Here is a 141,664-nt window from a genome sequence, read left to right on the forward strand (position 1 = left end):
TCTGTCTCTGTGTTTCTTCTCCTCTTATGAGGACCGGACACTAGTCATATTGGATCAGAAGCCCACCCTACTCCAGTAAGATCTCATCTCAACTGATTACATTTGCAGTGATCCTATTTCCAAATAAGGTCAGTCAAATGAGGTTCCAGGAAGAACGTGGATATGGGGGGTAACACCATGTGACCCAGTGTACCAGGCAATGCCAAGGGCGTGTCAGGCTGTAGCTGACACTCCATTTCCATGAGCCCCTCCTGTGTGCCTCTGCTTCTAACAATACACACCTGCAACTTCTTCACAGGCCTCCCCTTGAGCTACCAGAGCTGCTTTGCTTGCACACACACACACACACACACACACACATGTGCGCACAGCCAGAGGTGTGGGTGCGTTGATGCCCTGTCAGGCAACCTTAGCATGGTAATGTCTGACAGGTGCACGTGGAGGAGCATGGAAGTCCAGCTCACTTGCCTCCAGCTGGAAAGAAGCTCTGAGGAGTAACTGACATTCCAGGCCCCCTACAGGCCAAGCTCAAGCTGACTTCTTCGTTTTCGGGGTCCAGCACCCCCCACTCTGTTCTTGGCTTGTCCCGTGAGCACGTCCTTAAGCAATTCACTTTCAAATGAACCCTCTTCTCAGAATTGGCTCTGGGCAGACGGTGCTGAGATAGGAGCCCACACCTAGAGCCTGCTGTGGCCATGGAGGGACTCGCCTCACAGGGTCCCAAGATTCAGAAATTCATGGGTGGGAGGGCTTCGTACATGCAGAGGCTCTCTGTGCACACTGAGGTCTCCCACACATCCCGCCCGATTGTCTCTTCCTCAGGCAGGCCTCCTCCAACCACGCCATCTAAGATCTGATCTTGTCCTTTCAGGCTGCCGAGCAACCATCCCAGGAGCTGGTGCCAACATGTAACGCTTCTTCCTCCATATGAAGGGATGATGACATCTATTGCTCATAGTCCCATGTGCCGACCTGTGAACCAGACCTGAGCCCTTCCCTCCTATGGCAGTTGACTGCAGGGAACTGTGACCAGGAGGTCACAGGTGTGTGTGAAGGGGTAGGTGTAGATGTGACAGAAGTAGGTGACATGGGGGTCTGGTGCACCTCTTCGTGGAGCCTACCTGGATCTTCTGGATCTGCTTAGTGCCAGTTCCAAACAGCCTATCACTTCCATTCTATAATGGATTGCTGCTCCGCCTTCCTGAGACTGTGACTTGGTGGATCTGATGATATGCAGCTCATGATGGAAGCTTGGGCCATACAGTTGCTTGGTCTCACACTTGGTCTCTACTAGGATCCAGTAGCATGCCAGCATTTGTTTTTCAAAAGGAGAGTTGTTCTCTGCTTCAGAAAATCCTAGGAATCTTCACTGGCCCTTGGGTTTACCACACCCAATATCCTTATCTAGTACTGTGGAATCTTCCTGGTCATGTGGCTTAAATAGCTGGGCAGCTTGCACTGCAGCTTGGACCTCCACAGAACTATCTCTGTCTTTCTCTCAAAACTGATAGCTTTCTATAACAAATGTTGGTCAGGGTGTGAAGAAATTGGAACCCTTGTGCACTGCTGATGGGAATGTAAAATGGTGCAGCCACTTGAAAAACAGTATGGTGGCTCCTCAAAAAATTAAAAATAGAATTAGCATATGATCTAGCAATCCCATTTCTGGGTATGTACCTAAAAGAACGGAAAGCAGGGTTTTGAAGATATATCTGTAAACCTCTTTATAGCAGCCTTATACACAATAGCTAAAACATGGAAACAACCCATGTCTATCAACAGATAAATGGATAAGCAAAATGTGGTATACCCATACAATGGAATAATATTCAGCCTTAAAAAGAGAAGGAAATCCTGTTGTATGCGATAACATGGATGAACCTTGAGGGCATTATGCTAAGTGAAATCAGCCAGTCACAAAAAGACCAACGCTATGAGTCCACTTACATGAGGTACTTGGAATAGTCAACCTCATAGAGACAAAAAGCAGAGTGGTGGTTGCCAGGGGCTTATGGGTTATTGTTTAATGGATATAGAGTTTCAGTTTAGAAGATGAATGGTGATGGTTATACAAAAATGTGAATGTACTTAATACCAGTGATCTGTACACTTAAAATGGTCAAGACGGTAAATTTATAGTATGTGTATTTTAACATAATAAAAAAAAGAGCTATTAGCTTTCTCATGGAAGAGGGTTTATCTTCTACCTTCTGCACACATACTCCTGCCACTTCCTGTTCCCAAGGTGCACAGTAGCGTGGTGGGGGGCACTGGCCAGCAAAGGGGGTGTGAGTAACTTCCCAGCAGTAAGCATTAGAATGTCCCTGATAATCTTGACATTTCACAAACATCATCCCTGTCCATCACACTGACATCATGTGAGTGCTGGCTGCCAAGAGCTCAGATCCGCTCCCTTCATTGGAAAATTGCTCTCTACCCATTAGTAGGGATCTTACCGGGAATGTGTCACCTCTCTGGCTGACTGACACAGAGAAGTACAAGAGACTGTCTCCTTGAAGGGCAACTCAGTGGTGCAAGTCAAGCTCCAGAGGACCCCACGCCACTACACTGAGGCCAGCCGCTGGCCCAAAGGCATCAGGGATTAGCTTTCTTCCCCTGCTCTGCCCTACTTCTCTCGATTCACTTCTGAAAAACCACCCCACAAAAATCCCTATCTCTGGATCTGCTTCTAGGGAGCCTGACCTAAGCTGTCCCTGCCAATGATGCTGTGATGGGGAGCAGAGTGAACACAGCCCTTGGGCAGGGCCGCGAAGGTGTACTGCTGTCTCTGCCAGGCGGAGGAGAGCTGCTTTGCCTCCTCTCTGCCGTCGCACGTCATCAGGAAAGTCATTGCCAAATCGATAGGTGCCCACCAAACTCCAGGCACTGTGTCGATCTGCCCCCAGCACAGATACCCCACCTAGCCCAGTAGCTGAGACTGGGCTGTACCTGGCCAAGCTCACGGTAGTCTGCAGCCCCCTCCTCAGCAGGACTTCCCTGACCACTTTCTCCAATGCTGCCTTCCAAGTGTCCACCTTCCTCCATCATATTCACCCACTTTATTTGTTAGCCCTTATTATTATCTGAAATCATGTAATGCATTTATTTGCCCATTAATGGACTTTCTCTCCAGTCAGGGTGTCAGATCCATGGGGCTGAGCATGTTGACTTACTGCTGCATTTCAAGCACCTAACACTCCAGTAGGTGCTTAACCAAGATGTGCTGAATGAATAGCAGAGCAGGCCAATGTTCTTTCACGTGAAGTGGAGTGGTGGACAGAAGGGAAGAAATGGGTTTTTCTGTGGAGGCTCCAAAGTGGAGGCCATTTCTGGGGGTCACTGGGGTGGAAGAAAGCAGGTCAAGGTGGGCTGTCTTCCAGGTGGTGAAAATCCCTTTGGCCCACGCCAGCTCCTCACTGGCCAGTCTTCTTGTTGGGTCTGGCACAGACCTCAAGGAAACGTAACATTTTTAATAAAACCTCAGAGTCAATAAAGCTGAATGGTCTCGGGTGCCCCTCCTGCCGGCCCCAGCTGTTGACTTTAGAAGTCAAGAGGTTGGGGTGTTGCTCAATTCCTGCGTAGTTTGGGGAGATATAAGCTGGAAGGGCCTGACCCATTTTCTATGAAAAAAACAAAACAAAACAAAACTCGCTGGGTCCTGGAAAGATTCCACTGCCAGCCAGAATCAAAGGTCCATTCAGAGCGACAGGACTCCTCACATTTGCTGCTAATGAAAACCAAATTTCTTGTCCCTCTGAGCATTTCCAGGGGCTGCAACTGGGAGGAGCTGCCATGGAGCTCTTGGCCACCCCTCCTGCCACCAAGAGGGCCCCAGTGTGTTAAAATAGTTTTATGATAATATGGGCCTCGTATTTTTGTAATTTCAGGTGTCAGTGATTTAGGACTGAGTTGTTTTCATGGAAAAAGAAATTGACTTGTCTGAGGCAGAGAAAGGCCGGCACCCTGGCAGATAATTCCATTGGGTGCGTATCCAGGGTGAGAGAGCCCCACCATAATGAGGACTCATTCCCAGGGTGTCCCCTTGAGTGGGAAAGGATGGAATGGGGGTCATCAAAAGGTACAGAGGCAGTGATTTCTATCTTTTGATATCATGCTTCATGAAATCTGAGAATCACAAATCAGAAAGGCATACACATCACTCTCAAACACAGAGAAAGGGCCCTAATTTGCATCTCTTCTGCTTCTGTTTTTTACAAAAAGACATTTTCTCATTTCTTCTTTTCTTTTTCCCTCTGATGATCCACCTTTAGGGCAAGTATGGGTCATGGGGCACAAACTCAGGTGTGTAAGAAATATCACCTTTTCCCTAAAGTCAACTGAATTCTTACTTTGATCCTCTAATACCTTTACCTAATTGGAAACTTAAGTTCAACCTTTTCAGGTATCGTTCTGCTCTTAGGATTGGGAGGGAATTCTGTCCTTGTTTCTCAGTTTTCTCCTCTGTAAAATGGGGAAATGATAGTATATACCTCAATGGGCTGAGTTTAAAATGGCACAATATAATGGCACAACATTTATAATAGCGCCTGGCATGAAGTAGTGCTGTTGTCACTTTTATTATCTCAGAGATAAATGCACAGAGAAGGCATCAAATCTAGTATGAGGCTATCAGGGAAGGCTACCTGGAAGAAATGATGCCTCAGCTAAAGTCAACTGAGTTAGTCCAAGCATGGTCTTGAATTCCTCTGCCTGGATACTTATCAAAGTCTAGAAATTAATTTACTCTACTCCTAACAGATGGTCTCATTTTAGAAAAGTTGGAAGATGCCAAAAATACAGAGAAGAGAATAGAAAACAGCAATAACCCCATCCTTCCAGTGATTTCATTCTAGATCATGTTTATTTCTACTTTTTCATTGTATTAATTGATATACTGTATGTACAATGCATACCTGGCTAGAAAAATGTGTGATCCTAGAAAAGCATTTATATATTTATAGAAAATAAAGATCTGGATGGGGGAAAAACCCTGAAAATATTAACAATGGTTATCTTTGGAAGGCTGGGATTATGGATAATTCTTTTGTGCTTTTTTGTGGGGGGAGGTAATCTGTATTATCTACTTTTTTCCCTATAACTATGTACTATTGAATGCAATTTTAAAAATGTTAATACATAAAATGTAATACATTGGGAACCTCAGATTCAGGGTCTTACAAGTTATGTCTTCAGGTTATGGAGTGAGTGGGTGTCTGGATGCTTTAGTCTGAGAAACTGCATGTGGCCTTGGGTGTGATCAGGGGGTCCTGTAGCAGAACCTAAGGCTCTACTAAGATCTTGTGGGGTGCAGGGCCAGGGGGAGAGCAGGGCCATTGTTTTTGCACAGTTGGCAATAACAAAAACTATTATTAAGACCTCCAGTGGCTCCATCAAATGCCATAAGCCCTGAGAAACTGAGAGACACTTTGAAACCAGAGGGTTGGGGCACGGGGTCCTCCTGTAACGTCAGGGCTAAAGATGTCTTAGGATCACTTAGCTCTTCCTCCCACCATCTTGCACAGACTTCATCCTTTGCCTGGACTACTGAAGTAGCCTGTGAAGGTCCTTGCACCCCCATGCAGTCCAAGCTCCACACCACCACACACTCCAATGCACATCCACCTGAGTGCACTGCCATGGCTCGGCTTGGCTGCCCGGTACCTGCAGGACCAGATACAAGCCCCTCCGCTTGGCCTTCAGTCCCCATGACCTGGGCCTTATGCCTCCTCTCCCACTGCAATTACTCACCTTCCCCACTGTCCTCTCCAGCTTGGCTACACTCCTGTCCTCCAGCCTTTACGCATGCGGTTCCCTCTGCCTGGAAGGGCCTCCTGCCACCTCTCCGTCTGGTGAATTTCTGCTCCTCTTTCCATCTTGCCTCACCCACGCCATGTTCTCTTGTTTGCCCTGTGCGCTCCCATGCCTGTGACTCATTTGCCTTTTCTTCTTGCTCTGGCACCTGGGGGTGAGGATGGGCTTGGGTCTGTTTGGTGAACAGGTAGATGACCTCTGCCAACGCTCGGCAGACAGCAGATCCAAAGAGCAGAGGGGGCTAGGGTGAACAGCGGCCACCCAGCAGGGCCACCGAGGCCACAGCCATTTCCAGCAGTCTGCGAGGGCACGAAGGAAAGGTGGCGCCGGAAAGCTGGCCCCTGGGCTGCTCCACCCGCTTTGCCGGTGGGTGCCCTCCAGGACAGGCTTCGGCTGGGCTCTCTCTGTGGGCGGATATAAATACATAAAACAGTGTGCGTTCAGCTACAGAACTAAAAATAGGAAGGCTGGAATCCGCTCCCCGGCCCCTCCAGCCGCTGGGCCACACAGGTGCGGATGTGGACGTCGGGGGTGAGGCCCCTCCCTGCCAAGCCCCCAGTCCTCCTGGGGAGCAGTGGGGGGCGCTCTGGGTTTCCACAAGGAACAGTTCGTTCTTTCTTTTTGGCTCCCCCCACCCATCTGTTTGACAGCTCATTTCATTTATGACCCCAAAATGAACTGACCCACTGAGGGGCATTCCCTGCTCATGTGGCCAAGTGGGGTGTCCGGTGCGCTTGGGAGCTGCCCCAGGGCCATGGAGGGGTAGCCTGCGTGGCTGTGTTTATGGGGTGCAGTCTGGGGCAGGGGGGAAGAGGCAGAAGTCTACGCCCGCCCCGCCCGGCCTCATAGCACCAGTGCTGGCTCTGCACCGGGTTCTGCTCAGACCCTCACAGTTTCCCCTTTGGGCACACGTCACTCTCGGGTAAAACCCTGCCAGAGCAGTCATTTCTCAGAATAAAAGCAAAGCCATCCCCGTGCACAGAAGCTCAGCCGTCCCAGGGCTGCTCCCTGAGGTGGGTGTGCCAGGGTGGGGCCTCTTCACCCCTCAGGAGGGCCCAGGACGGCCCAGTGGGCAGGAGCCCACCTCTGGGAGCCTGAGGGCCAGTGCAGCCTCTCTCCGCTTATCACCAGGCCAGCCCCAGGCCATGGGGCTGGGGGTGGGGCTGGTGAAACTGCAGACCCCTCCCATCAGAGTGACTCCTAGAGCCTGTCAAGTGGAATCGCAGGACCCCAGGCTCTGGAATAAAAGGGGTTCATCACCGTGGACCAGTTGCTTGTTGTCCTAAGCTCCTGCTGGTGGTTTGGGAAGGTTGGGGGGTGGGGTGCCTGGGCCAGAGCTCCACGTGGCTGGAGATGCTGGACTAGGAACATCAACCTTTCCTCCAAGCCGAGTAAACCCCTGTCCTAAAGCAGGACCTTTAAGCATCATGGAAGCTGTGATTCTACTACACACCTGGCACACAGTAGGTGCTCATGTGTTATCTGGATAGAAAGGCTCAGAAAGGGACAGGGACCTCCCACAGGCACATAGCTAAAAGAAGAGAGGAAACCCTTCTTCCACATCAAGACATTTCCCAGGTATGAACTTCCCAAAGTTAGGAAGTTATTTCTAATACCTGACCTGAATTCTGGCAGCCCCTTCTCACCTTCATCTGGAGGGATGTGTCCCCTGGCTGCCCACCTGCTGCCACCTGCGGGGCACTGTGGCTACTGCAGTGCTTCCCCCAGAACCTTCAAACCGTGACCTCAGGCAAGCCTGGATCTCTCTGGGCCTGTTTTCCCCTTGGGAAGCTGGGTGAGCTGGTCTGCGCCTGATGGGGTGAAGGTGATGGAGCTTTGAGTCAGGCTCTGGAAGCCACAGCTCTTCTCCCATCAACTGTGGCACCAAAGGTCGGCTGGTGAGGAGGGGCCTGAGATGTGGAATCCTCACAATCTCCATCATTCCATATACAGTGACCCCAGATAAACACATATATGGAAACAGAGGGTTGGCCTGTAGACTCTGGCGCTCAGACACACCCACAGAGAAATCCTGCAGCCGTGGCTGGGCTCCTGCTTCAAGACCACCTGGTGATCCTGAGTTTGGGGGCTGCGGGACAGAGGTGTAGGATGGGGAAATGGGAACTTCCTGTGGGGTGCTAGGTTTCAGAGACACCAATGCAACCGAAGAGGGCAAAGCTTTTGTAGTATTTTCACTTGAAAATAAGGCCTGTTTTATGAAAATTCTACTGCACAAGTTCCAGCTGGCAAGGCATGACGGGCCAGGTCTCCTTGCTAGCAGGATGGGGGGAGCACTGGCATGCCAGGTCCCCACACCATCACACCCACAGCCCCCCCAACCAGCCACAGACAACTCTGGGACATATGTGGCCAAGCAACACCCCCCTCTTGGCACCTTAGTCACCTCATCTGCAAAATGGTGGAGCTGGCGCAGCTGCTTGCATTGCAGCTCTGCTGCTAACTTGCCACTGTTCCAGCAAACGTGGGTCCCCCAGGGCCCTCACACCAAGGTTGCTTTATACTCCACCTGCCTCTGCCCCCTCCCCAACTCTGAGCGTGGGGAGCAAGCTGATTGTGACACACCTACTTGTGAAAAATCATGGGCCACTTGTGATCGAGAAGTGGAGGGGGAGGGTGGCCCCTTGACCTATCTCACGGTCTTCTGGGGTTTCAGCCACACCAGGAAGAGGCCTCGCCGGCTGTACTTGCCCAGGGTGGTTCTGTGGCTGGTGCTGGTGGAGCTGGATGCCAGGAGGCCAAGGCACCAAGCGCCTCCAAACAGAGGGTTTAATCTCCTCGTCTCCAAGCCCTGCCCCCCTCCTCCTTGGCCACAGAGAGAGGCCCCCACCCCCTCCCAGGCCCCGACCCCATCCCCATGCTCACAGCCCTGTAAGTTTGGCATTGGGATCCTTCAACACATCTCAAGAGTTATATTATTGTAACAAATCAGTCAAAATTCCATCTTACAGTTAAATAGTACAGAAGACAATTTACTGTACAAGCAAGTTGTGCATTAAAAATAAACACACCAAGCAAAATTATAGTGCAAAGCAGTTTCCACCCCTCCCACCCTCTTCCCAGCTCTGGGATGGTTCTGTGAAGATTGAGTGTAGCAGGTATTAACACCTCAGCATGACAATATGTCACAAAGGATCTGAACCCACCACCACCAGGCTGACAATAATATGGTATCAAAACCCCTTAGTTTTCTTGTGCTTTCTAAATCAGTGTTTGTCCGGTACAACTTTAAAGCAGCCTTGTAAATAAGGACCCATTTCTACCGTCCCAGGCTGTCCGTACCCACTATGGGTCTTACAGACTCGGCACGGCTGCCATCACGTTTTTAAGGGGGTCAGGCAGGGGGGTCAATTTATTTCCTGTCCCTGCCCCTACCAGGACTTGGGTATCGGGAAGGGGTAGTAATCTGGGGTGGGGCTACAAAGTGCTGGGCCCTGGGGACCCAAGGGTGCCTCCCACACAGGCCTGGGGTCAGCCTACAACCACAGAACAGGAGTGAAGAAGGTGCGAGGGCGACGTTTGTAGCTGCTTCCTGAGAAGGGGTGGAGAGCCCCGCTGTGTAGGAGTCAGCAGGACACTCCCAGCAGCGATTCTGAAGAGATGGAGACTGCTTTTCCCAGCAAGGGGAGGACAAGAGAAACTGCAGCAGGCGAGTTTGAGTACCACCACCAGACAGACCTCCTCACCTGCCAGAGGATGTATCCGGTGCGCCTATCTGGCTGTTACAGGTTGCAGGTGGCATGGCAGGCCAGGTACCATAACACAACCACTGAGCATTTTGAAGGGGAGATTGCCACAGCCATGGAGGATGTGGTGAAAACAATGACAAAAAACCATATGCTCTCCAGCCCTTAGGAGAGTTTTGTTAGCCTTTTCCATGTAAGCTTTCTAGAACCAAAGAATTCATACACAAGAATCCACACAGCTGGAACCCATGGGCAAGGCCCACTTAGCCATCTGCAGACCAAAGGGGCGACACTTCATCTCTGAGCACAGGAGGGCCGAGCAGAGGCTGGTGAGCCCCTCATGGCTCCCCGTTCTGCCGCTCTGCAGCCACTGCCCTCTGCCCCTCACATCCCACCCACCTCCACCAGAACACCAGACATCTGCCTGGACAAACGTCTAGAAGCCCCAGAAGCGAGATTCAGCCTCTCCCTTGGGCCCTGCCAGGGTCAGCCTTTGGTGGACGTTGGTAAGATGCTGCTGAAGGAATGTGACCCGCTGAGGTACGGGGATCCTAATTCCACACTCTCAGAAGAGAGCAGAGTATTATTCACTCTCAGAGGCTTTACCTGTAAGAGACTGTGTGTTTGAAGATGTTTGAGCTTCTTCTTTTTCTAAACTCAGCTTTAAAAACTGGTTTTTGTTCAGGACTGCTTTTGGAGCATAGACTGGCGACAGATGGAGACTTGTGGGTCAGAAGTGGGGAGGCTGGGCCGGACCTGCCCACGAGGCCAGGGACTGGGGATGTGCACCACTTGGCTGGACCTAGGTGGGACAGGGGTGCTGACACCTGACCCCAGGGCCCTCCCGGCAATGATTTCCACTAGAACCTATATGGTCCCTGTGCTTTCAAAAACCAGCAACTTACAGACCTGCCAAGGGGGAAGGGGACCCCAGCCCACACCATGAGAACAGAGGCTGAATGCCTTGGGCTGCTAAAGTGCACGGATGACCCGTCTGCAGGTGCCTGTCCTGGTCTGGGGCACCTGCTGCCATTGGCTATCTACCCAGGGGCCTGGGACCCACACATACTAGGATGGGGACAGGGGCTTCTTTGTAGTTAGGAATTTGGGGGAAGCAGAGCTGAGGGGACTGGCTTGGTGGGGTCCTCATCCCATTCTTGCCAGTGATTTATTAGGTTCTCTGGATGGGTTCCTTCCCCATCTATACAGTGAGGGAATCCCCTCGGCCAGGGGAAGGGTGGGTACGGGGGGGCTTCCAGTTCAGTTTGTGTAAATGTGGAGGAGGGCTGGGGCCACACAGAGCTTCTGAGGAGGTGGGGGGTGGGGAGTTCTTTCTGTGGATAAGAGGCCAAGCTGTGTGGGCAAATGCCACCTCTCCAGAACAGAGATGCTCTGTCCCAGGAGACCTGGGCCCTGTGATAGTGCTGGGCACAGCTGGGGACAGCCAGGTCATTGCAGGGTAGGTGGCGGGTGGAGGAGACTTCTCCCACATGAATGTGGGATGAGGTGACTCGGATCTGGGCTGGGGGTGGTGTCCTTGGGGAGGTCCCTACCCCTCTGTACAGAGATGCGACTGGACTGCTGCTCTCAGAGCCACACACCAGCTCCGGGCCCCAGGACCCGTGGCCCCTGAGCCCGCAACTGCCCTGGAGCCTACGTCCCATGCCTGTCCTGAGCCTGCGAGCTGGGCTGGCCACTCACTGGAGAGGCCCCTGGAGTCCCTGCCTCCGGCGAGCGCAGTTCACTTTGACCGGGCGGTCAGTAGGGCCGCCACACAGCCTCGTCCATGCGGCCCGGTGTGCTCAGGGCAGTGGGCGAATTGCTGTGGCTGCCATCAGCCTCCACGTTGTCACTCTGGCCACCCAGGCTGGGGTTCATGAGGTTGCCTGTGGCGACTGAGGCGGCGCTACTGGTGCAGGAGGCCAGCATGCGGGTGGGTGAGCGGTCACCCCCACCACTGCTGCCGGCCACCATGGAGAACTGGTAGGAGCCGGAGGACGCACCATAGTAGAGGTGGTAGGGGGATGGGTTGGCCTGGAAGGGCCCGCTCTGGTTCTGCGGGGCCCCAGGGTAGGGCGGCGGGAGGTAGGTGTGGTGGAAGCGGCTGGTGGCTGGCATGCTTGCCACGCTGAGGCTGCTGATGCCGGTGCCCGAGGGCGTGGCACTGTAGGGGAAGGCGGCTGACATGGCCCCAGGGTAATGCATCCTGGGGTCAGGGAAGCGGCTCTCCGTGAGGGCCGGCAGCGCTGGGAAGGAGCGGTCGAACTGGCGCGGGTCAGAGAAAGGGTTCAGGTCCGAGGTGCCTGGGAAACAGCAAAGAGGACGGTCAGTCACAGCCCAGCACCACCCCATGGGCCTCCTTTAAGAACAGCCTCTGGTTCACAGGTCTCTCTGGAGGCTCTGTGGTTCTGCACCTGGCTCTGCCCTCACTGCCCTGGGCTCTTGGAGGCTGGAGCCTGCCTGACTCTGAGTATGGCCTCACCTGAGAAGCAGGTGGGAGCAGGTGCTGGGCCACAGGGGGCCATGGAGGCCTCCCTGCGCAGGTGGAGAAAGGCCGAGGGCTTTTCTTTCTCCTGGTGGGATCCTCTTCACAGCCTAGCAGTGCACAGGCCTGTTGAAGAGGTGAAGGTGGGTCCCCACCTGGGCTGTCAGGAGTGTGGGCAGCTGAGGATGGGACAGTACAGGCTCCTAGCAGGCCTAGCCAGGCAGCTTCTGCTTCCTTCCCTCATGGTTAAGAGCTGGCAAGACCGCGGGTATAAAAAGGGTTTCCAGTGCCCTTGTGACATTGGGAAGTGGAGCCTGCTTCTGCAGATAAGGAAACTGAGGGAGGGAGAGAAAGAGTTTCCTGATGTTGCATAGAAAGGACTGGAACTCCCAAAAAGGCCTCTGCTTTTTGCTTTCTGCTGGGGTGGGTGTGCACACCTGTGCCCCTCCTGCCCAGGCAAGGCTCAGCTAGCTTACAGAAGCCCATGCCTGTGCTGGGGAGGGTTGGGTCCACACAACTCTGATCCCCGCCACCCTCCTGCCTCCCCCTAAACTGCTGTCCCCAGGGCTGCCCTGCAGGCTAAAGCTGACCACTGGCCAACAGTGAGATGTCACCGTCACCTGCCTTGGCAGCCAAAGGGGCTCACTGACCCAGACTCTGTCCTTGCCATGGAGAGACCCAGTGTCTGGTCCAAGCCCTGCCCCAGCTTCCCGGGGAGTGGACTCCTCACTAGACTCCAAAACAAAGGCATCCCAGCCTCTGCCCCTTATTTCTGTAGTTACAGACCCTCAAAACCTTGTATTCAAAGGGGCTGAGGGATTGAGTCTAACCCCCTTGATAGGAAAACTGAGGTGCAGAGAAGGTGAGACACTTGCCTAAGGGTCACACAGCACATTGGACCTGGCATAAACTCCTAGGGTTCCAGGTCCTGGGCCCTGACACGTGGCTAAGAGGTAGCTGTCCCGTCTGTGAGGCAGCACAGAATGGAGGTTAACTATGTGGTCTCTGCACTTGGATACTTACCCTGGTTCTGACATTAACTAGCTGTGTCCTTGGGCAAGTCACTTAATCTGTGTGCATCAGTAGTCCCACATGAAAAATGGAAGCAGTAACAGTTTCCAGAGATTAAATTATTAGGTAGGATCCATATCAAGTGCTTAGGTTAGGAACAGAGTAGGGCCCTGGTGAGGGTCTGCGCTGCTGTGTCAGCTGTGACATCTCCTGCTCTGGACGCCCAGGGGAACTGGCCCTGCAAAGCTGAGCCGCTGGCCCTGGGCCTTCCTTGTACCCTGGCCAAGGGGGTGACCTGGGCAGCAGTGGGAGATGGATGAGGCCCCAGCAGGGGACCTGAGGGGAAGTGTGTCTGGCCCCAACCCCTCTGTGCCTCCCACCAGGATTCAGGAGACCAGCCTCTACCCCTGGCCGGTTCCAGGTGTGCACTGTTTGCCCTGACTGTGGCTTGGCTGAGGACAGGGAGCTGCTGGTGCCCTCAGGCCACTGGCTTCCCCAGATCTGCCCGAGGTGCTGTGTGACTTCAGGTGGGACCTGTAACTTCTCTGGGCTTTGGGGGCTTCCTGACTCAGCCAGCGAGTATTTCCTCAGCATAGACTCTGGTCCTGGTTGTGGATAGAAAGGAATGACGCTCCTGGGTTCAAGGCTGGGAGGAGAGTTGAGGGGGAAGGGTCAGGTGAGTGGGGCCTCTGGAACCTCTGGCACCCTTCGTCTCGTCCCTTGGTTGGTAAATGCCGTGTTGAAGCCTAGGGGATCAGAGGGGCCGGGCTCCCCACCCTCATCTTGGAAATCCAGGGAAGAAGCCTTATTGGCACTGCTGGCACCCCAAGCATAGTTGAGCATGAGGCTGACATGTCCGCTTTGAGCCCAGGAAGTATGTGCTGCCCACCTGATAGGAACCCCTGCTCAAAACAAAGGAAACGCAGACAGGGCACCGGATGTGATGGCAGGGCTGCAGCCTGGGAAACGCAGAGCTGTGTGAGGTGGGCCTGGGCTGGTGTGTGTGGCCCTTGGAGTTCATGTGGGCTGCAGGCTCTGTCTCCTCCTGCTCCCCGCCCAGGGTGGTGGGGGAAGTGTCTGTCCTCAGCACCCCTGAGGCTCCTAATGGTCTCCACCCCTCCAGCCCAGTAGCCCCAGGAAACTTGAGCTGGCTGGCTGTCGAGCAGCCAATCCCAACACTGGAAGGAAATGTTTATTTTCTTCTCCAAATTGCCCCAGCTGCTGCATGGTGGCTGAATGAGCCCTTTGAGCTATTAGAAGCCCCCATTGTGGGCGGCCGCAGCGGGGCCAGGGGCTGGGGTATGGAGGGGCTGGGGCCTTGGCACTGCTTGCCAGTGACCAAAGCCGGGGGTCAGAGCTATTAAGATGCACCACAAAGTGGTGGTGGGGTGTTCTGAGGGGGACCCCAGGATGGAGTCTGAAGGCAGAGGCTGGTCCCACCAGAAGGGGAAGGCCAGTGGGAGGACCCCAAACCGGCCCTGCCAACACCTCTCTGTGGCAGGAAACTCGTTCTTCCCACTCTACAGATGAGAAAACTGAGGCTCAGAGAGATGAAGTGACTTGCCTGAGATCACAGAGCCAGAACCCTAGCTAGGCTCCCCTGACTGCAAAGTTCATACTCCTCCCCTGGTCCTGACTGTCACAGGCCCTTCCTCCCACTACAAAGGGCTTGGGGAGGGGGAGGCTGCCTGGGGTGGTTCGGAGGGCTGGAAGGGCCCTGCCTCAGAATCAGCTGTGCCCGCCTCTCCCTCCAACCTCAGAGTGGATGCAGGGGCTCTGCCAGCTGCAGGCCAGGCCTGGCCCTTTGGGCTAGACAGAGGGTAGGCAGGTCTGCCTTTGGCTCCCTCGGGCAGCAATTCCCAAGCCATATCCACACGTGGATGGTCAGAGGTGGGCTCTCCTTCCACTGGAGCTGCTGGACAGGAAGTCACTGTTCACCACCATATGCTGGATTCCAGGGCTTTCTGGCTGGGCCCCAGAACTCCATGAGGCCTCATCTCTGCCCATAGCAAGAAAAGGCCTGGAGTGTTAGGGTACTGTACCTTGATAAATGCTGGCCTGTGGGGGACGGGAGCGGAGACACCTTTTGGGCAGGGGTGGGTGTGAGCCCAGAGTCTTAAGAACCTCCCACTGCTGCTTGAAGTCAGACCCCACCCACCCACCGCCCCATGGTCCCCAAGACTCAACAGCTGTCGAGTGTCTCAAACTCACTAGCCTCTGGGCTCAGAGTGGTAGACCTGGGGCTTCTTCCCACAATGGGGGCTCAGCAGAGTCAAGGCCGAGCCTCCCAGGCCAGAATGGGAGGGACATTTCCCTCACACTGGGGGCTGCATCAAGTCCCCCTGCCACGGCATGGTGCCTACCACACACAGTAAGGGCTGGGGGCAAGGCCTTCCTGGTCAGATAAACCCAGTAGGTCCCCAGCTCCACCTGGAGTGTCGGGGAGAAGGAATTCAGTTTGCATCCCCCCTCCTCCCAGGCTCTCAGTGCTCAGGGCCCCCTCTCCTGTGCCCTTAGAAGCCCAGCAAGTTCCTGGGGGTGCATGCTGTGGAGACTGTGGACCTCATCATTGACAGGCTGTGTGACCCAAGGGTGGCCCTTAACCTTCTAAGGCCCAATACATTCATCTGCCCAATGAGTTCTAACCAGGTCCTGTAGGATCCAGAAAGAATGGACACCCACAGTGCACGACAGCAGCCAGCCCTCCTGACTCTGTCCAGCTCTGCTGATGAATACTCTCTGCCCCTAACCTGGACCAAAGGTCGGCCACGCACACAGCCTCCTGTGCCCCAGCCCACTGGTCACGAGCCTGGAGAACAGACTGAATATTCATCCTTGACCATTACTGAGCACCTGCTGTGTGCCAGGCATCTATAGACTCGGGAAGTCCTGCCTGAGGTTTAGCCTTGATGGTGCCTGCTGTATCCACCCAGGCAAGTGGGACAGAGACATTGTCTTGAGCTCAGCCCAGAGGCCTCCCTCCTCCTTTCTGTTTAGGAGTCGTCTCTAGGTTGAGTTGGAACTTTCCAGGCATTGCTGTGTGTCTCTCTGGGCCGCAACACCACTTTACAGCTTACAAAGTTTGTTTGAGTTTAGTAACAGCAATGTCACCCTATCCTCAGGAGAGGCATCCACCACCCACCGCTTTCAGACGAGAATGCTGAGGCGTGGGGGTGGGCATGACATCTTGGCAGGAATGTCTGTAGCAGGCTCCTGGACAGGCCATGCCCCCACTTTAATGTGTGCACTATAGGGTTAACACTTGTTTCTCCCAGGGGACAGTAAATTCCTGGAGGGAAGGGAGTGTCTGTTTATGCCAATCCCCAGGGCCAGGTACCATCCATGGCACACCATGGGTGTCAATTAATGTTTGCTGAATGAATGAATGAAGAGCCTAGCCCAGGACTGGGCACAGACTATCCCCTGGAAAACATCTACAGGAGCAAATGAGCACGAGCCACCTCCTTTATAAAACATGGGCGGTGCAGTGAATGACCTTTGAATGGGCTTTTGGTTTGGAGCAGAAGGACCACATCTAGGTCCCGGTTCACCTCCCCTGGAGCACGACCTCCCACTGTGCCATACCTTGGATGGGGGTCTGGGCCTGGCTGCTGAAGTGACTTGCGGTGCTGACGGAGCCGCGGGGGCTGGGCGTGCTGGGTGTCACCCTCATGCGCAGCCGTTCTAGGTCCCCAAAGCGGTCGGAGAATGCCTTGGTCTGGTCCTCCAGCTTCTGCCGGTGTCCTGCAGAGCATGGGGACCCCTCAGCAGCTGGCTCCCGAGAGTCTCAGACATGTCTTGCTCTGCTGGACAGTTCTCCCTGAGGTTTAACCTTAGGCCTCTGCAGGGAGAACCCTTAGGTCATGACCAACCTCCTTTCTGAGGTTCCCCAGAGACTTTCGGTGCAGAGAACTGTCATTATGTGTCGCCCTGGGGTTGCCACCATGATCCCACCTCACCTCTACTTTCTTGAGTAGGAATACTCATTCTTATATCTGAACGTCTACAACACTGTCTGGCAAAAGGGGAAAAGGAGGCAACAGGCATGGGAAAGTGGCCCAAACAGACTCCCACGGGGGAGAACCCGGGAGTGCTGCGGCCTGGGCCTCCCAGCACCCCAGACCCCACCGCTCACACCTACAATAATTAAATGGGAGGCGGCCCTGGAATGGGATTGCTGGCTCCAGCAGCCTGGAGCCACCCTGGGACCCTCAGCACCTGCTGCGTCCTCTCCGGGCCTCAGACAGAAGGGACAATAGCCAGATGCTAAGAAGAGGTGTGGGGCACTTCAGAGACGGGCTCCCCGCTCTGACTGGAAGCAGGGGACGGGAGCAGCGCACCTGCCGGCCTTTCCCCTTACTCCTCTGCCACAGCCCACATAGGAAGGACCCAGCCCCCGCTGCTAGGCCCCTAGGAGCTGGTGGGGTCAAGGTGGCCACGCCCCTGCTTCCTGCAGCCAGCTGAAGCTACCCTCAAGGATTCCTGATGTTGGGCCGGGGACCACCCTTTCTCTCTCTCTCTCTCTCACACACACAAAATCAATGGCTCCTCGGACAAACCCTAAACCCCTCCCCAGAAATCCCAACGTGATCAGGTAGGAGGTCTTGCGTTCTGGCCTTTTTTTGGTTTCACATGATTGGAACACACAAGTTTCTCATGGAACTTTCTTGAATGGTTTCCGCCTGTTTCTGTCATTCTGTAACTTGCTTTCTCAGCAGCATTCCCTGGAGGGCCACCTCAGTTTGCTGATCTGTAAAATGGGGAGAGGAACCTAGCCTCACCCCCCTAGAAACAGCAGCTCCTGCACAACCTTGGGAGCCCTCCCTGGGGCCGAGTGAAGCTCAGTGAGGTGAGGAAGGTCGCACGGCGTTGCTGGCTGACGGCCTCGCTCTGCCTGTCACATCCGCTGATGCCCCAGCTCACTCGGCCGTTCCTCTCCAATGGATGCCTAGGTTGTTCCCGCATCTCCGGGACTCCCTCACGCGCAGTACTCCCAGGAGCATCGCTGCTCACACCGCCTCATGTCTGGGTGTTTCTCTCAGACACTAGAATGGACTGCTCACTCAGAGGCCAGACATTGCAGAGTTCTGCCAATCAGCCTAACACCCATTCTGCTGGTCTGCTCTGCTCCACGTGCCCGTGAGGGAGGAGGCCAGGTGGAGAACTGTGGCTCAGAGAGGTGAAGAGGCTTTCCTGAGGTCACACAGGAAGGCATGGGGAAGGATTTCCTGGACCTAGGATTTCTTGGAAAAGCAGCATGGGAAGGGGCTAAGGGAGAGGGGAAGGCTTGCCTGGGTCCTTGGGTCTGAAGTGATGGGCAGAATTTTCTAGACTGACAAGGAGAGAAGAAAGTAGGTGGGAAATAAAATAGAACTCCTCACCATCCTTCCTGAGGTCTGGAAAATGGCATCCTGGGGGCCTGAAAAAGTGTGAAATGACTTGACTAGCACTGGGAATGGGGACAGAGTTGGAGGCCTTGGAATGGGCTTGATTTCTGAATTTCATAATGGGGTGCAATGGATTTGGGTACCCAGACCCCCAGGCTGTCTACATACCCCTGCCACAAACTCTAATGGGCACCTTAGAAACGCAACTGGTAGTCCTGGGAGCCACAGCGGGCTCAGCAAGTCACGAAGAACCAGGGAAGCCCTGTCCCTTCCATGGGACACTTGGCAGCCAGGAGACCACCTGGCCTCCCGCCAGGTCCCCTGCTGCTGCCTTCGAGGACCTTAGCAACAGAGAAAACAAGGGCTGCGGGTAAGTTTGGCTGGAGCTGGGGCCACAAACTCAGATGCATGGTGGGACCAAGCAAGTCACACAGACGAGGTACATGGGATGGGAGGGGACTAGGGCAGACTGGAGAGAGTGTGCCTTGCAGAAGGGGCCATCTCCCTTATCTGAAATGTTGGGAATTAATTCAAATACTGAATAAAACAAACAAACAACCATTTTGAAGGACATGTCTTACCCAAGGGCTGCTAGTTTGCAACCACCAAATTAATGATTTCATTCTCTGATTGGTTGTGTGACCTCAGCCGCTGAGGAAGCTTAAAGGATGCCCGTCAGGAGGCAGTCTCTAGGAGAGAGCCGCAGGGCTGAGCCTCAGCCCTGCCAGGTCTTGGAGGAGATACTGTTGCCCTTGCTGCTTGGGCCCCTGAAAATGGCAGGGTGATGTGAATGAGCTAGGGGACAAATGAATTCAGAACAATCTCAACACGCAGGAAAAGCTGGCCGGATAGACGTGGAGACCGCAGGTTGGCCTGACAGCAGCTCTGGTACAAAGGATCTGTATGTCTCAGTCAACCACAAGCTTGAAGTGAGCCACTGGAGCTACACAAAAGCTGGTGCAAAACCTCAGGCCCTGTTATTATCGTCACTGGCGAATAAAATTCCATTTCTGAGTCACACTGTGTACAAAGTGTTTACAGTTCATCCTGTGGCTCGGAAGGAGGGCAGGGCTCACAGCTGGCCTGGGTTCGAGGATGGGCCCTGCTGCTGGCAGCCCGCTGGCCTCACTCAAGTCACCCCCTCCCCGCCCCCCAATCCCAGCATCCGCATGATGGCACTTTCACAGGTAGTGGTGCCGACCAAGCAAGATCTGCGGATGCTCTCCACCCACATGGGTCGCTGTCACCCCAGCTCTTGCCAAGGCAGCCACAGTTATCCCCAGGTTAGAGAGCAGGCCACTGAGGCCAGGGTGGGCATTCATGTCTGGGACACAAAGCCAGGACAGCAGAGGTGTTAGCACCCAGGCCCCTGACTCCAAGGCCAGTGTTCTTTCTCCAGGCACATTCCTCTCTGCTCCAATTGTACAGATGGGGCTGCTGAGGCTTCAGATGAGACTGATGCTAAGTGGTTGATCTGATCTAAGGCAGGTCATCCGGCCCCAGAGCACATGCCCCCACCATATGCTGTTCTGCCTTCACATGGGGCAGACTTCCTGGAGGAGGGGAGTTTTAAAGACACTTCAGGAATTGCTTCCTTGTTGCTGTGGAAAGCTGAAGCCACTGCTGGGGGCAGGGGCAAAGGGAAGCTGAGGCAGTTCCATGTGGCCAGGGCGCCAGAGAGTCTCGGAGCCACAGGGCCTAGGCTTTCACTGGGAGGGCAGATCTTCCTGTGCCTGAGGAAAGAAGATGGGCCTACAGAATAGATCTCTTTCATTCAGCTGCCCACAGTGGGAGCTGGATGGGGCGCTCTGGCCTAGCTCAGCTGTCTGGGGCTGAGCCCTTTCACGCCATGCCTCAGTTTCCCCTCTGCACAGCCTGCTCTCTGAGGCTGCTCCAGCTCTGAAAGTCCCTGACTTAAGATTTCAAGTAGTGGCCCTTGGCCACAATGGGGCTCCCAGAAGAAAGAAGGCGGGGTTGTTTGCTCCAGGGCCCCAGCACCTCCTGCTGCTGTTCCCAGGGTTTCTCGAGTATTCTCTGCCTCCTACACCTCAGAGCCACGGTTCAGGCACAGCCCCTACCAGGAATGCCTTCCTTCCTCTGGGCTCCGCCCAAGACCCCTCCACCAGAAGCCCCCTTCCGCAAGCACAGCACCTCCAACAGTACCTCTGCAGGCTAAGAGCAGCAGCACAGGAGCAAAACCAAAAGCAGCAGCTGACGCTTGCTGAGCACTCCCTCCACTCCAGGGTCTAAGCAGTGGGCACGCGCTGCCTTGTTTCACCCTGCATCATCCCCAAGAAGGAGGTCTACCACTGTCCCTGTTTTACAGATGAGAAAACTGAGTCTCAGGAATGGTCAGTGACATGCTTGAGGTCACACAGAAGGCACCTGGCACCTTTTCTTCCTGGAGCCTTGAAAATCAGGTGCTCCAGACAATGGGCGTTAGCCCAGGCCCATGGCCCAGAGCAGCTCTCTGCAGGTCCAGGAGGACGGGCCTGGGGAGAAGAAGATGAGAGGGTCTTAGTGGACTCTGCCAGGAGCCCTGCCCTGCTCTGGAGCTCAGCGCTGTGAGCTCAACTCTCTAATCATGTCTTGCTCTAATCCACCAAGTCCCTCTTCTCCTCTGGGGCTCAGTTTCCACACCTACAAAGTGGTTATCATACTGTCAAACCCCCATGGTGAGGTGGAGCTGGAGGACACACCCAAAGTGTTTTAAAGTAGAGCACTTGGGAGGGAGGAAGGGCACTGCCTGGGGAAGCCCCGCCTTGGCCTCGCACACTGGCTTGGGCTGCCTGTCGGCCTCCAGCAGCTGGGCTCCAGTCACTGACAGCCCCTCTGACGTCACCTGGATTGGTGCTGTGACCCTCACTAACGGGAGAGCCGGTCCCTGTGGCCCAGCCTGTACCAGACAGCTGTCGCCCATTGGTGATCTCGGGCAGGCTATGCTCTCCTCTGGGCCTCAGTTGTCTCATCTGTAAAGTGGGAATCACACTCTCTGACTACTGAGGGTGCAGAAAGGCTTTGAGAATCAAATAGCCCATCTAGGCTTGGCCCTCAAGGTAGGCATTCTGGGTTCCACATCTCTTCCTCAATGCACCTATGTGATGGAGGGCACCCAATTTTGCAAATGTGTGAGAAGGGTCTGGGGGTTCGGGGAACACTGTGTCTCAGCCAGGCTGGGTGACACTCCCAGGGCCGCACAATGTGAGAGGCAGAGATATGGGCTGGATTCCAGGCTGGGGGAATCCCTTACCACCATCCCCAGGGTATCCCTCGTCACCACCAGACCAGCACACAGTACCCACACCTGCCAGGTACATCCTGGTGCTTCTTGGGGAGCCAAGGGGCCATCAGGGCCATTCTCCTGCCTTTGTGCTGGCCCAGTACAAGCCCCCATGATGAGTGGCAATTGCTGTGGCAGGCATCTACAATGTGCCAGCACTGTACTGGGTGGCCATGCATATTGTCTCCAAGGGCCATAACCTGCTGAGAGGCTGCCACCGTCATCCCCATCTTACAGGTGGGAAGTGGAGGCATGTGGAATATGGAATGGTCAGACCTGGGACGGTCAGCATGCTGCATGGAGCTCAGCTGCTAAGGTCTTGGTTTTCCAAAACCTCCAGGAGAGGAGAGTGGGTTGTCTGGCAGCAAGGTCTGACTCGCCAGAGGCCAGCTCAGCCTCCTGCCTCAGCGGGGTGTGAGGGAGGCAGGACCTCATGGGGGCAGGGAGGAGGAGGAAGAGGAGCTGAGCAGGACCGCAGGAACAGTGTGCTCTGCAGGGACAAATGCGGGCCCCAGTTGCGGGGCCCTTCACCCATCTGAAGCCGTTCGGCCTTCTCCTTGGCTGCCTGGCCCAGCCCTGGTGTGGCCACAACCCAGACACAGCAGCCACTGTCTGCCCAGCTATGGGGTGGGGCACCCGGGCCCAAGGCCTGCTCTGCGGCCTGTCAGGAGATTTACACCGACTCTTAACAACCGCGCGGAATTGCAGGCGGGTGCTGGGCCTGGGGTGGTCTGCTGTGAATCGGCCCCCTGTGAGCAGATGAAAGCTAGTCGGTGGCTGGGCAGGGAAACGGGCTGGCAGGGGGCCAGCGGGCAGGGAGGCAAGCAGCCTGGGGTTGATTAGGGGAACCCGGGAGGTCTGAGTTTAACCCCTTCCCTCCTGTTGGGTGGATCATGGGGGTCCTGGGGCAGGGGGAGAGGAACAGTTGCCTCTCCTTAACCTGGGTATCCCTTTGCCTCCCAACACCTGGAGCTGAGGACAAAATTATGGCAACTTTAGGACCCTCAAAGGCCCAGTGCAGGCTTAGAGTCACTGTCCCTGCCCATGCCTTCTTGAACCACCAGCAGCCACAATGGCTGTTGCTCCCTTCCTTCAGGCACCACTTCAGGAGACCTCCCCTGCCCCACCCCCTCTTCATCCCTCCCCCCAGCTTTGCTTTTCTCTGTAGGACTTCTCATTACCTGAAATCAAATTAGCTAATCATTTGCTTGCTTCATTTAGTCAACAAATATTTACTGAGCACCACCAAGTGCTCATGTCTATATTCCAGGATCCTTACCAGTGCCTAGGAAGGCAAAGGAAAAAGACCTTCTGCCCTGAAGAGCATATACCATAATGGGGGAGATGAAAAATAAGTGAAATAATGAATGAACTATATCATTCTTAGAGGATGGTAAGTGCTTGAGGTAAAATTTTAAGAGGAGTGGGGTGGCTGTGTGTGTGAAACAGGTATTGAGGGAAGAGCTCCCTGAGATGTTGGAGTTAAGACTTCAAGGTAGGAAGGAGTGAGCCATGCATCTGGGGATGTCTGGGGAGGAGTGTTACAGGTAGAGTAACAGCAGTGCAAAGGCCCTGAGGCAGGAGTGTGGCTGCCCAGTGTATCAGAGAAGAAGTCAGAGGGCTACCAGGCACAGACCAGTGTGGCCTTGTGGGCCATGGCGACCACAGAAACCCTGGTGGGGACCCAGGAGGGCCGGAGCCATTGTCAGGTTCACTGCAGTGACTGTGGCTTCTAAACAGTGCCTGACACATGACAGGTGGCCAGGAAAATACCTGTTAAGTTAATTTCATGTACACTTTGGGGAAGAAAGGGCCCATAGGCAAGATGCCAGAACTGCCCCCCTGCCTCAGGCAGGATTAAGAACCTGGGTCCTGCCCTTTCAGCTGCCAGCACCCAGTAGGCCTGGAAGACACGATTCCCAAACCCTGGTTCATGCCAGAACTGCCAGGCCCTGCATCGCCTCCTGCCTGTACACTGGATCCCACTCAGCCACCTGCTTTTTAACCAGCCCCCAGTGTCACCAGCACTGAGAACCTCAGAAACCAATGCCACACAGGCAGGAAGCCACCAAGGCAGCCTTCAAAGCCGGCCGGCCACCTGGCTGCAAGTCGACATGCTCCACAGGGCCCCAGAGGGGAACGGCCTGGCCACAGACCCCACAGCCAGGCCTCAGAGTTCTCAGGGTACCACTCCTCGGCTCCCAGGACTAGCCCCTATTCCCACCCTGCCCCATAGAAGCCTCAGCCCTCACATGGGGCGGGGGTCACAAAGCAGGAGAAGAGCCCAGACAGGAAACCCTGTGCTGAACTATGAGGGCTGTCGGGCCCCTCCTGTGGGCTGCACAGCTGTAAACTCATTTAATGTTCACAACTCCCAGAGCAGATGCTAATGTCACCCCTATTTTACAGATGTGCACGCCAAGGTGGGAAGCCCCTCCCAAGCCCCACTCCCCTGTGCCCCTCACTCCCCTGAGCCCCAGGCTGCAGCCCCTCGGTGCACCAAAGCTCACTCACAGGTAAGCGGCTTTGCCTCCTGGCCTGTCTGCTCCCAGGGTTGTTGAAGATCAATTAATGGGGACTTCGACCAGGACCTGGCAAACAGGGAGGGCTGGGTGACCAGCACCAGTTGAACTGGCCAGTTACCTCTTACATGTGGGGAAACAGAGGCCCAGAAAAGGCGGGGAATTTGTTCAAAGTCACAGCCTGAAGGCCAGGTTGGGGCTGGAACCCAGGGTGCTGGTGAGACCTGCCTGAAGGCCTGGGTCGGGGGCGTGGGCAGTGAATTTCTGCTAAAATTTTGTTCAAACTAAAGTTACTTGAAATGACTGATTTGGCTTGTGCGAAGATCTCGAGAGGGGCGCGCCCGCCTCAGGCCCTGCAGCTCCCTGGCCTCTGACTCCAGCCCGTCTCCTGGCCCGGTTTCGTTCCCTTCCTCTTGCTGCCTCGTCTCCCTCTAGCCTCAGCAGTTTTGTCCTATGCTGCCCCTTTTCCCAAAAAATGGCTATCTCAGTTCTGGGGGACACCAGGAGAGAGGAGCAGGTGGGGGATTTGAATGGGGACTTCCAAGGACAGGGCCAAGGCCCCGCCCTTACCCAGGGGCTCCAGTGTGCAAGGTGGGCAGCTCTGGGCAGGGCAAGGCTGAACCTGGAGGGCTCCAAGGGATCCCATGCATTGCCTCACCCCTCCCACCAAGCTCTGAGACCCCCGGCTCCCCTTCCTCTGCATGCTGGGTGCTCACTGCTTTGTGGGGTAGTTAAGTGCCTCCATCATACTGAGCCCGGCTGTGGCTCCCGTCCATCCTGATTCTGCCCCTGGACACTTAGGGTAGGATACCACCTCCTTCAACAGAACTGTATACCTCTATTACCATGGCCTGGGTTTCTTAGCAGATCTCCTGGTGATCAAAAAAATTCACCTGGACTAATGGTGGTGGGGGGTATATTCGGGGGAGAAGGGGTGGGTGCCCGGATAACAGAACATCATGGATCCAGTGACTCACATGGACCCTCCCTCTGCTATAGCCAGATGCTGTCCACATGCTGTCACTGATCTCCAGGCCTGCGGGGTGGGTGGCATCATCCCGCTTCCTGGCGCAGGGAGCTGAGGCTCAGAGAAGTCAGCAATGTGTCCAAGGCCAACCAGCTAGGCAAGCTGGCTCGGGATCTGCCCTCCGCACCAGATTGGGGCAGGTGTCCTGTGGCTCACACAGGCTCCCCAGAAATCATCACCTCAGGACTCTTGGTGCCATCAGGGTCACAGATGACCCTGAGGTCAAATGAGACACATGCCTTGTTCAGGGCCACAAAGCCCAAGGCCAGGGGCCTGGACCTTTCCACCTCAGTCCTAGCAGGAATTTGGCCAGAGCAAGCGCTGGCTGGGAGGGGCTGGTGCCCATGCCCAGGAGCTCAGGCCAGAGGAGGTGGCCCTGAAAGGCCTGAAGGGAAACCCAGGCCCAGCTCTGAGTCTTTCCCAAGTAGCAGACACTGGAGTGGGCCCAGGAATTGAACACATGGGGTGCCAGGTCAGGAGGGGCCAGCCCAGGGCCAGGCCTGGGTGGCCCTCACTGATGACGCCGTGCCTCCTGGGCACTGGACGGACCAGAAGCTTGTCTTCCTGCCCCAGGCCCACTTAGCCCAGCGTCTAAATAGAAGGTGTCTCTGGGAAGACAGGGAGCCTCCCTAAACTAAGACAGAGTGAGGCTTTGGCCAGTTTCTCAGTGTCCCCAGGTCTGGATTCTCTCCTCACTGGAACTGGAGTAACCCTTTAGCTGTTCTGTCATTAGGATCCCAGGAGACAATAGAGGTGAGGTTTTCTAAACTGCAAAGGGCTGCAGTTACAAAGAGGACACGGCAGCTTTCAACATGCCAAGATGAATATGTCACAGGTTGGGGGGCATCCCAGGCAAGCAGCCACCCAGAGATGGCCAGCTAGTTCTTGGTTTCATTCATTCATGCACTTGTTCCTTCAGTGAACACAGGCCTCTGGCCCACTCCGTGGCAGCTGCCTCTCCAGTTTCCCCAATCCTAATCTGCAAAACCCAGGCCCTTCAGTGGGCAGACACAATTAAACACAAACTCTCTTCGATGCTAAATGCACAAATCAGTGCTCCCTGCACATAGCAGGTACTCAATAAATATTTGCAGAATCAAATTTGCATTCTTGATCTCAAAGAGTGGGTCCTGGGGTTGGAGTGCCTGGGCTCTGTGGGACCTAAGTCACATACTGAGATTCAAAGAGTTTCCACGGAGATTTGCCCCACAGCCGGGCCAGCTTCTGTTTTCTGATGGCTCCCTCCTCTGCCACTGGCAGAAGCAGCTGGGGTGGATAGAGACAACTTGGCCCAATCTCCACCCTCCAACCCCCAACACCCTATCAGAAGCCTTTTCCATCCTTTTCCTTTCCTTAACTGATGCAAATCCATACCCCCAGCCAGCCCTCACTGGGGAGGGGGTCAAGCTGCTTCTGCCATCTCCCACCTCTGCAGTGCAGTCTCGGGCTAAGCCCGAGGGTTTAGGGCTTTGCTGGCAAGCACACTGCATGGTGGGATGTGGAACAGAGGACTGCAGTGCCCCACAGGAATAATCCCAGGACCCTGTGCCATCCGGCTGACCTAGCTCAGCTGCTACCCTTTCCTGATGGACCCTCCTCCCTGGCCCAGGGGGCTCAGTTGCTTTGGCACTTACGTCTGGGCTCCCGGGGTCCATCCACAGTCACCTTGATTGCTCGGTGGTAAGTGGCCACTTGGGTGGGGTTGGTGAACACGGTGATGGTCAGTGTGAAACTCTTTCCTGGGGGGAGTGGGAATAAAGGCAGGAGGTTGGCACCTGGAGCCATTCATAGTACCCTGGCCTCCCGCCTTGAGTGCCATCCCTGGGAGCCCTTAACCTTCCAGAAGGCACAGGTCTCTCCCCTTTGAATCTGGGCAGAAGATGGGGCTCTAGGTGAAGGTCAAACTGCTGGTGTTGGCATTCAAAGCTCCAGGAGGTCTTGCACCAACAGCACCACTGTCCCGTGCCCCATGCTCTGCCCCCTGGCTTATTCCCTCTGTTTCTTGGTCTTGGTTTATGCTGTTCCTTCTTTCCAGAGACCCTCACGGTGTTGGAGTAGGGAGTAAGGATGGATACATATATTTTTTGAAAGTAATTATGATCGGTATAGAAAACTTAGAGAGCACAGAAAATATAAAAAGGAGAAAATCACCCACAGTTCCACTAGCCAGAGATAAACACTGTTAACATTTGGTTGTTTTCTCCTCCAGTCCAGTCCTTTTTCCTTGGCATATGTATTTATGCAAATTGCAGTGATATTAAAATACATCATTTTACTTCTTGTTTTCTTTCATTTAACATCACATCATAAGCACTTTCCCATGTCATTAAAAATTCTTCATAAGCTTCATTTTTAATGGCTGCAAAATATTTCAACTCACAGAAGCTTCATTTTTTATTTATCCATCTCCTTCCTCTCAGGTTTATGTTGCAGCTAATTTCTTATTGGTGTGTGCTGCCCGGGCTGCGAAAGGGCTCATTTGGGAGCTGCAGACATTTCATTTGTAGACACAACTGTTATTTCCAGAACTCTGCTCTATTTTTAGATAGACATTTGGCTCCAAAGTCTCCATTCAAAATTCCTGAGAGGGGAAAAAACTTCTAAAATAATAATTTATTTTTTTTGCTATTTAAATAGAACAACCTTCTGTTTATAAAAATCTTTGTCTACATCTCTGCTTATTTCCTCAGAAGAGATTCCAAGAAATGGTGCGTGATTTCATCGCATCAGAGGGTTGCAACGTGTTTAGGGACACCGATCTTTCTTGCGAGGTGGAGACAGTCGTCCTGATCCCTGCAGGCTGCGTCCATCAGCATCACGACTGTGCCTATCAAGGTGGAAGAGCTCTTAAATGCTCCTGACGTCACTTGCCTTTCTTCTATTACTAGTGAGATTGAAAGTTTTTAATGTTTATTATCTGTCCTTATTATCTGAGCAAATCATTGCTTCGGGTTCTTTTATACTTTCCTTTTAGGGTTTTGGTGCCTTTATAAATCACTCCGTAGTATGCTTGTTAACACTTTTCACGCCCTGTTAGTCTCCCAGTTCACTGGCCTTTACATTGCCCTTTCTGATAAGATCCGTTTTGCATTTTCAGCTCCACCTCTAGTCCATGATTTCTCCTATCATTTTTTCCCCTGTGTAAACAAAGCTTTGCCCCATGAAAGGTTTGCCTTCAATAAACAGTGTTCTCTCTACTTTCTGTACTGAATTCTTTGATTCTGCTGGAGATTTACTGGTTGGTAGCAGGGAAGGATTTTCCTCTAAGGGCAACCCAATTTGCCCAGCGCCTTCACTGCAATAGGAGCCCCCCTCCTGCCCTATTCTCTGTTATCACCAAAGCCTCCAAACTGACTGAGACTGGGGAGGATGTTGGGGGGCCTCATTGATCCCCTGAGTCAAACCTGGCCTCTGCCTCTGAGCACCTCTATCTATGGACCCAGTTTTAGACTCGGGGACTCTGCGAGGGCAGGGGCCAGTGGCCAGTACACCTGTGTCCCCCAGGGCGGGCACAAAGGAGGCTGCCCTAGCAGACCCCTCTGGGTCCACTCGCACTCCCAACTACTCCCCAAGTCAGGCAGGCAAGCCTTGACAATCCCACTTCATAGGTGGGGATGGAAGCTCAGGGTGGGAACTGCCAGCTCACAGTTTGCTTGGCTGGGAACTGGTTGATCCAGTGACCAAGTGACAACTCTAGCCCCAGAAACTAGATAATCTAGAACAAAAGCAAACTAGGCAGGTTTACTGGGGCCACACTAAGGAACCCAAGGGCTTCTGAGATACCAGGGGGTGGTTTAAACTGAGGTATGACTCAAACTGGGCAAGAGTAGGGCTTCTCTGGAGGAATTTTCCTGAGCTACTGGCTGGAGGCAGGGAAGGAAATGTAAACTGCCCCTGCCCCTGGAATCCTGGGTCAGAACCAATCTGGCCTCTCACTCTCAGACCACAGGGGCACTTCCCATGGCTTCTGGAAACAGGAAGCGCAGAAGGCCTAGGGAAATGCCAGGCAGGTGGCCTCAGGCTCCCTGCCCACTCTCTTCCAGGATCTGCCTTCCCTCCTACTGCTTTCCCTCACTCTGAGGCCATTTCCCTCCTGAACCAGTTGGGCATTCTCCAGGGGTCCCTAGTCTCTGACCTTCCATCACCTCTTTGGTGCTGCGGGGTGCCATGCCTATGGGGAGTTTAGGTGGACAGCCCAGAGCCAGAGCAGCCAGCTCCCAACATTGAGGTCAGATGGGCCCCCAGCCCCTGCGGCAGTGGGCCTGGCCCACAGCCATACTTGCCAGTTCACTGAAGTTCTCCTGTTTCTCCCCTTACTCCCTTTAGGTCTTCACTAAGAAGTCACCTAAGCTCAGTGAGGTCACTTTATCTAAAGCAGGCATTTTCCACTTGGCATTCGTGGCTCCTGCTCAGAATTAAGTGGGCCTGTGAACTGGGATAGGAAAAAAACGACAACTGCATTGTCCCCAGCCTCTAGCTGAAATCTAACATCTCTCTCAAGTAGGAACGTAGGCAACAAACCACAGAGGTATTACAGTGAGTGACCTTGCCACCAACGGACGTCACAGATATTTACATATCACATTGCAGAGTTCTCTAAATATCTTTTAGGCTCAAAATCATGGTCATCATCAGATCCGCTGCTTGATCTTATTATTTAGTACAGTAACAAAGCAGCTTGTTTATCACAATAAAAAAAACCATTTGCTATGTTTTAATATAATTGGTTTCTATTGCAATCCTTTATATTGTTTTATTTTTAAAAAAACATTCTTCTGAGACTACAAAAGGGGTCCATGGGGTGAACAAAGGTTAGGAAACTCAATCTGAAGCCTCATAAACCCTCTGGCTCCCACTCTACCTGCTTGAATTTCCCCATAATGCTTATTGCTTCTAATAATCCATTTACTTACTTATTTTATTTTGTTCTCCCCATACTAGATTGTAAACTCCTCAGGGGCCAGAATTTTTGTCTTGCTCACTGTTGTGTCTCCAGCCCCCAGGACAGCATCTGGCACATAGTAGGTGTTCAATAAATGTTTGCTAAAGGAATTAAGGGGAGGGATCACTGCTCCCACTTTACAGATGAGAAAACTGACACTCAGAGGGGCAATAAGTTGATCAGGTCACACAGCATCCAGGCAGGGTCAGAAAGGTTAGATGGGCTGGAGCCTGTCCCTCCACAGACACTAAGGACCTCCTCCTGGGGAGGGAAAAGCCCCCACATCTGCCAGGCAGCAAACCACAGGCCATCCTGAGGTCACCAGCCCTCCTCAAACAGCTTCCTCCCAGTTCACAGGCCTGGCACCACGCTTCCCAGGTACCCACAGAGAGAAGGGAGGGTGAGGGAGGAAGGGAGGGGCTGGGACCTGGGGGCAGGAGTAGAGGGGAGGGGTGGGTGTCAGGCACCACAGGAGGCAGGCACTGGGAGGAGCCAGGATGGGAGGGAAGCTGTCTCCCAGAGTGCCCCTAACCTCTCTGCCTGGTGGCAAACCCACACATCCATTCTCTCCCCTTCTTAGAGCAGGAAGCAGAGAAGACAAAAGAGGTGGATGATTTTGTGCAGGAACCCAGGCAAACTTGCTATGAGCCAGGAGTCCAGGTATTGCAGAACAAGGCACTCCAAGGGCTGGTCCCAGTGGGAGGAGAAGAAATCCTAGTCTGGGAATAGCTCCCCCTTGGGGCTCTCAGGGGCCCCACGCATTCCTGCAGGACCCGGGGCCCTGGACCAATGAGCATATACAGCCAGGCTGGCAGTGTGACCTTGGGCAAGTCCTTGTCCCTGGGAGCCTGGGTTCCTGTGTGATAAGCCCCAACCACAGAGGCTTCATGAAGGGAGGGAGGGGACACATCTCAGAGGACCTCTGGGTTTTCTCAACATCGGCCAAGACACCATCTATCTCATCCCCAACCCGTGGGCCCCTAAGCCTGCACTCTCACATCTCATTCGAAATCTTTCTCCACATATACAGATTCTTTTTAACCGGTTAATGACTGTTCAGGAATTCATGCTCTTTTCATTTTCACCTAGGTCCATCGCCGCCTCCTAGAGGGCATTTTGGGGATTTGTGGTATATGTGGTCCTCAAAAGGTGGGATGTAGGGGGTGGGGGGATGTGAATGTCCAGCACTGCATAGGGCAATGAAGTATTCATTTTTCCTGTGTATGAGAAACTTGCTTATGAATATTCTCTGAGCTATGAGTCTAACGCAATTTTATATAAAAGGATGCAAGTTTTTATGCACTTTTAATATCTACTGAATTTTCCAGAAGGGAAGACAGTTCTTTTTATTTTTTTTAAACTTTTTTCAGAGCTTTGCCAATACCTGTTCACAACTTCAGAAAATCGTGTCATTGACACAATGCTGCGTTCACGCTCTGAGTCATGCACACCTCGCCGGTCTGGCCTTCATGGCAGTCGTGGGGCTTCTGCTAGAGCTGCAAGCCTCTGCCCCCCTCACAGTGTAGTCTCCCCGCAACATTTACATAATTATTATAAATTACTCTCCCTTTCTCCCCCATTATAGCTATAGAATTATACAGATTTTGAAACTGTAAGTAGACAGGTTACATCATCTACATATTTCATTGTAAGATGGTAAAGGACATGTTACGAAATAGTTGTTGCAGGCAGGGGTGCTGAGTGTGGCAGTGTGGGAACCTCAGCCCCAGTCACTGCAGGAGACACCAGTGGCTTGGTTTCCTTCCCTTCCTTTCCTTGCTTCACACCTCTGACTTATTGTGGGGATGCTTTGGTGGTGGTGTGTGTACATCTTTCACAGAAAGCTATGTTCCTAGGATTAACACAAAATCAGGGACTAAAAAGAAAACAGAAGATTCCACCCAGTTGAACAGTCCTGGCAGAAGTCAGAAAGCCAGGGAAAGGCCTGGGTCCCAAACCCCCACCTGTGCCAACTCCTAAAGTGGCCCAAACTATGTTTGTCAATCACTGATTTGTTCTCGCCGAGGGAATTTCCCAGTGGGCAGGGTGGGAACAGCAGATGCGTTGCTGCATGTCACAGGACCCCTGCACCCTCCTTCCTCACGGCCAGCCACCTCCACTTATCCCACTCAACAGTTCACACCTTCTGGGTTTCCCCCACCCCCGCCCAAACCACACCATAATCACAGAATCAGTGACTGTCACCACTCAAAGGGACTTCAAAGATCTCCTCCGGTCCCAGGCACATTCAGTAACAAAAGCTCTAGCATGTATCCAGCTCTCAATATGTGCCAACTGGTATACAAGTAATTTCCTTGTACCAATCCTTACAAAATCCCATGAGGTAGGTACATTATCCCCACTTTACAGATGAGGAAACTGAGGCACAGAGTAGTTAAGCCATTTGCCCAATGTTATCCAGCAAGTCAATGACAGAGCTGGGGCTGAAATCCAAGTTGGCTGGTGACAGAGCCCAGGCTGTTTAATACGATGAGGCGCAAAGGTCTGAAAGTTTTGTTGAGTCCACAGGCATTGGAATTCCCACTCAGGTCTTTTCCTGCCTCCTGGGACAACACAGACCGGTGAGAGAATGGCTGTGAGAATGTTTTGTAAACTCAGCCTCCTGCCATCTCCCAGAGCCACATCCCAGCCTTAGCCATGTCTGCTCCAAGAGCATTCTGCTCAACAGTGTTTTGGAAACCCATCTCTTTCCCTGCAGGCTTGTGGGGTAGGCACAGATCTGTAGGTATAAATACCACAAAACCATTTTCAGGGGCAGAATGGCCAGACAAGGTAACTTAGAGAATCACCATCTCTTCCCTTTTCTACGTTTTACTTCCCAGGAAAGGGAGTAGGATGTCTTGCTCGAGTCCCAGGACAGACCTCCCCTCTGCCTGCCACACAGTGGGCCTCCCCGCCCCTCACTGCTACCTGGGCTGGCAGACGCAGCCACCGCCCCATAATCCAGCGGCATCCGAGGGAGCCACCACTGACTGCAGGCAAATGACTTTCTACTCAGAGCTGGGACTGGGATTAAGTTGCAAAAGGCTTGAGAGATTGGGGATGACAAAAGGGGCTTGGAGACTAATTAGGAGCAGCAATGAAAGCTTAATTCATAAAAGCAAACATTTTCCATCCATCAACCTGCAACCAGTTAAGGGCAACGTTTGAAAGAAATCTGTGCGTGGGGAAGGGAGCCAACAGGAACAGGAAATGTTTGAAAGAATGTAAACTATTTCGGTTTCATAAAAAGTAACAAGTAAACAGTTATTACATGCAAATAATGCCCTGGTTTTAATTAATGCTGAAAAGTCAAAATATGTTTGACATTTGTATGTATACACTGAACGGTTGGAGAGGAAAAAATGGTGCCCAGATGCCCGTTTCCAAGTCGGGCTGGCGGCTCAGAGGGAACTAAAACCTTGAGAAGGTTTTGTTTATTGGTGATGAAAAGTACAATTCTGCCTCAGCCTCTGTCGAGACTGGGAGCAGAGGAAACCTAGCTTACTTTCTGAACAAAGCTGGAGGGGCAGAGTGGGTGTTTGGGAAGGGCACTCCCCACCTTTCAGTAGGCTAGTCTTAAAGGGCCAGCAAGCCCTCAATTCTTCATTTTGCAGGGCTGGGTTTCAATGACTTCTCTACTCAGAGATGATGCTATGTTTCAGGTCCCAGCAGCTTCCCACTCAACAGCCCCTCGCAGCCGCCACATTAGCCTCTGGTCCTGCCTTCCTTCACACCGCCCAAGATAGATCAGATGGGCAGGGTGGCATACTAGCCTTGATTCTGAGGTGGGAGATGGCAGCCTTCAAGCTGTGCTTTCCAATGTTCAGTATCCTGCACTGCATTCATATCTTTCTTAAACCACTTTAAGGTGAAAGGGCTGGGGAAACTGGACGCAGGAGACCACAGCTGGGGAGAAGCAGCCCCAGTGGGGAGAATGGCTGGGGTGCTCAGCACCATAATCCAAGGATTTGCCTAAACCAGCCTCTAAGCCTGCCTACTGAAAAAGACCCACGAGGCCCCTTTTTGAACTTGTTAATCCACGATCTCCTCCCAGCACCTTTTGTGAGACCAGGTCGCCTAATCAGGAACAAGGGAAGACACGGAAGGCTTCAGGAATTAGTAAACCCCAGAAACGGAGACAAAATTGCCTTTTTATGGCTAAAGAACCTTAACTCTTCTAGCATCCTCAAAGGAGTCTGTAACACTTTAAGGGTTTCCAAACCGCTGTTTTAGACAGAGCTGGGCCTGGAGACATGTTTCTGGGGCTCCCAGTGAGAACCCAAAGCCTCGCTCGCAGGTTCCTTCCCCCCACCTCTTCCATGGCCAGTGTCGGCTGGCGTGGTCTCCCTTCCGCTCACCTCGCCCACTGCGGCCCACGAAGCGAAGGTCGTTGAACCTGGCCACCTGGTTCTTCATGACGGCGGAGGCGTTGCGCAGCTCAGCGGAGTAGTTCTCATCGTTGCCTGCCATCACAGTCACCACCGTTCCATCCGGCACATCCCCCAGCGCCACCACCTGAGGGCATGGGGGCAGGGGGACACCTTAGAAAGGTACAGAGGAGACAAGGGAAAGGCCGGGAGGGGCTGGGCCCTGCATCTCCCCTAGGTCCTGGGTGCACTGCGGAAATTCTCAAATGCAGGGTGGAGAAAAGGCTTCAAAACAATAGAGACCTTCCCCCAAATAAAACAAAAACAAGACAAAATCTCTCCTTTCCATACCAAATCCCTAGATCAACTGGTTAAGCCTTGTCCTGAGAAATTATCCTTTCAATTAGATCTAAGCAAGAGCTGTGGATAAGCTCAGTCACCATGGTGTGGGGTGCAGTTCCCCTCTTCCCTTCGGCTTGAGCAAAAGAGGAATCAACATTCTCCTAGCAACCCAGTCTCTAAGTAAAAATAATATCAACAACAATAACAACAGGTCTGCTCCCCACACTCAATTAATGCAAGAGCCATTCGGGGTATGAAATTTGGCCCTGAAATGTGGCCCAGGCCCAGTCTATCGGCCTTTGCAGAGCCTGAATTCGTTATGCGGGGAAAATGCAAAATGCAAAACAAACTGCTGTTTTGAGAGGGTTTGTACAGAAAACCCCTTTAAAGTGAGAGAGGGGCTTTTCATAGTAGGAGGATGCACCTGCTGGGAAGTGCAGGATGGGGTTGGAGATGCCCCCTAATACCGTCTCCCCACCCCCACACCCCAAGAAGGATGGAGAGGCAGATGCCTCTTGAAAAGGAATCAGACTGCAAACGCAGTCACAGCCATTTAAACGTGGTCACCGCGTGCAGAGACTAGGGAACCAGATGGTAAAAATTTCAAGGAGAAAATGTTTGGGGTCTGATTAAAAAGGCCAGATTTCCTGTCAACATCCTGTCTTCTTTTAATTTCAAAGATTCCTTTTAAGCTCCAAGTGACAGTAAAACCTCCGATCTGAGGATTAAAGTCACACGGGCCTCCCCCGCCCCCTCCACCCCTGGAGATTTTCCCCACTGGTATTTTAAGATGTCACCCGGGAGACCTCCAAGAGCCACTCATCCTTTTTTCCAATTTGGAACCGTCTTAATGGGAGCAAGGGCGGCCTCAGCTGCCAGGAGCCTTGTTTCCACCTCGGGCACCCGCCACCCCCAGCCGCTGGCCCTTCCTGCCCTGCCCTTTCTCACGGCAGCTGTGAGAGGTTTAGGGGAAAACCAAGGCGTTTTCGTTTCATCTCGTTGCCCCCTTAAAAAAAATGAAAATGAAACAGTCGCCTACTCCCTGGCAAAGAAAAGCAGATCCTCTGAATGACTGGGGGCTGCCAGGCTGGGGGCGACCCCAATCTCTGCCTGATATTCGGGATCCCAGCCGCAACCGTTTAGGTTGGGATCAGTGTCCTCTATCCTGGCCTGAGTCGCCCGGTGTAAAATTTCAGAAGCCAGAGGTTGAGTGTGAGCAGGAAGTGCTTCTGAAGCAGTGCAGAAGGAGGGGTGCTGGCAGTGGAGCGTAGGCCCTATCCATCCTCTGCGCCCCACCTCCGGTGTCCTCGCCCTGGTCCCGGGGCTCCTCTTCCCCGTTGCCCGAAGGACTGTGTCCGAGAGGTCCGGGTTGTGGGAGGAGGTAATCCCCATCGCCCTTTTCTGCATCACCGTCTTCCGCAGGGCTCCCCGAAGGTGGAGGGGGCAGCCCCCTTAAAAGTCATCCGTGCCCGGTGCATCGAAGAGTGAACGCCGAAGTCCCCGGGCGGCGCGCGCAGCGAGACCGAAAGCACCCTTGGGCCGGCTGCAGGGTTCTCGCTGCGGGGTAACGGATATGTCCCATCCAGTCCCCTCCCTTCCCGGGGTCCTGGCTCCTGCAGCTGAGATGCCCGGAGCCCCAGGGCCGGTGTCCTCCCCGCCCCCCAGGCCCCGCACTCACCTTGAACGCGACGGGCAGTGTCTTGTTGCAGCGCCAGTGCGAGGGCAGCACGGAGCAGAGGAAGTTGGGGCTGTCGGTGCGCACGAGCTCGCCCGCGTGGTCCGCCAACACGTCCACCATCGAGCGCACCTCGGGCCTGGAGCGCCCGCCCGGCCCCACGGCTGCCTGGGCGCCCAGCGCGCCGCTGTTCTCGCCCATTTTGCCTCCGCCGCCGCCGCCGCCGCCGCCGCCGCAGGGGAAGGCCGTGGAGGGAGGTGTGAAGCGGCGGCTGGTGCTCGGGTCTACAGGAATACGCATAACAGCGGCCGTCAGGGCGCCGGGCGGGCGGCGGAGGCGCGGCTCCCCCGGGGACGGGCGGCGCGGGCGCCTTCTCGGCCGCCGCTGCCGCGAGAAGCGGGAAAGCAGAAGCAGACGCGCCGGGGCCTCAGGGCGCAGGGGGCGGCGCCCGGGGACGCCCCGCCGGGGCCCGCCCGCAGGGAGGCCTCGCTGCCCCGACGGCCCCGCGCAGCCTGCCCGCTAGCCCCGCATCCTGGGCGCGCGGCCCGTGTGCGGCCGCCCTCGCGGCGGTCCCGGCTGCCTCAACTGCGGCGGGGCCCGCGCCAAGGCCGCCTCCTCCCGCCCCCGCAGTCCGCTCGCGGCCGCCCCACCGACTGTACGGCCGCAGCCCCAGAACAAATCCTCGAGAATCAAGTGGCGGCGCCGCGGCCGCCCGCGCGGGGTTAGTACCCCGGGGCCCGCGAGGGCGGGGCCCGGCCGAGCGACGCGTCGCGCAGCCAATCGGAGCCCCCATCTCCGGCACCTCGGCGGCGCTCGCGGGGGAGGAACGGGGACCGCCGAAGGCCGCCCGACCAGGAGGGGCGGAAGGCCCCGCCCCGCGGAGGACGCCTGGGTCCGGGGCCCCAGCGCTTTAGCTCAAGGCTCCTCAAGAGCTCTGGGGAACCCCAGCCGATGCTAGAAATCCGTTTAAATTGTGCGGGCCCTCGGAAGGCTCATTAGCCGCTGCCTCCGGGCCGCGTCTCCCTCCTGCGGGGGGCTGCGGCTCCCTTTCTCTCCGCCTTCCCCGCTGCCCGCGGCCGAGCCTCCCCAGCTCCAGCCGCTTTTGACCTGTAATACGTGCACCTTAAGCAAGAGGCGGCGGGGGTCCCAAGGCCGGTGACATTGAACAGCAAGATGCCCCAAAGAGGCTTCTCACCCCATCCCACTCCGCGCCCCGCACCCCGCACTTTATTTTGACCCAAGAGCCTCCACGAATGTGAGATCGCCCGCGCGCCAGCGGCCTCTGCAGTGCTCGGCCCTGCGCGCCTTTGGTCCCGGCGTCGGCGGCCCCGGTGCCAACCTCGGGGAAAGAGGGAAGTGTTCCCCACGCACCCGCATCCAGCTTTGGGGCACCTAATTCTGTTCCTCTCCGTTCCCCCCTCAAAACAACTGTCGGTATCGTACAGGCCTGGCCGCGTCGTTCTTCGTTGTGGCGGCCTGTGGCTCTTTGAAAGACACCATGGGACCCCGAAAAACGCGAGTGTTTCCCCCTGATTTTTCCCCAGCGCATGTAACCACGGTCCAGCATCGTGAAAGAGGACTGGAGTCCGTGGCGATAAGAAAACTGCGGAGAACTCGAAAATGTCCGCAAAGCTAAGGGCCCCGGCTTCCAAAGAAAGGAATTCTCTCCTTCTTCCGAATGCAAACTGACCCCCGCGGGTCCAAGCCCGCGTCTTGCCAGGCAGTGTGTCCGGCTGCGCCATAGGGACGCAGACAGCTCTGCCCAGGCACTGTCGTCCTGGGTCCTCGCTCCCATTCGCGACCGCACGGCCCAAACACTCCTGGGGCTTCGCAGAAAACAATCTGTTCCTCCCCTGCCTCCTAGGCCAAAGCGGGCCTAGGGACAGGGTACAGCGGGGAGGAGAACTCGGAAGATCAAGCCCCCATTCACTTATTATTGCCACAGATGCACTCTCTGGAGTCTGGGGAAACGAATGCTTGTCGAGGCTCCCCGCCGTTTTGGAGATTGGGCGGGATATTCGTTGTTCCCCGGGCTCGACAGGTGCAAAACGACGAATACCAAGACTTCAGAGTAACGGAGCATAGGATCCGAAGGTGGCAGCAAGATCCCTCCCTGAATCTGTCCCCGGCCCAGTGAGCGCCAGTTTGCTGTCACTAAACGAAATCAAGCCTCGCGTGCGCTCCAGGGCTGACGGGCTCTGGCCCAAACTCGACCACCTGGAGAACTGGTGCCTATGCTCCTCGGAGCCTCACTTCAGCCCTTAAAGCAATTTCTAAAGCGGGGACGGCGAGGGCTCCTCACTGGACCTTTTTGTAAGAGCCTACACCTCGGAGTTGCCCATCGCCGGGACCAAGGCCCTCCCCGCGCGCTTTAGAGAGCGCGGGCACTAGCGGCAGACCCAGAAGAAAGCATGGGGCCAGGGCCTTGGCACGCCCAAATTCTGGGAGCTTCCCACCATAAGGCTCACAGCCTTTGCAGCTGGGTAGGGCCTGGGTGAGGAGGGCAGGCGACGCCTGCTGTCCTGGAGTGCCTGTGATGCCAGGACACGCCGCGTCTGGGGTTTGTGAATTCGCTTCGTCTCGTGGTTTCGGTTTGCATTCTTGCCCTTTCTCGTCCCTCCGCCTGATTTCTCCCTCTCATCCTACTGCGGGTTTACAAACGGGTTTCTTGAGAATGGGGCTCCTGTGGGTCTCAGCCCCTGGCACAGGACCCGGCATATCTGCAATTTTTTGGAGGGAGGTCGCTGCGGCGGGCGCCGGAACCAGGGAACGCAGGCTGTTGGTTTTGGGTCCCCAGCCAGAGGTCGCCGGGCCGCCGGTGCAGGAGCAGTTCCAGGATCCACCGCTAGTTGGCGCCTGCACTCTGCCAGCCGCGGAGTTGCCCGGTCAGCGCTGCACACAGATGTGCGCCAGCTGCCGTGCCGGTGTTCGGAGGCGCAGAGGGCCGCCTCCAAGAGCTGCCCTTTCTGGACAGACGTCCCGCACGATTCCTCACCATTTGTGTGGCTCCGTCTTGGAAAAACCAATGGCTTTGTGTCAGATCGAAGGCTACCCTTCCTGCCCCTTATGGAAGCGGACGCTTTTCTGCTTTGGCATCACCAATACCTGAGGGTCCCTATGCCTTCCTACCCGAAGAACATTCTCCCTGCCAGAAAAGCACCGTCTTCTCCTGTCTAGTTGTGAGGGGCCCGAGGTGAAGAGGATGCACATAAGAACAGATCAGTTTGTTCCCAGACCAGTTCGTTCCCAGTTTCAACCTATGGCCAACCTACTTCCTGCCCGCACAGCACAGACAGGCCTAGAGTCATCACTCTCTCTCTCTCTGTCTCTCTCTTGCTGTTTCAAAGGCAGTTGGACAGCTACCACGCCCCCACCTGGGTGGGGGCAGATAACCCTCTCCATTCCCCATCTTGATGGACAGCCATCTCCTCTTCCACCAGATCCAAGAACAAACACCTGGCTTTCTCTCAAGTGGCTCCCACCTAAGAGCTCCCCAAGTTGTCTGCAGCAGGGCAAGGAAGAGAGATGTCTGGGCCTGACTTGGCCCAGAGCTGGGTAAAGAGAGACCCAACCTGGGCTGTGCAGAACCTGGGTCCTGGAGGTCACTCCTCTCACCAGTGTCCTTCGCCCCTGGAGGGGATCCATGGGATCAGAATGACCCTGTGCCAGGGCAACCTCCTTTTATCACCCAAGGGTATCTAGGAGTGCACACTAAGTATATTCCTGGTAGTGAGGTTCTGGCAGATGTCTCCCAGAAGGCCAGAGAGCCTCCAAGGGTAGGTCTGATTCCTCAAGAGTCTCAGCACCTGGGGAGAGACAAGGGTCCCCTAAATGAGCTGGACAATGGACATATGCATTCTAGAAGAGTGTCTAAGAGGTCCATTGGTTGTGGAAGGAGCTTGGGTCTACAGTTACACGTCTGAGTCTATCTTCTACCACCCACCGTGGTGAAAATTGCTTAAAGCCTCTCTGAGAGTCTTCTGTATAGTAAGGATCAGAATAGTAGCTTTATAGAATCCTTTCTAAAGTGCATAGCATGGGCCTGGCACATAGGGGGTGCTCCATCCATGTGAGCTGTCACTGTTGTTATACTGAAAGAATTAAGTCTGATCATTCCTTGTCAGGGGCCTTTGGCAACTCTCTTCCCCTCTGTGGGCCTCACACTTCCCATCTGCGAAATATCCAGTTCTCATGTTCAGAGCTTGCCAGGCCTCAGCACCTAGTCCACGGCCATCCTGTTCCTTTTGGTTCACTTACCGGCTGCCTCGGGGAGGTAAGGACAGTCTGTGGCCTGCCTCCAGGTGGACGTAGTTCACAGGAGGGTCCATCACGCAGCTGCCCAAGCCTGGGTCTCGACACTCCCCTTCTCCTAGGCTTTCAGACCCTCACTGGGGAAGCTCACTGGCCCACACCCCCTCCTTCTGCCCAGGCATACACTTCCCTAAGTGGAACTGGCCTCAGCCAACACTGTCAGCCATCTCCCCCATCTCCAGGAGGCTTCTATTCCCTTTATCCCAAGTCTCACAGGAGCCCCAGTCCAGTGACTAGCACAGAGGACTGTCTTCTAGAAGCTAATGATTTCTCCCAGTCTGGCTTCACACTCCCACTCTAGAGGGACCCTTGGTGAAATCCTCCTGCCTGGTGCCCTGGAACTTAACGTGGGGCATTGCCGTTCTTCACTGAGCCTCAGTGTCCTCCTCTGTGAGTGGTCATTTTCTAATTGCTCCGCTTAACAATCTGAAGGATTAAAGACTCTATCTAGGAGGTGAGGGACATTGTTTTTCACCATATCTAAAATGCCATCAATTGTTACATGTGAAAGAAAATACTGCTAACTAAACTAAGACTTGCCTGGCACCCAGATTTCAGATATATCTATTTAATAATATATATTACACACACACATATATATATAAAGTTAGTGAGAAAGGAGCATGGAAAGCAGTTGTTCATGAAAAGCATGAAAAAGATTGTTGCTTGTAATTTTGGAGGTCCTCACCCCAAGAATCTGGCTCTGGGGCCACCCCTCCTGGGCAGCCTCTCTGGACAGCTCCTGAATGTGCAAGACAAATGAACTTCTCAAAGAGTTTTTTTGTTTTTGTTTTAACTTTTTTTGGAATGGGCCAGACTCCAAGGGTGGGAGGGAGAGGGAGGCTGGGGCAAGCTCTGTGGTTAGGACACAGCTATGGACTCTGCCATTGACTGATAAAAATTTGACCTGGCTGGTGAAATGGGAAGAACAGTAACAGCCACATTTGCTGAAATGCTACCCTGTCCAGACACTGCATTTGAGCTCTAAGTGCATCATTTCATCCTTACAGCAACTGCATGAGGCAGGTGTTATGTTCACTTAAATGAAGAGGAACGTTGCTCAAGGTTTTCTGGGCTAGGAGAACCAGGGCCAGGTTAGAAAACTGATTTGACTCAGAATTTGGGGAACAGAGGCACCACCTGGTTATGCATATCCCCTACCCCCCAACTGATTGAATAAGTTAATGTGAAGAGCTAGGTGTGTAGATATTGAAAACACTCAATAAAGATTAGCTATTATGATGGTGGAGGTGCTAGGGGCAATAAAATCTGTCAACAGCCATGGACTTGGAAATTAGCAGGCCGTTCAGACTTGGGCTGGGAGACAGGAAGAGAACACAGGGGTCATCTGCTGAGGCCCACCCACATGTACTCTCCTTGGTCCTCAGAACCTGCCTGCAAGGAGGTAGATTCTGCTGTCATCCCAATTTACAGGTGGCAACACTGAGGTCCAGAAAGTGGGAGAGATGTGACCTGTGTCACCCAGGAAGAAGTGAGGCTGAGACTGAGCTTGGGCAAGGCCAGGGAAGAGCATGGCGCAGCCCCAAGTGGGTGTCCTGACCTCCCGCTGCCCTACTGGAGCCTGCAGATGGTCCTGCTGGCCCCGCCTCATGGCCAGATGTGCCCAGTCGTCAGCATCCGAATCTGAACCATGCTTCCACAGTCCCTCTAGGCTTCGGCTTGCTCCTTGAGGGAGCCCAGATGAGTTTCACTGTGACTTCTGGTGGCCTCTCCTCTCCACCCTGCCCCCCGTGGCTCGCTCAGGCTCCCTCATGCCTGTACAACTGTGGAGCCCCCACTCCCATGTCCATCCCGCTGTTGGTTTGCCAAGAGAGGGCACTTGGCCTCAGGAACAGGTGCGAGCCGGGAAGGAGTGTTCTGGTTTCAGCTCCCACCACTGGGTCTGGTCTTCCCACTGCCCTTTGTGCTCCTCACTTTGGTCATCTATAAAACAAGGAAATAATCCTAGTCTCTGACTAATAATTGCCCAAATTTATTGGACTACTGCTGTGTGCTGGGAGTTTTACCACAATTATCTATCACTAACCCACATGGTGCTCCACATGGTAGAGATTTTATTCTTTATTATAATGGAGAAAACACAGGAGGATTTCCAGGGTCAAAATGCCTCCAAACCTTAATCAGGTGGCAAGAATAGGATTCCATCAGAAACCAATTTTTGGAATAGTATTGGAACCATGGGATTAGAATCCTGAGCTCTATTAATCATACAGTTAAGCTCTTACAGTAAGGCCTTATCCCATACTTTATGCTTATTTTATGTCTCACATACTCTCATGGGGAAGGTGCAGTTATCACTCTCATTTTATAGGTGAGAAAACTGAAGACAGAGAGGTTAAGTATCTTGCCCAAGGTCACACAGCTGGGAAACTGTGGAGCTGGGATTCCAACCAGGCAGCCTGGCCTCAGAGCCCACGTTCCTGACCACCACACTCTGTTCTCATTGACCAGAATCAGATGCTTGAAGTTACAATCATGGAATAGAATTAGAATCCTGGCACAAGAATTGTAGGCAAGACTCAAAATTTTATAATGTCAGACTCAACAAGGTTCTGAGATAGTATATCCAAATCTCACGTCAAATGGCAGAATTGAGGTCCAGAGAGGGGAAGCGTCTCACTCACGGTCACAGTCTAGGCCAGGTGCAGCATCTGGAACCCCTTCCCATCCCCTCCTGCTGACTCTGGTCCAGGGTGCCTTCCTCTCTGTAGCAGGCCCTCTTCACCCTACCACCCACCCAGTGGCTCCCGGGCCCAGCCAGTCCCATTAGGGATTTTCCACCTCCCCAGAAAGGTCCTAATGACTGTCAGTCCTTGCGAAGGCTTAATTAATCTCAGAGGCCGATGGTTCTGAGGGGACTGGGGGCTTTGGCCTTACGCAGATGAAGATTACAGCTCCATTTCATGTGGTGGTAAAGGAACGCCTCAGACATTCCTGCCAGCAATAAAAGCCACATGGCTTTCCAGCGTCGCCTTGGAAAAGAAAAAAAACGCAGCCTTTTGCAGAAAGAAATCAACTATGTGCTGTATGCATGGCATGAGATAAAAACGGGGCATAACAAGGTAGAGAACAGTCGGTCTTTTATGCTGCCTCTGATGGCCACTGAGAGTGGCAGGGACCAGCAGTCACTATCACAGCTGGGGAGAAGGGGTGGCCACTAGTTCAGCTGTGGAAGCCATGATGAAAGGCCTCAGCCCTGACACCTGAACTGGGTTTTAGCTGCCCTAGATGTGCCATAGGCAGAGCCAGCTTCCTGGGTCTGCAACCCATGCAGTCATAACAGGGCCCTGCTCTTAGAAGGGTTCTGCACTTGCTCTAATGATCCACCTTCATTGCCTTGAAATTCTTCATGCATTTCAAACAAGGGACCTGCATTTTCCCTTTGCACTGGGCCCCACAAATTATGTAACCAGTCCTGTCCACAGGTTACCCCATTAGCCAATTGTCACATCTCTCCTGACCCCCACCATGTGCCCATGCCTGGTCCCTGTAAAGCTAAAACAAGGATCTTAACCACTCCACATCCTGCAATATTTCATCTTCATCATGCTCCATGGGGGTGGTGATGCACATGGTCAGGCTTTTTTGTTCCCAAATAACAGAAGGGATAACTGAGGTCAGAGAAGCCAAGGTGCTCACAGTCACACACAGTCAGTGGTGGGTCAAACACTCAGTCCTGGGCTGAGCAACAGTGGACCTGGGCTTGGATCCCTAGGGCTGGGGAGAGGATGTCCCAGTTTTAGAGTTGTTTGTACCACTTATAAATTTATTAGCTCTCTCTGTGTGGGTTGCTGCCTTAAGTCTGGCCTGGGAGGTAGTGGGAGTCCTGGTGGCCCCCAGCTCTCCATTCTGAGCATCTGAAGTCCTTCTTTGTAACTTCCTCCTCTCTTTCATGCTCCAGTTTTCATCTCCCACCCTCATTGGTTGGGGGAGCCATTGCGCTTTGTTCCTTGATAAACTCAAAGGAGTCCCAGTCCTTGAAGAATCTTAGAAAGCTGGGGCTGAACAGAGCCTGATGATAGTAATGGATTATAACCTGGGCTGGGTCTGAGGCTCATGGACCTGGCTGCTGGCTCCAGGGGAGCCATCCCCTTATTCCTTGCTGGGTGACCCTGGGCAAGTCCCTTCCCTCTCTGGGCTTCAGATACCCATCTGAAGTACATCAGACAACATTGATCTCCAGGAAGACTCTCCATCTCCAACGTTAGAGAATTCTATGTTACTTGAATACAGGTCTGGGGAAACTGAGGCCCAGGAAAGACCAGGGACTTGCTCAAGGTCACACAGGATGCTCACTGGCAGGAGGGCCCAACTCCCGCCTGCTGGCCCAGCTCTTCTCTGCACAAGCCTTTGAAGGGCCCAGCCTTGGTCTTGGCCTCCTCCCTGTTCCACAAACCACCTTGGCCTTTCAGGCCTCATACGTGCCCAGGTCTGGAAGACACAGCCAGGGGTACATGGATGTCTGTTTTATTATTATTCTTGAAGCTATATTTATATTTTATATATTGTTATGTTTCTATATTTTATAATAAAATATTTTAAAAGAAATGCAGAAGATAAAAAACAGAACCAGCCCTCACTCACTCCCCCTACCCCCTGCCAAATCTGTAAAAACAATGGACAAAACTGCTTACATTTGCATAGAGTTGCAAAACAGGCCATGGTCCATCAAAGTTGGGGAGTGTTTATTCTTGGCCTAGTCACTGTTTCAACCAGATTGTCCTGTCCACCAGCTCACTCTCAGCTGAAGCATCTGGTGGCCCCTGAAGTCATCCTCATCACAGTAACTTCCCTGTAGGGAGCATCTCTGGGTATTTAGTCCCTGCTGAGCTCCTCAACTCTCATCAACAGCTCTTTAAGTACTTGTCATTGGGCCTACTTATAGGCGAGCAACTGAAGTTCATTGACTATGTCAGCTGGACACAGCCGGGAGGGGCAGAGGTGGGATTTGAACCAAAGGGTTGATGCTGAAATTGTGCTCTGCTGTCCGCACCAACCTTACCCCAGGGCTCAGAGCCCTGAATTATAATAACTAATGCTGTCTATACTTCACATGTTTACTTCATTTAATCCTCACAGCCACCTTATATATCAGGGGCCCTTATCATCATCTCCATTATAACACTAGGAAAACTGAGGCACAGAACTTGCAGGTAAATGTCAGGGCTGCCCTTTGAACCAAGGCAGCCTGTGCTGCCTGGCCCTGGGGGAGAACAGGCACAATGGAAGCAAGATGGAGCTGTGCCCAGGTACCACAGATGAGCCCTGGGGACCAAAGGCCAGCAGGGCTGGATGGCTGGGGTTGGGGGAGGCAGACAGGGAGAACTGATCCCAGGGTGATGCCAGCTCCATCCAATGAGCTGTGATCCCTCCTTGTCTACTGGGCCTGTGGCCCTTGGAGAGGTGCTGAGGATGTGGGCAGAGCCGAAAAGTGCCTTGAGCAGGCTCATAAATCCCTGCCTGGCATGTCTAGGCCACAGGTTCAGGCACTGCGAACTCTTTGTCATCTGCTGTTGGCATGAGTTTGTCACTGGTAAAACGTGACATTCATCGCCTGTGGGTCTCTGGCTGCCCTCAGAGGGGCTTCTGGAAGGGGATCATAGAATGTGTTCAGATCTGGATGGGGGCTGGGCCCTCTTACTGCCCCATTTTTGATCCTCAGTCGGATCAAGGGCAGGCTTGAGGATCCAAATGTCCTTCAGAGTGACTGGGTGGGTGGCGAGCGGGTGGGCACTGAGACTTTAGACAGGGAGGCCAGTCAAGATCTCTCAGAGGAGCTGGCGTCTGAGCAGACACCTGGAGACTGAGAAGGACCCAGCTGGAGGAAGCAAGGGGGAGGAGATGGGAACTGGCTTCTCCCACCTGCTTTCAGCCCCCTCCCCTCACTGGGCATGTCCATGGTCTCTAAAACTTTCTTCACCCTTTTATCTCTTTTGCTTCTCCTGCAACAGTCCCAAGAACCAGAAAGAGTGAATTTACAGCTGAGGACACTGAGGCTAGAGACGGCAGGGACTCATACAGCATTACATGGACTTGAATGCCAGGACCAGACCCAGCCCTGTCCCGGCCCGGTGCCCACCCCACGTCTGGCATGTTCCTCAGCCATTGAGTCCAGGCAGGCTGCAGCCAGAGCAGAGTTAGGCCACAGACACAGCTCCTCAGGGGTCACGGGGCTGGAAACGTGGGCTGCTGGGCAGAGCCGGGGAGGGGCAGTGGCTCAGGGCTGGGCGGGGGTCCGGCACGGAAGGCGCCCGGCCCTGATTGGAACAAGGTGGCTGTACTGGGAGCCCAGCCGGGCTTCCTTGATCTCGCCCGGTGTTCCAGCCACCAGGCGGGGCCAGTGCTGGGCAGGCTGCCGGTTTTCCCAGGTGTGGGGACACCCTGGGGGAATGGCTTTTCATGTGGTTGTGGGGTAGGCATGCCACCCAGCACGTGGGGGGGGGGCAGGACACTGGGGGCACTCTGGCAGTGGAGGGGACTGGAGACTTGGAATCCCACAGCTGGCAGATGTCAGGCTCCTAAAGATGGGGTCACAGACTCAAGGCTCCGAGACTTGGGGGGTGTTCGAACCCTTGTCACCAGAACTCACATTTATTGAGCACTCACTGGGTGCCAGGTACAGTTCTGAGCATTGTATGCAGTTTAACCCCTTCTTCGCCACCCTACCCAAGAAGGTGGGCTCTGTGACCATTCCTGCTTATAGGTGGGGAAACGGGCTCAGTTAAGTAACCTGCCTCAAGTCACTCAGTTGGGAGGTTTTTGTCCTAGAATATATGATCCCTAGAATCAGAGAGTCTTAGAGTATGAGAATAACAGCTGGTCAACACTGGGGGAACCTTGAGAATCCTTGAGTCCAACTCCCTTGTGTTGGAGAAATAGGTCTGGGGAAGGGACATGGCTTTCTGAAGTCACAGGACAGCCAGTGGCCAAGGGGTCAGGACTCACCCCCCCCCAGGTCATCTCAGGAGCTTAGCTGGTCTCTGAATGCGAGGTCCCTGAGGGCACTAGCCTCCCTGACTCTCAGTCAAGACCTAGTCTCCCACGAGGTGTCACTCCTTCTGGTTGGCACCTGACAGTTGCCTGCTAGCACACAGGAAGTTCTTTTAAACATCTAAGCGGAATCCCTCATGTTGCAGGGAAACCCTCTCCCTTCAAACCTTGCAGTTACTTCGGAGAGGAATCTGGCCTTCGTTGTGAGCACTCTTGGAGTGGGTGTCAGCTTAGCAGAACAGAATGGAATTGGCGGTAGGGACTGAGGGCAACTGAGGGCCAGGAGTGGGGAGGGGCACCGTGATGCCCTTCCAGTTAGCTGTATGGGGTCCTGTGTGACAAGCACCCCTTTCCAGCTCTCTTTTCTTATTTCCTTCCACTTTCCTGTTTTTCCATACCACTCCAGCCATACTGGCCTCCTTGCCAGTCCTCAAACACACCAATCACATGCCCACTGCAGGGCCTTTGTACATACTATTCCCTCTGCCTGGAGAGCCCTCTGCATTCTGTCTGACTGGCTCAGCTCCTTGCCTCATTCAGGTCCCCACTGCTCCTTGTGAAAGGCCTTCTGTGAGCCCCTGGTATCTGCAGAATAATAGCCCCCAAAGATGCCTACTTCCCAACCCCTGAAGTCTGTAAATATGTCACCTTACATAGCAAGAATGACCTTGCAGATATGATAAAGGTTAAGGACTTTGAGATGGGGGGAGAATATTCTTATTGGAATTATTGAGAATATACCCAGTATATCACAAGGGTCAGAAGATGACAGTCAGAGGGAGATACAATATGGAAAAGTGGCAGGAGAATCACAGTGATGGTAGCATGAGAAAGACTTGGCCCAGTGGTGGCTGTGAAGACAGAGGAAAGGGCCACCAACCAAGGAAAGTGGACAGCCTTCAGAAACTGGACAAAGTAAGGAAATGGACACTCCCCTAGCCTACAGAAAGCAACACAGCCCTGCCGGCAGGTTGATCTTAGTGCAGAGAGCCAGTGTGACTCATGCCAGACTTCTGACACCCAGAACTATAAGATAATAAACATTCATTGTTTTAAGTCACTACATTTGTGGTAATTTGTTAGAGTAGCAGTAGGAAACTACACACCCCTCTTTTCTGATTTATACTCTTCATATTTATTGTTGCCTGATAGGTTATACCTTTACTTATGAATTATCTCTTTTTCCCCATATGTCAACTCCACAAGGGTAGGATTTTTGTTTTTCTCACTTGATGTTGCATTCCCACTTACAGCTGCTAGATTTCGCAAATAAAAATACAGAACTCCCAGTTAAATTGAATTTCAGATAAACAATGAACTCTTTTTTAGTATAAAGTTGTCTCAGATATTGCAATGATTCATTATTTATCTGAAATTCAAATAATTTGGGGGTCCTGTATTTTGCCTGGCAACTCTATCCCTAGTACCTAAAAAAGGTCTGGGTATATACCAGCATCTCAATAAACATCTGTTGAATAAGTGAAATAAAGAAATGAATGAATTAGCATTCATTTCTAGCTAAAAAATCTTTTGGCTTTCAGAATGCCTACAGGATAGAGTATAAATACTAGCAAATAACAGTAGCAAACTGTTTCGTAGTCCTTCCTATATCCCAGGTACTGTTCTGAGTGCATTACAATTATGAACTCACTCAGTTCTTGCAGTAACCAAATGAGGTCATGGGCCCATTTTCCAGAAGGGGAAACTGAGGCCCAGGAGGTTTAATAACTTGCTTAAAATCACACAACCAATGAGTGGCAGGGCCAGGCAATTCAAGGCCCTTGAACCTGGCTCAAAGAACATTCTAGCTTTATCTCCTGACATGTTCTGCACACACAGGGGATCCTCTAATAGCCTTTGGTGCCTTTGCAAAGGGTACCCTGCCCTCATCTCTGACTGCAGAACTCCTGCTTGTATACCAATGCCCTATCCTAATTTCCCTTTGTTGTGAGACCTTCTCTGATACTTCCAAGAAGCCTTGGCCTCTCTCTCCTCCCTGCTTCCCTGGCCTCTTGTCTGAATGCATTGTAAGGACTTGCTGTTGTGCCCTTTGTGCCCCCAGACTGAGACCTCCTTGAGGTCAGAGATTGGGTCACTCAGCTCTTTGGTCATGGAACTTAGAGCTGAGCATGGCTTTAGGGTGGTTTCCAGAAGCATCTGAGGATGAATGAGTGAATGAATGAGCAAATGAATGAATGGATGCACGAACATCTTTCCCACAGTGGGCCTCAGTTTTAGAGTCCATGAAAGGGGAAGAAAAATCTCTAATCTGCCCCCTCTGTTAAAACAAAGCACATTTTTTTGATTATAAGAATAACACATATTCATTAAAGAAAAATTGGAAAATAATGAAATTATGAAGAAGAAAATGAAAACCACCCATAATCTTGCCACCCAGCACAATTGTTAACATTCTGGATTTTTAGCCTTCTGGTGTTCCTACTGCATGTATAGATTTAATTTCTTCTCCCCTGACCTTCCCTTTTATAACACTGGGAACATACACTACATGCTGTTTTGAAATGCACCAACGTATCATGTGAGTTCCTGGTCACTAAATCCTCTTTCCGAAGGCAGGGGGGCCAGTCTGTGCTGTCAGGCACAGTGGGGGCAAGGGTGTGGAGAAGCCCTCTCCCTGCGGGACCACCACAGAGTTCCCTCGTGGTTGGTCAGCCTTTTTGGCCGTTTGTGGATTTATTATGAAGACACTGGGAACGCCCTAGTTTGGACGTCTTAGCCTGATTTCTGATTCCTCCCTTAGGACAAGTTCTGGGCCTGGGATCGCTGAGCCCAGTGTAGACGCTGTTAAGCTTGTCAGGTGCCTGCCGCCTGCCTGCTGCTCTCCGGCCCCACTCCCACCAGCGTCTTCGGCCTTCCCGGCCTGGCAGGACACCAGGGGAATTATCTGACCTCTTCCAAAGAAAGGCACCATCTATCCCCAAGGCCTCACTCCTTCCATTCAGGTTGTAAATACCCATTTATTCAGCCATATGTCCACATTCTGTTCTAAGGCTCACGGCTTCTGTCTCAGACACTCAGTTCCAACTGAAACAGCCTCAGGGATGACCGTGATCTGAGGGTGCTCATGACCTCAGCTTGCGTAGACATCACACTTGTTAATAATTTGTTGACTGAGCTCACCACGTACTAGGCAGCGGGCATCTCACGGTGTCCTCACAGTCCCCTTGGAGGTTGGGATGGCTGTCTCCCATCCTGAAGATGAGAATGCTGAGGGTCTGAGAATGAAGTGGCTTAGCTGAAGTCACCAAGCAGGGGAACAGGGCACCTGGGACCCACCTCAGGTCAGCCTGACTCCGTGTGAGCCTGAGTCTCCCAACCCCCAGGGGCTGCACCTGCATAGACTCCTGATGCTTCCTCGGGAGCCGTGAGCCTTATAATCTGGGGTGCACGACACCTGCTGCCTGCTGCCTGAGGGGGACATGGTCCCAGCATCACTGGCAAACAAGACAAACTTTGGCCTGAGAATTGGATGGCCAGATCCTGTCTCCTGCACCTCACCTTCTCCATCTGTAAAATGGGGGAGCAGGAACTCAGACAACAGCCTTCTGGGCTGGTGGCTGCTTGAGCAGTGTGGTGGTGATACGCAGTGCTGAGTCAAAGGGAGAAAGAACTCTATCAGATGCTCCATCTTGCCACAAGTAGCCAAGCCTGGTCTTTGGGGGGTTGGAGTGGGCAGGTCTCAGTCCCAGGCTGGGCTGGGAGGACCTGACAGCCCAGGTGGAGCCTGGCCCCCCCACCAGCCTCAGCAGATGGGAGGCTATTTTTTAACTGACCTCACAGGAAGAAGAGGCCAGAAATGAGTTCAGGGGGTTAACCCAGGTCCCTGGGGAGCCGTCCTATTTGCATCCTCTTTCCCCCACCACCCAGGGAGCTGTGTGGACTTTACCTGGTGCTCCCTGGAGCCTTCCAGGGCCCCCAGATGATCAGACTGCTGGAGCTGGAAGGCCCCTGAACAGCCCTTGTGTGACGGGAGAGGAACCTGAAGCCCAGAGACATTTGGCCAGGCCTGCCTACTCACTGCCACGTCTGCTGGTCACTCCCACAGCACTAGGCCTCCTGCTCCATGTCCACCTTCCTGCAATGACCCTACGCAGGGTACGCCTCTCCTCTCAGCCTCAGTTTCCCCACTTGTCAGATGAGGGGTCCCCTCCAGGCATCTCTGAAGCCTTTCTCAGCCGGAAAACCTCTTTTTGAGCTGGGGCCTTTGCTCCGTCCCATCATCTGCCCCATCTAGGTTCTGGTGAGGCCTCATTCCTCCAGAGTATCAGCCTAGTGGACATGGACCTGTGGCAAGTGTCTGGGACTCCGAGGAAGAAGAGGGACTTCCTGGCTAGAGAAGCAGGGGCCAGACTGGGTAGGGGCAAAGCAGCTTCCCCCTGCGGCCTCCCTCAGACCACAGACCAGGTGTCCCTGGGTCCCCACAGGCAGGGTTCCTGAAAAGCTGGGCATCTGTCACAGCGGGTGTGGCCTCTGATGTGTGGTGGGGGTGGGGTGAGCATGGGGGTTTGGTCGATACACAAGCCTGGGGGTCTGGGGTGGAGGCAGGACCCAGACTTTTGACTGTTGAGCTGGTGACAGGCCCCCCGATCCCACCACAACCACAGATCCTACCGAGGACCCCTCAACTGGCGCTGGTCTAACCTGAAGGCACGCTGCACGTGGGGGAAGGGACAGGGCCCAAATGCTGTTGGGGCGTCCAGGAAGCTGGGACCCCAGTGAATGCCTGAGCCGAACTGACTCTGACTTTGCTCCTTTTACTTATTGTCTATTTAAAACAGAACTGTTAATAAACAACATTCATCAAATCCCTCACCCAAAGCTCAGCCACTGAGATACAAGTAATGTGAGCACAATGAACAAACTTGGAAGTAACAGAAAAACACTTAAAAATTGTTGAAGCCTGAACTCTTAGGGTGTGAACACCGTGGGTATCTTCGAGGAGGCAGGGGTCTGCAAGACTTCTTAATATAATCATATTAATTCTCACATGCTGAGCATTTTACCAGGGTTGCCAAAGGGCTGGTAAATAGTGTCTTAGTAAATTCTCTGGGCTGTTATTCTTCCCATTGTTCAAACGAGGAAATGAGGTGAAAGGGAGGATGAATATCTCCCTCAGGGAGTAGGTGGCAGAGCTGACATTTGAACCCACGGGGTATACTCCTGGGGTCTGGGGCTTGGCTCCCCCGGGCCAACTGTGTTCATTTGTTCATTCCCCCAGCAGGATTTACTGAGCATCTCCTATGAGTCAGATCTAACTCAGCGCTGGGGACTCAGCCATGAACAAGAAAGACTAGGCCCTAGTCTGAACCCCCAAACGGCCACAGACTGGGCCCTGGCGCAGACCACAGCTTGGTCCAGGACAGGCTGTCACTGACTGAGCTATCATCCTGCCTGCCCCAATCAGCAGGGCCTCTAGGAGCTTTTAATAGGCCATGATGTGTCCAAAAGCCAAGGCCAGGTGCCCACCTCACTAGTCCCCTGTGCACCCACCAGGAGTCCATTAGGAGCCCACCCACCACTGTGGCCTGGGCCTCCCTGGGACAGGGGGCTGGGTGTTGGTCTGGGGCCTGGCCGAGGCAGGTGGGCATAGAAGCCCAGCTCCCCTCGTGCAGTTGGCCAAAAGGTGAGCTCCCCTCAGAGCACAGGGCCACCCCAGGAGTCTGAGCTGGTGCACACCCCTGAGCAGCCTCAGGCACCCACAGAAGGGCTTCCATGTCCCCAAGACCTTGGACGGGGTCTCCTCTTCCTGGCAAGGCTGGGGACATCCCAGGAGATCCAAGGAGCTACTGTTCCCTCCTCTCACTTGGGAAAAAGCCACACGGCAGGTCTGGTCTGGGCTCCCTTGCCACCTGTGCCATATATTTGTGGGCCTTGCATGTCCCGCTAGCCCTCTGGAAGGGCCAGCCACCCAATTTGTGGCCCTCAGTGCAACATGAAAATATGGTGTCCCTGTTCAAAGAGCAGACAAAAAGCTTTCTGCTTTCTCCCACGGTCTCTCTCGACCCGTCACTGTTTTGTATGTGCAGCATACACTTCCTTGGACACGGGAACCTTTGTGGGGTGACTGCTGATGCTCACAGACACTCAAGTCCTCACCTGAAACGCGGTGTGCAGGTCACACATGCCCGTCCTCCCCATGCTGGCACTCACGCTCAGGTGCTGCCTGCGGGGCAGAGGAGCAAGGCCGGGCTCCAGGCCTCTGCACTGGCTCCGCTGTGGCTGTGCTGAGCAGAGCCTGGGTTTGAATTCCCAGCTCCTCCACTTATAAACTACATGAACTTAGGCAAGTGACTTCCCTTCTCTGGACCTCACTTTCCTCCTCTGCAAAATGGGGACAAAATACTGACCTTCGGGGGCTCTGAGCATCAGCAGTGATATATATACAATGCCAAGCTCAGTGCTGGCACAATTTGAGAGGCGACCTAGGGTGTGAAAATGTACCCTGGGGGCAAGCATGGGGTTCATGAATGGGGCAGAGGTATGTCTGTGTGCATGCCCCTCACCCCACATTGGGACCCGAGAGGGGAATTTCAGGGTACCCAGGGCAGGATGCCCAGGGCAGTTGGCTAGGGGTGTGATGCTGGGTCAAACAGAACCTACACTAGGTGGGAGAGACCCCTAGGAAGGCTTCAGAACTCAGGTGGAGGAGCCCAGAGGGAGAGCCCTGCATCAAGGAGCTCTTATGAGAATGGTAACGTAGGCCTGTACCAAATGAGAAAGAAGCCCTTTGCCTGTGCTGTGTGCGGACCTGGGCCAGCCACAGGGTTTGGGGCTAGCTTCTTGTAGTGCTCTCCATGAGCTCTATTTTGACTTTGTCCCTCCCTGCCCTCTCCGTGCCTCAGGTTCCCCAACTATGTACTAGTGAAGGAGAGGACCACCATACACCAAGTGCCGTCTGAGTGGTCTATGCACTGTGTTTTGCAAACCTTCCGTCTCTAGGTCTTCAAGTGATAATTGGCCCATTTCTCAGATGAGGAAACTGAAGCCCAGACAAGGTAATGACTTACCTAGCAAGAAAGTGGCAGAACTAATACTGACTGGCTAGGCTTGTGGAAGTGCTACCAGCTGTGGTGAGGTGCATAGGTTTGAATCCCAGCTGGGTGACCTCAGGCAGGTGATTAAACTTCTCTGGGCTTCAGTTTCCTCATCTATAAAATAGGCTTAATCATAGCATTAGTTTTAAAGGGTTGTGAGGATTAAATGAGCAAAGAGACGTAAAGCACTTGGTGTCTGGCTTTAACAAGAGCTAAGTAAGAGTTTGTTGCTAATATTATAACTATTTCAGAGTTGGGTTTTCCTAATTAAAATTTTCTAGACAATTATGTATTTATTAATTCCAGTTTTGTACTTTTCCTTATTGCATTTAAGGTCCAGCAAATTTCCCTTTCCTCTGTCCTTGAAAAGACAATTCTCTGCCCCAACAGCACCTGTAGCCTTGGCATATTTAATAGTTCTCCCTAAAGCAGCTTTCCCCAAAAGAGGCTCCACAGCACACCAGTCCTGAGAAGCCTGTGTTCATTAGCATATCAAAGGCTCTGAAAAGTCTTGCAGCAAAACACTCTTGAATGTTGTTTGGTACAGCCCTTCCCAATTTACTTGGTCACAGAGCCCTTCTATTTCTGCTCAACACCTGATAACATCTGCTGAACACACAGTGGAAGATGTCCCCCTCATTTCCTGGTTTCTAGGAAATGGTAGGTAGGAGAGGGTTTTGAGCAGTGCCCCTCACAAAGACAAGTGGTTCCACCTCTACAGAAATCTCCACTAACGTGCTTGCTTCCCCCAGCTGGTCCTGTGCTCTCACTTTCTTTGTCTGATTCAGTCCCCACAGCAGCCTGGGGGGGTCAATAGCATCAATATCCCCATCTTACAGATGAGGAAATTGAGGTTCACAGAGGTGAAGTGACCACACAGTAAGAGGCAGATCCGGGAGACAAACCCACAGCTTCTTACTATAAACCCCATGTTCTTTCTCTGTACATTGATAGGAAAAATAAAAATAGATGTCATTTTGCCAGGATCAATCTTCCCCAGTGATATATTTTTTAAAAATCTAAATTTATTTTTTTCCCTGCAGCATTGAATGTATTGCAAACTTAAAATCTTAAGTAGCTTTCTTCTGATTACAAAAGCGATCCATGCTTGTGGTATATAAGACTTTTTGAACATTTTGAATTGGAAAATGAAAAACTCCATAACTGCATCCTAGGAGATAACCTGGGGTTAACAGTGAGGTGAACACTGTTGCAGATCTCCATGGCCCAACAAGGCAGCTATTAGCCACACATAGCTATTTAAATCAAAATAATTAAAATGAAATAATATTTAAAAATCCAGTTCCTTTGTTGCAGCAGTTGTGGATGTGGGCTGGCACACTTCAAATACTCAATATTCACATGTGGCAAGTGGCCACAGTAACGGGAAACAGAGCAGAACATTTCCATCATCACAGAAAGTTCTGTTGGGCACAGCTACTCCAGACCCTTCCTAGACGTATGCTGACATATATGCATAATGATTATTAACATACCTGATGAGGTTCCTGGATATGTCATATGTCTCTGTAATGGCATCACCCACAGAGGGAAAAAAATCCTTTAGCAGCAAAAGCCAGACATGGGGAAAAGTAGTCTGGAAAGAAATATACCAAATGATAGTGGTTTTCTCTGGATTTTGAGATTACAGAGTTTATTTTTTAAATTTTCTAGGTCTTTTAGATAATTTACAACATGAAATGCAGGTGGGGTGGGGATTCCCTAATGTGCTTGCTGCTTCTAAAATCTTAAAGTTGTAATTTAGTATTATTATTATTTTAATTGTGGACTCTAAAGAATGGAAACCTTCACAAATCAAAGGAATAAAGCATACAAGAAGGAAAGGCAGACAGGTTTCTGTTCCGGTGCAGGGCCCCTGCAGTCTGGCGCTGTGCTGAGCAACGTCAGCCTCGTGGGCATGGTGGCCATGCAGTCGCTCAGGTCCCTTACTTAGAAGCACCTCATGCTTGGTTTAACGTTCTGCAGTCACCCTTATGAAATTCATCATGAGTTTTTAACAAGGGCCCCTGAATTTTCCTTTTGCACCGTGTGCTGCAAATTGTGTTGGTGGCTTGGTCCTAGGATACTCCTGGGGTGGGTCTCATTCGATTGCTTTGAACTGCTGACCTTGTCTTCTTCAGACCAGAGACATGCCCATCCACGCAGCACTCTACGTGCCTGAGAGCAAGTATGCCCTGGTTGCTCATATGTGTGATAAAAATAGGGCCCACGAGCGGGTGTCGGAGGGCCCCTGTGGTCTCTGGTCACACACATTCACGTGCTCAAGGTGCACGTGTGCACTGACCTATTTCAGAAGGCAGCCTGGTGCATCATGGGATGCCCTGCCCCACATCACTGCCTATTCCGGATTGTGCCTGGACCCCGTACTACCTTGAAGGCCATGCCCAGCCTCCAGGCCTGGCCCATCTTCTCTCCAGACTCTTCTCCCTCAACCTCTCCATAGAATTCACAAGTCCTCCCATCTCTAGGAAACTGTTTTTACGTGTCCTTCTTCCACACTTTTGCTTATGTCCAGTGTTCCTTCCTTCCCATGCAGATCCATCTCAGACTCCACCCTTTCTGGAAGTCTTCTGGAAGTATTTGAGAAGGGTCTGAAGGTGTTCTGGTTGCACAGAGGAGGATGTGAATCACCTTGCCTGGGGGGATTAGGGAGGACTCTCTGGATGTGGTGAGTCTGGGCCTTAAAGGAAGAAGAGATGTCTACCAGGTAGAAGGGAGAGTTTTGTGGGGCTGATTTTGATGTCAGAAAGATTTTAATCTGAACTGGGGCTTTGCCAGTTACTAGGTGCATGGTCTTGAGTGAGTTACTTCCCTTTGCTGAGCCTCAGTTTTCCCATCTGTAAAATGGGAACAATAATGATACCACCTACTACGTGGATTATTGTAGAGATAAAGTAAAATGAGGTATGCTTGCTAAGGAGCCACCACTGCCATAATTGCACCATGAAGCATAAACTATGACATTTTAGTGTTTTTCTTCCAGTCTTTTTAAAGTTGCCTTAGTCTCAGGAGTGGCTTCCTTTCTGCATTGGGAAGGGCTATGGATGCCCCATAGGGGAGAACCAGGCTCTCTCCTGGGCCCCTATGACCACCAACATGGGGCTCCTTATGCCAATCATCCTCGACCTGACACCCTTTCCTAAGATATGAGGATGCCTAGAGCTGTGGGCGGGGGTTCAGCAGGTCTAGCCTGCTGCCCTGCTTCCTCCATGTGGGGGTGGGGTAGGTCTACCCCACTGCCCCTGCTTCCTCTATGGGTGGAGACGGGTCTAGCTGTCACCCCTACTTCCTTGATGGTGTGGAGAGGTGGGGGTGCAGAACTCAGGTTCACTGAGAGAGGACTGAAGAGAGACCCTCAGGGTCAGGAGCACTTCTTGGGGCTGTGGGGTGTTGGTTCTCAGCTCCTGGGCACCCAGTTGAGTTGAGTTTGGGGCAGAGGCATAACCAAAATGGACCTTTTGTCCCCACCCTGTCCCCTTTCACTTCACCCTCTTTTCCATTTTCATGCCCCAGTTTTCCTTTCCCTTGATACCTCTGCTTGCTCCTCACCCAGTCACGGTTCTCGTCTTAGCAAAGGTGAGCAGTCAGGTGGACTCACTGACATGAAAGTGAGCATGACTGGAAGGGCCCTGCATTGTCAGCAGGCCACCTGGGCAGCGCTTCCCCCCAAGGGGCTCATGGTGGAATGCCTGTCACTGTGTCACACAATGGAGGATGTTTGGAGGGGGGAATGACTTCAGTTACCCCTGCAAATCATAAGTTATGGGTGCCTGCTCTTTCCGCCCACACGCAAGTCTGAACCTTTTGCCAAAAAAGCTTTTCCCAGACGCAAAAGAAAACCCCAAAGAGGAACCTAAACCTTCTCACTGCCGTGTTGATCGGACATGAGGGCTTGGGCTCCCACCAGCAAACATTTCAAAGAACAAGCCAGACAGCGAAGGGGGAAGGGAAGGGGGAGCTGGAAGGCTCTCAGGTAGGTCAGGCCCCATCCATTCATCCATTAGTCCATTCTCCCTCCTTTCTCTCCATCCATGTAGCAACAACAAGAGGGCTTGTGAACCCATCCTGCTCCCAGGAGCACCTCTTCCAGCAAGCGGAGGCCAGGGGTGGGGCCCCAAGGCCTGTGGGGGAGAAGGGGAGGGACCCGGGAGGGATGGCCAGCAAGCCCGGCCTTGAGGTGAGAGAGGCAGATTTCTCACCTTCCCCATCCTGCTCAGAGTCAGACAGACTCTTTTGCCCAGGAGCAGAGGGACATTAAAGAGTAATAATTTCCAGCATTTACAGAGGGCTTGACTCTGTTCTGCATAAAGTACATACTATACATCATTTCATTAAATCCACTCAACAAGCTTTGAAGTGGTTATTGTTTGTTCTCCCCATTTTTAAGATGAGAAAACTGAGCTCAGAGAGGTGAAGCATTTTGTTCAAGGCCACATAGTGAGGGAATGGCAGTCCTGGCTGCAGCCTGGGCTTACAACCACATTTTATGTTGCCTCCTCCCCAAGGAGCTCCCTCTTCTCTCCCCCCACACCTGGGAGCCATTGACAAGGGACCTGACTGTCCTACAGTCTCCCCGTGATTACCCCTCTCCAGCACTGAGAAAGCCAGACATGGCAACACCTGCCAAGTGACAAGGGATCAAATTGGACGTACAGCCAGGGGGCCCGGGCCCGTCAGGAGGCCGACCATGCCAGGTGAGTGCTCACTACCTACCAGGTGCTGTGCACAGGGCTTTGGGGCAGGGTCACGTTTGCTCTTTGTAACCGCCCTTTGAGGTCAGTGCCCCTAGCCCCATCTGACAGACAAGAGAATGAGACTCAAAGGAAAATGAGACAACAGAGTAGTACGTTGGGTCACCTAGCTACTAAACAGCATAAACCTGGTTTGTCTGACTCTAAAGCTATGTGCAAGGTGGATGGTTGGTGCCCAAGTAACCTAAAAACATTTGGTTTTCCTGCTACTGAATTTAACCTTACATAAGCCCATACCCCTCTCTGGACCTCAATTTTCCCATCTATAAAATGAGGAGGTCGCACTCTTGGCCACTTTTCCTGAATTGACTCACTGTTCCCAGTTGTAACTTCTTAAAGTACAACCAGAGCCTCACTTCCAGCCCTAGCCCCACAATCCCTAGCCTCCCCAAGCCCCCAGGTCTCCACTCCTGCGCATGGGGACCCTCGTCAAGGAGGTACTATTTCAAGGCCTATGATGGAGGGCCTGTGCTTCAAATCTGCCAAGGCTAAAGCTCTTCTTCCTTTTCTTCCTCCCTCCCTTCCTTCCCTTTACTTTGACCAAGTATGGTGGGGTACTCAGCACTAAGGGTGCTGGCCCTGGGCTTGCAAGCTCAGTGGAGGCCACAGGTGGCCCTGGGGAGGACCCCTGGCAGAGCAGATGTTGGAGCTCAGTCTTGACGATTGTGTGAGGCTTCCCAAGTACAAGGGGTACACTTAGAGTGGTGGATTTGAGGAAAGGTCCCCGGATGAGGCCTCCCCAGGAGAAGGGAGTAAGACTGGTGTTCTGACTGCCCCTGAACCCTGAACCCAGGCCCTTTTCCACACCCATTGAGGAGTCCGGACTGGCTCAGAGGCAAGGCTGGGATCAGAAGGTGCTGCTGTCCCATTGCCTCTCAGAGCCTTCGGGAAGATCGGGTTTTCAGGCCCTGTTGCTCAGGGCCATCTGTCTCCCAGCCCCCTTCCCTCCATAAACTCTCCCACCCCTTCAGGTACTCGAGCAAGCCTCAGCTTTGATGCGGCCACCTCAAGGCCGCGGAGTCAATGGGCCCTCTATGTGACCAGGGAGGCTGCTGGGGGGCCGCCGGCCGCCGTGGTGGGCACGGGGAAGTTCTGGACACACAGTCCCACTGTGTGGGACCGGCTCATGCCCGCCCAGACCCTACCTTCCTGGGGGGCACTTTGGGCAGGCAGGGTGGTCTGGGGAGGTGGATGTGTGCAGGGCGGCGTCGGGAGCCACCGTCAAAGGGGCCCAGCAGATGGGGCTCCAGGTGAGCGCCATAGTGGGCGCAGGATGGCTGGTGGGCGGTCTTCTCCTCCCCCAGGGCTGGTGGGGCGGAGGACGCTGTGATGGCACAGCGCTCAGTCACCAGTCTTCTGGCAGAGCTGGGATTCGGGACTTCAGCGCTAAAACCAGGAGAGTCCCCCGTTCTCGGCCGCTGCCCAGAGCTGAGGAAAGCTGTGTCTGTCCTCTCTGGTCTGGGGAGTTTCCTTCCTGTTCGGAGACCTCTGAGTCGGACCATCCTGGCTAGACCTGCCCAGGGCCATTTTGTCCACACCCCGCACCATGCCTGGGAGGCCATTTTCCATCTCTCTGAGATGTCTTCAGGGAGGAGCTGCCGACCAGCTCCCCAACCACTGCTAAGGGAGCCGTGGCTGTTCCTGCCGCCTTCCAGCACTGCCACCCTGCACCGCGCCCTCCAGCTGTCCCCGGGGTGCCCAGAGTTCTCTCTTTCTCTACTGTCTCTGCCCCTGCACCCAGGCCATTCCCTCTGCCTGAGATATCCTTTTCCCTTTGTCCCCTCCTCACCCTGCAAGACGCAGCTGAAGGTCACTTCTCCAGGGGAATTGTTCTCTCTTTCCCCACGTGGGCCAGTGCCCATCCTTGAGCTCAGCCCCTGTTCTTTCCCCCATGGCACAAGTCTCATATAATGCATCCCTTTCTACACCAGACTGTGAGCAATTCAAGCACAGAAAGCCTGGGCCCAGTTCCGGTATGCTCTCAGCACAAGGCCAGGCTCATAGTAATTAAAAGAATGAAGACATTTAAGTGCTTACTGTGTGCCAGGCACCCTGCTCATTTAATTCTCTCCAGAGCCCCATGAGGTTGGTGTGATCTTCATGCCTATTTTACAGATGGGAGACAGTGGCACAGAGAGGGAAGTGATTTGCCCCAGGCTACACAGTCAGCGAAGGGCAGAGTCAGGACTTGAACCCGAGAGTCTGATTCCAAAGCCCAAGCTTGAATATCTATACTCTGTTCTTACAAGCTTTTGCGAAATTACTGAATAAATTAAAACCATTGCCTCCCCAGAATCTCCTGATTCCTGCATGTGACGGTTTAGGCCCATTTCCTCAGATTTCCTCCCTGGAGGGGTGCCCTGCCTCAGTGTCCTGGGGAGGCCATCTTTGCTTGTGAAGCACGGTTTGGGTGCTGTATGGGGGGCCTGCTATGGGGTTGCAAAGAAAGGCCTCATGGCACAGATTTAGGATAAAGGTGCTGGACCCAGTGGAGCTGTGGGTGGGTCCTCAGGCAACCTCAAGGCCATTGCCTGTGTTTGTCAGAGGGGAAACTGAGGCCCAGAGAAGGGACTTGGTCATAGTCACGTAATATGTCCAAGTCACAGCCACTAGGTATCAGCTTCCCCATTTCCCAGAGAAGAATACATACCCCTGTCCTGCCTGGAGGATCCCAAGAGAAGAGATGGGAGAAGGCTGGAGAACTGTGAGGCCACAGAGGCACCCCAGAAGGCCCCTGTGCCCTCTCCTGCCTTCCATCTCAGTTTCTGGGGTTCTGCCCCACCTGCCACCTCTCTGGGTTAAGCGTTGCCCTGTGTCTTCCTCACCTCTGCTTCAGGGTGGGAATCAAATGCCTCTCCACCCTCTTCCCAAACTTCTGCACAGTGAACTGAGAAGAGTTCTAAAATCGGGAACCCAGGGGTTTAGCAGCTCTCTGGGGATGGTAATTCCCAAGACCCATTAGCTCCTGCTAAGGGCTCAGGACTGCAGACCTGGGGCTCCTACTTGCGTAGGATTCAGGGAGTCTGTGAACTTGGGCATAAAACCCATGAAACTGTTCCGTTCATCGACCTCTAACATTTAGCATCTTTTCCCACAGTGCTATTGGCAGCTATAGGGATCATAGACATTCTTCACTCACAGATTATCCTGAAATGCTGTTAACGCTCATCACCCCTGCATTACAGCCATTACTGGGTCTACTGTGGGGTCTTTTCACTCAGTGTGTTTCTACAGAGGCACATGGTCACCATCTCACAAATGTGCTTTTTATAGTTTGATAACTCTGTTTCTATAGATTTAGTTTCCTTTGCAGTCTTTTGGATTTTGTTTTACACATTTAAAAATGCAATTCTGTGAAGGAGTCTGGAGGCTTCCTGTAACTCCAGAAAGGTCCGTGGCTCAGAATAGGTTAAGGACTCTGTGTAGGCAGCGTAGAGTCAAGCACCACAGGACCCGGAGGCTGGATCTCTGTACAGACAGAACTCGCAGCCGCAGCAGTGTGAACCCCCAGGGACAGAATTTGGGAGGCAGATCCCCCAAAGAGAGCACGCTGTAAGCAGAACATAAGGAATAGAACTGGGCAGAAGAGAAGGGTCACATGGTATGGACAGAACATGGAGCTGCAGGGAGAGCCTCAGACCCCAGACCCTGAGGCCTCCCCACATCCCTGTCCCCTAGGGATCGGCTCTCTCTGCCCAGCAGGCCCCTGCCTCTGGGTACACATTGGGCCCAAGCCACTGGCTCTCCCCGGGTGCTCCCCATCGGGCTGCGTCTGCCATCTCTCAGGCTTCACGGCATTGGGAGCCCATTTTACATGGGCAGCCTCGCCGTCCTGTGGGCCAAGGTTCCTTTGTTTTAAACTCTACATTTCCCCATCTTGCTCATTTAGGGAGAAATACAGATTACAAAGACCCAACAAATGGTTTTTATAAACTCTTATTTTCTTGCCACAGAACTGCCTTTAATTAGCTCTGAGGACTACAAAGGGATCAGTGTTATAATAGGAGCGGCTTGAAGGAAGGAGCACACTGCTCTCGCCCCCAGACCTGCGGCTGCTGCCCATCACCAGCCACGACCAGGTCTGGAGGGAGGGCTCCCGCGGCACCGGCAGCAGGCCCCCCCTCCCCCACTCGTCTCCCTCTGCAGCCACTGTCTGCCGCAGCTTCTCTCCAGGGAGGAGGAATGGGTGCCACCTCAGGCAGGCCTTGCAGAAACCTTAGGTGCCTCATTCCCTGTCTCAAGCTGGCCACCCAAGGACTAGCTCTGAGGCACTCCGTCAGCCAGCAGAGGTACCGGAGGATGATCAAAGGGGCAGACAGACAGTCAGACTGATTTCTGAATCTCAGCAGACCGCCTCAGCTAAGAAAAGGCAGCACCAACCTCCCAAACCCACTCAGATCCCACTCAGCCCCTCTGTTCTGGAGAACTGGTCCCCACACACAGCCCAGAGGCACTGCACTCATACACAGCTCGTTCTGAGCCTCAGACAATCAGAACGTCACAGCCGGAGTGGCATCTGTTTGGGGGCACAGAGAGATTAAGGAACTTGCCTGAGGCTACTCAGCAAGGTAGCCACTGAGCTGGGACTCAGACTCGTGGCCTCTTGACCCCTAATCCCAGGTGCTGCAGCTGCATCTGGGCTTGTGCCACGGATGGGGGAGGAGGCTGTGGGGGGGTGCTGTCTGAGCCCAGCTCACATCAGCCCGAAGGGTCAGACAGAGGCAAAACAGGTCTCGCTCTGAGTTCCAACCTTGATCAGAAGTTCTAACTGGGGGATCCCAGAGTCCTGTTCTCCAGAAGGACAATACCCATAACCCTGGATCCCTCTAGGCCATGAACACCCCAAAACGTTTTCTTCTCCCCTGTGACCAAGTCCGCAGACCTTCCAGATGCCCACCCCCAACCCCACGCTGATCCAGCTTCTGCGGGACCCAGAGCCGCGCACGTTCTTGGCTGAAGCTGGAGCCTCCCTCTCCTGGCTGTGCCTCCCGCGGCCCAGTGATGACCCCGGGAAATGTGGGAGAAGGTCCCCAGGAAGCCCTCCGGACCTAAGGCGTGGCCTGGCCCCCCCGTCTGCTCCCTGGCTCTCGCCTGCAGCTGGCCCGGCTCTGGTAGAACTGAATGTCTCCCTGAGCCTGTGTCTGCCTGAGTCCAGGCCGAGCGCCACCGGCTGGGGCTGCAGAACCCAGGGGCCCGTTAGTGAGACAGGAAGCCTTGGGTCTCAGGGACACCCTCCATGTCCTCTCTACCCCAAGACCCTCTGAAGTCTGGCCTTTGAGTTCTTGTGGTATCTATTGCCCCCACCACTAACTGTCCTCACCAGCTCAGGATAAAAGTCCCACAAACACGCTCCATTCTGGGAGACCACGGAGGCCACCAAGCCCTCTTCCCACTTGAGGCTTTCAGAAGCCAGTGGCTTTAGGTAGACAGGCTATGTATTTGAAGGCAGCCAGGGCGGTCGGTGCAGGGACGTGGCCGGGGGCCTGGCCACAGCCCACCCGGGGGGGCCGGCTCAGGGCCCTGGGCAGTTGCTACTCACCCCGGATGAAGGTCGCCGAGTAGGTCGGGAAGGAGTCGAAGATGCTGTTCGATGCCATGCCCCGCTCTGAGGAAGGCGAGGATTCAGCCCTTCAGGGGGTTGGGTTGGGATCGACTTGGCTGGCTGTTGTTTTATTTTTTCCTAGCGACTTTGAAAATAAAGGGGGGGATGGTGGTGTTGCTTTTTGTTTGTTTTTTTGTTTTGTTTTGTCTCTTTTTTCCCCCTACTGCTATGAAAAAGAAAAAAGGAAAGAACGCGAGAGTGTGTGTGTGAGCAAGAGAGGAAAAAAAATCCCCAAGGAAAGTAAGTTTCTGTTTGTACCCAAGAATTTGGATTCCCGGTCCCACAGGAATGTCTAGCCACAAATTTTCAACAGAAGCGTATGCAGAGTGTATCATTAGACGGCGGGAAGGGGCCTTCGGCAGCCAGGGCGCCGGAGCTCCAGGGCAGCGAGAGCAGAGCCAGGCCCAGCATCAGCACCACGGGGAATGAATGAACGGGGCTCACCCCCCCGGCAGCCCAGGCTCCAGTGGGTGCGAGGGCGGCCGTGGGTGGGGAGGCCCAGGAGCCAACCAGCTCCCGCGCCGGGCCCCGAGGGCGGCCGAGGGCCTGGCCTTGTGGGTCTGTGGTTGAGGGACCAGGCCTTCACAGTGTCAACCCAACCTCAGCTCACAGGATGCAAGGAGCCAGCTCGCGGCCTTGGCCCATTGGCTGGGCTGTGGTCACCTGGGCCGTGATGTCACGGCCTCTTAGAAGATCTTGTGGCTGGCCTCGGTCTCTTTTTGGAAAAAAAAATTTAAAAAGAAAGAAAGAGAAAGAGAGAGAGAGAGAAAAAAGTGATGGCTTTTATTTGTGGGGCTGGCCTCAGCACGCGACCCAGAAGCAGAACTGAAAGCAGTTGGAGCAGGGGTGGCTGGGCGGAGGCTTGGATCCTGTGGGACACTCCTCTGTAATGAAGGCCAGTGTCGGCCTGGGCGGGCGGGGGACCGCGCAGGGCCTGAGCAGGCGCCGGGAGCCCGGATCCCCCGGCGGCCCGAGGACTCTTCTCCGAGCCCCACCCTGGGCTGAAGCTAACACCCTGCTGTTGTCCGCCCCACTGTGCAGCGAGCGGCATCCGCACGTGTGGCTGGGTGGCACTTCAGGGGGATTTGATGGGAGTTGGAATTAAATACAGAGAGGAACACATGAAGCAGCATCACCAGCTCTCACACTTGGCCATGACCTGCCATGACCTGCCTGCCGAGAAAGGCCTTCCTGATGAAAGGTGGCAGAAGGCCAAGGGGCCAAGGTGCCAAGGTGGTGCCCTCTGGAGAGCTTGGGCTCTGAGGCCCGACTTACCATTCAAGGCCCTTTGCCCATTTTGCCCATCTGTGCATCTCCTTGGGGTTCTCTATTCCAGTCTAACGTGCCTGGGTTTCCCTGCCTCTGGGCCTTTGCTCATGCTGTCCACCCCCACCTCTGCAACCCTGGAGTGCCCTTTGTCAGCCCCTTTTTTGAATCCTTCACATCCCAGAGGGTTCAAGGCTCAGAGGGACTCAAAAGTAGAAAAGACATGGAAGATGATTCAACCCTACACTTCTGTGTTCCCAGAAGCCACGTGTGGGAGGAGCGTGGGGGCTTTTACCATTTCCCTTGCAAGTTCCACTCTCCCATTTCACAGGTCAGACCCCGGAGGCCCAGCACGTGGAATTCGGCTTGTGTAGGGCCAGACAGTACCCCGAGTGGGATTAGAATGTCAGCCTCTGACTGAGGGCTCTAGCCTGAGCCTCAGCCATGATACCATGCAGCGCCCCCTACGCTAAGCCGTGGGACTCCAGACACCCTCTGCAGCCTTGGCACCGTCCCAGCCTCTCACGGGGAACCCAGGTGTGCAGGCAGGCCCCAGCACAGCCGTGGACTCACAGTGGTCTCTCTAGGCCAACACGGAGCAGGGGGCCATCCAGGGGGAGGACGGGCTTGTCTAAGCACAGACGCTTGTTTCTGTCCACAGCAACACCAGCCACCTGGGAACAGGACGCCCTCGGAGACGTGCTGCCTGTGCCTCACCTGGAACCCCATGAAGGCTGTTTTCTGTCCCTGAGTGGGAAGTTGGGAGTTGCTGGGAGGAGGGGGGTTTAATCTGCCCAAGGAGGAAGCAAGTTTATGGCAAAAGCCACAGGGCTCTGGGGCCGAGTTTGAGTTCCAGTCCCAGTAGTGCCAAAGCCGGCTACAAGACGATGGGACAAGTCACTTCCCTTTTCTGGCCTTCAGTTTCCTTCCCTGTAAAATGGGGCAACTGGGTGAGGGCGCCATAAATGTTGGTTTCCTTGCCTGAGTCTCGGTGACATAATTTGGGCACCGTTATGAGTAAGCACAGGTAAAGAACTGTCACAGTCACATAGGACAGACTACCCCCATGGTAAACTCATCAGCTGGCCCAGCCTGGGCAGGACCAAAGGGTCAGGGCATGGGTGGAGCCTGCCCAGGGGCCTTGACCTTCTGGTTAATTTCAGAGCATTTTTGGAGTCAGCCACGTTGTAAAAGGGATCAAAGACAGACACAACTGGGAAGACCCCCTTTAACAGAAGTGAAAACTGAGGCCCCCAGAGGGGCAGAGACTCGCCCAAGTTCACCCAGTGAGTCAGTGGAACCCAGGCCCCCTGCTTCCCAGCCCAGGAGCTGTTTCCGCTCCACCAACACCACCTCCAGTTTCTAACATCACCCTACGTACATGGCTGTTTTTTCCACCCTAAAAGCAAGCCCCCCATAACACCTATAACTTGGTTACCCTGAGGGATTCCCCCTCCCAGGGAAGCTGTGTCCAGGCCCAGGAATAGGAGGAGGCCTGGGAGGCTGTGTTGGGCCCAGAGACCCATCTGCACAGCAAGTTGGCTCATGTGTTCATAGGGCAACAGGGCAAACACTGGATGCCAGGTCTGGTTCTTCCTCAGGAGGCTTAGAATTTCCAATGCCCCCTTAGAAGCATGGGCCAGACTTTGAATGAACCTCTGGTGGCTGCCTGGAGAAGCAGAAGGAACATCCCCGAAGCTGTGAGCTTTGGGGCAGGAGTCTTTATTCTTCTGAGCCTGAGAGGTGGAGCCAATTGCGGTACCCTCTTTTCAAAATTGCAAAGAAGATGAAATAAGAAAATACTGTGAGTGTGTCTGGCACATTGCAGATGCCAATTCCCAGGATTCCCATTCCTTCAGTTTCTGACTGCATACTCTCTCAGCATGCAGTGGGAAGTCAGATTTTGTCTTGAAAAAAAAAATCTGATATCATAGAAGCCTCTGAACCCATTAGATCAGGTTAATCCGAAAATTTGGTTGAAGGAGAGAATCATTAAAAAAAAATAGTACTTATGCTCCTTTAAACCTTTATTTTTAATTTAAACTTACAAATGTGCATTAAATGGTCTTACTCTTATTCTTCTGGCTTAAGTCAGCCCAGAAGGCATCTCCTACAACTTCCTCTTTGGTTTCTTTACGGTGGAACATGAATGTAAAGATGCGTATGATGCAGTCAGCATCCAGTAGCATCTAGATTTTACTGTTTTCCCCAGTCTTCTACAATGACCCACTCTCACCTAATCAAATGTATTTTTTAGCAGCTTGCCATCACTCTTTCCAAGGTATTCAACTTAGTTTTAGAGAAACAGACACTCCTGTTTTGCATCTTGTCATTGATAATAACACACTGCCATCAGTAAAGGTCCAGTCAGAGAAGAGAAGCCACTTTGAGTATTGGAAATGGAGGGGAGTTAATTGGGGGGTTATTGGCAACACAGGTGAAGCAAGAGCTGCGAGGCCAAAGATGGCTAGGTGCCCTAAGAATAGCCACACTAGGAAGCCACGCTTTGGCAAGAGGGGCACAGGGAAAGGGCAGGTTACCAGGGTCCCCAGCAGAAGCAGGGGCGTGGTAGAGTAGTCTAGCATTTGCTGGACCCACAGAGGAGACTTAACCACTATGGAGATGCCCCAAAACAGAGACTAAAAGGACTTCTCTCTTTCTCCCAACCTTCAATCTCCTAGCATCTGCCATTGGTTGAATGGAGCTGGAACCAGTGACTTAGTGGAATTATACCCCTGCACTATGGAGACAAATGGGGGGAGGGGTAGAATGGATCTGGGGGCAAACTGGCCCTGGATTGGCATAATATCCAGTGAAGTTCTGTAACCACGAAAACCCAACTGGCATAAAGGGGTCTGGGGACACATCCAACTGATGTCTGGCAAGTTGACAGCTCAGTGGGCTGGTTGGGGCTGAAGGTGTGGATCCCAGAGAATGATCTGCTAGCCCAGAGCATTGATTGGTATATTATGCCAGAAGTGCTGGTGAGCCCCATGTTACATGGGAAGTAGTTAAGAAAGCATATACCATAAATAGTGATGAAATTGCATTTTCTTCACTTGTGTGCAGAACTGATATTTTCACTGGGATACTGGGATCGGGGGATTATGTCCCCAGTCATGAGGACTGGCTTTACAGCCCATGTATGAACTTCGCAGTTTACAAAATGGCACACCTCTGAGCCCACTGGGCCTTCCCAGCAAACCTGCAGGACAGGTGTGGCTCTCTTCACTTTCCTGATGAGGAAAATACTAATCCCAGAAATTAACACCAAGTTTTAACCTCTAGGAGTCAGTGCAGCCAGATTGGACCAGATGAGCGGCAGATCTGAGATGCGCACTGGTCTTGGAGTTCAAATTCTGACTTTCTCCCAGCAAATCACAATGCTGGGCCCAAGGAAAGGGCTGGAGCAATTCTCTGGTACCTACTGCAGGCTGCTGGGGTGCTCCACCTTCAGGGTGACTTGAAAATAAGATGCCTCCTTCCACTACTCCCCTCCCCGCACAACCAGGTCCACCCTCTGCTCTAGCGGAGGTCCATTCTCAGGGTGGAGGGTGAGGCCTACAGGCCATGTAGCCAACCCAGAGACAGGATACCCAGGCCAAGCCGAGGGACCATTAGCTAAAGACCTACCATGTGGGATGCATATACTGACAGCTTTATGTACAGAATCTCCAATGGTGGGCTCTCAAGACAGCCAGCCATGCTAAGGGGTCTTCCTGCCAGTTTCCAAGCAGCAGTCAGAGGTGAAGGGATCTGGTTGCAGATGGAGGAAGCAGATTCAAACCCAGCCTGCCCACCACCTGCTTTCTGGGCTCTTTCTCCTGTCCCCACCCCCAGCCTTTCTCTTTCCTGTTGTTTGTTTCAAAAAACTGCTCAGGTGCCCCCTTCAGAACCAAACCCCTCCCTGCTCCCACTCCATCTTCCTGCCTCAGCCCCCTTCTCCAGGGGCCTCCCTTTACTGGATCCCTCTCTGCCACCCCAGGGTAGCCGCATCGTCCTTACACCATAGGTTAGTGGCATTGAGGACAATCTTATGACTACCTGCTCACAGCGTCTGCTTCACCCCAGGCCCCAGCAGCTCCACTCATGGCCTTTCTTCCTGCCTAAAATTCCACTGTTAGTGCACATTTGAGTCTGGGTACACTTCAGCCATAGCCTTCGGTTAAAAAGGCAGGTAGAATTGGGTGGAGGAGCGAAACAGAGCCCTGAGAGGGGTTAGCCAACATGGAAAGGGCACAGCCTGGGTTCCACCCGGCTCTCCCCACACGGGCATGGGTCCCCTCTCCCTGGCCACTGCCTGAACTAAGGATCCACACTGCCCCCCACCCCACTCCACCTGCACGCAGAGCAGACCAGGCAGGCAGAGCAGAGATGGTTCTCCCTGTCCTACAGCCAGGGACACTGGGGCTTGCAGAGGGAAGGGACACAGTCACATGGTGATAAGAGGGTCCAACTACAGGTCTGCCGCCACCGTGTCCAGCCACCCCCAGGACACCCCTTTTCTTCCCTCTGCCTCCAGACCCCTCCAGGGCCTTGGACTCCAACAAGCTGGGTTCAGATCCCAGCTTTGATACTTCCTAGTGGTGTTGTTACGGAAAACTGGAAAACCTGGACTAGATGGCTGACGGAGAACCAAGCGGCACTCGGAGGTCTAGGAGGGTGGAGGTTTATTTTACGCTGGTGGGCTCAGAGGACAGCGATCTCCCAAGGTCTGAGCCCCGAGTGCAGCAGGGCCATCCATGCCTTTTATACATTTACTACAAAGCTAAGGGGGGAGTCAGCACCCAGAAACTGTTGCAGTAGGAGCTATTAGGTCACTATAGGTGTATTCAGGATGCTAGTTATATTTTAATCTATTTCTCTAAAGGTTACCGGGATACTGTATTATAAACTAATGGACTTCCATGACTATGATTAGCTGTTCTATACCACTGGGTCCCAGTGGGGAAGTCGGGGGAGGGATTTGAGAACTTTCTGAAGATTTCCTCATCAGTGTGACGTCAGCTGGGCCTATAAGAACCTCACTGCCTTCACTTGTAAAATGGAGAAAAATCAAAACCCCTCTCTTTCCCAGAGTACGCAGGTGAGGAGGGAACCCCTGGGAAGAGCGCATGGCAGGCACTGGCTACAGTAAGCTCTTCTTTGGTTCCTGTCCTGTTGCTGACAGCCTGAGAGCCCTGGGCAGCAAGGGGGCGAGGGAGGGGTGGTGTGTGTGGAAGGAGGAGGGCAGGGCTGGGCATGGGAGGGGCATGTGACAGACCCACAATTTCTCCAGGTCCTTGATGCCCCCTCACAGATTCCCAGTCCTGTCCAGTCCCACCAAGGCCCTTCTTTGGGCGGCTCTGACTCCAAGCTTCTGGAGGCCAACCCCAGCAGGTGGCCGCCTGAACCTGAGTCTCAGACTACAGGGCAGGGCTCTGGACAGGCCACTCTGGCCACAGCGCATCCTCCCTGGCATGCTAGTCAGCCCAGGGGCCTCTCATGTTCCTTTGAGACCTGGAAAGAATTGCCCATAAGACGTTCCCCCCGCTGCAGCGTCCTAGGCCCCTCAGAGGAAGAATGAAAACCCCCAACTGCAGCCCCTTTTGGCTCATAAAACGATCTTTCTTTGGGTCTTTCGGTGGAATAATCTATTTTTAGCATCAAAGAGCTCTGCCAGGGGCTTAGACCTGTTGAGGGGCCTTCATGTGACCACAAACTCAGCCAGAGGCGGGCAACTCCTCAGTGGGTGGGGCAGGAGGGTGGCAAGGAAGGGTGCCTCCACCTACAACGCCTGCAGACTGGGGAGGGGTCTCCGAGGGCCATGTGCTCAGACTCCTGGCCCAGAGCCCCTTCCCTGCCCATTCAGTGAGCATTTGTTTGGGGCCTGTGCGCGCCATCCAGACCCCCATTTCCTCTCAGTGCAGTCTCTCCACAAACCTAATAATAATAACCATAACAATAATTGTAAACTACCACTTACATAGCACTTACAATGTCCCAGGCACTCTTCCAAGAACCTTATGTAAATAAACTCAATTCTCACAATAAGTTGATCATTTGACAGATAAGGAGACTGAGACTCACAGAGGATAAACTGACTTGCTTAAGTCAGCTCAGAAGAGATGGAACCATGATTTGAATTCCGATAGTCTATTTTAAAATTACTCAGTCTCATTTTATAGGTGGGAAAACGGAGTCTCAGAGAAACAGATAAATTTGCTCAAAATGCCCTAGATTACAAGTGGGAGTCCAGGATTCATGACAGGGCTGTCGGACCCACAGCCTTCTAGCTTGAATACTGGCCGCCACCCCTGGGCTTCCAAGGTGTGGCAATGGTGTGTGTGTGTGTGTGTGCTTAGGACTGTTCTTCCGACCCCCCATTTTGCTGAGGAGTTGCTGAGGCTCTGGCAGGTAGAGGGGTTCACCTCAGTTTGCTGGGCCAGGAAGTGGTAGCGTTGGGATTCAAACTACATCTGCTGGAATTCCTGCCTTTGTTAGAAACTGCCATCTCAGCCCCCACTTCCCACTCTGCCCGCAGCCCCTGCTACTTTCCTTGAGGGATCTGGGCCCCGGGAGAAGCCAGGGTCAGATTGTCATTTTTCAAAAATTATTTGGTCTCAATGGTTCTTTTGTCCCCCTCTCTATCTCCCTCCCTTTCTCCCTCTCTCTTTCAATCATAAGGACCCTGTTTGCAGGGGTGTGCTGGCCAGCAAATTTGCTGACCCAGGCAAAAGGAAGGGGGGGTGTCATTATGTGGTTGGGAAATGGTGGGGCATTTCATATGCCACCGACCTAGCATCCCAGGAATCCCAGGAACCCTCAAGGAATTAGAGCCTTAGCTGCCATCCAGAGCTGTGGCTTCCTCATTGCTGTGTGCATGTGTGGTGCATTTTCTTAACTTTGAACTAGGATGATTTGAGCAGCTGCACAGGAGGTGGCATTGTAGGAAGAGGGGTTTCCTGGGGTAAGGAGAGAGCCCTGGTCACTGAAGCTACAGACAGAGGCTGACACTTAGCAGCACCAGTCTCAGAGAGGGAAAGGAACTTGCCCTAGGCCACACAGCTAAGGCCAAAATCTACATCATCTGACTCATGGGCTGATGATACTCCTTCCGTGATGTCAGGCTCTGCAAGCAACTTGCTGTGTGAAATCAGACAAGTTCTTTTCCTTTGCTGGGTCATTTTTCCTCATCTGTAAAAGGAGGGGGTGAGGTCATTGTCTTAGTTTGGGTTCCCCCAAAGGTAGACCGTGAGGCTAAGGATGAAGTGTAAGCAGTTTATTTGGGAGGTGATCCCAGGAAGCAGGGGTGAGGGATGGGAAGGTGACACAGGGAAGGGAAAGCAGCTCATATAATGTGCAGCAGCAAGCAGCCTACCCCCTGGGCACCTGGACCACCATGGGTGGACCACCACGCAGAGCACCTGTTCCCCCAGGTGCAAGGGAGCTGGGGTATGCAGCCACCAACTGCCACCTCTCATTGGCTGAAGGTTGTTCTACAAATGATGACTCTCCAGCACTTCTTGCTGTTCCCCCCTGGGCAAAGCTCCCTTAAGGCCAGAAAACATCCTCAGGTTAACCTGTTCTTTAGGGGAACTGTCTGTTCGGACTGGGTGGATGGTTTCTACAGTGTCTCTTAGATTCTAAGGATTCTCAGGAATCTAAGGATTCATCATTTCACTTGCATCTTCATCAGTATGCTTTCTCAACCTTTCTCAGCTGCCACAGCATCAGGGAAATGATGTGCTGGCACAGTAGGTGAGGTACAAAATCGCTCCCTCCCCACTTGACCCAGGGCCTGAAATTCCCCTAGCCATGCCTCAGCATGTTGGCCAATGGTTCTTAAAAAGTATTTGTAAGCAATGCCTCAGTGTCCCCCAGGAGGGAGATGCCACGGATGCCACGGATTAGGCTGAATGGGGGAAGGAGACTCTGTCCTCTTCACCATTTCCACCAAAGAAGCCTGCTTTGTCTATCTTTTAATCTTTATTTTAGCTTTTATATTTTTCTCAGAGTTATATATGCTTTTTCTGTATATTTTTCTCAGAGTTTAAACAGTGAAATATTCCTATAAGGCTCTCCTTTCCACACCTCCTTAGAGAAAACATGTCCAACTCCTTTAACTGTTTCTTTTAGTAACTTTATGTATCTAAACAACATACCTACCAAGGTCAATGAGATTTTTCAGTTTGGGGCATTATCCATTGACTTTCCACCACGGCAGAGGATTTGGTTCCCTTTTACCTGGCCCTCTCCTTACCATGTGCCCATTCCCCTCCCAGGGCATTTTGGTTAGATTAATAGTATCTACATTTTTACAAATTGGTAAATGCCTTTTTCACAGTTGAGTTGTATGGTATGCTTTGATTATATTTCCTTGCTTGCCCAAGTTTTTTTTTTTTTTCGCTCTGGAGTTGTAGCCTGTTTCACGTTTCATTTGCATAATTTTTTTGTGTATGCATCCTAATTCATCCCCAAATTCTCCACTTGTTGTCCAAATCTCCTATTAGGAAATTCAATAACATCAGGTATTTTATTCATTTCATCCTTCTGGAGTGCTTTTTCCTGGAATCCCCTAAACTGCTCCAGGACTGGTTGCTCTTAACCTGCAGCACAGCTGTCAGTCTGGTATCCTCTTTCATTGTCATCCTAGGATTTTCTTTGCCCCCTCTTAAACTGGAGCCCTTGTTTTCTGGATCCTTTCTCTTTTTTGGTTTACTCCCTTGTTTTGATGAAACACATCTTCCAATAGCTTCCAGAGAAAGGGTGCATGGGAGATAGATATATTTGTGATATTGTTACATTTGTGATGTCTTCAGACATGCTCCATGGGTAGTTTGACTGGGTATAGAAATCATGGTTGAATTAATTTTCCCTCTTCAAAGGTATTTTTCCATTCTTCTTCTTACTTCATGTGCTGCTATTGATAAGTCTGAAGACATTCTGTTCTTAATCTCTGAAAATAGCTTATTTCTCTCCCTCCTTCTCTGAAAGCTTTGAGGATATTCTCTGCATTCCAAATGTTCTGAAATTCCACAATGAAATGCCCTTGTATAGTTCTGTTTTCATCTACTGTTCTGGACATCCAATCAGTCCTATGATCTGGGTATTCATGGTGATCAATCCTGGGTAGTTTTCATGAATTACTTCTTTGAATTTTTTTTTTCACTGTTCTCTTTCTGTTGAGCCTTCTTAAAATTTTAATTATTTAAGATTCTAATAAATTCTAAAAATCTTATCCTTTCTTATTTTCTATTTCTCTGTGTTGTGTTTTTCTAGTCTTTGGTGGGAGATATCTTCATCTTTCTCTTTCAGTGTCTCTGTTGAGTTTCTCATTTCTGTTATAATAATTTGAATTTCTATTTTTTGGTTTACTAATTATTACATTTCATAACTGCCTATTCTTAATGCATAGATGAAATGCCTTCTCTTATCTCTCTGAGGATATCAATGAAAGAATTTTTTAAATATTTAATTTCCCTCCTAGTGTATTTCCTTCAAGTTACTTTTATCTATTTATTTTCATTTTATTTTGTCTTGTCTTTCCTGGTAGAGGCTTTCTTCGTGTGGCTGATGATCCTTGGCTGTCTGTTCTATTTAATAGCAGGGTATTAATTGCTGATTAGAAGCTTTGTGTAATTGTATGGGACTGCCTGACTCTGAACTTCATAGAGGGGGTCTGGCTGGTCATATCCTCAGTCAGTATCTTTAGATCTGTCCTCTTAGTCTGATTAGATTCCCTGGAGTAGACTTCTAATGCATCTGGAGGGTATTGGACTGGCTGCCAGTGTTCTGGAGCAAAAGTTGTAAGTGTGTATATGTAATAGTCACTTGATCCTTCATTTCCGGCACAGGAGCCGCTGCCTTTTACACGGCTAGTCCTCTCCTCTCCAGAGACCCAGTTTGTCTTACTAAAACATAAACCTCAAATATTCAGCTTGGACAGGGGAAGAAGATCTGGGGCTCCAATTGCTTCCTACAGACTTTCAAATATTCCTCCTGTTCTCAGCCCCTTCCTCACTCTCACTTCCAGACACATGTCTTGTGCCCAATCCCTGAGTCTTTGGCAGCCAGATAAGAAGCTGAGTTGCTTTCAGGCTTTCCCTATTGTGTCTGTGGGGATTCAAGTCTCTCAGGTCTGCCAAGTCAGTGGCTTCTCACACAGATGCTTTTCAGCTTCTGACACTCTATTACTCTTACCTTTTCTCCTGTTCTCTTTGACCTTGTAGGCTTATAGCTAAAAAACCCCATAAAACCAAAAAACACACTACCACCAACCAACTAACCACCAACACCATTCTATAGATAAGCAAAGATCAATGCAGGCCTTCACTCCACTCCTTTCTGTTTTCTAGGTTGTGGGGAAGGTTTTGTTTGAATAAGGATTCCAGATATATCTTGTTTGTGTTTGCAAACATTCAATTTTAGAAGATTAATTTATAAATTATTTTATAATTGATTAATTAATTAATTAATTATAATTGACTCATTAATCATATTAGCAATTCCAATCAAAACCTCAACAGGATTTTTTAACAGAGCTTGACAAACTGTTTCTAAAGCTCATGTAGAAGAATAAATGGCCATGAAAAGCTGAGAAAATTCTGTAAAAGAGGAGCAAGGGGGAGAATGGGTGTCACCTCACCGAATATTGGGATCTAGGTGCATTACAGTCAGGAAGGCACATACTGGCACAAGACTGCACAACTAGGTGGGTGAATCAGAATAAAGGACCTAGAGACTGATGCCTCCATGATAGTATATCAGTCAGGATCCCACAGGAAACAGACGGTACCCTCAAGGTTTAATGAGTGTGCAGTGAGGCGGCTCTTCACGGGGGTGTGAGAGGGTTAAAGGAGCCAGTAAGTGGGCCTGCTCCTCTCAGACTCCAGCAGCAATGGGAAGCCGGAGCACAAGAGGGGAGATGGTGTGGGGACTCCACGGCTCTGGGGGAGGGGATCACCCAGGGGAGGGGTGCAGACACGGCCCAGGCCACGGCTGGCCAGGCAGGGAAGGGGTACTTGGTGCCAGTGCCTCCCACTGGCTGAGCTCAGCCAGGAGGCCAGAGGGTATAGAGACCAGGCAAGGTGGGTCATAGATGTAAGCCTCCTGGTACACAGAGCAGGGTAGAGAAAGGTGGAGAGCAGATCTGAGGGGGAATGGGAAGTGATCAATACATATGGAAGCAGCAAACCACCTACTAGATGCTCTACTCAGAGGTCCCACAGACAACACAAATGGCACGGCACCCAAAGTGACTCCACCAGCCCCCCAACCACCTTTATTCCATGAGTGCTACTTCCAGCCACCCTGTCACCAAGCTGGATCCTGGATTTCTCTCCACTCTACAATTATGGTTGACTTTACCTTTAAAATAACCCACTTGCCGCCTCATGCCATCTCGTGGTATGAGCAGCTTACCTTCCGCCTGCCAGCCAGATAGGTGGGGGATCAGGTGGGATCCTGCCTCAGCTTCCAGCAATTTCCCATTTCCTGCAGGAAATCCCTGGTCTTTCCCTCTTCCCATTTCTCCCAGCTCCAGCCTTCCAGAGCATGTGTGGAGTCTCCAGCCCCCTAGTCTGCTCCAAAGCTCTGTGCCTGGGTCCCTGCTGTAACCTCCCTTGGGAGGTCTGCCTCTTCCCTGCCTCAGCTTCCTGTCCACGGAACCACTGCTCCACGGAACCACCCCCCATCCAGGCTCTTTGCCTCCCCATATTTCTGGCTGCTTTGTTTCCTAAGCCTGGTCCCCTCCACTGGTCTGTGAGTTTTTGAGGACAGGAAGTGTGTCCCCAGCTCCCAGTACAGGCATTCATGACTGTTTGTGGAATGAATACATGACTGAATGACCACATAAACGACTGAATGAATGTTCCTCTATTCTGAGACACTGAAGAAGAAGGAGCTTGGGTAGTTGGGCTTGACATTCATTTTATGTACTCAGTAGCTATGCATTGTGCACTTCCCCTGCTTCACACCCTGCGCTTGGTGCTAAGCTTTCAGCAGTTAATACTAACAAGTGTGATCTTTCCTCTTGTGGGACTTAGATTCTGATGGGGGAAATAGACATTCAACAAGTAACTTCACAAATAGTCATTTAATTGTAGCCATGAAGACTTCATGGATGAAGTGACATTTACACAGAGTCAGGAGTGGGACCTGAGTGTAGGGGGTGAGGACTGTGTGAGTGGGCCTGGTAGAGGCAGTGTCGTGGGCCAAGGATGGAGGAGGGCAAGAGGCTGGCCTGCCTTAGCTGCGACAGGAGTGGGCGCTGTGGAGAAGAAAGGCTGAACAGGCAGGCAGGAAGCAGCTCTGGGGGTGCTGAAGGCCGCCAGAGGTGAGGTGTGAGTTGATAAACCTTGGGGAGTGGTGTAATCATATTTGCATTTTTTGTTTCCTCTGGAGAACTAGTTAAAGGAGGACTGAAGGCTGGGGTCAGAGGTGTCCCTACACAGATGTGCATGCAGTTTGCAACCCCCTGTGGACAGGGTAGGGTGACCCCCACCTTTACTCCCTCCCTACTCCCTCTGCTTATGGCTTCCTGCTAAGAATAGCCCTGGGCAACAGGCACATGAAAAGATGCTCCATGTCACTAATCATCAGAGAAATGCAAAAAAAAAATCACCTCACACCAGTCAGGATGGCCAGCATCGAAAAAACTAAGAACAACAAATGCTGGTGAGGATGCAGAGAAAGGGAAACCCTCCTACACTGCTGGCGGGAATGTAAGCTGGTTCAACCGTTGTGGAAAGCAATACGGAGGTTCCTCAAAAAACTAAAAATAGAAATACCATTTGACTCTGGAATTGCACTCCTAGGAATTTACCCAAAGAATACAAGTTCTCAGATTCAAAAAGACAGATGCACCCCTGTGTTTATTGCAGCACTATTTACAATAGCCAAGATATGGAAGCAACCTAAGTGTCCATCAGCAGATGAATGGATAAAGAAGATGTGGTACATATACAATAGAATACTATTCAGTCATAAGAAAGAAACAAATCCAGTCATTTGCAACAACACGGGTGGAGCTGGAGGATATTATGCTCAGTGAAATAAGCCAGGCAGAGAAAGACAAGTGCCAAATGATTTCCCTCATTTGTGGAGTATAACAATGAAGCAAAACTGAAGGAACAAAACAGCAGAAGACTCAGAGACTCCAAGAAGGGACAAGTGGTTACCAAAGGGGAGGGCGGGTGGGGAGGGCGGGAGATGGGGATTGAGGTGTATTATGACTGGTACACATGGTGTGTTTGGGGTCACAAGGAAGACAGTGTAGCACAGAGAAGACAAATAGTGACTCTGTGGCATCTTACTACACCAATGGACAGTGACTGCAATGGGGTATGGGGGGCACTTGATATTATGGGTGAATGTAGTAACCATATTGTTTTTCATGTGAAATCTTCATAAGAGTGTATATCAATAATACCTTAATAAAAAAAATAATAAAGAATAGCCCTGGGGCTCCTGTTCCAAGCACCGCTAAGATAAGACACCTTTCCCAACTACCTGCCCCAGGCCTGCCTGGCTGTAGTGGGCTGAATGGTGATCCCCAAAAACATACCTTCACAGCCTCATCTCTGGACCCTGTGAATATTACCCTATGCAGTAACAGATGTGATTAAATTCTGGATTTTGAGATGAGAAGATTATCTGGAATCATCCAGGTGGGTGCTGCTGTCACACGTGTCCTTAAAAGAACAAGGCAAGGGGCAGTGAAATGGAAAAGTGGAGGCAGGCATCCGACTGATGCCGCCACAAGTCAGGGAACACCGGTGGCCACCAGGAGTGGAGGAGGACCAGTAAGGACTCCCCTCTAGAATGTCCAAAGGAGTGAGGTCTGCCAACGCCATGATTTTGGACTTCTGACCTTTAGACCTGCGAGAAAGTACCTTTGCGTTGTTTAGCATCCAGCCTGTAGTCTTTTATTTCAGTAGACCTGGAAAACTAACGCGCAGCTGAGAGTCCCCTGGCCGGCTGGGGTTCTGGACTGGCGTCCTGCCAAAGGGCCCGGCAGCATAGGAGTCACCCTGTGAGGCGCCGGTGGGCCGATGCTTCCAGAATGCCTGGCCCAGCACAGGATTCGCCACATCATTGCTACTCAGTATGCATTCATCAAGCCAAACTGGGGTGCATTGCAAGTGGAAAGGTGTGGGCTTGCCAACCTGGATTCAGACTCCCATTCTGCAGCTACTTAAGGTGTGAGACCCTGCCGCAGTCACACAACTCCTGCACCTGTAAAATGGGGGAGATGGCGGCACCCATCACACAGCAGCATGGGTTCAGAGGAGGTAGTGAAGGAGAGAGAAGGGCCCAGGCCCGGAGGTGGCCACACCTGCACCCCGTGGCATCTGATGGCACAGGGTTTAACCTGTGGCTCTGCCATGTGCTAGCTATGCACCGAGAGCCAACACCTTAGCCTCTCGGAACTTTTATTATCAGCTGCAGGTCAGGAAGGCATCAGGGAATAGCACTGGGGCAGCTAATTGGCAGATGGTTTCAGCAGGTCCCCTTGGCCCTAGGGCTCAGCCCCAGGGGCTCAGACTTGCCCATTGGCCCACCTCAAGAGGCCCCTCCCTTGGCCTGTGGCCCCTTGCAGGGCATAGGCACCAGGGACCCTCAGGAAATGGTCCTGTCCCGGGGGTGGAAGGTGCCCTCCAGGCTTCTTTAAGGGCTGAGGGGAAGTAGCCCCCATCCATTCCCAGTGCCCACCCCATCCCTGTCCCTCCTGCATGATGGATGTTTGATTTTCCTCCATTTGAGGAAACAGATCCAAGAACCTGAAGCTGCCACGGAGGCCTGGAGCGAGAGGGTGAGCCGGGTGTTGAGCTCGCTTCCCTTTTATGCCAGTTGTCCCTCATCCTGGCCCTCACCCTGCTGATGGGGGCATCACCATCTGTCCCATTTAGTGGGTGGGAGACCGAGACTCAAGTCAATGACCTTGAGGGCTGGGGGGCCATGGTGAGGTGTGGCTCTGCCCTTCAGGGCCTCCTTCCAGGCCCAGACTCCCTGCCCAGCTCAGGACTAAACCACCGGAGCACCTGCTTCTCTCCTTCCCTGTTAGGAGCTCTCCCTTCCCTAACTGCCAAAGTAACCCATGGGCAACGCTGAGCAGCTGGAAAGACAAAAGAAAACATGTATAATGACCCCAGTCCTGTTGCCCAGAATGAAACGCTGTCTTTCCAGTCAGCACCTGTCTTTTCCTTTCTCCTTTTTAGCCAAAATGTCATCATCATGCCTAAATTTTCATGAATCTTCTCCTACATGGACAGACACTGTTCTACATTGGACATTCTTTCCCTGAGTACAGAAGCTGCAGGGGTCCTGGACATCTAAAAAAACCATACGCAAAATCTTGTAAAATACATAGTTTCTGGCAAGAGAGTCCCTAGTTTTCATAAGATTTCTAAAGGAGCCTGAGGCCCAAATAGAGGTTAAGAACCCTTCTTCCTTAGCCCTGGCCCAGGTCACAGACAGGAGCTGTGACCCTGAAAGGCTAACCATTTGGCCTGCTCTGGGATGACCGCCCCTGATATATGGTCTCTGATGTTCTGGAAGCATCTCTGCAGTAAGGACCTAAATTACATGGGTGTTTCTTTGTAACATAGCAGAGTTCTCTGGCCCACCTGCATCCAGAGTTTGTAAAAATCCAGATTCCTAAACCTACAGCCCAGCTTCCACCCACTGTTTGGAAAGTGCCATCTGCTTTCTGAGGTGACCCCTAGCTTTGCGGGGCCTGCAAGCCATGTCTGACAACCTCCTGTGTGGCTCCTCCAGGCGGGGAGCTGAAATGGAAGGTTGGATTACTTTCTTCCACTCACAGATATTTATTCAGCACCTACTATGTGCCAGGCGTGAATCTCAGCCCTCAGATTCACAGTAAACAAAATAAGGTCCTACCCTTCTGGAGCTCGGTCTCCCCTGGGAAGACAGATAGATAGTCAAGAACAGCAAACAGGTAAATGTGTGTTGTGCCTGGTGTGGTCCATGCTTCGGGGAAAGTAAAGCCGGAAAAGGGACAGAGAGGGAGGGAGGGGCAGTTGAGGTGGGAGGTCAGGGAGATTTCTCAGTAGGTAATGCGAGCAGAGACCCAAAGGAAACCAGGGGACAAGTCACATGTATCTGGGTACAGGGAAGTGTACTCCAGGCTGATAGAACAGCAAGAATGAGGCGATGCAGAAGAACAGTAAGAAGGCTCCCCTCTCCCTGCCTTCCTACTGCAGTGGGTCAGTTCGCGCAGGCCAAGGGTCAATCTAGTCAGCCCTCAGTTGAGGCTAATGATGGGGGTGGGGGTTGGGCAGCTCAAGCTGGCTCAGGACCTAGGGTTACCAGATTTGGCAAATAAAAATATAGGAGGCCAAATATTGTAGGTGATACACTAAAACATGACTCATTTTTTATTTGAAATTCAAATTTAACTGGGCACCCTGTATTTTATCTGAAAATCCTACTGGTGCCTGGACAGTGGACAGGTGGGCATCAAAGCAGCAGAGGTTGATTCTAAAGGTCCAGTGGGTGTTCCCTGCAACAGTATTTGGACTTGGCCCTGGGCAGGCAATAGGGTGCCATGCACGAAATGGAGCCGGGAGGGCAGGCTCCAATTTGCATTGGAGAAGAGTTCCCTGGCTGGGAGGAGGGGCTTGGGTGGGAGAGGTGAGGGGGCTGACTGGGGGCAGGAAGAGGTCCAGGCTTTGGTGATGTCCAGGAATGGGCGCCAAGGCCTGAAACAGGTCAATGGCCGTGTGGAAGGGGACGAGATGGATTCAAGAAGTACTTAAGAAGCTGGGTTGAATGCGCCAAGAATGACTTGGGGTTTGTGGTCTGGAGACTGGCTGGGGGGCAGGGGATGAGGAGCCCTGGGGCGGAGCCTGTGAGGCCGATTCCTGAGCAGCCCGGGTTGGTCCCGCCATGTCTGAGAAGGTCTCCTGGAGGAGCTGTCCAGCAGGCAGTTGGACACCCAGCTCTGGAGCCCAGGAGAAAAAGCTGACGAATGTAGGTATCACACGTGGCTATGGAAATGCTGACTGTGAAAAGACCCAGAGCAAGGACAAGCAGCTGGGGCGCACCAGCCTGAGGGCAGGTGAGCCCACACAGGTGCATGAAAATGTAGGGGGCCAGAGGAGGGTTGGGGAGGAAGGCCTGGGGGACCCATGGGGCTCTGCGGTGATGTTTGGGGTGGTGGGGAGAGCCAGTGGTGGCACAGGAACCTCCAAGGAGCACAGGGGAACTCTAGGCCAAATGAGGCAGAAGTGAACATCATAGTCCCAATCTGTCAGAATCCTCCAGAATCCCCTTGCTCGTCCATCCTGTCCCCATCAGAATCTGCTCCCAGAAAACAATACAAATGTCTTCCCTCTGGGGCCTGAGCCCCAGAGCCACCTTCCCAGCCCCTCCCCCATGCCCCACATTCTGGGAAGTCGACACAACAGGTGTGAGGCCCAGTGGGGGAGGCAGCCAAGATGGTGGGACTTCAGGCAGGTGGGCGCAGAGGAGGGAAAGATCCCAGCCTCTCCGAGCTAGCTACCCCAGTGGTGTTAAGGGACTGGCACCCATGTAATTCTGGGGCCTGCCGTTCTGGGTGGAATAATGACAGCCCAGTACCCACCCCATTCCCCAGGCCCCAGTGGGGCTACAGTAGTATTTCCCAGGCAGAGCAGCCAGAAGCAAGAGAGAAATGAAGACGCTTCCCTTGCCTGCTCTGTCAACTCTGAATATTAAGGCACATCAGATAAGCCTCTTGTCTTGAATGTGGTCGAGGTGTCAGACGGGCTGTCTGCTCTCTGCTTCCCTCCGTGGTTCTCACTGCAAAGCTGGGCCTCTGGGAAGTCCGGGGAGGGTGTGGGCAGAGGCCACTCACTCATGGAGCCTGGGCTGGGCTGAAATCCTCAGCCCCATTGAAGCTGCAGAGATGCAACATGCCTGGTCCTCTCCTGGTCTACAAACCCCCCTGGCTCCCTAGGACCCACAGCATCACCTCCGCATCCCTCAACCCAGAGTTTGAGGCCTTCCAGGTAATGCTCTTAGTGTTTCTCATCACTGTCTTGCACTGGCCAGGAGGGAATATGCTCTGCCTTTTTTCAACCTCCGTATCATTGTTCACAGGGATTTCTCCTCCTAGAAGTCCCTCCTTCCCTTCTGCTATTGTCTAAATCCTGCTCATCCTTCATGACTCAGCTTCAGTGCCCCTCCTTCAGGAGGTCCCCAGTTGCCAACCTTGTTCTATTCTTCTGTGCTTTTTGTAGCTGAGATGTCAGCTTACACTTCTGTGTGCCACCCTTAGTGCCTGGCACAGGGTGGTATGTGGCATGGGCAGCAGTAAATACATTCATTGGCTTTTCTACCCCATTTAGCTCACATATATTGAGTACCTACTACATACAAGCCTTAAATCTCACAAACTCAACTTCCTTACATGTGCATGGCAATGTGGCAATGTTAGTACCCCTGTCTTCACTTTCCATGTCAGGAAACCAAGTCTCGGAGAGGCTAAAGAATACCCCATAATCATACAGCCAACAAGTGTCAGAGTTGGGTTTGTTCTGAGCCTGTCCTAAGTTCAGAATCTGGGTGTTTCTGCTCCATGCTTTGTCCTTCCAGCTGGATCGTTCCATGGCTCTTCCATCTAATGGGGTCTTGGAGGAAGCAGAGAAGAGTGAGTGGTCTGCGGTTTCCACACTGATTTTGATGTAAACCTACTCTTTCTTGTTTATTGTTTTTGTCTTATAACAAATTTGTGTTCAGGTCTGACTCTTAAGTCGAGTGTTCTTTCCATGACACTCCATTCATGACCTCTGCTCCAGATGGAGTCACTGGGCCAGAGAAGGACAGGAAGGTCACCTAGTCTATCCCCTGCCTCCAGTCAGGTCTCTTCTGGTTACTGCAAAGTGATGGAAAGCCAGTTGTGATGGTTAATATTACATGTCACCTTGGCTAGGCCACAGTACCCAGATAGGTGGTCAGAGCAAACACTAGTGTAGATGTTGCTGGGGTGGGAGTTTTCAGATGACACTAGCATTTAAATCAGTAGCTTTGAGTAAAGCAGATTGCCCCCATAATGTGGGTGGGCCTCATCCAACCAGTTGAAGGCCTTAGAGAAAAAAGACTTACCTCCCCCAAGGAAGACAGAATTCTACTAGCAGACTGCCTTTGGACTTCAACTGCAACCTCAGCTCTTCCCTGACCCTCCCACCTGATGGCCTACCCTGCAGATGTGAGACTTGCCAGCCTCCACATGGAGTGAGCCAATTCCTTAAAAGTCTCTAAGTTCTGCCTTCCTCTGTGCTGGCTTCATTTGAGAGCAGGTTTTCCTCAGGAGGCACGAAGAAAGCTGCCACAAAGAAAAAGCATGCTGGGGTGATGCAGCCCAGGGATTCATCTGAATGTGGCTAGGGATGGAGCCGGGCTTTAAACATTCCCTTGGAGAGAAGTTTGGCTTAAATGAAATCTCTAGGAACCTGGCTCAAGACTCCAGCCCACTCCTCACGGAATTCAGGAGTCCTGTAGTTCTTGCCTCTGCCCAATGCTTAAAACCTAAGTGTTTGTATGCCTCCAGTGACAGGGAGCTCATTACCTATCAAGGTAGCCCATGTCATTTTTGGCTAGCTCTGGCTAGGAGAAAGTTCTCACTCATGTTGAGCTGAAGGCTGCCTCTGGACTTCTACACATCAGTCCCAATTCTGCCCACTACCCATCCCCTCCCCTTTCTGCCCCAGTATAGCACTATGCTAATCCCTCATCCACACCATGGCCCTCCAGGCTTCTAAGTCAGCTATCAGCTGTTCTCCAGATGCTGAGCCAAGCACATTATTCACATTATCTCATGTCCGCCTCTTTGAGGCAGGCACTATTACTGTGCTCATTTTATGGTGAGAGGAAATTGAGCCCGAGATGTGAAGGGGCTTGCTTTAGGTTACCCGACTAATATGGGGCCAAGTAGGAGGCCTGCTTTAACACCAAAGCCCATGTTCTTTGCCACCAGGTTACCATACCTTCAACTGCATCTCAATTGACATGGCTTTGAGAAACCGTGCTATCCTTCAGGCTTTCTTCTGCTCATAATCCAGTAGATCAAAGCTTCTCAAAGTAGGGTACCCAGGACTGAACTGTATTGGTCAGGATGCTGGTAGTTCCATATTATGGAAATCTCTCTCAAACTGGCTTAATTATGGGCTCATGTAACTGAAAATTCCAGGGGGACATAGCTTCAGGCATGGCTTGGTCCAGAAGCTCAAATAACATTGTTAGGACTCAGGCTGTCTCATTCTGCAGCTCTCCATAATGCTATCCTCTGTCTTGACCTTATTTTCAGTCAGGCCTTTTCCTTTAGTGGCCTTCAGCAACCAAAGTTTTACATTTTACTGGTTTAGCAACCCCAGGGAAAAGAGCTTCCCCTTTCCATAGCTCTAGGTGAAGTCCCAGGACTGATTCTCATTGGCTTGACTTGGGTCATGTGCTCTTTCTTAAACCAATGGTTTAATATGGGATCCAGTGCTCTGACTAGCCACGCCTGAGTCCCATGCTCATCTCTGGCACTGGGGAGTGGTGTCATTTCCACCCAAACCACATGCACTGAAAGTATGTGTGTTTTTGGGAATGGTAGTGATGGGAATTCTTCAAAAGCAAATAAGAGTGGTGTTTACAGAAGGAGTGAGAATGGATGGCAGCAGGCACAGACAAGGAGTCCATTCATGAACCAAACATTCTGTGTTGCTGGGGACTGAGGGGTGGTGAGCCTTGCAGGAGAGAAAGTGACTCACCTCCTTCCAATGGGTGCCCTACCTTCAGTAATGCAGCTGAGAATCCCAGCATCAATTTTAGCAGCCACATCACCCAGTCAAAGCATTTCCAAGTGCTTGCTCCCTGTCTATACACTGTAACTCAGGTCAGCCTCTCCTACTATACTTTAAACCCAAGTATACATATCTGGCTGACATTCTGTGTTGTTACACTCAAATGAAAGCTCTACAAAGGCTGGGGTCTTTGTCTATCTTGTTCTCTGCTTTGTCCCCAGCATTAGAACAGTACCCAGCCCAGACAGACACTCAATGAATGACTGTTTAATGAATGAATGAATGAGACAAGCCCATGGCTCCAGCCAGCTGAGACATTGTAACCAGCCCCCAATCCAGCCACTTTGGCCATCTGTAATTTGGTCCCCATCAAATCACACATCATGGTTGACTACTAGCTCCTGCCACATGTGGGGAGTATAGGCCATGCACAGTAGAAAAACAACACATGCCCTCTGTCCTCTAGGAGCTCACAGGCGAGTGGGGGAGGCAGGCCCCCAAGCAGCCGATTGCAAAGTACTGTGGTCCTGCTGCAGGATTCAGCCCATGGGGATGGGAAGGAGGGCCATTTCAGGAAGAGGAACCGGCATGAACAAAGGTCGGGAGGTGGCATTTGGCAGAGCATGCTGGGACGTGGTGAGAGCCTGCCACGTGTGGGGAGTATAGGCCATCTACCATTTCACTTAATCCTCCATCCCCTCCATCCCCTGTAAGGCAGGCGTCACTTTCTTCTTTGGCACATGAGGAACACAGAGACTCTGAGGAGTCATGCAGTTTACCCAAGGTCACACATCCAGCGTGTGCAGAGCTAGGATCTGAACCCACACAGAGGGACAAAGCTGGAGTCCTGTCCCAAATGGCTGCCAGGAATAATCATGGCAAGTACATACTGAGTGTGCACTATGTGTCAAGCATCATACTAAGGGTTTTACATGGATGCTGTTGTATTCCATTCAACTGTTGAAGAAACTGAAGCTCAGAGAAGCTAAGTGACGTGCCCAAGGCCACACACCAGTAAGTGGCTGAGTTGGGATTTGAAACCATGATTGATTCTGGGTACTTCACAGCCACCCGGTTCTTCCTCCCCCAGCAGTGCCCCCTCCCTGGCTGACCCTGATTTGATGACAATCTCCGGTCATATCCTAGGCACTGGGGATACAGCCAAGCAGAATGGATGGGATCCCTCACCTTACAAAGTGACATTCTCATGGGGTGGTCAGAGAGAATTAGGCCACAAAGCCCAAACAAAAATGGCATGTGACAGATGGCAAAAGGCATTAGAAAGGGAACGACACCTAAGATGAGAAGACTACAAGCTACATGGTGTCAGGAAGGCCTCTCTGAGGGGGCGACATCTGAGCAGAGACCTGAACTAAATGAGGGAGGGAGCTGTGCTGCTCCCAGGAGGAAGAGCATTCCTTGCAGAGGAACAGCATGTGCAAAGGTTCTGAGGTGGCAGTAGGCTTGTTGTGTTCCAGAAACAGTGAAAAGACCAATGTGACTGGCGTGGATGAGTGGGGGTGGCAGAGAGAGAGGAGGGTTGGAGGGTAACCTAGGCCAACTGTGCAGGGTCTGAAGCCCATTGCGAGGGTGTTGTCTTTTCTTTCTGAGGCAGTGGAAGTCAGTGGAGGGTTCTGAGCAGAGGACTGGCCTGGCCTAACTCACCATCAGGTGGTGCAGAACCACATGCGGGAGCATGGAGGAGGGGCAGCTCCTCACAATCTGGATATTGCTCAAAGGACGGGAGGATGGGTGCTGAGGGTGCCTGAACGCCAGGTGTCCCCTGCAGAGTGGCAGCAGCTGCACAGCTGTGCAGAGTAGGGCTGGTGTGGAGGACAGGGGCTCCCAGAAGGCGTTCTGGTGTGAGGGAGCATGGCCTCCAGTGACCCTTGTCCTCCCTAGCCGGGAAGCAGGAGACAAGGGTCCCTGGAGGCCATATGCTCCCTCACACCAGAACCGCCTCCTGCAAACAGTCCTGCTGGATGGCGTGAGAGGTCCCGTCTCAGGTACTCAAGGGCCTGACTTCTCTGCAGCTTTCCTGAGCCCCTTCAGCCGCTCAGGCTCTCACCACGTCCCAGCATGCTCGGGCCACAGTACTTTGCAGTCGGCTGCTTGGGGGCCTGCCTCCCCCACTCGCCTGCGAGCTCCTAGAGGACAGGGGGCATTGTCCTCATCACCTAGCCTGGGCAGGTGGGCAGGAAATATTGGCTGCATAATGAATGATGAGTGAATAAATCATAACTGAATGATGAAAGGAAGTGGGGAGAGAGGGAGGGAGGAAGGAAGGAAGGAAGGAGGGAAGGAGGGAAGGAGGGAGGGAAGGAGGGAGGAAGGAACAAACAAAGGAGGGAGGGAGAACCAGATCAAATGTGACCCTCCTTAGGAACCTCCCCAAATTTTCATGCTTCAAAGCCCCGCATCATTTAGTTCCCAGCACCGATCATGTGTGGCTGCGCCCCCTCACCTCTGCTTCTTGTGACTCCGGGAAATAGATCCCAATCACCTCCGTCTTTTTTCTCGCCTCCCATGCCCTCCCTGGCATGTTGTGCATCCAAAGGACTTAATAACGACTGAATTGAAATGACTAAAGGCTTTACAAACACAGCCATGTCCTCCCCTACCGGGAAGGTCAGCACTAGTCTACCGAATGAGGCTAAGGCTTAAATTCATTTTCTTCTCGCAGGGGAACCTCAGAGGTGAAGGGGAAGTGAAGAGGGTAACGGAGGACAGCCTTCTGGGTTCTCAAAGGGAAGAAGCGGGTATATGCTGGGTGCTGGCTGCGGACCGGTGCTTCAGGCAATCTCTGGGTTCATTTCCCCAACCGTCCAGGGAGATGGGTATTAGTCTCTAATTGCACAGGTAGAGGAATTGGGCATCAGCGAGTGCTTCGAGACCAGGGTCACACAGCAGCAAAGAGACAGGATTGGAACTGGGCCGCCAGCAGTGGTGTGCCGGTGGTAAACTGGCTCTCAAAACAAAAACAAAAACAAAACCCTGATTTGTAATGTCGACCAATTTCTATGGTATAAATACTCCCACCAAGGCCAGTTTGGAGTTAGCAGCAACCAGTCTGCAAAATTCCCAATTATTTTACATGTGCCTCCTGCAAGCTAGGAGCGGCCCTCAGCAGGGGCTCCAGCGCATCCCTGAAGGTCTGTCTCACCCCCAAGCAAGGCCTCCCGCTGCCCTGGGGCTGGATGGAGGTGGGAGGACAGGCTGGCGGGCTGACCTGAGGTGAGGGAAGCCCTTGTGTGTGGGGGTGCAGGGACCCCCGCCAGCCTCAGTTCTCCCTGTGTTTCTCTCTGCCTTGCTTCACCCACATCTCCTCTCTCCATCACTTCGCGGCTGTCCCACACTGGGTCTCTCTCCCAGAAGCCCTCTCTGCTTGTCTCGCTGTCTGGTTCTTTGTCCTTCTGACACATTTTCCCTCCCATTTCTATCTGCAGGTTTCTTTATCTCCTTTTCTTGAACTCTCCCTCCCTCTCAGGAAACATTTCAAAGTCTGTTTAAAAAACAACACAGTGACTGACTTTACAGGTTTTTTTCCCCCTCTTCTTGAGAACAGGACGTGAGAAGGCCAGGTTGAATTTCCTGTGTGAGCTGACGTGTGGGGTTTCTGAGCAAAACAAGGGCCAGGCTGTGGTCCCAGAGTTGCCCATTCCAAGGCCGCCTGGAATTCCGCCCCAGACGGTGCCTTCCACGGTGTGCCCAGGCCACTCCTGCCCTCTCAGGGCCAGGTTCTCCGGACATGGGCTGGGAGAGAACAGGGGCAGGCACAGGACGTCCCACGGCACACCACAGTTGCTCCCCATTTATCCCAGCCCTCACCACAGGGCAAAAGCTGCCCCCCACGCAGTCCAGGCCCTGCCCCACCTCTTCCTGCTATGGGTTGTGACCCACAAGTCACTCTGCCTCTCTGAACCTCAGTGTCCTCCTCTGCAAAATGGGGATGATAAGGCCAACTTTGGGGTCTTGCCAGTGAGACTAAACATAGGTAACACCCCCAGCAGAATGCCTGGCAATGTGGTGGTGCTGAGGTGACAACAGTTATCTGTCCAGCGGGGAGGAAGTGGAGGGAGGTGTTCTATGTAAATACTTCCTGAAGTCTACCCTACCATATGGCAAAACCATGATTAATTGAAATTTTCTGGAAACTTCCAGTTTGCCCTGGAGCCTTAGGCAAATTATTTAACCTATTCGTGCCTCAGTTTCCTAATCTGTAGATGAAGTTTATGATAGGAACTACCAGAATGCGTGGTTTGAAGTTAATACATGAAAAGCTCTTAAAACAACGTCTGGTATACAGTAAGTGCTTAATCAGTGCCAGCTGTGATCACTATTCCTCAGTTGCACACCACTAACAGCCACGTGACGGGAGGGCACGGTGACATTTCTCAGTTAGATTTAAAGAGGCCCCTGATAGGGGCGGTCTCCATACATTCTCCTCCCCAGACATCATGATCAAGAGGAGCTTAACCTCCCGTCCCGCCCGCGTACTCATCTGCGGGGCGGACGTGAGCACCCCGTGCGCAGGGCTTGTAAACGATGGCAGTGATTTGTTATTACCCTTCTTTCTCCGCCTGGTGACCCAATGCCGCGTGCTCTGGACATGAAGATGCTGCCCTGTGGAGGCACGTCACCACCCAGGCCATCCAATTCCTGGAGCTCTGGGGGACCTGGCCACACCCTTTCTTCGCGAGACACTGACCCAGACCTGGTCCCCTAGGCCTTCCTAGTGATTGGTTTGCAGGTGGCCATGTGACCCAAGCTGGGCCAATGAGAGCCCGTTCCTCAGTCCTGCGGAGGAACACCAGCAAGCCCGTTGGGGTCTGCAGTGTGCTTGTGGGGCGGTGGGACCTGTCCGTGCAAGTTTGTGCAAGGTTTTGTTGACTCCTCTCAGCATTTTTCTTCATCTTTTACAGATGGAAACAGAAGTCAAGAAGTCTGATTTCTGGATCTGCCTGACTACAAACTGAAGTGTAAGTGCTGGGCAGTAGCAATAACTGCTAACATTTAGCCCTCACTATGCACCCAGTGCCACCCTAAACACTACATTGAACGGAAATGCTTTATTCCCAATTCACAGGTAGGAAAACTGTAGCATCAAAAGCTCATGCAGTCTAAGTGGCAGAGCTGCGATTTAAAGCCAGGTGTCTGACTCATGGCTCATGCCATTAACCTGCTAACTGCATTACCTCTGCTGAGGCTGGGCGGAGGGAGGGCAGCATCCCTGGCCTCATGGAGCAAGAATGGTGGCTCTTGGTCCTTCTGTCTGGTTCCCTTGGCTTCTCTGTTGGTTCTGGTTTTAAGGAGGCAGAATGGGCTGTGTCCCAGATCTAGAGTCCCGCCTCTGACCTCACTTGCATGTGACTCTGGACTGGTCTTGACCCCTCTCTGAGCCTGTTTTCCTATCAGTGAGATGTGTTCTCAGAGAAGATGGCTCCAGATCCTTCCACGTTCTGGAAATGCCTGGGCTCTTAGCACCCTCTGCCCCCTCTCCCTGCCCCTGCTGTCCAGTCCTGCCCTCCCCCGCTGAGGACTCACTGTTAGAACCAGTGGGCTGTATATCCCCTGGCCTCCCTCCCCTAACTCCGGGAGGCAGACAGCCGGGGCAAGCAGGATCCAAAGGTCCCAGATTGGTATAGATCCGCTGCCTACCAGTCATATACGCTTGTCTGGCCTGGGAAGGCAGGGCTGGTTCTATTGATTGCTGCTGTTAGCACGGGGAGAGCAGCTGTTTTCCTCCAAATCTGAAATCAATAGGAGTCAGCCTAGTAGATGGGGGTAGAGCTTTTGAAGCCAGGAATAGTTCCCCTTGAGTTTCAGAGATACTTTGCTTGGAGAGTCAGCTGGTATGGCAGGACTACAGAGCATGCTGGGAAGCCCTCTGTGGAGGAATGGCCTGGGCCAGGCGGCACCTTCAGGGCTTAGGGCCAACCCCAGCGGTTTGGCAACTTTGTGTTTCAACTCATTGCTGTCCCCCTTGGTGAGTGGCCTGGCGGTGCAGGTCAGACAGCTCTGTGCTGGGTTCATCAATCTGGTTCTGGCCCCTGCTCTGACACTGACCTGCTGTGTGGCCTTGGGTAAGTCTCTGTCCCTTTCTGGGTCTCGGTTGCCCCATGGGTCAATGGAAGAGATCAGATCAATGATCAGTCTAAACAGTCCAGCTCTGTCTGCCCTCAGCGATGCTGGTGACAGTATTCCCTCCGGTCTGAGCCTATTGACTTCCCAAGGAGGGCCCATGGAGTGGGCATGGCCTTTGTGGGGGCCCTTGGCTCCTGTCATCCCAGAGTCAATTACTGTCCCCTATCTACACACTCCTACCTACTCTTGGAAAATTCCCTTCAAAAGGCCTCATGATACCCACCTGCCAATCCCTGGGGCCTGCCCCTTCTCCCAGGGAGGTTTCAGCTCCCCCTGGGATCAGGGACTGGGCTCAGGTCTTTGGCTCTCTCTGTGGAGGTGGGGCTGGCCCCCAGGAAAGGGATTTCTGGAGGCAGGCCTGCAGACAGGGACCTTATGGTGGGCCCCAGAGCTGGGCTTCAGTGTTTGCTGGGCAAGGAACACCGAGCTGATGGTTTGGGCTGGGTGCTAAGTCCCGGATACACGCCGGTTTCTGCTCCTCTATGTCCCATTTGCAGAAGGGGCTCACTGAGCTGGGACAGTTATGGGAGCCTCTCCAGGCCGGTGTGCCCGCAGGTGTGCTCTCTCTTGCTCCCTATTCTTTCCGCATTTTTCGGACTGTCTTCAGTTCCTTCCTCCTCTCTCACCTCTCGGCTCTGCTCCCTTTCTGCCATCCACCTACGTTCCTTCTGCCGCATCCTCACAGCTCCTGACCCGGACTGGCCCTTTTCTCCCCTCCTCCACCCGGTCCTTTAAGATCAACTTTCAACAGCACATGTCTGATCAGACCCTACTCTGCTCAGCGACTTCCCTGGCTCCCTATTGCCCAGGACATAGAGGTCCAGGCCCCCCAGGCAACATTCAAGGCTCCCTAGGCTCTCCTCCCAGCCCACCTGTCTATTCTCATCCCCACCCACACCCACCCTGCCTCCAGCTCTCCAGCCATACGCACTGCTCCTGCTTGTCAGGAGGGCCCAGGGCTTCTCCACCGCTAGGCCTTTGCCCTTCTGTCTGTACTGCCCTCCCTCCCTTTTCCTTCTGTCAAACCCTGGCCCTCCTTCAAGACCCGCATATGGGTCCTGTCAACCATAGTACCTGCCGTCCCCCTCTCAGAGCTCCCCCAGCCCTGGCTACACCCGCCCCCCCCCCCCCCCCCCCGATGCTGTAGGCCTGCATCAGGTTCAAACTCTCCCCCACAGCAGGGTGATTGCTCTTTGGTGTGAAGCTGCTGTCTCCTCCCAAACTCTGGGAGGCCGTGCGGTCCCTGGGGACAGGGCCTAGGTCTTCTCATTGTTCTCCTTGGGGACTTGTTTAATACTGCAGAAAAGTAGCTGCTTAATAATTATGTGTTGCATGGAACTGGGCTGCGGTGCCTTTTGAAGGGAGAGCGTGGCTAATATGTTTGGAACTGGGTTGGGTTAAACAGCAATGAGCAGAATTGGGAAGATTATCCTTAACCAGGTGGATTTAAATTGAGTTAGATGGGCCAGCCACCCTGGCTGGATTAGGCTGGATTATCTGGGCTCAACTGGATTAGTTAAACTGGGTTAATTGGATTGGGCTAGTTAGTGGAGTGGGGCTGGCTTAGCAGGATTGGACTGGCTAGGGGAAATGGCCTGTTTAGTTGAACTGCTTCGGGTTATTTTGGTTGGGAGAGCTTGGCTGGCTTAAGCTGGGTAAATTGAGTCGGTTTGAGCGAGTTGAGCTGAGCTACTGGGTTTGCTTTCTTTAGGTCAGTTGAGTCGGTTTGGCTGAGTTGGTTTGGGTTGGACTGGTTTAGTTGGATTTGTCTCGTTAGTTGCATTCAGCTAGGCTAGTTGTGTTAGGCTGCTGTAACAGAATACCATGGACTGGTGACTTCACCAGCAAACATTATTTCTCACAGTCCTGGAGGCAGGAAGTCCGAGATCAGGGTGCCAGCGTGCTCGGGTTCTTGGCGAAGGCCCTCTTCCTGGTTTACAGATGGCAGTCTTGCTGTATCCTCTCAAGGTGGAGAAAAAGAGAGCTCTGCTCTCTTCGTCCCTTCATAAGGGCACTAATCTCACTACCACGAGGGCTCTACCCTCATGACCTAATTATCTCCCAAAAGTACCCACCTCCAAATATCACCACATTTAAGCCTCAGCATATGAATCTAGAGGGGACACATTCAGTCCATACCTGGCTAGGTCGGCTGATTTGGGCTGGGTCGGTTGAACTGGGCTGACTGGTTGAGTGGGCTCTATTAGGTGATTGGGGCAGGGCTGCTTGAGTTGGTCTGGTTGGTTGAATTAGTCTTGGTTAGATGGGTTGCTTGGGTTGGGTTAGTTGGTTGGGTGGGTGATAAGCTTGGGTTGGTGTGGGCAAGGTTAGCTGGGTACAGCTAGTGGATGGGCTAGGCCACTGGGCTTCTGGAACTGGGCCAGCTCAGATAGGTTGGGTTGATTGGTTTGTTTGGCTTGGGATAGGCTGGCTTGGTGGGCTGGGTTATGGTCTGGCCTAGGCTGGCCTGGCTTCCAGGCTGGCTGGGGGACAGCCACCGTGCTCTGAGTTCTGCTGTCTCCATCTCTGAGCCAGGGCGGGTGGGGTGGTGGGCGCCTTGGCCACAAATAGCTGTGGGGAACACAAACAGTTCGGTCTTCAAAGACCTCAGTGGTGGTGGCTGTAACTTTCCACACAGCCCCAGCAAGCACGTCTCTAGGCCTTGTGCTCAGGACCAGCAGCTGCTTCCTCAGCGAGCAAACCACAGTGCAGGGGGCAAGAGAAGTGGGGAGAATGGGGGCCCTGAGCCCCTCCTTCCCAGCTTAAACACGGTGCTGTTTGCCAGAGAGAGAGAGAGAGAGAGTGACCCCCTGGGAGTGAGCATCTGTCCTCTGCAGCGGCCCAGTGTGCCAGGCCTGGCCGGGAAGCTGAGACTAGGCAGGGCCTCAGGGAAGCAGGAGCAGAGGGTGCGGGGGGTGGGCGGGGGGTGATGGTTGTACTGCAGGAGGCCTGGAGAGCTCGAGGGTCCCTCGGACTGGTTTCTGCACAGCTGTGGTGGGAGCTGGACTGGACATATGTCCATCCATTCATTCAAAAAACTATTTCTTGAGCACTTACTAAGTGCAAAGGCCTGGCAGCAGGAGCCAAAGGAAGGAGTGATGGTGATGGCCTCAAGGATAGGCCTCGGCTTCCTGAGAGGCTGTGTGACCCTGCCAACGCATTTTCTCACCTGACCTGCTCAGCCCCCTCTGCTCTCCTTTGAAGGCACCCACTGTGAGCAGCTCAGAGCACTCCTGTGCCAAGACAAGATATGCCCTGTGGGTAGAGGTGCAATGGTGGCCAAGCCCACACAGCTAGCCTGGCACTTACCAGCCAGTAGCTCCTCCCCAGCTTCTCTGCCTCTGGCCTTGTGCCGCAGCCCCCATCCCACCTGTGCCTGCCGACCCGACCCTCCCCTGGTCCCTGGGAAGGCAAACCATCTAAACCCTGGGGCCTCAGAGATAGTCACATCAAAGCCTGTACTCTAGAGATGAGGAAATTGAGGCCCAGAATTGGGGAGTGCCTTGCCTGGGACACCTAGCACATGGGAGGCAGAGGAAGGACTGTGTCCAGATGTCCTGGTGTCCGTGCCGGGAGCAGCCACATGGCTCATGGAAAGTCCACGTGTCTGTGACTCAGTTAGTCCTAGGCTTGCTGTTTACACCTGTGTGGCCTTGGATATGTGCTACACAGCTTCAGTTTCTTCTAGGATGATGGTTTCTCAACCCTGGACAATTTTGTCCCTCAGGGTAACACTTAGAAATGTCTAGAGACACTTCTGGTTGTCGCAAGTCATGGGGTTGTGGGGAGGCAGGTGGCATCTAGTGGGTAGAGACCAGGGATGCATATAAACATCCCACAGGGCACAAGTCAAGAATGAGCTGGTCCCAAATGCTATTAGTGCTGAAATTGAGCAACTCTTGTTCTATGGTGACCAACATCCCAGTTTTCCTGGAACTGAGGGGTTTCCTGGGACATGGGGCTTCCTGTGCTAAAAAACTGAGATAGCCCAGATCACCCAGGACAGTTGTTCTCTCTAATTTCTTACCCTGGAAGTTAGGACCATCACTGCCTCCCCAGCAGCACTGTCATGAAGCTTATGTGAGGTCCTGGATGATAACCAAGTGGGTATCGCTCCCATGGTTTGTTGCTTAGCAATGGCTTCTTCCTATAGGCCTTTGCTCTGAATTTTCCCTCCTCTGTGCCTGGCCCATCCTCCCAAAACTTCCAGAATCAGCTCCTCCAGGGAGCGGTGTCTGGCCTGTCCATCTGAGGAGACTTCTCCCTTCTAGGGCTTCCCACCAGCCCATTGTCTGCCACCCAGCAGAGGGGTGGCCGCCATCAGGTGCTCTGTTAGCTGTCAGGTATTCTGATGGTTAAGGGTCTTTGTTCTTCCCAGGTAGTTCAACCCATTACCCTGGAATTTTCTGACTCACTGTTCATGCCCCAACTAGACGGCACCCCAAGGCAGGGGCCACGTCTAGTGTGTGTCTGTGCCCTAATGCCCAGCCCAGGGCCTGGCATGGAGGAGACAAGAGTAGATGTCCACCAGATAAATTTCCCTCACTTACCCTCTACCCTCTACCCTCTGGAACTCCTGGAAATATTGCCTTCTCTACCTGCCATCCCCCTTCCGCCTTCATGCCTGTAACAGGGATGAGCACACAGCAGAGGCCCAGCCCAGGCCTGGGTTTTGGCAGCCTTGAGAGATGTCAGGATCGAGGTCAGTCATTGGCAAAAGGTTCACTGTCTACTGCGTGAAAAAGCTGATTACAACTAGGAATGTGGGTGTGAGTGCATCTTGGTAAATTATATTCAAATGAAGGATTTGTTCTGTTGTTATAAAAATGCACTCAGCCTCTTTAGGGCACAGGTGCCAGCTAGAGGCATGCAGGGCCTGGCCACTGCCCTGCTGTGTAACCTGGGCAAGCCTTTTACTTCCTCCTGGCCCCCATCTCCATATCTGTAAATGAGGGGTGATCACAGTACCTCCCTCCCAGGAGGCAGTGCTGTGGAGGGCCTTGTACACAGTCAGTGCTCAGCGGGTGGCAGCCGCTCTGATCCTGACAGCACCGAGGATGTGCTCAGGGGTGGTGGAGGTCTCCACCTTTCTTCCAGCTCCCTCACCCCAAACGCCCCACCAATGGAGAGAGGCCTCCACAGGGTCCCAGTGGATACCTGGCTCTGAGCACTTGTGGTCCCTGGAACAGGGCAGAGGGCTGTGGGCTTGTGCTCGGGCACCATGAAGAGGGCACACCAGGGCCTCCATAGAATTTGCTCTGGTTCCCCCAGATCACCCCTCCCTTGTACCCCACAGTGGCCACTACCCGTCATGCCCACCAAAGACAAGGCGGGCCTCTCTGCACAGGCTTGGGCTGGGGAGGGTGGATTTATTTACTCTGTGCTGAAACTGGTTTTTCAGTCCCCGCGGTGAAGACCTGCTGGTTGCCCATGTTTCCTGTCCAGTGCTGGGTTGACAGGTCTTCCAGCCACCCTACCCAGGACTCCCTCCACCCTTGCCACAAGCTCTTCCTTCATGTCCCCTTCCTGGCCACCGGAAACCAGACTCAGGAGCCTCCAGGGCCCCTCAGGTCTTCCTTTGCAGGAAGCTGGCACCCACGGGCTTCGGCCAGGCCACCCTCTGGCTCCAATTGGGATGGCTGCAGACTACCTGGTGGTAAGCTCTATAGAATGTAGCACAGCCACCGTCTGCCAGGTCCAGCCAGGCAACCAGATCTACAGAGCGATGCTTTCTGCTTCTCTGCCCCTGCCTATTGTTGAAGTACATCCTGTACTTGGCTGGGGGCCAGGCCCCGTCTTAAACCCCCTGACTTTTGGTTTGATAACTCAGGGAGAAACAGAGCCACACCCCACAGTTCTGGGTGGCAGGGCCACTCTGTGGTGAACTGTCCTCCCAAAGATGCTTTTTTACCCCCCAAATTTCAGTCATTCTGGTAACTTCACGACTTTTCTTACTCTAAATTCATATTGCACATAATATTCCTTAATATATTTGTTAATGTGTTCATTATTTTCACTTAAATAAATTTAGCCTCATCCTAAGAAATCTTATTTGTGGAATCATACATTTAATTTGCTAGAGAATTTTCCTCCTAAACCAAATTCAATAACCATGAAAATAGCAAACACTGGTCAGTGCTTCATCTTTCATGCTATGCTTGGAGAGCTACTAGCGCGGTGACCCAGCAGAGGACCCCCAAGCCCACTCTTCTTGGACTCCAGAGGTGGCACAACCTGGTCCCCCTCTCCAGGACGCTGAAAGCTGCTTGATGTCATGTGAGCGGACTGGGGGCCAGACTCCATTCTGCCCAGCTGCCCTGCATACCCAGAGGAGCTACAAAGCCCACTTGGCTTAATTCAGGAGGCAGGACTAATAATAATAACCCCATATGCTAGCACAGTCCTTCACAGTTTGTAGCACCCAGCCTCAAGTCTCAGGCTTGACGTGACCAGCCTAAGGCCACATGTGAGGAAGGATGGAACCAAGCTTGATGGTCAAAGTCCCTGGAAAGGCCCAAAGGTTGTCTGGTCACGTGCTTCCTGAGGCCAGTCTGGGAGGCGGCCGTAGGTGGCTGCTGCTGGGGCACTCACGGAGCGGGAACATGGAGTGCCCTTCCTGTCTTGCTCATGCTTTGATTACCACCAGGGCAGAAGTCCCAGTTAGGTCATGGAGGGTCTTTAAAACCCCTCTCTTACATTTGCTGGGCTTCCACGGAGACGGAGCATCTCAGAGTCAGACAACAGTGTCTAGCTGGAGTTTCATAACGTTTGTGGTAGGCAGCATTCCAGAATGGCCCCCAAGATTCCTGCCCCAGTGCACATGTCCTTTGTGATCCTATCCCCTTGAGTGTAGGCAAAATCTGCAAACGTGACTTGGAATTAGTCAAAGGGAGTTTGTCCTGGGTGGGCCTGACCTAATCCGAGGAACCTTTAACAGAAGGTGAGGTGCCAAGAGATGCACTCCTGCTGACCTGAAAGACAGCAAACAGCCACAGTGTGAGCTGCCTGGGGCAGTCGTATGGCAAGTGTGAGCTGAGGATGGTCCCTGGCTGACAGCCAGCAAGAAAACAGAGACATGGTCACACAGGTACAACAAACGAAATTCTGCCACCACGACTGAGTTTGGAAACGGGGCCTGAGCCCCAGAGAGATTTTAGCTCTGCTGACACCTTGATTTCAGCCTGGGGAGACCCCAAACAGAGGATCTGGTTAACCCGTGGTTGGACTCCTGACAATGGGAACTGTGAGATAAGAAATTTGTGTTGACTTTGACCGTCAAGCTTGGTTCCATCCTTTCTGCACATGTGGCCTTAGGCTGGTCACGTCAAGCCTGAGACTTGAGGCTGGGTGCTACAAACTGCGAAGGACTGTGCTAGCATATGGGGTTATTATTAGTCCTGCCTCCTGAACTAAGCCAAGTGGGCTTTGTAGCTCCTCTGGGTACGCAGGGCAGCTGGGTAAAAATCTGTGTTGTTTAAAGCTGATTAATTTGTTACAGTAATAGTAATAAGTAATAGATGTTTTTGCTTTCCTTGTATTTATTTGTGTAGTTACTTGATATTGACTTTCTATTTAGTGTGGAGATGTAAAACTTCCTTAAATTAAAAAAAATTATTAATTCACTATTTAAATTCAGTATGGCAAATTAAAAAGTGGCCCAAATTCTTTGACACTCTCATCATCAAGAAGTGGGCTTCACAACCTAAGTGTCCATCAGTAGATGAATGGATGAAGAAGACGTGGTACATATACACAATGGAATACTATTCAGCCATAAGAAAGAAACAAATCCTACCATTTGCAACAGCATGGATGGAGCTGGGGGACATTATGCTCAGTGAAATAAGCCAGGCAGAGAAAGACAAGTGCCAAATGATTTCCCTCATTTGTGGAGTATAACAATGAAGCAAAACTGAAGGAACAAAATGGCAGCAGACTCACAGACTCCAAGAAGGGACTAGTGGTTACCAAAGGAGAGGGGTGTGGGAAGGTGGGTGGGGAGGGAGGGAGAAGGGGACTGAGGGGTATTATGTTTAGTACACATGGTGTGGGGGGATCATGGGGAGAACAGTTTATCACAGGGTCTTTAAAGATCTCTGGCAACTTGCTGCACTGATGGACAGTGACTGCATTGGGGTATGGGTGGGGACTTAATAATATGGGTAAATGTAGTAACCACATTGTTTTTTCATGTGAAACCTTCATAAGATTGTATATCAATCATACCTTAATAAAAAATTTAAAAAAAAAAAAAGGAAGTGGGCTTCATGTCCCCTCTCATTGAATCTAAGGTGGGGGGAAGGGAAAGGGCTATGTCTGCTTCCACCAACAGTGTCTGATAAAAGTGACTTGAGTCCCTTCTGTGTTAGGCCATAAAAGGCCATGCAGCTTCTGCCTGGCTCTCTTGGGGCACTCATGCTTGAGGAGCCAGCTTTCCTGTTAAGACATCTGACTACCCTGAGGCCACCATGCTTGAGAGGCCACATGTAGGTGCTCTAGTCACCAGCCCAGCCGAGCCCCTGGCCAACAGCCAGCACCAGCTGTCAGCTGTGGGGGTGAACCAGCTTGGACGTTTGGCCTGGATAAGCCTCAGATACACACATCCCCAGCTGGTGTCTGGCTGCAACTGTGTACAAGACCCTAAACGAGAAATGCCCTGCCAAGCCCTTCCTGAACTCCTCATCACAACATCATGAGCAAAACGAAATGGATGTTTTAAGCTGTCATGTTTTAGGGTAATTTGTTATGCAGCAGTAGCAACTGGACCAATTAGTGACACATTCATATCAAAAAGTACACGATCGTCCGGGATCGGCTGTGGGTGAGGCCTGCCGGGAAGCTGGGGACTTGAAGAGATGCTGCAGCCTCTCCACCCTCCTCCACCCACAGCCTCACCAGTGACAAACATTTGCTGATCACCTACTGCACGCCGTGCCTCGTGGGCAGTTTAGGCATTCTTAACAGAGGCATCACAGGTGGGTAGGGGTGCTCACAGCCTCACTTGGGGGAAGGGACGTAGATGAGGCTAACAAATCCCAGTGAGGGGTTCCTTGAGGTGCTTAAATGTTGTTTGTTGCAAAGACCTGGTCCCCAGGGCAGCCATGCTGAAAACCCATTTCTCCATGCACAAACTGACAGGGCACTGAGTTGGACCCTGTGCGTCCAGGGAATGGGAGACCTGTGCCTGTCCCTGTGGTACTTGCATCCCAGTGTTGTATGGAGGGTCAGTCTTGACAAATGAGGCTGGGAGGAGGCAGGAGCCTCAGGGCTAAGTAGTCAGCAAAGGCATGCTGTCAGTGCAGCATTGAGGGACCTTATCGTTATGTAACAGCTAACGTCTTAAATGTATGCACTTAATATATGTGATGCATTCTAAGCATTTCAGAGCATTCAAATCTCCTCAAAGCCCATGAATAATATTACTATTATTTCTGTTTGCAGATAGGGGATTGAGGCTCAGAGAGGTAAAGTAACTTGCAGGAAGGTGGCAGAGAAAGGGCTAGAATCCAGACCTTTCTGAGCCCAGAGCCTGAATCCACCACCCTGTCCTGCCTCTCCAAGAACAGCAAGCTTGAGCCAGCAGATAGGATACTCCAGGCGGGGGGCACTGCAGGAGCAGAGGCGCGTGGGGAAGACGAAGAGGAGGAGTGAGGGGCTGGACAAGGTTTGAATGCCCAGCCAGGATGGCTACATGAAGGTGTGATGTCTACAGGAAGGCCTGAACCATCAAAACCCAGTCCCCACCACCCTCTCTCCCTTTCCCCATCCCTCCCTCTCTCCTGGAGTCTCCCTTTCTTTGCAGGAATGTATTGTTTTTCACAATGTAGGTGGTGTGTGTAGACATATGTATTTGTGTGTGCATATATATGTGTGTGTATGTGTATATATGTACATATATATATATATTTTTTTTTTAACAAGGTAAATGTCTTTTATCAAAGCGGGCCCCCCTCAAAGGTATTTCCATTTGCTAAGTGTCCAGAGAAGGTAGAGCTGTCTTCTGGCTTCCAACTCCCGGATTGCTTTGACCCAGGAAGGCTTCGTGACAATCGGGTCTGTGACAAACAGCCTCCCTGGCAGCCTGAGACACAGGGCCCAGGGTCAGGGAGCTGGAGCCCCGGGCTGCAGCACAGCAGGGCCCCTCCTCCAGCCACGTGGGAGAGCCCTGGCCTCTCACTCTCCTGGGAGGGACAAATGAGCAGTCTGTTAGGGCTGGAGGGGTCCTTTTATTTCCTGTGCAGGCAAGGTCCAGGGTGGGTAAGGGACTTGTCCAAGGTCATGCAGTCAGAGCAGGTGACATGGAACCCCAATCCAGGGCTCTTTCCTCTGTACCGGGCTTATTCATGACTAGGGATAAAGGATCGTTGGAGTGCCAGAGTGTCCCCATGCCTTCCCCCCTCTACCCCACTGGGAGGATTACACTGAGGAGAGAGAAATGCCCTGAGCCACAGGGCTGGGGAGATGCGGTGGGTTTGGGGTCGTAGGTTTCCTGGCTTCCTCCAGTCTTGGGTCACACCACCAGACAGTGGCCCCGATCAGGCCAGCCTTGAATGGGGTCCTCCTGGCACCTCTGAGGAGGATGGGAGGATAGGAAGGAGGGAGTCAAAGAGGTTTGTCTGGCCCTGGGAAAGCCAGGGAGAGCTGCTGTGAAGAGCCAGACTCTCGGGGGAGCACTGGACAGGGAGTCAGAGGCCCAGGTCCAGTGCGAGGGGGCTCCTGCCTTCCTCTGGGAGCTTGCACATTCATTTCATTGACACAGTGACTATTTGCTGAGGATCTGTATGGCTGGCCCTGGAGCAGACCTGGTCATTTACAGGAACTCACTGCTCTGCGGGAGAAAGAACACATGGGAATATTGTTAAAATACAACATCTGACCAAGACCAGGAGGGAAAAGAGAGAGGGAGGGCTGGGGGCGGGGTAGGAGGGAAAGCTGGTCAGCCGGGATGTGGGGAGGGCATCGCAGGCACAGGCACAGCCCGGACAAAGCCCGGAGGTGGGGGCGTGGGGCAGTGTGCATTCTGCTCGTCCGCAACACGGTTCTAGGGAGGGAAATTACATTTGGAAAGTGTGCCTGGAACCAGGTCTGAGTGGGGCTTGAATGACCAGCTTAAGATTTTGGGCTTCATTCTTTAAGCAGCGAGAGCCACTGAAGGTTTCTGAGTGAGGGCATGCCAATCCAATAACGCTGTGAGGGAGGAAGAGTCACCTTCTGAAAGTTTACTGCCCCTTTACTTCTCCAGGGTGCAGCTTCTTTCTTGGTAGATTGAGGGAATTGGACTTGACTAGAGACGGCAAATGCCTGGCACATATCTCCTTACTCCCCAGTCCGCATCTGTAACAGGCATCACACTAGTCGATCCCTGCACTTTCTCCTACTGAGCTCAGTTTCAGCACCACAGCTGCCCAGCCAGTCTCTACCATCACATGGAATGGGCGTGAAGGATGGTGCTGATTGGCCATCCCTCAAAAAGTACTGAGGATGGTGCTAATTGCAATGAACACAGCAGCACTTTTCACCTTACAGAAAGGCTTTTGTCTCTTCTTGCCCTCTGATCAACTCACTACTCAGGCCACTATTACTTGAGAGGTGGAGAGGCTAATACAGGGCCACTCAGCTTTCTGCAAAAGCCTCTCCCAGGTTTACATCTCAGCACCAAGGGCTTGATCCCACTTCTCAGCTAAATCCCTCTGTCCTCCCAGCCCAGACAAAGGGAGCTGCGTGGGGGCACCTCCAGCCTTGCAGTGTCCCCAGAGCTACTAGGGGCTCTCTCCCAGCCCTGGCTGCAGCCCTGGTGGTCCTAGACACAGAGTGAGAGGAGCTCCCGAAATTGCTGGCACAGGACAGACGCCCAGTTAGTTGGAAAAACATGTGGCTTACGCTTCCCTCTCTGGCCCCCTCCAGCAGCCACCACCTTCTAATTCAATTTCCCTTGAAAAACAATGGTTTCAATGAAGGGGGAAACAAGATTTTCCGAAACTTCATAAAGTTCTGCAAAATAATTATCCCCCAAATTGGCAGCCTCCCTCACAGCTGGATTTGCCCCTTGCTTCCCTCTAAAGCTGCCACCTCAGAGCAGATCCTGGGTATCAGCTGGGCATTGGGCCACCAGGGGTCATCACCCTCCCTCCTGGTTGCCCACCTCCACTTTCAGTGAGGACTGGCCTGGGAGGAGGGGAGGGAGTAGGGAGGGGAGGGAGGAGGTGGTCCAGCTCCCCCCCAGACCTGGTCAAGGCAGGGGCCAAACCTCCGGTGGGAGCTCCCTGAGCTGGCTACACCTTCATAGTGCCCAAGCTGCTCCCGTGTATGGGGCTGAGCACCAGAGAGGGTGTGTGACTTTAACTTCATGAGACACCCCGAGCCAGAAACACACAGTGCAGTACTCCCCAGTTCCTGACCCACGGGAATTACAACATGATAAATGTCTATTGTGTCAAGCCACTAAGTCTTGGGGTAATCTTTTACAAAGCAAAAGATAATATACGAGTCATGCCCTCTGCCAGCAGAACTCTCCTGCGGCTTCTCACTGCAGCTATTGCCCAGCTCTGTTAAGAAAAATCACCCAACAGTTGGAGGAAATAGGCAAAGAGAGGGCACCGTGTCTTTTCAATGTTATACTGTAACATGGTTTAACAGGCCCATCAAGGGCATTTAATTATCTAAAGGCATGTACTTCTGACATAGTATGTGCTTTAAAAGGCCTGACTTTAGAAGGTATATGTTAACTTGCAGATTTCTGTCTAGGAGAAAACCCCCCAAAGGTTGTAGATTTTTGGCCTTTAGGACATTAACCAGCTTTTAATCTAACTGAGCCATTTTATTCCAACATTCTACATCAATCCGCCTCTACATCAATGTTATCACCTTACTGGTTCTCTCACTCAGGAGTTAAACAATATTTTTTTTAACCAATGTTCAATTTATATTTGAGTGAGAGTCATGCTTTAAAAAAATTTATACTTTGACAGCTTACATACCCCTGGGAATGGGGAACTCGCTACCTAGCAAGGGCTCCAGAACTCTGAGGACCGCTCCTAGAACAGGCTTAGGAGATTTTCCTTATCCTTATAGCTACATCCTCTAGCCCTGGTTCTCTGTTTGAGGAGAAACCCAGGAAGTAAGCTGAAGCCCTAATTCCCATGGCAGTCTTTTGAATTTGATAATTTCATATTGCTCTGCACTATAGAGTACCTATTTTGTAATCAGAAAAAGGAGTTATTAAATTTAAAAAATGATAGCAGCTGAATTTTGCTTCTGTGAGTTGGTAGATAATGGATATGGGGGAAGAGCCATTTATTGATGCTGCTCTGTGCTGAGGCCTGTGTAGTTAGAGGAACAGGAGATGGGCAGGGATCCACTCTGATTCTTGACCTAATTTCTGCTCCCAGCTTTGGAGGGGAGCTCACTAGGTGTAATCTTCAGCGCTGCTCCCTCGGTTTCCTTTTATGCGTGTGGCCTTTGGGATAAGACCAAGTCCCCACCACAAGCCTTATGGCCCGGCCCGGCCTTCTCCCACCTTTCCTCTTGTCTCACCCCAAGCTCCCCCTTGGCCCTCCCTTCATTCCAGGCAGGCTCACTGTGATCCCCGTCCACCACCTGGCCTCTGCTCATGCTGCCCTCTCTCCCTGCAGAGCGTCCTCCCCTCCTCCTGGCCTTGCCCACTCCCTGCCCCCGACAGCGGCACTCAGAGCACCTGTACCCTGCTCCTGCCCCTGCCTCAGCACGATATGATTTGACTGTGCCGGCCTCCCCTGCTGGACTGCAGGTCACAGAGGGTGGGGCCCATCTCTGCCTTGTCCTATATTTGGTCCCCCAGGAGTCACACTGGGCCTGGTGAGCAGCAGACACTTAGAGCCCATGGGGTCCAGGACCTGCCTGGTACTGAGGAGGCATCAGGGAGAGTTTGCTGAGCAAATGAGTAAAGGTTTCATCGCCACTGGAGACAGAATGAGAGGCTGAGTTGCTGGGCTCGTGGTCCAGCATTCCGCCTGCAGCCCCAAGTGTTCGGAGTGCGTGGCGGGTGGGGGTCAGATTGGAGGGAAGGGTGGTAGCCTCTCACACACCCACGAGTCGTGACTCAGGTCATTTAAAGTACAATCCAGGGCTACCTCTTCTTTTCTCTAAAGAGAGTGACTTCGGCCACAAGAGACTGCCTGATGCCTACTCACACCTCAGCTCAGTCAGAGGGTTTTCTTTATTTAAAAAAATATGTATATCACAAAAAATGCTCATCAAAAAAAATGTAAAATGCTCCTGAAGTATGGTGAGCACAAAGTGGCCCTCCTGCTGCCATCCCACCCGCAGAGGTGATGACTGCGAGCAGCTGCGTGACATGACCACAAGGAGGACACAGCCAGCACCTAGTGGGGCTGCCTCTTAGGCAGGCTGCTTCCGATACTGGCACAATAGCCTCATAAGGTGGGTGCTTGGCTTTTCATGGATGGGGAAATGGAAATACCCAGAGAGGTCGAATAAGCTGCCCAAGGCCACACATCCAGTGCTGGGATTGAAATTCAGGCGATAGGCTGGAGAGCCTCTGCACTGGATCTAGAGACCACTTGGTTTTATACAGGTGTCTGCACTTGAGGTCTGATGGCACCACTGTTCAAATGTGGAGTCTGGACTTAAAGTTTGACTCTGCTACTTCCTAGCTTTGTGACCTTGGGCAACTTACTAAACCCCTCTGTGCTTCAATTTCTTCATCTGTAAAATGGGGAACACAGTAGTTCTACTTTGGGGATGGTTTTCAGTTAGTGGATGGAAAGTGCTTGAAGGAGAGCTTGGCAACAGTAGGTAGTCAGGCCGTGTTGCAAGTGTCATTGTCACCCACACCAGGCCTGAGATGTTTCTGGGCATGAGGATGCATACCTCCCGCTCCCCTGCAAAAAGCCTCGGTCCAGCCCAGGCTGCGACACCCACCTCCTTCTCTTTCCTGCCAGCCCAGGGCCTGAGCCCTAGCATTCTGAATCCTAACAGTGTCACTTCACAACATGACAACTGCCACCCACGAGACACCCATTGCAAGCCAGGAGCCCTGCTGGGGCCTTTCTGCCTGTTTCAGTCGAGCAGCGCTATAGCGCTTCAGGGCTTTGGAGTCAGACAGCCCTGAGCTCAAGTCCAGTCTCTGGTGCTTCCTGCTGCTGCTCCTTCGCGGTGGCCTTCCCATGCTGAGCCTCTGGGCGAGCTCGAAGCGGGCGAGCAGAGGACCAAACGGGCCTCCCTTTCTCCTCTGTCAGCCGGGATGGGGTGGGCACTGAGAAAGCCCAGAAAACCGAGAGCTCTCTAGGCTCCCACTAGAAGGCTCCTGGAATTGAGAGGGTGAACTGAGACGGCACTCTCCCCATTCTTGGCCCTAAGTCCGCCTTGTGACTGACGAGATGTCAGCCGTAAGTCTGATGTCATTTTCCCCTTGCCACAGCTTCACGAGTTTGGACTTACCAGCCACAGTTTGCAGGTGAGGAAACTGAGGCTACTGAAAGTGGCCACTTGCCCAAAGTCATATTTCTGGCACTTTATGAGCTCAGGCAGGAACCGAGGCCCGCTGGCTGTGAGGTGGTGGCCCTCAGCCCACTGGAGGCAGCAGCCTCCTCTACACTTGGGTACAAGCCTGCAGCCCCCATTGCCCCCTCCCACCAGGCACCTCATGCTGTGGCTAGAATGCCTCTGCCCCACAGGGACACTGGGGGCAGCCAAGAGGGGATGGGGAGCCAGAGGCTGCAGCTGCCAAGAGGGAGAGGCCTAGAAATAGCCAAAGGAATTCCAGTCTCCCCAGATCTTGGAACTGGAGAAGCAGACATTTTTGAGATGGTGGGGCCCCCATCTCTGTCCTGCCCAATTCAAATATCCTCAAACCAGCTTGCCCCCCTGTCAGCCAAGTTATCCTCCAGCCTCTGCTTGCACAGCTGTGGGCAGGGGGATTGCTGCCTCCCGAGGCCCCCACTGTAGCACTGGCTCATGGGCTCACACAGAGCCCCGGCCCCAGGGCCCCAGGCAGGCTGGGAAGCAGCCAGAGTTCAGGAAACGCCCTGGGGCAAAGCCTAGTGCATCCTGCCCCCGTACCAGGCACATGCGCTCCGTGGAGGCCCGCTTCCCGGGGCTGCCATCTGTACTATTCCCATACCAGCTCACGCAGTCCTTCCTCCACATGTGGCAGGACTTCACGCAGCACGTTATTGATCCTTCCCACAACCCCTGCAGGGAAAGCCATGACCAGCCACCGATGGAGAAACTGAGGCACAGAGCGGTGAAGTGACATGCCCAAGCACACATGGCAGAACTATACACCAACCCCTGCACTCCAGCGCAATGTCAGAGCCAGAGCCCCTCACATAGGATCTGGCTGGAGGCCCTCAACCCTGGTGCTCAGTACAATTGCCTAGGGTGGATTTAAAATGGCACCCACCCCAGAACCTTAATTAAATACATGTTTTAAAAGATCCCCAGTGTTGAGAATCACTAATGTACCCAAGCCTCCCATTTTATTGGTGGTGCTACAAAGGCTCAAAGAGGCCAGGTCACTTGTTTAAGTTCATGGAGCAATCATAGCACTAAAACTGGGTCCAGGGGTCTGTCAACGCAGCAGGACTCTGAGGCCTTTCAAAGGTTGATGCTAAATAAACTAATTGCATTTAGTCGGCAATGTGCTGCCCACCCCCCACCCCCACCCTGCCCAGGTCACCCCTGGCCACAGCTGCTCCACCCCCAACCTGACTTCTTCTCTGGCCTGGGTGGCTCCCCTGCATTCAGAGACAGAGGGAAAATCCATGAGAGGAAATGGTGGCAGGAGTGGGGTCGCTTCGCCTGTGTCTGTGGGTTCGTCTTCCTCTTACCTTCCGGAAGACACCAGTGTTCTTTGTGGGGCAAAGAGGGGCCACACTTCTGCAAAGATGCCGGGCAAGGGGAGCTGAGTGTGAGGCTGGCACACCCTGGGGGCCCGCGGGCCTGGGCTGCTGGGAGCGAGGACGGTGGCATGTGGGGACATGCGGCTTAGTGACCTGAAGCCAGCTCCTCTCACCTCTTCTATGTGCTAGTCAAGTGCAGGGTTGAATGCAGCCCTAAAGACCCCCTCAGTGGGCACCCCTCAGCAAGATGGGGCCAGTGGTCCTATGGCACCATGACAAGACATGTGGGGGGCCTCCTGCTGGCAAATGCAAGCCCCTGTTAGCATGAGGCACCTCCCTCGGGGCCAGGCACGTGCTTGCACCTCACTGTACAACCCTGGCCGGGTCCCTTCCTATCTTGGAGCCTCAACTATCTCTCTGAAAAATGGGGGAAGGGTAATTTCTGGGGCTCTTTTCTGCCCAGTTGTTCAGGTTGTTTTCTCACAGTTTTCAGAAGGTGTGGTGGTCACAGGTTTGGGGCAGACCGGGTTGAGAGCAGCGCCTGGAATCTGACCCTGATCCTTCGTGTGGTCAAGGCGGGCGGTGCTGAATGTCTTCCATGCAGGAGGGGCTGAGGGGGCACCTTCCCTAGGGACACAGCTGGGAGGCCCAGGCTGGCTTCTCACAGCCCAGCTCTGCTTTGTCCCCCTGACCTGGAGCCTGGCACTAGGAGCCTTCCATTTGTCCAGACCTCCACAGCCCCTGTTTGTTCACCCCTGACTGTGTGTCAGGTCCCGCCATGTGATGTGACTTGCTCAAAGTCTCCATGGCAGGATGGCCCCACACTGCTCGGCTTTGCCTAAACAGTGCTAAGGCCACCTCTTATAAATGTTTCCCTATGCCCTGCGGGTTTGTGACAGTTGGTTAGAAGCCTGGGCTCAGCGTCCAAACTGCAAGCATTCAAATCCTGGCTCTGACTCTTACCCTGTGACCAGGGGCAAGCTGTTTAACCTCTCTGTGTCTCAGTTTTGCATCTGTAAAATGACATCCTTCTAAGGAGGACAGTATGTAGGGAGAGTTACTTCGCAGTGGAGAAACCCGACGAACACTACCTCAACTAGCAGTCAAGGTCAACTCAACAGCGGTAACATGGAGAGCACGTGCCTTTAATATGATGTGATAAAAGTGGTCCTTTACCCCTCCGGTCTTCCCCAAGTCCTATTAACTCCAGACTGATCATGAGCAAAACATCAGAGAAATTCCAGTAGAGGGACATTCTACAAAAAGCCTGACCAGAATTTTTCAAAATTGTTGAAGTCATCAAAAAAAAAAAAAAGAGGAAAGTATGAGGCAAGAGGAACCTAAGGAGAAATGATAACTAAACAAGAGGGGGTCCTGGAACAGGGAAAGGACATCAAGCAAAGACTATGGAAATCTGAATAGAGTATGGATGTTAGTTAATAAAATTGATTTGTTAATTGTAACAAATGCCCCATCCTAATGTCAGATGTGACAGGGGAAGGAACTGGATAGGTGTATGGGGTGTATGGAAACTCTTTGACTAGCTTCTCAATTTTTCAGTAAATCTAAAACTGTTCTGAAAATTAAAGCTTCTAAAAAAACCAAAAACCCACAGGATTAGTCATAGTTCCTACCTCACTAGGGTAGTTGGAAGGACAGAATGAGGGAATGCATGGACATTACTTGAACAATACCCAGTACATCCTAAGTACTCGAGAAATGCTTGCCATGATTACTGTCATCCCATTAGCGGGGACACCCGGCACTCGCTCCTGGGGGCGGGTAGATCAGCAGACCACGCTTCAGGCAGCAGCCAAGGTTTGCTCCCTGCTGTCAAAGGAACCATTTCTCCCGTGATTCTGAGAAGGCAGGTCTGGTGTTTCCACAGCTGGGCGCTCCCTTCACCTCATCCCTGTCAGCCTGTGTGCGCTCCCCTCCCACCCAAGATGGGCAGAGCTGGGTGGAGTGGGGCTGGGCCCAACCTCAGAGCTGAGGACCTGGGGGGAGTCTGCCTCCATCCCTGCCAGCCAGTGACCTTGAGCAAGACACCTTGAGAACACCTGTCTGAGCCTCTACTTGCTCTTTCATAAAACAGGGGTATTAGTGTCAACCTTGTATGACTGGGCTTGGTGGTAAGTGCCAATAATAAGGATAGTTTGGGGGGCAAGGGTGGGTTTTAGGGATCAGGAGAGTGTCCTGGGTCAGAACAACGCCCACAACAGTCCATTACTCAGCATCGCCACCCCCAGCCATGAAGAACGGCTCTTCTCCGGGACTCCAGAGAGTTCTTCTCCTCCACATGTGGGGTGACACAGGGCTCTGAGCACAGGTAGACCCCAGGAATGTGGGGCACATGCCTCTTCTGGTCCCATAGGACGCAAGTCAGGGGAGGGGAGAGGCCTGACTGCCAGCTGCCGCTCCCTAGAGGAAAGGTGTGGGTTTGTCCCAGGGGCATGGGGTGGGGTAGCCTGGGGCCAGGCTGTAGTGGGCATGAAGGGGAACCACATGGGCTGGAGACTCCCACTCCTGCTTCTGGAGACTCCAGAGTCCCAGTTTCCCAGCTCTGTCCCAGCACATCACAGTCCCTGTGACCCACCATTAGCAACCCTGTCTTTGGGGTCTGAAGTCCATTTGGTTTTCTACCCTCAGTTCATTGTCTTGAGCTCCTTGGCCTTGACCCAGCCACAGACCAAGCCCTGATTCCTGACACACAGCCCCGACGACACGGAGCCCTGACCCTGGACGCAGATGGACCCTTAACCACAGCTTCCGCCTCCTGGCCCCATGCAGCCATGTCAGAGGTGTAGGTGGGGTCTTGGAAGAGCTCAGGCCTCTCACTCCCTGAGGCGGGCTTGCTGGGCTAGGAGCAGCGTCCCCAAACATGAAGGCCGTCCATGTGGCTCCAGAACAACCCAGACACACTCCACAAAGCCGGCAGTCGGTGCCTGGGAGACATAGCTATAGCCAAGCCCTGCAGCCCCTGTGTGACTCTGGACATGTCCCACCCTCCTTGGCCTCAGTTTCCCCTCTGCCCTACAAGGGATGAATGGATAATCTTAATCTTTGAGGCCATCACCAGTTCTGACAGGTGGTGTCATGAGACACAAAATGCTCTTGTGGCTGTGTTTCTAGACTTTTCCCAGCTCCCACTTCCCTAGTCTGAATCCTCTCTACTTCACTCTGCTGGCCTCAGACTGACAGCCCCGTGTTCAGAAACAGACCTTGGGGTCACACAGACCTGAGCTCAAGACCCATTTACCACATCCCAGCTGGGGAACTTCAGCAGGATCTTAGCCTCTCAGAGCCTCAGTCTGCTCATCTGTGAAATGGGGATTTCAAATGTTGGGAAGGCTCATGCAGGCGATGTATGGGCAGCTTCTGATGCAGAGCCTGACATTAGTAAACCTCAGCCAGAGCTAAACACACCACCCCTGCATGGTGTCCGCGGGCTTTCCTCAGCTCCAGCAGTGACTTAAGATACTCTAGCACCCTTTCCTTCCCTTTCTCAGTGGGGAAACTGAGACCTAGAGAGATCAAGCTCCTGGCCAACAGTGGCCAGCAGAGCCCCATGGTCCAGCCCCTAACCCTCTTCCTCTGGGCTCCATGGAAGCCGTCTGAACCCATCATAACCCTGGGCAGGTGGTGGCCCCTCTCTTAGCCAGTTTCCCCTCCACAAGAGGACATAGTGGGACTGGTGGACCTTCCTCTCCAGCTCCCAGAGCCTCTCCTGCTCAGCTGCTGCAGAGGACAGGAGCGTGTTGGGTGGGAGGATACGGCCGGATGGCAGGTCTTGAGAAACCTCTGGAATGTGAGTTTGGAAGTTTGGGGACCATTTTTGCTACAAGGGCCTCCCTTCTCCCTTCCTTTCTTTTCACAACTTTTCACTAACTGTTTCTTCCCTTAATCCAAACCATTGTTTTTCCAGGGTGAAATTTAAATCAAAGCCACGTGGTATCCCCCATCACACACACTCTTGCCAAATGGAAGCCTGTTCTGGGGAAACAAAAACAATCCTGTTGAGGGGGATTCTGATCTCTCCATGGGGACTGCCAGGCAATGGGAAAGCTTGGGGGCCTCTGAGTTGGCCTGACTGGGGTGGGTTCAGAAGTTTCTAGGTCTAAATATGTCTCAGATCAGGATTAGAGCATGGGCCATGGCTCCTCCATTGGGAGGGCAAGAGCCCCTTTCCTGAGCCTTGGGTCTCTGTTTCATAGGAAAGGGTATATGGGATGGTGCCAGGCCCCTGAGGCCCATCTGGGGGTAGATGGGTTCACAGTGTCAGCCCAGCAACAAAGCTTGGCCATTTAAGTGACCTGCAGCATGGCGACAGTGCGGCCTAGTGGGTAAGACAACTGGATTTCGAGTATGGTTCATGTCTGACTCCCCTTCATTTGCTGTGTGACCCTGGTTACCTTGCTCTATAATTTCTCTGAGCGTCAGTTTCCCCCTCATCAAAATGCGGCTCTTGTCAGCCCTCTCTCGTGGAGCTGTGGTGAGAATGGCGCAGATGAATGGCCAGTGCAAGGTAAGGGAATCTCCAGGCCCCTGCTGCTCAGACAGCTCACAAACCAGCCCCAGAGGGGGCAAAGGGGAGGGAGAATCTCAAAAAAGAAAGAGGGAGATGCCAGGCATGGTACTGTGAGTGGACAGAGAGCAGGAGGGTGGGACCTGGGAGGCAGGAGGGTGGAAACCTGGGCATGTGGTTCCTGACCGTTCGACAGTCCTGGAGTGGAGGGGCAGGCTGCTCTGCTGCAGGGAGTGGGGGCAGGGGCACCTGGGGCAGGAGGAAGGCTGGCCAGTCCCTGGGGGCTGCTGTCCCGGGGCTTCCCCAGGTCTGGCCTCTGTTTTGCATAGTCTAGCACTCCCAGATGGGCCCATAACTTGGAGTCCCTGGGGGAGGGTAAGGTCAAGAAAGCAGGGGACAACCTCCCATGCTCCCTATACATAAAGAATTCACCCTCACCCCCACCCCTAGGCATAAGTCTACGTAAGGCCTAGACACCTGTGGGGTGAGCACACTCATACACATAGGCCTCTGTGCATCCTGGCACACAGACTGAGACATACATGCAAATATATACACACTAGACCCATATGCAAAACATACAACCAGACAGGCCCATGCACAGAAGCACATTTCCACTCTGGGTCAAACCCATATTCAGGAGTGTGTATGCATGGAAACACACATATGCGTACACACACGTACACACATGCATGCATTTCATGCTGAGCACGAGTCGAGGAGGCATTCTGCAGCCCAGGTGCTCTCCCTTGTACTCCCTCCACAAACACAGACTGAGTACCTACCAGGTACCAGGCGCTGTGGCAGGCCCAAGACACAAAACGCACCATCACTGCTCGTGGAACATACATTCTAGTGAGAAAAAAATCAATAATGCGTGTTAAAATGATTGTTCCCCACATAGTCATGGGGTTATGTTCATTTAATCCTCACAATGACCTTCTGGAGTTGGGGTTATCTTCCCAACAGATGAGGAAATGGGAGCCTGGAGAGGTAGCCTGACCTTCCTGAGGTCCTGGAGCTGGTGAGTGGGCCTCTCAGCTTCCCTGCAGGGACAGCCACACAGGCCAGAGAGGCTCTGGGGACAAACCCCACCTGGGGGGTAGTCTGTGCCTGCAGAGGGGCCTGGTTGCTGCTGTGAGCCCAGCAGGAATGCTGGACCAGCCACCGTCTTCCCATCCTGTCTGCGCCCACTGGAAGAAACTCCTTTCCCTGTTGTACAGAAGAGGACAAGAGTGTCCCGTGAGGTGGCAGGGTTGGGCACTGCATGCAGGACCCAGGCCATCTAAGCCACAGAGTAAGAGACAGAGAGGGGAGCACTTCCTACTCACCCCGGGGGCTCTAGCGGCCCCAGGCCTCTCAATCAGTCAGAAAAGGGGTCCTCCCTGACCCTGGTTCTGGCTGCACACTGTGCTGGGCATAGGGGTGGGAGAAGCAGCAAACCTCAGCTTGCTCCCAGGTGCCAGCCAGCCCCATTACGCCAGGTTCAGCCCCTAACCACCAGGAAGCCCAGCCTATAGGCTGCAGATTGCCTCCCAGATCACCCAGAGACTCCGCCAAGCTCTGCCAGGTCTGAGAAAACCAAGCTCCTTAAGTGCCGGTACAAGGCACAATGTCTGGGGGCCTCTTTGGCTGGGCCCTGTGTACAGGCAGAGGATGCTACAAGGCAAAGAGCCTCCCATTAGAAGCCCTTGGGACTCAGCCACCCGTGGGCGCCACACCTGCCCTCAGGCCGCTCACAGTCTGTCCAAAGCTTCTCAGACATGGTCAATTTGAAGAATCTTATAAAATGCAGATTCATGGACCCCTTCCCAATTTGCTGAATCATAGCCTCAGGGCTGGAGTCCTGGAATCTGTATTTTTTCAAAGCCTCGAGCCCTGGATGGGAAGCCAGTGCCGAGAGCCCCGGCCAAGGGCCCCCGTGACTGCAGCTGTTACATTTCTGACTCTAGGGGACTGCTGTTTACTTAGTTCTGGGTCCCCCTGAAAGGATCCAGTAGGTGCTCAAAAAATGTCTGATGTTGATACTGGTGGGCTGGCCAGGGTTACGGGCCGCGGAGAAGAGCACCTGGATCTCCGCAGGCCTGTTGTGTGGCTTTGGGCAATTCACGGCCCACTCTGGGCCTTGGCTCAGATGTGGTCAATAAGGGCTGACGCCTCATGAACCACTGTTGGCCCCCAAGGGCCCTTGAACACTGGGAGGCAATCTTATGCCATGACTGGGAAGGAACTAGAACGATCTCCCAGGCACCTTTGGGATTCTCTTAGGTCACCCTCTGAAAATGTTCCCTTGACATGCCCTGAACCAAACTGGTCTCAGCCTGGACACAGAAGGTGTTCTTTTGCACCCAAGGAGAGAAATTCCTCCCAGGCCTGAACCCCAGCCTGGGCCTGAGGGTTGAGCTGGAAAGAAGTGAGGACCCCCACCATCCCCACCACCCCCACCTGACCCTGGGGAAGCTGAGATGGTGGGAGATGGTGGGCGGGGAGCAGGTGCTCAGGCTTCCACTTCCTAGAATGCCTGCAAGGCCGGGTGGGTGAGCTCGTTTACGGGAAAGGGGGATGGGGGGCTCGTTCTTCTCACCTGGCCCTGCTTGGGCGGGGGGCAGCAAGTGCGTCAGCAGCCCTGGCTCCTGGCCTGCCTCCGGAAATGCAGCCCAGGGCTCAGTCACGAACCCAGGCGGGCGGGGGTGCTGCCAGAGCACCGAGGGGGTGTCAGGTGACCTGCAAGGAAGCTTGGCTGGGGGCCTGGAGGCTGCACCGGGGTGCAGAGTGAGGTCAGCTTCCCCCTTCCTGGCCTGTACCCCATACCCGGCTGCCCTGAGGGCATGTCTTTCCAGCTGTCTGTCCATCCGTGCTCTGCCGGCCGACCATGGACTCTGGACCTCTGCTGGCTTCCCTGGTGCCCACGCAGCCTGAGCTCCCACCAACAGCTAGTCTCAGGGGGCTTCAGGTCAGGGGCTTCAGGGCTTGGGTGGAGACCCCAGCCGGGGCCTGGCCAGGAGAGCCCTGTGTCCCCCACCCCTCCCTCTCTGCCTCCCTCCTCCCCTTCTCTGCAGCTATTTAAAGCAAGTGGTGGCCGTGGGAAACTTCTTCAGATGTGTGGTTTCGTCGTCTTCTGCACAGCGACCGGGCGTCTGCGCTCTTGGTCTGGTGACTCATCCAAGAGTGAGAAAAGCCTTTTTGTTGTTTGATGCTTGCTTGAGGCTCTGCGGTCTGAGAACCTGGCCTGATGATGGGTGCTCCCCTTGTTGGGACTCCTGGAAGGTCTTGGAAGTGCCCAAGTGGCCCTTCTGTGCTGTCACCAGATCCAGGAGCCCAAGGGCTGAAATGTTCTGCTGGGGTCAGGGGGCTGCCTGGTTGGGAGAGTGCCCATCCTAAAAACTCATCATAGCCACCACCTCCTCCAAGAAGCTGCCCCTGATTGCTCCAAAACCTCAACCAATCTCCACCTTAGTGGTCTGATCCTCTATCCTCAGTCTTCTTATCTGTGAAATGGGGCAGTGAGTCCAAGCTTGCAGATCTGCATGAAGATTAACTGTAGAATGTGTAGCATGGTGTCTGATGCACAGTAGATGTTCAGTGAATGGGGTTTATGGTTAATGAGAGTTGCTAACATTTATGGAGTACTTATTTCATGCTAAACACTTTGCTTGAGCAATCTCATTTAATCCTCCCAACTTTAAGAAGGGCTTACTAATGTTATTATCATTTTACAGCTGTGGAAACTGAGGCGCAGGAAGTTAAGTAATTTACACAGTGTCTCATAGCATAGTGCAAAGCAAGATACAAACCCAGGTATTGTGACAGCAGAGCCCAAGCCATTAACCACTGTGCCAGCCTGTCCTGGGAGTATGGCAAACAGTGGCTAATAAAGGTTTGGATCCCAAGAGCTATAAAGAGTATACCCCTTCTGCTCAGAGCCTTTTTATATGCTGTTCTCCCTACCTAAAGCACTGACCGCTCCCCCCCAACCCCATTTGCCTTACCATATCCTCCACAAGCCTGAGACCTCAACTTGAAGTTCACTTCCTCCTGGAACCTTCCAGGACTGGCTCTGTTTGGTGCCCTTAAGGCACACAGTACCTCTTTGCATGCTCATCATAATTGCAGTTAAATCATAATTTGCAGTTGTCTGCCTAGGTCCCTACCCAGATGATAAGTGTCCCAGTCTAGGGATGGGCCTGGCTTCTCATTGCTGCATCCCCAGGGCAGGCACAGTTCCTGGAACACAGTAGGTTCCCAAGGTTGTAGACTGAGCAAGTGCCACCAAGGTAGCCAGAGGCTGGGAGAAGCATGGAGCAGCAGTCACTGGGGAACTTTTCCAGGGACTTCTCTCTGGTAAAGCAGAAGCCCCTTTGGCAACCTCTGGGAAGAGCAGGCCCCTTGGACCTGTTGCTCAGTAAGAGTTTGGGTGTTGTGGGAAGGTCCCAGGGCGGCCGTGCAGAGGACCCACTTTCCCAGACAGGAGGTGGCCACCTCTCCATGGGTGGAGGCTGTATGCTTATGGCCCTGGAGCATCGTGGGAGTAAGAGGAAGGGAGGGTGTGCTGTGCCCCCCAGCTCCCTGTCACCCTGACAGTGGCTGAGGTCTCATGAGAAAGGAACCCTCAGCTGGGTCCTTGGGAGTCCAGAGGTCACCAGGGCTGAGAAGGATGGTGCTCATCACAGGGTAGGGTTGGGACCAGAGACAGCTTCCAGGGAAGAGGTGAGCACACAGCCTTGGTCTCCAGGGCCTGGGAGGAGATGGGCCCCCTAAGTGACGGCCCTGAGAGTGAGGCTGGGCTGCCCATTTGTAGGAGCAGCGGTTCCTCTCTGCTGGTGTCTGGTGGGTGACTTGGGTACCATCTTAATGCAGAAAGTTGTAACCTCAGACCTGGATCCAGGAAGCAGAGGTCAGACAGGGTCCATGGTGTGCTTGGCAGCCATGCCAAGTGAAGGTGGGGCAATCCCCAGGGCTCCGGCCTGGTGGAGATGGTGGAGGGGACAGGTGACCATGCAGTCGGAGCCTAGCCTGCTTTCTTGCTGAAAGGAAGAGCTGTCTTCCAGGAGGCCACAGCTGCATACCGCATGCAGAAAGCCACAAAGTCACCGAAAGTTCGAACCCTTACTCTGTCCGTTTCTAACCTCCTGCACTGGCCTCAGAATTGTAGGTGTCTCCCCCTTGTAAAGAGGGAAAGGCTAGGGCCCAGCAAAGGCCAGAGCAGGAACTACAGTCCAGGGGTCCTAACCTGTGGTTCCCTGCCCCGGTGTCTCCCCAGCCCCCGCTCCCACCAAAATAAAGATGTATCAACAGTCCCAGAACTCAGCTCTGGTCTGTCCGGGGCTCCTCAGATCTGTGCCCAGCGTCATCCGATTCCTGCCTCAACTCCCTCATTGCCTTAGGGTTCAGCCTTGCCAGCCCCAGGGGCCTTAGGTACTGCCCACTGCCAGCCAAGCAGCCTCTAGAAAAGCCCTGGAGAGGCCAAGGCAGAGCTGAGTGCCAGTGTTCTGCTAGGCCTCAAGTTGCCCCCTAAAATCAGCCTAGAAGGAGTCACCTGTAGTTCTTTCCTGGCTCTTTATTGTTTGCAGAGCCAGGATTTCTCCTCTCAGAGCTGGCAGCCTCATGCCAGCCTGGAGGGCAGACAGATGAGAAGCTAGAGGGACCTGCTCAGCTAAAAAACCACATTTGACCTCAGCTCTTCTCTGTGGTGCTGAGTTCAGGAGGACTGGTCCTTCGGAGGCAGAAACGCTTCTGAGAAAGTTCCCTGTGAATCCCAGAAGGGAAGCTTGGGAAGGATTCTGAGGCAGTGGGTAGCTGGGGGTCATGGGGATGAGAGACACGTCCAGGTCCTCACAGCAAGTTTGGGCAGAGCTCGCTGGGGAAGTCCATCTGCTGTCCCCAACCCAGCACCTGGCTCTGGTCAGAGGTTGGAGCTGAGCTGACCCGAGGCCCAGCTTGAGCATGACCCCAGGATGGTCCATGCAGGAGAAGCCAGAAACCTCTGTCCAAAGCTCGGAAGCACTCCTGATTCAGAGCCACCCCCACCAGGCAAGGGAAATCCCATGGCCGGGCAGTTGTGGGAATGAAATGCCCCCTCCCCGCCCCACTTACACACTCCTACTCTTTGCATATGACTGGGAAAGGCTGACCTGGGGCCCTAACTGGATCTCAGTCCAGCCCAGACAGAAAGTTTCCCCTGTGGTTTAGAATGGATCTTGGCCATCACTTCCTATGCCCCAAGGGAGGAGAGGGCTGGGCCAGGAGCTGAAAAGGGGGTGACCTACCCATCAGGCTCACAGACACGTGGGTTGGGGGCACTGACACAAGAGTCTGCCCACTGAGGGTCCAGTCCTGGTTGGGCCACAGACTCACTGTATGACTTCCAGAATATTCTCTCCTCTCTGGTACTTTAAAATGAATGTTTCCTCCAGACACTTCCCACCAGGGCATCCATGGCTTTGAATACCTTACTCTCCTGAAGTAACAGGAGGGAGACAAGAGAGAGTGAGGCAGTGGTGAGTTGGGAAGGAGTGGGCTTTGAGTGACAGAGAGTGCCTCTCCACCAACTGCGGAGATCAAATTCTGGCTCTGCCTCTTTCTTGCTGTGTGGCTTTGGGGAAGTGACTCCACCTCTCTGAGCCTCCATCTCTGCATCAGTAATACTAATAACCAGAATTTGAGTCCTTCCTCTCTGCCACTGTTCCCAGGGTGGGGTTGTAAGGGCTCTTACTGCCCCTTGTGGGAGATGAGAGAATGAGGCTCGGTGGAGCAGGATCTGAACCCCAACCGCCTGACTCCCAATTCCATGGTCTTTAATGCCTGCCATAGAAGAGGGGTCATTATGAAGATTAAATGAGATATTTTGAGCAAAGTTCCTGGCTCATTGAGCTTAGCACATGGAAGATATTAGCATTATTGCCGTATCATCTTGCCCCACTTTCCCTGGTTAATGCTGACTCCAGTTCCCAACCCAATGACCTGCTGCTGCCCCAGGAGTACCCGCCTGCCCTCTCTGCCCTCCAGCCCCCATGGCTGTGCCCCTCGCCAGGCAGAGCCTTCTAAAGGCATTTGGATCAGCCCCCTCATTTCACAGTTGGTGGAGAGGCCTCCTGCCCGGCACCACACGGCGCCTCTCAGCACGCAGCGTCCCCAGCCCTGTTCTTCCTGCTCTTTCTGTGTCAGCCACCTCCTCACCTTGAGCAGCCAGGGTGCCGGTGCTGCTGGATGGGCTTGCGGCTCTGACCCCTCCCTGCGGAGGTAGAGCAGTGGGTTGTCTAGGAGAGAGCTCTAGAACATCTTCCCTCAATGCCCCAAAGACCACGGTTAGTTCGCCAGCCACCCTTTGGGGTCAAGCACATTCAGGGGTGTGCTGTAAATTCCCCCAGGAAAGGGAGCTGCTGGGATACTTAAGAAGGAATGAGGGGCCGCCATGGGGAATGAGGCAGGCAGAGCCCAGGGTGGGTCATGGAGGGGTGCCTGAGAATGAGTTTGTACGCCATCTAGCTGCTGGGTCCTCCAGGTACCTCTAGGCTCTGTGGCGAGTGTTGGGGTTTGAAATTTGGACAGAAAAGATGGAGGTTTCTTCTCCCCAAATTCTTCCCAGGACCCACCCCTTCAGCTTACTTGCTCATCCATTTATTCGTTACTGCAGCAGGCATTTATTGAGCACCTGCCACCTGCCACGTGCTCCTAGCACCTGTGAGCCCCCCTGCCTTCCGGTATGTCACATCTCTGAGCAGCCCCATCTCTGTCCACTGCTTGTGTCCCGCTCTCCCCGACTCCCCTATTCCACCTTCATCAGGTGGTCAGGAGCTGGCTAGAACTCAGAGGGGTCGTGGTTGTCACCAAGAGGGAGACTGGCTGGTGGTCTTTAGCTGTGAAGTCCGCTTTGGTTTTTTGGTTGAGAATCACACCCACATGTGCAATTTGCGGGAAGGAAGATGATTGGGGCCAGATTCTGTGTTTTCTGGAAACACCACAGGGCGGTATAAGGTTTTCCAGGTCCTGACCTCAAGCCAAACAGGCAAGAAAGATTTTAATCACTGAACTGTCATTAGGTGTCTCCCATGACCCGGATCCAGCTTTGCAAGCTGAGAACACCAGGAAGAGAAACGCCCCCATCACAGAGGTCCCCACCACCTGCAGAGAGTGTGACAGACATTCACAGAGCACTGACTTTGTGCCAAACACCTTCCAAGCGTTTGCCAATTTAGTCCTCAAAACTGTCCTGTGATGGGTGCCATGATTCTCATGTTACAGAAGGGGCAGCCGAGACTCAGAGATGGCAAGTGACAAGCCTATGGCCACACAGCCAGTAATCCAGATCTGCCCCCTCCAAAGCTCATGCTCTGAACAGCTAGGCCATGAAGCCCGCGCTCCTAGTGCCCACCTTCTTCCACACTCGCAGTGCCTCAGTAGGACCTTGCGGTGGGCCAAGAAGAGGTGGAGGACCAGGAGCACTAAGCGTGGACAGACCCGCAGGGAGGACTCAGGAAATGTCTGTTGACAAACGATCCTGTTTTCATAAAAACAAAACATGTGCATAAAACGGATACTGGAATAAAATGCACCCAAATGTCAATATTCTAGTGAGAGGATAAGAAAATCAATTTCCTTTCTCTTTTGTATATCTATCTGCAGTGTCCACATTTGCTACAAGAAAGATGAAAGAAAAACAATAAAAGAAAAATCAGTCACCTACCCCAAAACTGTCTAACTGACTTGGCGCTCAGGGGCTGGGGGAGGGTGGCCCTGGATGGCTGCAGGATGGTGTCCCCAGTGCAGTGGCCATTTGGCTTCAGACACAGAGGGCACAGGGACCAGCGGCTCTGGCTGGCCTCCCGAATTCTCACTCAGGATCAGAAGACACCACTCTGAGCATGTTGGGGTACAGTAGGTGGGGGTAACGTAGTATCTCTGGGGGCTAGTGGTCAAGGATGAGGACTTTGGGGGACTCAGGCACCCGGCTCCCTCCTCAACCCAGAGCGCAAGCTGGGGCAAGTCAACACCTCCCTGAGTTTCCACATCTGCAAAATGGGGCTTCATGGGGCTGTTGTGAGGACTGAGTGAGGTCATGCATACAGAGGGTCTGCCGGGGCAGCAGGCAGGTGCTCACACCGTGGTGACGCTTGGTCTTCTCTCCAGGCCCTGGGGACCTTTGGGCAAAGCACTGGCTCTCAGGCTGGGAGTTGGCTGGAGGGGAGTTGGGTCTAACCTCCTTGGTTTAGGTGACAAATCTGAGGTTCAGGGAGGGGGGGAGGGAGGAGGTAAAGACAGGACAGAGCTCCCCCCAACACACACCCCGCTGCCTCTTCCAAACGTCAGTGCCCCTGGGTGGAAAGTGTGGGGCTTCATTCCTCCAGGAGATCAGAGACTCACGTCAGTGCCTCCTACGCGTGGTCCTAACACCTTCCTTCTGCTGGGCCTCCCCCGGCTCCCACCCCACCCAGCCCCACCCCAGCCGGCTTCGGGACCCATGGAAACCAGGAGGACTGACGGAGTTCTCCTTCTCGCTCTCCTTCTGAGTCAGCCCTGCCACACCACAGAAGTGACTCAGAGGAGACAAGGCCCCAGACCACACCCCGGCCATCCCTGGAGAGGGGAGCTGCACCCCAGGGCTTAGTTTCCCAGAGGCCACCCTGCCTCACCTATGCCTCTCAGGCTCCCCAGGAAGAGGAGGATGGAGGAGGAGAAAAAGGGGCAGGAGGAGGCTGGGCACCAGGCCAGGCCAAGACTTCTAGACCTTTCTCCACTACAGCCCTAGCCAGAAATTCTAGTGTGGAGACAGCAAGAAATCCAAGGCACCCCATTATTCACATTTATTCAGTTGTGCATTTGTCCAGCAAACATTCGTGAAGCACCCACTCTGTGCCAGGTACTGGGCTGGGCTTCGGGGGTGTGACATGAATCACATCTGGGGTCCACTGCCCAGGGGCTCCTAGTCTGCTGGAGGAGACAGAAGCGGAAACAAATAATTAAAGACATGAATGAAACTCTTTGAGATAAAAATACACAGGATCTGTGAACACAGAGGGGCCACTGAGATGATAAACCTTAACATTTTACGTAAATTTAACTAGAAGGGAACTTATGTATCTCTCCCAAGTAAGGCGGGTGGTGGTCGGCAGGGTGGGGGATGCGATGTCAAAAGATGCTCAGCCGGGGATCCCCCTGCCTGCCACCTGCATTCCACTGTTCCTCTGAGAAGCGTTACCTCCCTAGAATCTGGGACCAGGCAGAGGACGTACGGAATTCAGGAATCAGATTGGGATTCAGGGATTCCATGTCTAGACTTTGATCTGCAACTCACTTACTCTGTGACCCAGTGCATGTCACTCATCCTCTGAGCCTCAGTTTGCTCATCTGGCAAGTGGGGCCTGGCTTTGAAGATAATTATAAAAGCTAATATTTGCAGAACACTTGCTGTGTACCAGGCATTGCGCTAAATGCTTTGCATACGCTACCTTGTTCAGTCCTTACATCCGCCCTGTGAGGTAAGTACTATTAATAGAAGAAATGTCTTATCCAGTGAGAGCAAAACCAGTGGTTGCTTAGCAGAAAAAAAATTTAAAGCAAGACATCTTATGATACATAAAGTAAGCCTTTTATTGACCATAACACGTGTGTATGTACATTTATTAGATGATCTTTTGAGGCAGGGCCAAGGTTCTTTGAGACTAAGGCCTCTGGCCAAAGTTCTACCTTATTTTTCTTGCATAAAACAAACCTAGGCAGCAGTGTTTATGGGTTTCTTTAAAGCGGAGTGCTACCTGAGAGATGCTCAGGAGGCCACCTGTAGGCAGGATCCTTCTGAGTTTTTAATTCCTTGTTCCCAATTTTCACCTACCCCTAATTCAACATCGGTTTCTGGTGGATTTTAGTAATTGTTTTCCCCCAATCTTTTACAGTTGTCTTGCCACCTAATTCAGCAGCACTTTTTCTTCTTTTTGGGCACAACTCTCCTTCATTGAATGGAGGCCGGTGGAGGCAGTCTCTACCATCTCGTTCCCACTCTACAGGTGAGGAAACTGAAGTGCATGAAATCATTTCGCTCAGACCACCCCTTGGCATAGCTAGGACTTGAATCTGGCCCGTCTGGCTCCATGTTCCTTACCCCTGCATTCTGCTGTCTCCTTAACACTCTGAGTTCTGGCTTCCTTGCTGGAAGGACTAAAGATTGTTGTGATCTCCCACGAGGGATTTGAGATGCATTTAAAAACTGTGAGCACCATGCCCGTTTAAAGAAGGTGAGTCCCTACTCGTAGGGCAGGGGCCATGTCTCTCACTGGTCCACGTCCCCACGCTCAGGGCTTATGAGTGTCCTGGAGCTGCAGGTGTGTGCTCAGATTGCCCTTCATCTTCCCACAGTGTCTAGGGCAGGTGACAGGCTGCGTGCTGAGATGTAATAGGAGAAGCAGGCAGGACCGCTGCCCTTAGAGAGCTCAGTGTCTGGTGGGGTCCCTCTGATGCCTCCCATATGCAAGCCTCCTCCAGCTCAGACTTCCTCTCGGAGACACAGCAGACGTCAAATGTGCAAAGGATGCAGATTTGGGAGTCTCATACATCTAAGTTCCAATTTCTGTTCTGTCATTTACTGGCTGCGTGACCCTGGGCCAACTGTGACCCCTCTGAGCCTCAGTGGGAATGATAACACCAAATTGCAGGGCCCTGGTGGGCAGACAGCCTAGAGCACCTATCACATAGTAGGGCTGGGAAGGAGAAGCTCCTGTAAGCCTCTGGGACAAGGAGGCCTGCTGTCAGGGAGGTGCTTAGCTGTGGACAGCGGAACAAACGGGCAGGCAGCTCTGAGCAGCTTCCGACCGTTAGTGGCTGTGGAGAAGGACGCGGTGAATGGGGGAAATGAAAAGAGGCCAGACGCCATCCAGGCCGCAGCACGCAAGGGGAGCCTTACTAGGCCGCTGTCCCCTCCCAGGCTCAGAAAGGGGAAGGCAGCTCAGACCGGGAAGTGGCTGGCTTCTGATGACCACCTCAGGGGGACCGCACCAGCCCGAGCAGGAAGTGGTCAGCCCCTTCCCACCCCCTGTGCCAAGCCAGGCTGTGCCTGAGCTCACACTTGGGAAACAGCTGGCCCCGAAAGTCCCTGCTCTCTGGTCTGTTATGGGAGCAGCACTTTATTCTTAGAAACCCAGCTCTAGCTGGGGCCCCTGACGCTGTGGCTAGGGGTCTGCAGACCTCGGTTCTCATCCCAGCTTGCCACTTCCTTGCACTGAGGACTTAGCCAAGTTGCTTCCCTGTCTGGACCTGTTCCCCATCTGCCAAATGGGGTGATAATCCCCCACCTGCTTACCTCAGGATAATGAAAATTGAGAGTCCTAAAAGGTCAGCACTGGAAAGTCCCCAAGGGCTCCTCTGGTCCAATGTCCTTTCATGAACCAGGGAACTAAAGCCAGAGGGAAAAAGAGATTGCTCACACTGGCAATCGCAGGGGCCTCAACGTGGCAGGGGCATCTGAGGGTTTGGAAAGAGCACTGGATTGGCAGCCAGAGTAGGTCCAAGGCCTCATTCAGCTCCTTGTTTGCAATGAGACCTTAGTCAGCTTACCTAGCCTCTCTGAGCCTTTTTCTGCAGACTTATCTCCCAGGGTTCTTGTGGGGTTCACCTAAAATGATGCATGTGAGACACCTTATACACTGTAAAGTGCTGTGCCCACGAACAGCTGCTTAACTGAGGTGGAGCTGGACTGGAACCCAGATCTCATAGGTTCCTGCTCTTTGCTGCCCCCTACCTGAGGCTCCATGTACTGGGAGTGGGGTCAGGGCCTCCTGGGAAGCTGTCCACAGGGTGGACGTCTCTCACTTTTCTCCAGCACCTTGGGGTAAGAGGTGACAAATCTTCCCCTGATTCCACTGAGTCACTAGAGGCTGTGCTTAGAAGGGCCAGGTATAAAGAACTCACTCACCCACATCAGTAGCCAAAGATACTGTCACCACCAACACCTACCCCTTAGCTCAGGGCTTCTACCCACCAACCCCACCTTCCCTGAAGGCTAAGGGGGCCCCCTAAGGCCCCAGAGCCCAACAAGCCTTTGTGGTGGGGTCGGAGGGGTGGGGACACTGGACCAGACACCAGCACCTTCTACACCAGGCCTCCCTGGTGTGGCCTGGCATAGGCACCAAAGCCCAGCTCAGGCTTCAGGAGAGAGGGCCTCAGACCAGGGAGGCCTCCGTGGCAGAGCTGGCAGAAGAGTTAGAGATTAAACCATCCGTGGGGTCCAAGGATCTGAAGAAGAGCTGGAAATCCCCAGATCACACCCAGACTTGTGGTTGTGTGTGTGTGTGTGGCTGTGTATATGTGTGGTTGTATATATATATATATATATGACTGCATTTCCTGAGACAAGGGTCCAGATTTCATTAAATTTTCAAGGCAAAATTTAAAATTTCAGGATCAATATGCTTTCTTCTCCCCTTTCCCATTTTACAGATAAAGAAACTGAGGTGCAGAAAGATAAAGTGCCTCATGGCCCTTCTAGGCAGGATGAGATAGCATACTTGGCACTCTATTATAACCACCTTTTTCTGGCTCAAGACCTAGAAAATTCAGAGGGATCCTCAATGCCATCCACCTGTGGCTTTGGGAGTGACAGGGGTTGGAGGAGATTGGGCTCACCTAGAAGAATGGGGGTTAGGTTAGGTCCCCTGAACCAAGCCCCAGAACTCCCACCACCACCACCACCACGAACACCACTGTCAGCAGAGGATCTGCCTTGTAGGCTGGGCCAGTCACCTTGCTTCCATCATCCTGTCATTAGGGTCTTCCTGCTTCTGCTAGTGGGAGCTGGATGCCCAGCTCAGACTTTATCTAGAATCCCGTGGGGCCATTCCAAGTGTGGAATCAAAGCCAACCTTGGTGCTCTAAGGCACCTGAACTGAAAATGTCCATCACAAGATGAACTCAGCTGACCTGACCCTTGTATAAGACCCCCCTTAGAGATAATTGGACAGGTAGGGTTTTATCTGATTAAGACAGGAGAAATGAGTATGTTGTTCCTTCCATCTTTCCACAAAGAGGTACTCATTACTATTTCAGCTGACTGGATACTGTTCTGAATAGTTTGTGTATATGAATTCATTCAATCCTTGTAGCATGTCTATGCAGTAGGTAGTACTATTTTATAGCTGGGGAATCAAAGGCACAGGATAAGTCATATGACGAGGCCAAGATTTGAACCCAGGCATCCTTATACCAGAGTCCATGTTCTTAACCACTATACTACACTGTCAGATTGAAGAAGTAGGGGGCAGGCCAAAGAAATCCCAGATGTGCAACCCCTGCAAATGACTGTGATCTCTTTGAAGGCATTTTTCATCACTGTTCTCAGGGCCCAGCACTGGGCCTGGTACACAGTAGGGGCTCAATAAATATTGACTGAGTAAGTGAATCAATTGATAACATTGGCCTCCAAACCCTTCCCAGTTTTTGTTTCTTCCTCTCCTGAGCCACATTTGAGGGCAACCACTGAAGCTATACTTCTTCCAACCAACAGAGGGCAACATGTCTGACAAGTGAGACCATCCTTTAACATCCAGGAAAAAGGAATTAGGAGGAAAAAGAGGAAACACTTTGTGGCAGGCATGAGCACAGTTAGTGATTAAAAACAAGTAATGAGAGATTAAAAACAGCACATGATGGGAGAACATGGCTGTGGCTCTTAATTTGACAGCTGACAAATCTAAAGTCCAGAGATGGGGAGGTTCTTGCCCAAGGTCACACAAGTAAGCAGCAGAGCCAGGCTTGAGATCCAGGTCTTCTGAGTTCTTTTACCACCAGAATGGCAGAAAAGGTTGGCTGGTTGGAATATGGACCACGCCTTCCCCTGTGTGCCAGGACAAGGTGGACTATGGAGTAGCAGATGTAGCCACCCAGGGCAGCCCTTTGTGCACATAGTCAGGTCGCCCCCTGGTGGCTATAACTGGCAGGTACGGAGAAACACAGTCACAAGTTTGTCAATCCATTAGCCAATAGGCTGCACCTTCCTGGCCCAGGCTTGGGGAAGACAAGGGAGCGAGAGGACCAGCTTCCAGTCCCTCCATAGACTTACAGTCCAAGAGATGAGGCAGGATGGCACCGAATGCAAGAGAGAGTGTGTGCGCCCAAGAAACATAGTCAACAGCTACCCTCTGTGCCAGCCAGCACTGTGTCCAGCACTGTGAATGCCCCATCATCTTACGGGGGCCTCGTTTAGGCCCACGTCATTCTATGGGGGACTGATCATATTCTCCCCACTTACTGTTAGAAAACTGAGGTTCAGAGACGGCTGTAATTTTGCTCAAAGCCACACAGTTAGGAAATAGAGTTGCTGGGAACTCAACTGCAAACTGCAGATTCCACGTCTAGGGCTTGTTCACTTGCCCCATGTGATTACTGCTGCAGCTCTGAGTGAGTGTGGTCAGCTTGGACTGGCATGGCCTTGGAAGGCTCCTGTGTGAATGTGAGGCTCCTTCTCAAAGGCCAGACACAAGTCCTCAGGGTTACACCATAATGATGACAATCATCACAAGACCAGACACCATCAATTAAGTCTTCATTGCTGGGTACGGTGGTTTAAGTAGTTTCCATGAATCATTCATCCATTCATTCATTTAATAAATATTTATTGATCATCTCCTGTGCTTCCATTTTAGGTATGGGGATCACAAGAATGAACAAAACAGACAAAAATTCCTGCCCTCATGGAACTTGTACTCTGGACAAGGGAGATAGATAATGAGCAAAATAAATAACTGAACTATATAGTGTTCCAGGCAGAGGGAACAGAGAGTGAAAAGGCTCAGAGGCAACTGTCTTGTTGATTCTTCTCAATCAACCTTGAGTTATAAACCACCATTGTTCCTGGTTCTAGATCCCCCAGGTTAGGGAGTACTTTCTAAGTATGGTAGGGAAGAGGCAGGGCAGATGGAGAAACTGAGGCCCAGAAAGGTCATGTCCAAGGTCGTGTAGTGAGTGGCAGAGCTGGGACTCAAACCCTGATCCTCTGCTTCCCATACTAGGGCCCTTTAGAGGTTCTCCAGTTTTTAAAGGGGTACATCCATCTGGCAACTTCAGAGCCTGGGGCCCCAATCTCAGGGGCAGAATGCTCCAGAAAGGCTCATCAACCAAGGATTGGAGCTAAATTCCAGCCAGATGAATGCAGAGCCAGCATTGGTGGCTGTGTTCAGCCATGATGGGACCACAGAGGTCAGAAAGGCCCAGCTAGAGGGGAGGGGCTCCACTTAGGGGGCTGTACTTCAACCCACTGGCAAGAAAAGGGGCTGAGAAAGATCAGTGACAAATCTTAGCCTGACCAGCCACTGCTCAGGAACCAGAGGTCAGTCTGTGTTTGGGGTCAGAGGTTTGTGGTTGGATCGGGGTCAGTCTGTAGCTGGGGTCAGTCTGTGGCTAGAATCAAAAGTCAGTCTGTGGCCAGGTTAAGGGTAACAATATGGTTTGTGGGGTTAGTCTGTGACAAGGGACAGCAGTCAGTCTGTATTCAAATCAGGACTCTGTCCATCACAAGGGTCAAAGATCAGACAGGCCAAGGTCAGGTTTCAGTCATGGTCAGAGTCAGGGGTGTATGTCTGTGCAACAGAGGCTGCCAAGTAAGTAGCATGGGGCCAAAGTCTGTCCTCAGAACCAGAGGGGTCCAAATCATCAGATGCTCTAACCACTGAGCCCAAGCCCTGTCAACAAGAGGGCTGACAGGGGAGAAAATCAGGTCTTTGCATCCGTGTCAGCCTTAGCATGTCTGGGTAACCCACCCAAAGTCTCCCCATTGTTCTAAAAGCCTGTGGAACTCAGCTGGTCTAGCACCTATCTATCCCCATTTAATAGATGGAGAAACTGAGGGCAGAGAGGCCAGGACCCACCCAAAGTCACACCTCAGATGAAAGCCCAGCAAGGACCCGATCCTGACACTCCTGACACCTGTGGGTTCTCAGCTGAGCCCGGAGACGAGGACGTCCCCTGGTAGGCCCCTGCATGGGGGAGAGAGGTTGAGAGTGCCAGGGCCCTGCAGGAAGGCAGCTGGGCACACAAGGGGACACCAAAAGCCTCAGCTAGGAATCAAGGGCTCTTGGGTTCTGGTCCTTTCAGACTGCTTCAGTTCATGACTCCAGAGAGGTCCCTTCATTTGCTGGCTCGTTGGTTATAGTTTATTCAACAAATGCCTTCCCAGGTAACTTCTCAGCACCTCGATCTCTTCATCTGTAAACTGGGCAGAATGCACTTCCCAGGACTTGGTGGGATTCACATGAGAAAACAGGTGGGCAACTCCTGGTCAGTGAACAAAGCGTGTACGAGGCTGTGGCAGTTGCCTCCAAGGCCCCACCTGTCTCCCTTGGCATTGCCGCTCTCCAGATATACCATGTGCATGCCAACTGGACAGTTTCCACCTGCAGCCCTGGCAGGGCCTCACCTGAAAGTTTTCCCTGGTCTCAGGGTGGCCAAGCCAGAGTGCCGGGAGTTAGCACTCCCCTGGGAGCAGCTCACAACCAATGACAGGGAAGCCGGGGACTAAATAGCCAGCTCTTTCCCCCTCAGCTGGATGAACTGTGAGTGCGTGCACTGCCCCCACACTCCCCAGCAGGCTGAGCCCTGGCTGCCAGCAGCAGCAACTTACTGGACAACGCTCTCCTTGTTGACTCCTTCCCTCTCTCTCCCTCTTCTGCTCCCCTGCAGGAGCTCCCTGGGGGCTTGGCTCAAGGGAACTACCTGCAACTCACATCCTAGCTTTAGGGTCAGCCCAGCCTAAGGCATGAGTACAGCACACACAAGGTCTCCTTTAGTATTCACAACAACCCCGAGAGGTAGGTCTCACTGTGCAATTCTGCGGAAACCAAGGCTCAGAAAGTTTAAGTCCCTTGTCGAGGGTCACACCACAAATAAATGGCAGATCTGGGATTCCTCCCCAGGACTGTCTGACTCCAGAGCCAACATTCTCAACTATGAGCTTAATCAACCCAGTCCAAGGACCTCCCTAATAGTGGAAGGAAAAGCAAGGACTGAGTATGGAAGGAGGTAAGTGCTGGCAGTGTTATCATAGACGCAGTGGGCCTTCAGAAAGCCAAGGACACTTCAATGGGGACATGAGACTTGAGCTGGGTGTTGAAGGATGCATAGGAGTTGTCCAGGTAGTGAAAAAGAGAAAGCACTCCTGACAGAAGGAAAAGCATGTGCAAATGCTCAGAGGCACAAAAAAAGGATGACATGTTTAGAGAATGCCAAAAACCAATGAGTGTGTGTGGAATGTGATGCATTCTGGAGAATGCTGGGAACCTTTGCTGGAATGTTGGGCCCTGCATGACAGGTGGTAGACTGGGTGCCACTATACTCAGGAGGCGCCAGAAGGCCAGCAGAGGCTTGAATCAGGTGCACGATATCATCAGATGGGTGGCTCTAGTGACAGTATGGAGGGGATGGTGCTCAAAGCATAGTATATGCTCAACACAGATGCGGATGTGGTAAGTCTTAACCAATAATTTTTCATTTTATGATTTGAGCTTTTGCACATTGTTATGAAAACCTCTACCCCAATGTCATGAATATGCATGTTCTTCTAAAATTTTCAAATTTTGTTCTTTCACATTTAAGGCTTTAAATCATCTGAAACGTATGTTGATGTTTGGTGTGAGGTAAGGATCTCGTTTTACCTTTTCTATCTGGATAGCTAGTTGACCTAGTACCATTTCTTTATTAAATAGGTTATTTGGTAAATGCTGAGTCTGGCCACATGCTAAGCCCCATTTGTAAGTGGATGTATTTATAAGCTCTCTTTTCCATTGTTAAATCATCTGCCTTTAATTACTATAGCTTTATAATAACTAATGGTATCTAAACAGACAAGGCCTTCTTTGTTCCTCAAAATTATGTTGGCGCATGAGAAGTCAGAAGTCTGAAATCAGTTTCCACTATAGGCAAGATGTCAGCAGGACTGCATTCCTTTCTGACCGTTCTGAGGGGGAATCCACTTTCCTGCCTTTTTCAGGTTCTAGTGGCCACCTGCATTCCTTAAATTGCGGCCCATTCTTCCACCTTCAGAGTGCGCCCCTCCAGTTCTGCTGCCGTCATTGCATGGCCGTTACCTTTTCCTCTAATTTTAACTCCTCTGGTGTTATAAAGATAACCCAGGATACCCTCTCCATCTCAGGATCCTTAATTGCACTCGCAAAATCTCAAGTATGAGTGGGACTCGGAACGTGGTCGATCCATCCTAGGGCAAAGTTCCTCTCCATCTATGGACCTGTGAAACTAGAAAACAAGTTCTCTCCTTCCGAATGACAAAGGTGGGATGGACATAAGATTTGAGCTTTAAACATTCTCATTCAAAATGGGAGAAACTGGAAGAAAAAAAGGAGTCACCAGTCCAAAGCCATCTTGGCAAACTCCATTAAGTTTCAAGGCCGGGGGAAAACACTCCACGGTTTGCAGTTCTGTGCACCGTATGCAAAACAACAACACAACTACAAAATCTTCGAACCTTACCTCACACTATATATAAAAGTAAACTCAGAATGAACTATAGACCTCAAAAAGCATTATACGAAGTGAAAGAGCCAGACACAAAAGAGTACATAGCATAGGACACAACGTCTATGAAAGTCTAGGAAAAGCAAAGCTGCTGTGATAGACAGCAGACCAATGGTGGCCAATGGCCAGCAGGGGGAGGAGGGGGCTAATTCACTGAAAGGATGGGAGGCAAGCTTTGGGGGGGATGGAAATGCCTTGATGGTGAAGGTGGCTCACAACTGTAGAAAGAAAGAGAGAGAGAGAGAGAGAAGGGATGGAAGGAAAGAGGGAGGAGAAGAGGGAGGGGGACGTGCCAGAGGAACGTGGTCACGAAGGAGAGAAGAGCCAGGCCCCCCCCACCACAAAGTTGCCAGACCCCCCTAACATAGGTCTTTTGGTGTTTCAGCCCCAGGACCTCTGGGGAAGGCATCTCCTCCCCTGCCTTTCTAGAAAAGTTACCAGAACACCTAGATTCTGTCTGGGATCATTCATCAAGCACTTGCGTCTCCTTGGCAAACTCTTCCCTCCTTGCTGTGCCTCAGTTTCCTCCTGAGGGCATGGATTTTAGGCTGTTCTTCCCACTGATATGCCCAACTCCAACAGTGCCTGGTCCATGGCACATGTTCAGTTAAGTGTAAAGCATTCATGTTATTCTTGTTTTGTCCCTAAGCAAACTAAGGGTTGGGAGCATATCCTAGCTCGCGTAGTCCACAGAAAACCACAGTCCAGCCTCATGCCATTTGGCCCTAAAACCAGCTTCCCGGTGTGGGGTCCCTGGGGGCTCATCAGGCCTCCACCTGCAGAGGCAGGCCTACTGGTGGTCATTAATCCACATCAGCCTGTGGTGGCTTCTGATTCTCTCCAGTAAAGGAGCTGCCTCTACCCACCCAAGGACAGGCCTCTAGACGCCCTCATTTACCCTTAAAGTAGGCACAACAGCTGCAGCTCTGAAACCTGCTGGCCTGAGTTCAAATCTTGCCTCTGCCATTGCCTTCCTGTGTGACCATGGCTAGGGCACACAATCCATTCCCCAGTTTCCTCAGTTGTAAAGAAGGGAGAATGGTATTACCTATCCCAAGTACTGGAGGTTTAAATAAGTGAACCTGGGTAAAATGCTTGGAGCAGAGTGTGGGCCTTATGAGTGCTGACTGCTGTCATTGTTGCCACCACAAAGGGCACCTGGCCCATGGCTTCCCCTTGTCCTTCCAAAGGTCCAGGATCCAGCCCACCCGACCACAGGGCTGGGTAGAGACTAACTGCTCTCCTAGAGGGCCAGCCTCGGGCCCCCATCCCATCTCAGAGGCCTGCCCATGGAGGGGGTCCACAGCACAGTCCTCAATCAATAGGCCCAACTGATTGTGGCTTTGGGGTCTCAACCATGAGCCACAGAAATCCAGCTGGCCCAGACCACAGGTGCAGCTAGGACTGGCTGCTGGTGACGATGACAGCAGCAGGGAGAGAGAAAGCTGGTTCCCAGGCACCCTAGGGCAGCTGCTGTGAGTGCAGAACAGGCCTTCCTGTGCTGACACCAGCCATGGGATAGGGGCGGGCAGAAAGCGGGGAGGCAGAGGGCAGGTTCTGTGACCTGTCTTAGCCATGCCAACACCTTCCTGGGTGATCTCTGCCAAACCACTTCTCTCCAAGCCTCATTTCATTCTGTAAAATGGGGGCAATGGGGTGGAAGCAGTCCCTGACCCTCTGCCTCAAGTGCTGTCATAAGGGAAAAGGATCAGGTGTATGTCTGGTACTAAGGGCCAGGCCCTGTGCTACATGCTTTACATGCATTTTCTCACCACAGACCATTTTACAGATGAGGAAACTGAGGTTCATATGTTCCTAAGGGCTTTCTCTTTGGGGAGGTCAGTCACATGAAGCTCACTTCACAAATGGGGACACTGAGGCTCCAGGAAGTGGCCAGCTCAGCCTAAAAGCTCCCTGAGGGGCCAGGTCCCAGCTTTAGGAGGAAATTATTTCCTTCCAGGCCCAAACCTCAGCAAAGACCTTGCCGCCCTTCCCAGTTGTTCACCCATAAGTCAATGTGGAGGTTGTTTTTTTTTCACTCCCTGTTTTTCAAGACTGATACCAAAGGGCCACCCCAGGGCCTTCTCTGGAGTAATGCTGGCTCCCGCCCCCAGCCCACACCAGGGCCAGGATCAGAGCGCACTTGCTGTAAGACACTGGCCCCTCCAGGCATAGCCCGGCAGCCCTCAGGCCCACCCCCTCTGCCCATGTTTCCTGGGATGCAGCCCATCCTACCCCTGAGGGACGTTGCCTTAAACCGCAGTGGCCACACTGGGCTGGCATAGGGCAGGAGTTATATACATGCTGTCATCACCCCCTGTGGCCCTGGGAGCCCTTCCTTACTCCCCGGGCCCTGCTCGGATGAGGACTCCCCACTCTTAGAGTAGGACTATTTGGGTCCCCTTCACCCTCACACCCCTGCATCCATCCTGCCACTCAGAGCTGGGCTGTCAGCCCGAAGGTCCCCTTGGGATTCTGTTTACTTCCAATTCCCCAGACCACCAGCAAATCTATTACTCATCTTGTTTCTATTATTCATTCATTCAGTGGGCTTAAGGGCAATCAGGAGGCCCTGAGGACTCAGGAGTGACTGGGTCGGCCAAGGGCCAGGCCCAGCCTCTGTGTGAACACAAATACCTTATCAGGGCTGTGGAAAGGTCAGCATCGTGGAAGCCTTGGGGTGCATGTGGCTGCTGTGGTCAGTCCTGGGGCTGGAGCCAGTGTCCAAGGCCACGCCTGTCTGCTCTGGCTTCAGCCTCTGGTCACCAGAAAGTCCTGGAAAGGAGAAACTGGGGGTCGATAGGCCCCTTGGGGGTCCCCTAGTTACCAGAAACCTCAGGGACAGGCAGGTCTAACCCTCTGGAGAAGCCTCCACACTGCCCCTCCCTCACATACATACAGCCTGCCTACACCCCTCCTGACCGCTGAATCATGCAGGCAGTGGGAGGGGTGGCAGAGGACCCAGGATGTGAAGCTCAGATGTGAACAAGTCAGTCCCAGGCACCCCTCCCCTGTCTCCGTGACCGTCACCGTGCCCACCAAGGCACCCCCACCCTTCCCTGTTGCCCACTTCTCTCCTTTTGCCACTCACCACCCCTTCTTGGGGTCCCTATGCCTCGAGGCACTCCAAGCCTTGGGAGTGAAGAGCAACAGCCCCCAGTACCCACTCCCCAGGATTCCTTTCTCCTCGGAAGGAGGCCCTGTTAACAACTTGGTGTCTACTCTACAGATCTTTATCTTTGCATTTAAAAAACATACATAGATACTATTCAGACCTTTATATGCAGGATTTATTTTACATAAATGGGACTATACCATACATACTTTTCTCTGACTTGCCTATTTTTAAGTAGTGTGAATATCTTTCCATATTTGTTTGTGCAGATCTATCTGCATAATTATTAACTGTTGCAGATTTTATACTGAAAACAAAACAAAGCAGAAAGGCTAAATGACACGTGACATCCGTATGTCATAGCTTTTTCCTCAAGTACATAAATTAAACGTAGAAGCCCAAATATGGTATGTATCTTTCACATCAGTTTCCTAAGATTATCAGGACAAAGTTGTGAAGAAGGCATACTCTTATTCAAACACACACACATTTTCTTACAAAGCAGAATTGTGCTGTTTGCATTGCTCTGTCATTAGTTTTTCTATTTAGAGTTCTGTCCTGCAGGTTTCTCCATATGAGCATATTTTGATGTTACTTGATTCTGTTCAACTGCTGAGTATTACTCCATCCCATGGATATACCAAGCATACTCATCATTCCCCTTTTGAGGGAGATTTCAGATAGGCCTTTGATTTCTAGGCCTCTGCTATTGCTGAAATGAACAGTCTTCCATGCATGTCTCTATGCCATACCTCTGAGGTCTGAAGGCTGAGGGGCTGGGGATAATTTGGTGGGAGGAGTGATCAAAATATGAGGCCAGATCTCCCACCCCATGCGCACCCATAATGCTGCCTCCTCTGGCAGCGTTACTGTTAGCCTGCCAGAGACTCAGCAGCCTCCAGGGCCGAAAAATAAGCAGGTGAGCTCCTTTCCTGCATTAAGCAAGCATGTCACAGAGCTGCACTGCCCACAGTGACCAGGGCCCCAGGTGTGGGTGAGGTGGTAAACAGCTCCAAGCTGCTCCTCCCACGTACCTTTGCCCCAGCTGCCCCTTCACCATCCTCACTCCAGCAGCGGGGACACCTGGGGCAGGAGGGGGGTCCACAGCCCCCTGTATAGCCTGGCAGGCCTTGGAGGCCAATTGGGTCAGGGGGTTGGGGCCCAGGCACAGTCTCTGGGGCCTGAACAGCCCCTCAGATGCTTTTCTGTCCAATTGCGTCAAACTGATGCAAAGCTAAAACGCTCTAAAATTGAAGCAGGAGAATTGGATCTACTATTGATCCTTGTTATTTGAATGAACTTCTGTGACTCATATTAGCCACAACCCAGCCAACAGCATCTGTCCTGAAAACAAAGAGTGTGTGGCGGGGGGGTGAGATAAAGAGGTGAAGATGGAGCGAGGGGTGGGGACCAGAGTGGGTGACAAGTGACCTTTTCTTTGCCCCCAGAAAACTTTGCAGGGAAAAAGTTTGGCTGGCAGGTAAAAAGCAGTGAGAGGAGGAGAGCCTTGGGAACCCTCGGGTCCTCCATGCCCACAGGATTTGGGGAAACAACCTCAGGCCAGTGTTGTGTCATGTCTGTAGACCTGGAAACCAGCCTACTGTGTGCGGGGCCCAGGGTACTCTTTAAAGATAATGTCCTGGGCACATTGAAACTTACGCTCCAGGAACAGAATCCTAGGCACTCAGGCCCAGGGCCTTGCACAATACAGACTGGCTGCACCCAAGCTGGCTCTGAGAGGTGCAAATACCCGAGGTGCCTGGACAGTCTGATTTGGGGTGTCTGGGGTGGGGCCTGAGCACGGGTGTTGTGAAAAAGTGTCCAAGCCCAAGAACCTTAGTTTCCAACTTAACCTTGATCTCACGACTCTTGGGAGTGGCCCAGGGCCCCAAGGGTCCTGCAGGGGTAGGGTGCTGAGTGGGTGATCCCAGGCTCCTTGCCTCTCCAACTGGGGTGCTTTGCAGCTCATTTTCATCTATTCTACATGCTGTATCCCCTCGGGTGGAAGACATCGTCAATTGATTTTAAGCACACCATGTTTTTAGGTACCTAGCAGGAAAGTATTGCCAGTTAAACTAAGACAACCTATAAATTATAAAATATATCTCAATTTCAGAGATGTTGTGGTGAAATGTGCATTCTAGAATCCACAAAATAGTGGTATTGAGGTCATGCCCTACAGTGACATCCTACAATCCTTTGGGATGTCTTCTTACCTCCTCAATGTGACCCCCCAAGGCCCTGGCCCACATCTCCAGCCACCTCCATGAACTAGTCTCTCCTTCTCTATGCCTCTGCCCATTGTGTACCTTCTTTTAGGTACTGTATCCTCCATGTTCCCTCCCACCACAGGGCCTTTGCACAGACTGTACATTCTTCCCTTTCCTTATTAACCTGCTCATTCTGAAAAATACAATTGCCCCTTGGTCAGGAAGGCCTTCCCTGACCATCTTTGCTAGGTCATGCCCCTCACCACCACCACCATTATGCTGTCTCATGGCCCTCACACGGTGCTGGGCTCAGCTGCAGTCTCACCTTGTGTGCGATTAGGGGATGAATGTCAGACTTCCCTGATTGACTATAAGCCCTGTGCAAGTAGGGGCTGCGCTGGTTTGACTTGCTATTAAATCCCTTGCATCTAGCACTGTGCCTGGCACACAGGAGGCACACAGCAGTCTACGTGTGCTCGTACCTGTCCCCTCCTATGTGGGGGCTCCGGGTTTCAGTGCCTGGAGGGGAAGCAGTCTGGGAGAGAGGATTATTGTCCCACACTGGCCTCAGTGGCTTGGTCATGGGGTTGGGGGGATGGTAGCTGATGTAGATGCCTACGTGATAGTTGCCCCAGCTCCTGCACCCCTGGCTCCTTCACTAGGCCCAGCCTGTTTGCTCAGCTGCCTGTGGAGCTCAGCTCTGCTTTCCTGCCCGTCCTCACACTCCTCCATCTGCCATTCGCTTTGGTGAACGCCAGTCACTCACCAAACCAGACACAGACCAAAGAGAGGGGCAAAGGCTGCCTGTCTGTCCAGCAAGGTAGCATGAGGAGGTGCCCAGGACCTGCCCGAGGAGAGGTGGTCAAAAATCTGGGATTTGGAATCAAGTTCTTGGGTTTGAATCACTGCCCAGCATGGGGCAAGTTCCTTCAACATCTCTGAGCCTCAGTTTCTCCATCTGTAAAATGGGGATAATAAGAGCAGCTTTGCAGGGTGGGTTTGAGGGATGCATATGCATTGGACTTACTTAGTGCCTGTTCAATAACACCCATGGCAGGGAAGTGCTTAGCACATGGTCTCACACCGTAGGAGTGCTAGTATTATTCCCCGTCAGGGTCACCAAAGTCTTGCCTCCGGGGCTGCAGAGCTCCCATTGACCTGGTGCCCTCATTGATCTGGCCAGGGCCCCCTTGGGAGCCCCTTCTGTGTGGACGGGCCACCCTCTGCCCCTGGGTGACTGCCCTTTGCCAAGTTCATGGTCTGGAGCAGCCAGCCAGCTGGGCCTCCTGCTAATGAGCCCCTTGCCCTGCCCAGACCAACTCCCCCAACTCTCCACTGACCCCTGACCTTCCCAGGAGAGCTCACTCCTCCACTCACCCCTCCTCCGTGACTACTGCTGCCTTCTCTGCGCTCCCCTTGTCTCTGCAGCCCTGAACCACAGCCGCTCTTGCTTTGACACAGGTTTCAGGACCAGGGACGGGGACTGGACAAATAGTCTGGGTTCAAATCTCTCCTTGGCCACTTCCTAGCCATTATGGACGGAATGTTTGTGTCCCCCCAAACCCGTATGTTGAAGCCCTAATCCCCTATGTGGCTGTATTTGGAGATGGGGCCTCTAAGAATGTAATTAAGGTTAAGTGAGGCCCTAATGTTGGAGCCCTGATCCAACAGGATTATTGTCCCTGTGAGAAGAGAAACCAGAGAGCTCACGCTGTCTTTGAACGCACGCACACACACACAAAGAAGAGATCATGTGAGCGTCAGATGGCAGCTACCTGCAAGCCAAGAGAAGGGGCCTCAGAATGAAACCCACCTTGTCAACACTTTGACTTTGCACTTCCCAGTCTCAGAACCATGAGAAATAGATTTCTGTTGTTTAAGGAACCTAGTCTGTAGTATTTTGTTATAGCAGCACAAGCTGATCAAGACACTAGCTTTGCGAACTTGGGCAAGTTTCTTAGCCTCCCTGTGCCTCAGTT

The 141,664-nt window shown here is 52.6% G+C and overlaps 1 protein-coding gene and 1 long non-coding RNA gene across 6 annotated transcripts; both read right to left on the bottom strand.

The window, feature by feature from the left end:
- Positions 1-8,745: 8,745 nt before the first annotated feature.
- RUNX3 (RUNX family transcription factor 3) lies at positions 8,746-65,752 on the bottom strand. 5 transcript variants are annotated; one of them, XM_037017916.2, is made up of 7 exons: positions 65,566-65,742; positions 65,245-65,392; positions 36,560-36,840; positions 34,531-34,687; positions 26,862-26,966; positions 16,597-16,755; positions 8,749-11,818 (listed from the first exon to the last, which is right to left on the bottom strand). In XM_037017916.2, the coding sequence occupies exons 2-7, from the start codon at positions 65,300-65,302 to the stop codon at positions 11,274-11,276; spliced, it is 1,305 nt and encodes a 434-aa protein (XP_036873811.2). In that variant the 5' UTR covers positions 65,303-65,392; positions 65,566-65,742; the 3' UTR covers positions 8,749-11,273. The 5 variants fall into 5 exon arrangements, with proteins under 5 accessions (XP_073089524.1, XP_036873813.2, XP_036873811.2 ...); XM_073233423.1 differs by lacking the exon at positions 16,597-16,755 and having other exon boundaries at positions 8,746-11,818; positions 65,566-65,752; XM_037017918.2 differs by lacking the exon at positions 26,862-26,966 and having other exon boundaries at positions 8,747-11,818; positions 65,566-65,748.
- A 37,774-nt stretch (positions 65,753-103,526) lies between these two features.
- On the bottom strand, positions 103,527-117,868 carry LOC140848655 (uncharacterized). The gene is made up of 3 exons (XR_012129750.1): positions 117,439-117,868; positions 115,640-115,706; positions 103,527-104,316 (listed from the first exon to the last, which is right to left on the bottom strand). It is a non-coding gene; the product is annotated as an uncharacterized lncRNA (long non-coding RNA).
- Positions 117,869-141,664: the final 23,796 nt, after the last annotated feature.

The sequence above is a fragment of the Manis javanica genome, chromosome 4, assembly GCF_040802235.1.
Source record: "Manis javanica isolate MJ-LG chromosome 4, MJ_LKY, whole genome shotgun sequence".
Taxonomy (NCBI): domain Eukaryota; kingdom Metazoa; phylum Chordata; class Mammalia; order Pholidota; family Manidae; genus Manis; species Manis javanica.

What these genes read in the sequence shown, in the direction of transcription:
- RUNX3 (XM_037017917.2), bottom strand. Translation starts at nt 65,302, where the DNA reads ATGGCATCGAACAGCATCTTCGACTCCTTCCCGACCTACTCGGCGACC. An exon ending in CACTGCCCGTCGCGTTCAAG is followed by an intron (nt 34,688 to 36,559) that starts GTGAGTGCGGGG and finishes CCATGCCCTCAG; the next exon opens with GTGGTGGCGCTGGGGGATGT. An exon ending in CGTGGGCCGCAGTGGGCGAG is followed by an intron (nt 26,967 to 34,530) that starts GTGAGCGGAAGG and finishes CACTCCCCCCAG; the next exon opens with GAAAGAGTTTCACACTGACC.